The sequence below is a fragment of the Catharus ustulatus genome, chromosome 1 (genome assembly GCF_009819885.2).
Source record: "Catharus ustulatus isolate bCatUst1 chromosome 1, bCatUst1.pri.v2, whole genome shotgun sequence".
NCBI classification, from domain to species: domain Eukaryota; kingdom Metazoa; phylum Chordata; class Aves; order Passeriformes; family Turdidae; genus Catharus; species Catharus ustulatus.
This window is the reverse complement of record NC_046221.1, coordinates 30,890,539-31,034,717: the sequence shown is the minus strand read 5'-3', so window position 1 is coordinate 31,034,717 and position 144,179 is coordinate 30,890,539. Positions and strand designations below refer to the sequence as shown.

At 39.2% G+C, this 144,179-nt stretch overlaps 1 protein-coding gene across 1 annotated transcript; it reads right to left on the bottom strand.

The window, feature by feature from the left end:
- Window positions 1–75,317: 75,317 nt before the first annotated feature.
- Window positions 75,318–142,924, bottom strand: AHR (aryl hydrocarbon receptor). Its single transcript, XM_033064745.1, has 11 exons — window positions 142,832–142,924; window positions 135,027–135,214; window positions 105,051–105,166; window positions 99,724–99,813; window positions 96,511–96,634; window positions 89,010–89,140; window positions 87,958–88,160; window positions 86,266–86,375; window positions 83,545–83,686; window positions 81,500–82,772; window positions 75,318–78,343 (listed from the first exon to the last, which is right to left on the bottom strand). The coding sequence occupies exons 1-11, from the start codon at window positions 142,885–142,887 to the stop codon at window positions 78,188–78,190; spliced, it is 2,589 nt and encodes an 862-aa protein (XP_032920636.1). The 5' UTR covers window positions 142,888–142,924; the 3' UTR covers window positions 75,318–78,187.
- Between the last annotated feature and the right edge of the window lie 1,255 nt (window positions 142,925–144,179).

Below are 144,179 nucleotides of genomic sequence, written 5' to 3'. Positions count from 1 at the left end.
TTGTGGTTTTGTGTGGCAACACATGGAATGCTCCCTGCTCTTTTTTACTTTACAGTAACAAATATCTCTACTTTCCCTTATAACTAAAGTCCTTCCACTCCTCTTCCTGCAATCTGTAAAGGTGTTTTCTGTCCTTTTTTTCTCTGCACACCTCACTTTCCATATTTTTTATTGTGCAAGACATTGTGTACAACAAAAATAGTAATTATGGTTGGCTAAATATAATCCACCATCTGTGGAATTTCTGTCAAAAAGGCTAAGTAATGGCAGACAATTAAGCACAAAGGTATTTAATAGTTACATAAAGGGCATTAAAGGTATTGTCTGCATGTTTGTGCAGTTACAGATTTTTAGAAAGTATTTTAGACTTCCATACATAAACAAAGGGGAATCCATTCACCATTGTTCATTGCTGGGGTCCAAAGTGAGCATTTTTGCATGTGAATCACTCTCTCTTTTGTATAATTTTGTTATTAATATTTTTGCTATTACTATTAATTTTCTTATCTCATTGTTGTTCCCAGCAATTTGTTCTTATCTCAACCAATGATCTTCACATTTTGTGCCTCCAGTTCTCAATTCCATCCCACTGCAGCAGGAAGGGGGATGGGAGACCAGTGTGTGGTATGGGAGACTCTTGGTTGGGGCACTGATTTGGGGAGTATAATTCCTAAACCACAGCACCTGACTACATAAACTAATAATAGGTTCACATGTAAGCAACAAAATTTGCAGATTATATTATTTTGTGATAAATTAATCACAATATTTGAGTGACTTTGGATGTGCAAAAAGCTGAAAGGTTACTATTATGGATATATGAAAAATAAATATTAGTGGATATATTACAACCAAATCTTCATAAATGCACCTATATTTTGAAAAGCTTTTTGTCAAGTCATTAGTCTGTATTAATTACAATCACATGACTAGGATTGCTCATAGTCTTGCCAGTTCAACAAATGAATATGATTTAATTTTAATTTGAACCATTCTAACATTTTGTTTTAAATAACAGCTTTTTGATCTCCAAGTACATTCATAGCATGCTAACAAAAAGAAAACTGTTACTCTAGAAAAATGAAATGTGGTTAGCTTTTCTCATACGGATGCAATAAAGACCACTTCTGGTGGCTTGACATTGCACAGCTGAATAGTTTTTGACAGGGAAAATAACCGTAGTTTAGTCTGAGCTTTGGCAGTACTACAAGTTATTAAATATTTGCAGTAATCCAGTAAGTGAAACTTTATTATAGGCAGGTTGCTTCAAAGTGTATTCTCTCCATAGTTACAGACATTTTTGTTATGTTAGCCTTTTTCTACATGGAGACACTCTTTGTTTCTTTATTTTCATATTGTTTCATGGACTGATCAATGGTCTTTTGGAAGTTTTCAACTTTCGTTATTTCTCCTCCTTTATAAGTGGGTTGAAGTTTTTCTGAAATATGTGTAACAGAATAGCCTGGCAAACAAAAACCCCAGAGCTCAGAGCTGCTGTTCAAATCAGGTATAGTTGTGGAGTTCTTTTCTTTCAATATTGAGTTTTATCAAGTTCTTTCATGACTTTATTTCACAAAAATAGTACAGTATCACTCTGTATATGTTACCATAGCTGTCCTTTGGGCTTCCAATTCCATACATGATAGTTCATCAATCTTAATGTACAACTCTGCTGCTGCAGTTGGGAATCTGCCTCCAAGTGCAGATATGGAAATGGGGACGCCTGTGTGGGAGCACACGACACCCAGCGCAGATGTGGGGACACCCTGGGACAGTCTGAACAGCAGCGCTCTGGCATTGCCTTGGGAATGGCTCCAGTGCCACATGCCAGAACTGTTCTATCACATTCAGGATCTCAGGGAACATCCTTGCTGAGGGTTGTATGGTGTCCTGCAGGTGCCCCATGTGCTGCTCTGCACTTCAGCTCCGTGTTGGTAAACCCCATCTCCTAGCAGACAAGCACAGCTTCTGCTGCTTCCCTTCTCACCTCCAAATCACCCAAGATGAAGGTGCCTGAAACACATGAAAGGAATCTTTTGGTTTTGACCAATACCTGTTCAGGCCTGTTTCAGTAAACCTTACAGGAAGGTCTCAATTAGGTGAGTTCTACTCTTGTTCCAGGATTTGTCTCAGGATTCGAAACAAATGAAACCCTGTTCTTCAGATTGATTGCACAGATAATGTTAAAAAGTAAAAAGGAAAGGATTCACATGATGGAACTATCTTGCTGAAGCAGGAGAAATCTGTGAATGAAGGTGAGACAACTGTGGTTGATGTACATACATGATAAGAGTAATGAAGCGTATTAAATGCGAAATGTCCAAATCACTGTGCCAACGTATTTTGCAATTAACATTGTTTCATATGATAATAAATTTTTTTTCCTTGAACCATAATAATTTTTATCTTTATTCACATTGCTATGGACATGACAGGAATTTTTTCATAATTATCTGCGAAATAGGTAATGTTAAACTTTCTGTTCATTAGATTATTCAAGTATTTTTCATGCAGTGGACTGTTTTGTATAAGCCCAGTCTAAGGACTCCTATTGTGGAAAAGACCATGTAATTTTATACTGTCTACTGGACCTTTTCAAGATTAATTATCATGCGTGTGGTGCAAAGTTATTATTTTTCTTGGTATTCTGAAGGGGCCAATATCAGCTTTCCAGAGTGGAGCTAAAAGAATTTCTATTTAGTTGTAATCTTTACAATTTTAAAAAGTCAATTAGATATTTAGTAGAACTGCAGAAAATTTTACAACTGTGTCTAAATTTTTAGACAGTTGCTTACGTTTTCTGTTATTTTTAACAAATACTCATAAGAAAAATACTTACTAGTTTTGTAAATCCTTAATGGATTTAATGAGGGAATTTAGCATGACTCATAGTACCACGAATCTAAGGCTTGAATATTATGAAGGAAGGCACTACTGCAAATACCACTTCAGCCAGGTACCTAGTAGGTGATAAATTGAGGGACTGGTTAGGAGAGCACAGGGCTAAGCTTTATGGCAGTCATGATCTGAGCTGGGGGATGCTGATCTCAGTCATGCACAGCAGGGTGAGGGAGGGAAAGGTGAACCTTTGTACTGAGTTGAGAGACTGGTGCCAGGTTACAAAGGTCAAATGTTTAATAACACTCTTTTATCTTACAGCTCTATTCCATGTGTGAAGGCAGCCTAGGAATCCAGCTTTGATAAGGAAAAGGCAGAAACACATATTTTGCTGAGCTTTGAATTTGGATCTTTTATGTTTCTTGACTATAATACTACAGCCTTGAGGAGTGCCATGTTCCTGACTCAACAACCTAACACAGAATTGTGACCTAAACAACTATACTGCAGTGTACTGCATGGAGGGGAAAAAAAGGAAGAATCAATTCCAGCTATTGCATTTGCTCTGGGCTTCCTGGTGGTGGGCACAGACCCATTTTTTCTATTCTGATGAGAAAAATTACAGTAATTTCACGATTACAAGCTGCACCATTCTGACCAAAATTTTGCACCCACACTGGAAATGCGGCTTACACTCAGGAGCGGCTAATATGTGAATAATTTTCCGACATTTCCAACCCCGAAAGTGCAAACCGAGTCAGTGCAAACTGCCAAGTCGAGCACCTCTCAGCAAAACCCAGCATTTACGTGATTGCTACAAATTGGTTACTGTGTTGCGTGGCAGGTGGAGCTGCTCCGTGCAGGCAGCACAGGGGGCAGAGGCAGGGGAACTCCCTCCTGCTGGCCCCACGGCTCAGGGGGAGGCAGGGGGCTCCCGTCCCCGCGTGCCTCCGCCCCAGGAGCGAGGGAGTTCCATCCCCGCCTCCCACCACCACTGTGGGTGTTGGCGGGCTCCGTGCCCCCTGCCACTGCGGCGGAGCGCTGGGCCGGGGCGAGTGAGCCCAGTGGTGGCGGCGGCTGGCCCCGAGCGGCCCCGCCGAGCGGCAGCGCTGAGCTGGGCCACCTGACCCCGTCGGCAGCTCTGAGCCTGCACGGCCCAAGCTGAGCCAGTAAGCCCCGCCATGCTGTGATTCTGTTACTATTTGGCAACTTTGCTGCACGCGGGTCCTCACTGCGAACGACAGAGCGGCTTATAATTGGGTGTGGCTTGTGTATGGACAAAGAACGAAATGTTTGCCAACACCCGGCGATGCGGCTTATAGTCAGTGCGGCTTGTAATCATGAAATTACTCTACTTAAATCTACACGAATTTCAGTATTCTGTAGAAACTCTTCCATTCAGATGATGTCTAGTTATAAAAACACAGCTCTCCATCAAACATTATTGATCTAGTATCATAATTAACTGTATTGAGTTTGGTAATTTTCCCACAGCAGCCCTCACAGTCCTATGCTTTGTAGCTAGAAAACTGTTGATAACACACCAATGTTTTGGTTGTTGTTGAGAAGGACTCATGAAGCCTCAACATGGTATCTTCAACATTTTGCACTCCGTAGTTGGCAGATAGTAGACATGGCTTTTGGAGGCAACATATCCAGGACAACTGACCCAAACTGCCTACAGGGATATTCCATACCATGTGATGTCTGCTCAGCAATAAGAGAAAGAGGAGGGGAGCATTTTTTATTATTACATTTGTCTTCTGGAGTAATTGCTACTTGTACTGAGGTCCTACTTCTCAGGGAATAGCTGGATATTGTCTGCTGATTGGAAGTAGACAATAAATCTTTTGGTTTTCTTTGTTTCTGCATGTACAGTGTTTTCTTTTGCTTTATTAAACTGCCTTTTATCTTGACCCATGTGTTCTATTCCATCTTATTTCCTTCCTGACCTGTCCTAATGAGGAAGGGAGTGACACAGCAGCTTGGTGGGCAACTGGTATCCAGTTGACGTCAGCACAACACATGATCTAAAAATGTGTTACATCTGTTTATGAGCGTCAACCCATTTCTCTCCAGCTCAGAGAAAAGTTACCTAGTAAAAGCTGCATCCAGACTAGAGAAAGGAAATAATTATTTAAATTCTTATTTTATGGGAAGTAAATGGAGTACTATGACAGGCGATGCTTCTCTTACGGTCATGATGTAATGTATGAACACAGGAAGGAGCAGAAAAAACCCTGCACAGAACTTTTGTCCTTCTTGGAATTGTTGTAAAACCCTGTTGGCTGCAGCATTTATACATTTTTATATTTTTAAGCTCTTCAGCAGAAGATTGGTGTTCCTACAGAAGTTGTATACCTGGAAATCTGGATGGTGTCAGCTTGAAATCAAGAGAGGATATATGGGCTCTTGTTTTGCATCATCCTGTAGGAGATCTCATCTCCTCTGACACAGTGAATCCCTTGAGATTAGCAGCTGACTTCAGAACTTCTTTTGCATTTTTTAAATGGAATTACCATGAAAACCCCAAATGCTGCAATCACCCTCCACTCCCTCGGTGGAATTACAGTGGTCCCATCACATAGATTATGTGTTCACAGGGGCCAGAACCAGCAATTCCTTTGTATATTTTACATCACCTAGCTCAGTGGATCTCCAAGCTAGCTGATTCTTTTCCAGATTAATGAAATATAAATATTTAGCCACAAGTAAAATACTTATAGCATGTTACGATGTTCAATTGCATGTGGTTTTTTATCAGTTTCTTTAAAAATGGCAACATGGGATTGGTATCATGAGTCACATCTATAAAAAATAGGACACAACTCTGTCAAAGTATTCAACTTGCTGTGCAAATCAGCAAAACTAGGAATCTTTGTGCCATATGGATGAATATTATTAACCCATATTTCCAGTTAATTTACGTATTTACATTTTATCCCAGTAAGTTTATCAACACGTTCTATAACCATAGTTAGTTTTCTACTCTGATCAAATCTGTGATAACAAATTTACTCAGATAAATGAATCCTTGTTGTATCTTACCATAGATCAGCCTGCTTATGGAGAAGAGAGGGAGAAAAGAAGAGAGGAAACTGCATCTGTCTTTGTGGCTGAGGACTCCATTTGCTGTTACTGATGTTGGCACCATGTACTTTTATTTGCTAAAAGCTCTTTGACGTGCAGACTAGAACATGACTGTTAATAAAAGGTCATGGAACACATCTGAGATGGTAATAAAATGAGTGAGCAGAAATTGCAAACATTTTGTGAGAATATTTTTTTTCCTCGATAAGAATGGACTGCTTTAGAAAAGCTAATACTGAGAAGTATAATCATGCGAAAGAAATGTATGTTTTAAGGCAAAAGCTTGTTCACTCACTAAATTTCCATGTCTTGAATCTTGACTAGATTTAAACTTTCTCAGGGGTCTACAGAAACAAGTAATTTATGTTTATGTAAAGAGGAAGGGATTCTTTGCACAAGCACAGTGGTAATAGCTCTGGTATGTACTTTGAGGTCTGCAAAATTGCTTTTTCTGGGGAAAGCAGTTTATGAAATTTCCATAGCTAAGGCCAATTTGCACAATCCAAGTAAATGTCTTGGGATATTCTCTGAGGTCTAAAGGGCTGAATACACCCAACATACCTCATCTCGCCAGCAAGCAGTCATGGAGGCCCAGGGTAATCAGTGTCTGCTCTTGCACATCCTCTGAAGTCATCTCACTTCTGAACCCATATTCATGTCCCATTCTCACAGAATTATAATCAGTAATAATTATTCTATATCATAATATTGAATTGCTCAATCACACAAAGGCTAAATGCAGACTGATTTCCAGGGAATCTAAACAAAATCTCCATAATCTTTAGGGTTGTGACAAATTCTTGCACAGTGGGTGTGGATATTTTTTTCGGGACTTTGCATTATGTTCCTCACATTCAGTACACATGAGGAAAGGATGGGAATTACACAACTTCTCTCCCTACTATGCAACATTAAAAGACAAATATACTTTCTTTTTTTATAGCTTTCCATGAGGTGTTAAGCTTTCACCTTCCGTATTGTCCAACAATCTGCTAAAATTTCCAGCAGCTACATTTTCCAGTGAAGCCAAATACGGGATGAGGTTTTCCAAAAGGTGAATGAAACAATCCATTGAAAATATCAGTCAGAAGCCAGAACATAATTTTATTTGGGGTTTTTGATCCTTGTTCAGAATTCGTATGATTAGCATGTGGCGAACTGTAAAATGAAGTGGAACAAAAGTGCCTGAAATAAATTTCACCTTGACCTGATTTCCACTTGACTGAATTTGTTGTAGTAAACTGGTGACACATAGTGGATAAACAGTAACACATGTCTGCATTCAGAAAAGGAGAACAGATGGTAAACACACTGATATAAGGGCTGTTACACAAGAGCTCTGTGTATAATTCAGAAAGGTCAAATCCCCTGAAAGACAAGGCAAGTTTGATAAGGGAAAGGGATTCATTGACAAGAAGGAGTCAAGTGGGCACAACTGAAGCAGATAAGGTTTCTGGCTCCTCAGTGGGTTTCACTCAGAAAAGGCATCTGGCCACATCTGTCTTCTTATGTAAAACCACTGCCAGAGGTGTCATTCACTTGCTCTGAAAGGCACTTCCTCAGAGGATAACACTGGTCCACTGGTTCAATTTGTGCCACTGTCCTCTGAAATAGTAAAGACTATATTTTTTATGGTTTGGGAATATGTTTCGACCTTCCAAAGACATTGATTCCCTAGATCTTGTCCTCTGCAGCATAGGCTATCTGTTCCCACTTGTGACCACAGCTGGCTGGGACTATGTTGGGTAAAGGACTCTAAGCTGGGTTTGGGTAGGCAACTGTCTTTGAATATCTTCCCTGCATACATGTCCACTGCAAGAAGGGTTACTGTCCTTGTTCCTCATACTGAGAACAAGCGATTTTCCAGTGGCCACCTGGGATAGAGTAATAAGTAGAATAGAGATCTCCCAGATCCTAAGTAAATTCCCTGCATAGTCAACTGCTTTCTGTCAGATTGACACTGAAGGATTTGGTCAAGATGGACTTGAAAATGAATGGAGTTACTCAGCTTCACATATAGCTGAAGTATTAATGGCTAGCAAGACCAAAGAGGGAGACAAAGGAAAGGTGAAAACTCAAGGAGGTCATTAGCCAATGGTGGTAGGGGTGTTCAGCTCCCAGCCTGTGCTCCAGCACAGGGTACCAATTCAAGGTACCTAAATTAAAAAACTATGTACATGCAAATATAATTTATTTACCAGCACTTATATTTTATCTAGTATGGTTCTAAAATTGGAATTTTTCCTGCTCCGAAAGCATCAAAATATATCTGATAGGTGATATAGATAATGAGCAATTTAGGAGAAAATATTTTTCATAGATTATGAAGATGTTAGTTTTCAAAAATATTCAGAGGAATTCTACTAAAATGTATTTAATGTTATAATAGTTGCTCTACTTTAAAGATACTTTCTACTATCAAAAATATACCTAGAGAGCATTATTTTTAAACCATATTTTTTAAATCAATTCTTGGCAGGAGACTGTAGATTTAAAATTGAAATAGTTCTGTTTAGGGACTCACAGAAAACAGAGATGGAGTGAAAAATTAGGTGCTGAAGTCAGGCATGTTGAATGTTCAGTTTGTATCTGCTTTCAAGAGTTAACAATGCCAAAGTAATTTCACTTGTGACTTATTTAACAGCTGTCTGCAATTGAGGATCCAAATTTAGTCTCTTATCACATCTTTTACTCGAGGGGCTACTTATTCCCTTAAAACAAAAGCAATCCGGGCCAAAAATTTTTACAAACAATACAAGATTTTTCTCTTCAGCTAAAGCAGGGATCTTGTCGATGTTCCTGCCAAACAAAAACATTTCTTTACTCTTCACCAGTGTGTCTGAAATTTCTTTGATGGTTACAGCTCCAAACCTAAAGGATTTGTGGCCTTGATACTTGTAGAACATAAGATGGGTAGATGTGTTCTGTTTTCTTCCCCAGCTACTCAAATGTTGGAAAAATCCCTTTACCTAGCCTACATCTCCATCACTGGCTCTTCTTGGGTATATTTCACGGTAGCTTTTACATATTACTTGGAGGATCCAAGAGAAGCCAAAGTGCATAGAATATGGCACACCTCTATACTCCCTGGGAAATTTGCAGAGGAGATATAACATGTGCCTCTCTGTGCACTTGTCATGCTACAGTGAGTCTGCATTTCCTATTCATATGCATCAACTTCTAATTTAGCTTCATTAACAAGCAGCCCAGCTCAGGTACCCTGAGCCCAGTTTGGTCTGTGAACAAAAGAACAAAAATATATAAAACTGCACAAGTAATTTTATAAGTGCATTCGTAGTCTAAACTGAACTAGATCATCATTAGCCATAGCTTTAGTCACAAGTCCAACCTTCAGATAATGAATATTGAAGAGTTTATTGGCAATTCTTTGACCGAAATGCATTTGCACAGAGAAGGTCTTAAATGGAAAAGCAAATCAATTCAAATCTAGGTCTGACTCTGAAGGATTTGAGGATCCAAGGACTACTGGCTTCATGTCATAGGTTAAGTTGAAATAAAGCACCACATAGTGTGAGTGGTACGTACATGAAAAATCAATTTATTGTCATTAGCAGAGCAGCCAGTTCATCATAAAAATCCAAATTTCACTTTTCGAGTCCCCTGGGTGGTACAGGTGAATATCTAGACTGTTTATGTAAAAATCATATTACTCAAATATCAAATCTACAAGCAGTTGCTAAAAACTAGCCATCTGAGAATCAAATCAGCATTTTTATACAAAGAAGATATTAAATAACATTTAAACTCTCCAAGATAGAAGCATTTGCTCTGAGTGAGCGTATACAGAAGAGGATGCCTCTAAGTTAGAAAATATGGAGGACCTCTGGAATCAGATATGCATTTAACAATAGCAGTATGGTGTCATATTTCTGTAACAGCAGTTTAACCTGAACATAGTACTAGAGGTAGCTTTATTCTATCTTTATTCTGTCTGGAAATATACTGTGATATTTTTTTGCCTCAAATGACATTTAAGAGAGAGGATCACCGAGGTTACCTGAGTGCTACTCTTTCAGAACCACTTATTAGTTCTGTCTTTAAAGGTCACCAGTAAAGGGTAAAGTTCCCGGCCTTTTGCTTTTAAGAGTATTTTTCCCCTTATTTTACTTAATGGAGGATATTTCAATTTTCTGTATGCCAACGTAGGGATTTAAAAAAACTATGGCCAGTTAAATGGCTGTCAAGTTTGCCATGTGTTTTGTAGAGGCAAGTTTGCATGTTATCAGTGTGTCACATAGATTGTTATCAGTTTCCCAAAAAGGACGTGTCATTGAATGGCGTATTTTTTCTGTTCAGCACTGGTGTGTTCAATCTGTGCATCATTCATCTCTATGGCTTAGTTGAATTAACTATCATTTCAGGCATAAGCTTATAGTAGGGAATATTACTGAATTCATGTGAGGCCACATGAGGACCAGATTTACTTTTCAAGTAATTACCTTATCTCTAAAATTTGTTATAGGAATCCTGGACAGAGAGAGAAGACAGAGTTCTCAAAACATTGCAGTGCAGTATGCAGCCATATCTGGTATGCAAGAATAGCAACCCATTTGGGGAGTATCCCAGGTAAAAGGCAGAAAAGCACAAAATGGTTCCAATAGAGATTCCAAAAATTTAGGACAAGGCAATAATCTATGGCTTATGAAAGGAACCAGGATAATTCTGGAGGTTTATCAAGAGCAGAAACTCTCCATGTCTGTACACTTCAGCTCCCATCTGCATGGAATTACTCCTTCATGGCAAATTTAACCAGCTGCTGTAACTAAAGTTACTTTTTCTAGTACCTAGAGACTATTGAGGTGAGAAAATAACTTTGTTAACTGAGAAGCCATGAGTTGACCTCTTGGAGACCTTGGGAAGGTAAATAGGAGATTTACAAGTTTTCCTTTGAAGTCAAACACAACTGAAATAAATTTTGTCACTATCACGCTCCTGTCACCATCATTTCATGTAAATGACACGACCAGAATTTTAAAAATAACAAATGATAAATCATAAACCAACCACTAACACCTCTGCCAGTCCCTTATTTGTTCTATGGAAAATGCTTCCTTTGACCATCCAATCTATCAAGCAAGGCTGATTCATAAAAGTAGTTCAGTCATTTTCCATTTTGGGGATGGCTCACACTTCAGCAAGGCACAGATCAGCAACATACATGAAAATATAGCATATTTGTCCATGAATGAAGCAAGTAATCAGTGAAGCATAGAACAAACGCTCAACAGCTGGTTGCTTTTTGGATGTTTGCTGCATTCCCACCACAGGACACCAACAGTTAACGTGTTATATTTCAGCTTGTACAGCTTTAACAAATTTGTGATTTAGGAGTAATATAAAGAGGTCATTAAAAACCAAATTCTGAATAGGAATAACTGTAAACATATAGCATGCACATATCTTTAAAGGTGCTTGGAATATATGTCACCAATCATATTCAGTAGGCTCAGGCACTAAGAGCCTCTGAGATGTGAAATGTAACTTGAAATTCTGTGACAAATGGTTTTTACAGGATATTTAATAGTCTGATTCATATCTACTGGCCAAAAATTTTAAATAAAAGGCTAAAAAGCAAATGTATATGCGGAAAGAAAAACTTGCATTATTCCCAAAATATTCAATATATTATAGAACTAAGAAGGGCTTTACTCTATGTTCTCATACCTGGAATCTTTGGAATATTTCAGAAAGCCTATTTTTCTATTAAAAATAGTATGATAACTTTTGTTTTTAAATAAATTCCTCCATTTTTCATATTTGTGTATTACAGTCTTATTTATGATGAGAGTTATCACCAGTAAAATAAAAATAAATGGTCCTTAACCAGCAGAAAATTATATCATTTTATTGTAGACAATAACTTAGCAGAAAATGAAATACAGTAATTTCACAACCATAAGGTGAACCGGACTATAAGGCGCACTTTTTTTTTGCAGCGAGGCTCCGCCCCCAGCTCCCCCCACGCAGTTGCTGGCCAAGGCCCCGCCTCCACCCGGCAGCCATTGGCCCCTGGGCTCGCCCGGACCCAACAGGGGCAGCGCCGTGGGCCCCCAGGCCCACCCCCACCCGGCTGCCGCGGCACTGCTGACTCCCTCCACGGCTCATGGCTCACACTTCCGGGGTGGCAAATGTCGCAACTTTGTACATCAGATAAGGCGCACCAGACTATAAGGCGCACTTCCAGGTTTGGGGAAAAATTTTAGTTAAAAGGGTGCGCCTTATAGTGGTGAAATTACTGTAAATTCAATATGCCTACAAGACAAACTGATTTTTTTAACTTCTTTTTGTATGAAGGCACATTTGTCTTCTAGATCTGTGAACTGAGAAATAAATATGTTGCCATTAGGTATTTGGCAAACTGAATAAGCACTGTTTAAAGAAAGCCTGTGTTGCAGGAAATATGCTACCCTTCTAAATGTTTTCCCTTCTTCCCTTTCTCTTTGTTCCTCTTCTACTGGACCTCTGCTTATAATAGGGCTATGTTTCTGCATGAAGCCAGGTAAAACATGTGCCATAATTAAAGAGGAAATCAAACTCATCCAAAAATAAAAGCCAATTAAACACTGAGGGACTCAGTGAGAAAGACAAGAAGGATATAATGGTAGAAAGTTCCATGTGTAAGAATTGGATATCTTGTCAAATGTAGGAAACAGAAAATGCAAAATGTCAGCACTTAAAATCCTCAGCAATTTTTGTTCCATTTAAAATGGTAGACAAAAAAGACAAGACAGTTTTGTTGAGGAATGACATAAACTGGAGAAGTAATTTTTGCATTGTGCCAAAGCATGTACACCCTTTAATTATTATTATTATTATTATTATTATTATTATTATTATTATTATTATTATTGTTGTTGTTGTTGTCATTATTATTACTACTAATAATAATAATTGCCATTCTGATATTCAGTAGTCTGGGACAGTGAAGTCAAGGTGCTGACTTCAACTAAAAACACTTCAGGAGTATAGTAGCTGCCCTCTGTAGGGAGATTAAACCAGCTGGGATTCCCCTTGCAGAGCTGAGTGCTGCAGTGCAGTGATAGGTTGAGTGCACTGAGATAAGATAAAAGCTTACACAATTATGAAGAGAGTAGATAAACAAAATGGGGAACAGTTCTTCACCAAATTTTACAGTAAAAGGACAATCCAGAGTTGGAAGCTGCAAAAGGAAGTGGATGCCAAAAGAAAAGTAGGAAGAGATTGCAACAACTATGAATGCTGGAGAGAAGTGTATACCACATAAAGTGCCCTCATTATCAGGTGTCTGATTCTCCTCTCACTGTGGTTTCAACTCAGTTGGACTGGCCATAATGTTTCACAGGAATACAGGATGGGGAATCCCATGAAAACATCATCATAGGATTCACAAAGTGAAGCTGTGTATATGGTTCATAAGACTTCCATATCGTAGCTCTACTCCATTATGGTTTTCCAGGACAAAATAAACATGTCTAGAGCCACAGCCTTCTCAATCTTCCAATGCAGTTGTTTAGTATGTAAGGTCATCTACTTTTCTCATAAATTCAGTATTAATGAGTGCTGTTATGGAGGTCTTCTACATTCTATTGACTGCATTTTACCTTGTGTAGCATTCTTCGGAAAATCTCTGTAAAAAGTAATTATCTGGAATAACACTAAGTTCCCCTTTATGAATTTACCTTGATGCCTAATTCAAAATGAGAACATAAAAAACGAAAAGGAAGGGAAAAAAATCCTATGCCTGAAAGTTATTTGGACAGATTTTTGAGAGATTTATTGGAACTCTACATAAAAGTCCGAGAATCATGTCTGCAGGAAATTAGCTATGCATTCCAAGAGATATTTTAAGTGGAAATTCGGAACTAACTCATCTCTAATCTACTGTATGAAAATATAAGACTAGAGAAACTTCCTCTCTTTCATCCTTTCCACTTATAGAGAAAAGGAAAAACTTGACAAAGAACATCTTATCTAATCTTCGTATGCAGTAAATGTTCTTTCAGTGTCTGTCAAAGGTCTAATCAGCAGTATGACTGCATCTCTGTGTATTTAGGGTAGACTTATAAAGGCACTTCTTAAAGTAGTGTTACCCACTCATCAGAGATATTTTTCTGTTTTTGAGGACAGTATGAAATGTAAAGGGTCCTGTAATGCTCAGCTGGGGTTGCAGTTCTTTGCAATAAAATCCATAAATATGTATTCTGTTTATGTGTCTATAATGAATGGAAGAGGGGCAAAATTAAATAAGAATGCACTGTGTTTGGTGGAATCCCAGCACTGAGAGTATTGAAAAGGGAAAAATTTAAGGTGGCAGTTCTACCATAATTGTTCCACCTAGGAACTCACTGATACCAGCCCTCCAGGTGACACAGAAGAGCCCTGACCTGAGTCCCAACACCCTCCAATACTCCAGCCTCCACTGCCCCTAATCCAGAGGAATAACAGGACTCCCACTGCTCACCACTTCAGGGCTGACCTCACCTCCCACTGCCGCCCTCACTGGAGGGCTCTCCTTTCCCTGCCCACCCGTGCTGGAGAGGGCTGTCTCTCTACAGCTGGGATCACTGGTGTCTCTGGGTCAGGGAGGGGCAGGGTGTGAAGATGGGAGAATTGTCAAAGGGAGTAAATTGTGTCTGCTGTCATGCAGTTTGGAAATGTGTGCAGCAGGGCTGAACAGATCTGCAAAGGTGATGGGCAGAAAATAGCATTCTACCTGCAACCTTCTGAAGCATCTCTCCTTCTGAAACAGTTCTCCTCTCTGGGATATTTTCCAATAGCTATGTAGATATCTATTATTATCTATCATAATCTAAGAGATTATTATGATACTGGGATGTTTTTTCAACATTCCTAAATCGGAGAAGGCTCATTTGACACTGAACATCAATTTTGTTTACAGAATTAACTTGACTACCTTACTGTAAAATCAAAAGATAACTCGAAATTACTACTGGAATAATTGAGGATCAGTTGAGGTTCTTACCTTGAGGTAAGAATTTCCCAGAAATGCGTAAGTTTGTAAAATGTTTCTGAATTTTATTTCCCTCTTTCTCTGGGTGCAGATGGTATGCATCTTGATATCAAGTCTAGCATCATAACCCATGGATGTGGGAAGAACATTAAATCTTCATGCCAGCCCTATACAGGAAATTCAGTTCCTTGGCCTGCCCTGAAATCAGCTTGTGGCACCTAAGATTCTACTCAGAAACAGGCATGTAGGAGACAGAACACATTTTTTTTCTGTTTTCAAATATACAAAATCTAAACACGTTTGCCTTGTACTATCTTGTTAACGCTTTACTGACTCCTAATGTATTTGTGTGACACTTCTAAATCCTGCAGATGAAAGCACATGTATTACAATTACATGTATTAATTTTTTTTGAGATCCCTACTAGATAAGAGGAATTTAGAGGAGCCATAAGTGAAGATTCCATCCAGTGTATGGTGATCAGACTAACGAGTGGGTTACATTTCCATTCACTGCAATTGAACTTTTCTTCATTGTATTAATATAAACATTTTTTCTGCTTTAATGCTTCCCTGTTATCCTGTTATTATTAGTGCAATGGCGCTGCTAGAACTAAGATCAAATAAACAGCTTGCAAAGATAGTTCAGACCATTGTCCAGAATCTGTGCTCCTGTAGCAGTCCATTGGAAGCAAAAGCAGTCTTTAATAAAGAAAATGGAAACAGGTTGCCACATCTGTATAAATTCAGTTTTGTATCCACCATGAGTCACTAAAGCTGGTTTGGTGTGATTTCAAGCAACTTTTGTCTTCTTTTTGGCTTAATATATGTCTAGTTGAGACAGACCTTTAATTTGTTGTTGTCATTGTTACCAGTATTGAGAGAAGACCACAAAGGAATGAATGGAGGCTCTACAACAATCTTGGCATGACTTATTCACCAGGGTGCATGTGTGGCAGGTTAAAATCAGGAGGTTTACATTTGCTACTGAACAAACTTACAAGTTAGTTACTGTAATGAAGACCATTCCTGTTAATAGTGAGATTCCACAGATATGTCCTGGGGCACTCTGGGTGAGCTGGATGGATCCATATTAAATGGTAGCCTGGGACTTTCTCTGCAGAGCTGACTATTAAGTGCTCACAGCACATGTGCAGTGGTGGTATGTCATGAAGCACTAGCAGAGATGGGAAAAGATTGGATCAGAAGGTTTATAATATAAGGCACGATTAAATAGAGCTGGCTACCCTCCAGCTTTGTGTGTGACAGTCAGGAGCAGGCTAGAATGGCTGAGGAACAGATGGTTGGTACGGATGTCAGAAAGGTTTGTGTTTAGGCACCCCATGCTAAGCCAGCTAATCTACTTCACAGATGTCCTTGCTTTTGCAGCTGTTTTCTTTAGATGCCCTTGAAAATTCAAACTCTGATCTAGGGCTGCTCCTAGATACACCTGATTTGATTTGTATTTCATGCTGCTTTCACAGAGTGATAAAGCCAGTGTTCAATTAAGTAATGTCAAGTTGTAGTATGATGATTGCGTTTGGCTGCAACCTATCACTGGTCCCATCACCTCTGCAATCAGAATTGCATCTAAGATTATTTGATCCTGATGTAAGAGCACTTACATCAGGAAGTGCAGCTTTTTCCTACATAAATTAAATGAAACTGATAAAATTAATTAGACTGTGTGAGACTAGCAGATTTCTTCATTTAGGCAATTGCCATGAAGTTCAGCATCCCATCAGAATCTCAGGGTTTCTGGGGGAAGCGTAAGTTAAAGTACATTTACAAGGAATGAGGCAAAAGTAGCTAATAGGATGTTGCACATGACAAATAGAAAATAGATAACCTTGATAGAATGGCCCTAAAGCATTTCATTACTTCTAGACAAATAAAACCTTGCCCCCAAAAAGGAAAAATGCAGATTGAGATTCACTCAGTTATGAGTTGGAACATGATAACACCAAGGTTGTGGGTTCAATCCTTCAATGGGCCGTTCACCCAAGACTTCAATGATCATGTGGGTCCCTGCCAACTCAGAATATTCAGGTTATGTACAGGAATATGCAGGTTAATCTAGAGCTACAGATTCAGGAAGGGCAGCACTTGTGTTGCCAAAGCAAATACAAGTATTTAGGGGAGGAGGGCCCCTACACAATGCCATTTTAAGTTGTATTGCAATATGTAGCTGTCAAAGTGCAAAGGTATTTTTGAGTAGGGGCTTGCTGGACTGCAGCTACATGCAAATATTGGCTGCTGCTTATACATTCAGATACCAAAGGGCTATGGAATTGGCACTAGTGAATGAAATCTGCAGAGATTGTCAAGTCAGTTAAATTTAAAAACAGATCTGAAAATGGTGAGATTTTATGGATCCTGAATTTTCAAGTCTTTGCTTGAATAGTGGAAATATTAACCGTGACCATAGTTTTTACTGCCTATTAAGTGTTATGCTCTTGTTTTTTTTAGATAATCTATAGAAAAAAGACATGTATTATATGAAGTGTAGTCCAGCATTTACATCTAGGCATATACTAAAAATATCTGTCTCATTTTTCCTTCTGGAAAATCTCTAAAGAAAAAAAATCCCAAATTTAAGAATCTTGTAGGATATGACATCTTGACATCTTTTTCTTTTTACTCTTCTCATGGAAAATTGGGAAAATTGGCACAGGATTTTCCAGTAAAGAGAGAAAGCATAATAAAATAGTGAATAGTAGATAAAAAATACCTTCCAGCCCATAATTTTTACAGAAACTGTAGTTTTTCATCAGGGCTATGTGAGCGTGGTCTGCCCTTGGTACCTGAAAGAAAAAACTACCATGGGGCTTGGAACACACTCAAGAAAGTGATTTGGACAGGAACTGAATTTTGACAAAGTGAAACACTTCCAAAAATACTGCATATATATACACATCAGGGTTTTTTTTCCAGCATTGATAGTCTGTCAAATTATTTCTCTTTTTGTTTGGATAGATGATTTATGTGTGTCCCATTTAGAACTAGTGGAAAAAAAATATGTGCTTGTGCTGGATTTATATTTCAACAGAGCTAAAGAGCTCTGCCTGCTTTTGAGGTAGCTGAAAGAGAGACCTAAGGCCGTGCTTCCACAAATGAAAACCCCCAAAAAATTCAGATGATCTGTGTGGAAAGATGTGCTTAAAATTGTTTTGCTAAACTGGGTATGCAGAAAAGAAGCTTCTCAGTTGGAAAACAGAGAAACAGATAAAGAAAGGAGCTTCAGGAAACTACAAAGGCCTGTCTTGAAGACAGTGGGCTTTGGGATGGAAGTGCTGGCTTCAGATTAAGTGCTTGTTTCCTTGTATATCCAAGAAAGAAGGGTTTTCTACATTTTTTGACATATGTGTCAGCCTCAGAACTTGGTAGGAGGCAAGGACTTCTGTTGCTGTTCCAACCACATTAGAGGTGCAACACTTCTATGTCATTTGTGCTTTTCACTGCTGGAATTTAGTGGTATTGTTTCAGTTCTAACCAGAGCTCCATCAAACACACTAGCACTGCTTCAAGTCCAGCACTATTTTTTTCTCTTAATTGAAATACCCCAGGAAAACCAGCTACTGGTTAGGCACTGACTAGAAAAGCTAGAGCTTCTAGCTTTATGATAAGATTTTTCCATAAATTCTTTCACCATGTGCCTAGCAAACTGCACAAATCCTCGAAACACTGAGAAAAGTGGCAATTGTCTGAGTGCCTTTGTGCATTTTCTTCTGTATGACTAAAGAAAGTAAATTATGTTAACTTTTTATTATGAGAAATTTGAATGGAAAGTTATAGTTTTCTGAGCCAAACCAGAAGTTAGACTTTTTATAAAGTAACTATTTAGTTGCTGGTCAAGATGAAACATTAGCTTAGAAAGAGGTAGTTCAGATAATAGAGTTTTGACAATTAATACATCCTTTCCTTTCATGGGTTTATATTGTGCCTGCCACTAAACTCTTTGAAAACTCAGGTGTCTTTTCTAGTCTTGCTCGTTGTTGACAAGGTCTCTGTAAAGAGAATTTCGTCAAAGATTTCAAGGAGCCTGGATTGTCTTGTGATGGCTCAGCTACCAATAGGTGAAGCACTGCTGAGATGTAAATAACCCAAATGAACAAAGTACACCACTTATTCTGTAGAAAAATACATTATATTTCTAACATTAAGAGTTATCAGAGTGACAGCTTAAAATCTACTCTGAAAAAGACAGTAACTATCTAAGACAAGCTGGAGAGATACAAAGGAACTCCTAGGGAGAAGTGATACTCAATAGTCCTCAAAAATGAATTTTGCACAGTTTTTGTTCTTTCATGTTTCTATGATAAAGTGGATGAGGTCTTGTTCTTCAAGAAGACAAGAAAGCTCTAGCATGAAGATGAAAGGAATCTTGCCTTTGATGTTTTGGATCCATGACCCACATGAACTGCTATGGCAGAAGAAGAGGATGACTGCAGGTTTCCTATCTTCTGTCTAAGCCTCCAGCACCAATCCATCTGCTCACTACTACATTTTTCTTGAAAGCATGGCCACATGCTGCTTCTTCATGTAGGAGCATCACAGGCAGAGGTGGCATGGGTATTCTCAAGCAGCCGGCATAAACATGCTGCAGACCACAGTGGAGTGGGCTTAGCTTAAAGTCTTCGGAATTTTAGGGATACACCAGAGAGAGAACAACTAGAACAGCATTACTGGGACTCACTAACATGATACACTCTTAACCTGCCAGGCATGAAATCCACTTTCTTGTTAAGTGTTCGTAATTCCACAAAATCCACAACAATTTTTTGTTTTAACATCTGAAGGGACTTTGATGTTTACAGCGCAGGTTTGCTTATGATCTGCTGTGAAATTCACCCCCTTGAGATATGTTGCAGGCAGGTATGACCTTTTGGGGAAGCTGGTAGTCTGGTTTAATGCTCTGTTTGTTTCTTCTTCAAAGCTAAAAAGCAAGTAACACGGAAAGTTGCCTGCCTTTTCTGACATTACAAAAGGTTATTTTGTTTCTTTGGTATGGAAAATTGATTCATTGCAATTCTCTCAGCATTGCTCTTACCAGCAAAGATTTTCAGAAGGTAGGGTGGTTTGGTTTGGGTTTGTTTTTTTTCTCAGTGCCTAAAAGCCATGATATTTACACAGTAAATTTTTACTCAGATTAAGAATATTGAAACTGTTTCCCGATTTCCCCCCCTTGCCATACTTTGGTGAACAATGTTTCCAGGACTCTGAAACTGGACACCTTGTGGATGAAGTTAAACAATGATATGCCCCAGGAGCAGAGCTGATGTGATCCAGCCATCGCTGGATATTCAGTCCACTGAAAGAAATTAGAGAGAGCCTGAAATAAAAGGTCTGAAATATCTAAAAGGTCTTCGACATCTAACATCAGGTCCTTGTCACTAGATGAGGGATCAGTCACTCAGCAGACCCATTCCTATCAGTCTGTGCTATTTCCAAATGCTGGCAGTCAATGAGTCCCTTACAAGACAAATGTTGCTTGAACTCATGTAGAAAAATTACAAATTCCTAACTTTTATGAAAGAAAGAGTGACTTGCACTTTAGTCAGCTATAAGAGTACATTTAGGATGCAGAATTCTGAGTTTTGCTGAAGAATTTCCCATAAAAGAAGGGCAGATAAATAAATAATGAGTAACAGTACCTGATAAAAAATGTACATTAAACAGCTGGGCTATTAGCACACCAGAAGGAATTGTGCCTGTATTTAGGAATAAAATGTAGTTCAGATATTTCCATTGTCACTTAGGTACCTTATGAAAGCTGTTGCACCATCAAGTAGAAATGGAAACACACAGAAGACCAACCTGAATTTAAAATAGAGCCTCCCCCCCTGTGACTGTGATAACATTTCTGGATTAAATTACCCTAAAATATGATAAAATAACCACACTTTTCTGTCTTCAAGACAAAACTGCATGCCTGTTAAATGATTTTACATAGTTCAAACAAACTTAATATTTTATCAAATACAGTTTGACACAGACAATAGAGATACAGAAATACGATGCTTGGAACAATTATTGAAATAAAATACATTTGAGATTACACAAATGTTCCCTCATGATCTTAGTACCTATGAAAATGTTTTCTAGTTTTCCAGCAAGTGTGAAAAGCTTAAAATTTCATGTTTTCTCAGCAGTTGTCTGAAATTACAAGGCTGAGATCTGTAAAGAAAAAGCCATGCTTAAAAAACATACCAGCCTCCTTATCCTGTCTTTAGAAAATGGCAGAGCAGTGGCTGTCATGAACACTATATGTAGTTACATGTAATTTCTTCAAATACATGTTATGAAAAGCTAAATACATTAAAAACCAATTTACTTTTCTTTACAGAAAAAGCTCCTTTTTTATCAGCTAAGTCGTATTTGTGCAGACTTTATAGGGTGCTGTAATTTCTGGAGTTCCAGTAGAAATCAGGACCTCAAGATTAAGCAATTAATGTCACTGCCTTCAGTCTAAATTCAATCATGAAGAAAGAACTCAATGAGTTGAAGTGTTGAGCACAGGGTTACACAGAAGATCTCCTCAAGTGCCAGCTGAAATCCTGATAGTATTGTGACACACCACAATCTTTGCTATGCATGGAGGGACTATGGGACTATCAAAGAATTTTGACAGTAGTATATTTTTTAAAAAGCAAGATGTGATGAAATACTATCTGTCTTAGTTTCATTTCAAGGGTAAAGCTTTCACAATGCCCACACTACCTTCCAAAAAAAAGATAATTCATTATTGAGTACCACTGCTCACTCAAGATGTCCACAATTTAATTTCTGACACTTTTTGAGAAATGTTGCTTTTTTAAGATCACGAAGTTTTGCTTTGAACCATATTGAAGCTATCAGAATGTAAATTAAAACATTTGTCCTAATATATTTTGATTGACTCAGAAAACTGCTTAATAAACTCTGTATAGTTGTCTGCATGGTAGCAGCTGAAATGAAAACAGCAATGATGCAATAACAGTAATCAGCTGAACACAGTTCAACATTTGTCTCTCAGACACCACAACCCGATGCCCCATCAACATCTGCCTCAGTTCAATGCTCCTTAGATGTGAAAGCTGTATTAAATATTCTTCAGATCTGCATTTATACTCCTAGATTTTTTTGTAACATGGCAGAATTGCACTCTGCATGCAAAGATGAGTATTGTGCTTCTTACAACATGAGACTGCACTATTTGATTTGTATAAATTGTGTCTGATGTTCTTTGAGGATGAATTACAAATTTGACAATACTCTTGCCCTCCCAAACTCCTCCAGGTTATGTAATCCTCTTTTTTGCCACCTCAAATAGGTTTGCTGCCTCAAAGAACTCATGTTCAGACTTGTGTGGCATTTGTATGTATGTGCATTGGTGTTTGTGTGAATTTCTTTTGGATACTCTGACATAGTTGTATCCAAGCAGTCAAACCATCAACAATCTAATTATCTATGTACCTCTATTCTTGCCAGTGTTTCCTAAGTAATTTGGATGCTGATCCTTAACTGGGAATTAATTTTGATAGCATCTTCTCAGATATTATCATAATATACATGGGTCATGAAATTTGTGTTTATGTGTTGTCCAAGCCCAGTCAGCAATATATGCAAAGCAAGAGATAAACTCCTAGAGCAGGGAAAACTATTCTTAGCACACAATTGACTCAGCAAAGGTATCTATTTTCTCTTTTTGAGTTACCTATTGGTCCCTGCTGGATGGTTCCCAAACCCACAGAAGTGTTTCTAATAACTATTGCATACCTCTGGCATGAGAACTTCTGTAAGCACGTAATCACGACAGCCTCTCATCCCAAAAATAACTTAGCAGATAAAATGAACATAAAGTCTTAGAGGAAATGAAAGTAAAGTGGCTTTCAGTACAAATGACTCCATTGCAACCTGTATCTAACCAATGTTCCACAGCTCTCTATTTATGATGTTTGCTACCTACAGAATACTAAAATAGTTATGCAAGGATCATCCAAAACTTACTCAATTCTACAAGAGTAAATGGGATGCTATGGAGTAGCAAATGTCCATGTCTACACACAGTACTGGAGAGTGCATTGGCTAATGTCTTTTGTATTGAAGTAATGCAATTAAATGTTCTTATTGTGGCTAAATCTTGCAAAGCATATTTTAAAAATAGACTTCAGAGTGGTTCTTTGACTTTTGAAACACAAAATCTCATGTCAATTGCACTGTCTTTATCTTATGAAGGAACATTGGACACAGCTAGCATACTTCAAAGAAGTATGAATCCTTGCCACAGTGGAATGCTTTTTATTTGTCAATTAAGCTAAATTCCTTACTTTGCTCACATAGTAAAAAAAGATCTGTTTTCAGGACATGGCGCTAGTTTGGAGCTTAAGTTGTGACATCAGGGTGCTAGAATTTCTGCAATATGATATTGCCTACTTTTTTGTCTGTCTGTCTCTCCCCCATAACACTCTCTCTTTCTCACCCCACCCTGCCATCCCCAGAATTTCTGTCTTGTGTGGAGGGACAAGAATAATAAAAATAAATGGTAGCGAATGGAAACTGTTCAACTAACCACAAATGTGGCTGATTAGAAAATTAGGGAAAAGTGTCCTACTCTCAGGGGTTTCTGTTCTTGGAAAACAGTGGGGAAGCAGGAGACTGTAGTATGTTTGTTATTCATTTTCTCCATTTATTACATTAAAGTAACTATCCCTTTTTTGTTTGTGCCTCAAGTCCAAATGGATAGCAGAGTTCAGAGAATGAAACATCCAACATACAATTGAATATACAAGCCAAGTTGGCCATTAACAGTTCACTCTCAAGCATCTGGATCCTGAATATACAGTTATACAAGTTGAATTAATATGGTTGCTTACTCACATTCTTCCGGAGCATTTGCAGCCATCAGCCCTTTGCAATAATATTATGCCCAACCAGGCTGGAGTCTGGTGACTGGTTATTCTTAACCAGATCCCTGAGCAAACTCCTGAATAAAAAGATTAAAATACTGTGTTATTCCTTTTCACTTCTGTCTCAGATGTAAGGAATTTAAAGTCCATTTGATGTTGAGTTATCTGTGTCCTTAATAGGTATATTAGATATAGTAAAAAGTTGCCTAGCACAGCAATGGTTTGTAGGTATTTTGATATTCCTTCCATTTTTAACTCCATGGACTTTTATAAATACAGCCTGTGTTTCAAATGTTAATTTTACTTGGAAGCAAAACTGAAGCTTATTCTCCTCATGTAGAACTTAATTATTTTAAACTTTCCTGGATCTTTAGAAAGTACCACCCTTATGGGGGAAATTCAGTCAAGGCAGCTTTGTCCAGTCAGAGGATTTTATTTGAAAGCCCTCCACATGCAAATTCAGCCACTGATACAGTCTGTTTTTATTTTGCTGTCCATTTTTATTCCACATTGGAGAGCTTTCTGCAGGCTGTGTACAAGCTGTTATTTCACTGGACTTTCCAGTTGCCACTAAAATTTTAGTTTCTCTGTTAGGAGGCCCTTACATGAAAATGTTTCACATTTCCCTGGAAGGAAATGCTACAATTATTCCCTGAAAGGAATGCTACAGTTATTTGCAAACTCATGAACCTCAAAATTGTGTGATTTTCTTCCCAGTGGAATCTAAATCTGAGATCCATAGACAATATCTGAAGACCATCTATTTAAAATATCCAAATGCCACACTTATGTCATATACTGTGTCACAACATATGCTTTGATCTATAAAAGGAGATAAGATGTTTCAATCAGCACTGAATAACAGCTGTCTTTCATGGTTTTAAAGATAGAATAGACTATTTCAACTATTACACGGTGTCATTTTTAACATCTCAGTATTAGAGGTGGTGAAGTGTGACTATAATATACATAGCACAATATGGGGTGAAGTTAAGATATTTATCTCAATACAGAAACAAAAATAGTATTTGGGATGAAGTTTGGAGATTCTGAAAATAAACTTTATTCTAAAATAACCCTTGTGAAATCTTATTTTTGGTATTTTCTCATGAAGTTTTAATTTTTGAACAAAAATTGTGGAAACTTCAAAGTTTCTCATTACATAAAAATTCCAAACTTTGACGTGATATACTAGGAAACATGACAAAAAACAGCTGCATGTCAGCTTTCACTCCAACACTGTAGGTAAGAGAGGAGACAAGGATACATAGACAGAAGAATCCCAAGTTGCTTTCGTGTTAGTAAGATTAGGACTGCAGTGCTATAACCTGTGTTTGTATATCCTGGGAGACAGAGTTCAGAAAAGTGCTTCTTGTGAGGACCATAATCATAGCAATCTATTGAATTAGTTCAAAGCAGAGGTTAACAGTTTGTTTACTTACATATATCTAAATCCATATATTTAGTTACGTATTTAGTTGCATATATATGTGAAAATCATTTTTTTTACACTTAGGGGATCTCCTGTACAGCTGATGAAAGCTTATCAAGGTCACATGGCTGCAAGGAGAGGCAGGAACAATTCAAAGATAAGGTGATGAAACTTGTAGTTAAGACTAGTTATTTCACTGGCACAACTTTGTTTTGGTGCAGTCCCAGAAATATTCAAAAAGAAATTTGGAAATTGTCTTGAAGACATTCTGCACCCTCTTTGTGCATCCTCATACTGTACCCAAAGTACCCTGAGTACTTTGCAGGCAAACTGAGAAAAGCTGAGGACAGCCTTTGCTCTTCTGGTAATCCAAAATTGTCAAGGGATTTCAGATCACTCAGGATATACTGGAATAATCACAGAAAGAATCTATTTTCACCAGGAACTGGTTCGCACTGTAGTTAGGGACAGCGGAAATACCATGCCCTTCCTTTGCTTTCTTCTTTAACTTTTGTCCCTAAAGGAGGGAATGTTTTTCCCCATCAGATTTGTTCAACGTTTTCTATGTCATTTATGACGAGATTAAAATTTTAGTATTTTTCCTCTTGAAAGCTCCATGTTCCCTCTCATGTTCTTTCACACTACACATTTTTTGACAGCACAAACACTTCCTGCCACCTTCCCTTTCTCCTGTTTCAGCTCTCCCCTTTTTTATGTTTTCCTTTGTACTTGAAGAACAAAATTCCTCACAAAGCACAAACCTTCTTCCTTTTTGCAGCACCTTCTCCAAAGTGAAGATTATGGCAATTCCTTTTTTTCATGAATTATTGCAGCTCTGCACAGCATAGAGCATTTGCCACCTAGGCCTATTTCCTGCACAGAGACATGCAGCAAGAAATGTTTTTGTGATACAAAGCATCATCCTAATGACATTTCTTCCCAGAGGGAGAGAGAGGCAGAGGGAGAGAGGGAGAATTTTCTGTTTTCCTGCTTCCAGCTTTATCTACTTTGGGATCAACCATTCAATCCAAGCTTAATAAAGTAATTAGGTCAGTGTGAGGCGGTTTCCCAAGGGCAGAACCTTCCAGAATTTTTTGTTCTTTCTTAAATGCAGAGATGCTTTCCAATATAGCATGATTCCTACAAACATTGTTGTGCAATGTATATTTAATTTGTATATAAAACACAGCATTGCAGCAAGTCATGATTACTTGAACTAAACCTGGTGACATTATAGTGCCAATTTCTCTTTCTCATTTTCCTTTTTTCTCTTATTCTTCAGGAGCCAAAGAACATATTTTTCTTGAAAATATTCATTTTCTCTATTGCTACCAGCAATCACTGGAATTTTTCTCGACGCTGAGGAGACTGTATTTGAGCTCAGTTACGTACTTTGCCACTGTGTAAATTAGTACAAGTGATCATCTCTGCACCACAGTGTGCACAAAGTTGTATCTGTGTGGGATACGACAAAGAGGTCCACATTTAACTCACAGTGACTTTAATATGTTTTTCTCTTACTAAATGATATACTTGTCCTGTGACATCCTCACACTGCAGTTTTGTTTTCACTGTATTTTTGTTCTGTTGATACAATTAACAGTCAACTACTGTTTCTGTACTGTTTTCTGTACAAACTAGAAATGCTACAGTGAACAAGATACTCCTACGTCAGTCTAGCTATAAAGATTAATTGCTGGAAAGCCATAAAATACTTCTGTGCTAGCTAATCAGTTTAAGCAGCAATAATCTCTCTGAAACTAGAAATTCATTAATCAATCATCCCAACTGTAAATGCAGTCTTGGCAGAAAAATCAATGAAAACCCCAACCACCCTTTTAAGGTCAGATGTTATCAACCAAACTCTGCTGTTTTACTTATGCAAGACTGCACATCTAGATAAAGACAAGGCAAGTACTGCTAAAAAACTCTGCATATATGATGATAAATTTTCATAAAGACTTAGGGGAAAAAGCCTTCAATTTTACTGAACTTGCTTTTTACCTCATTCTTCTCACACTACTGCTGTTGCATTTTGAGCAACCACCAATAGCAGAGGAGTGAGTAGGATTTCACTTAGCATAAGGAAAAAGAGCAGTTTTGATCAGTAGTGAATTAATAGTCTTTATAGTTACTGTTCTTTGGAAGGACCTGGGAGATTTTCCTAAGTATGAAAATAAATTCTGCTTGGTGAAAAGTTTTACATATGTTCTGGAAATTCATGAATGATTGAGAAATAAATTATTAACAGTTTTTCATAAGAAAGGATGGGGTGGGGATGCTCAAAGACAATAGATGTAAAACCAGCTAAAGATATTATTTTTCACACATATGATTACAGTGTGATACTCAGTAAGACAAGATGCACTTAGTACTGAATCCTAAATTGCTGCCAGATTTAGCTAAATCATAAAGACTTATTTTACAGAAGAATTTAGAAAGAAAAATCCATCATGGAGTATTCAACTTCTTAAATATCTTGAAGACAGACATTTTGCAGATACATCAGACATATATTATTACAGTTTTCATTCATCCTTTGCATAAATACCAGCTTCAGAACTTGACAGAGGCAGGCTCTTTTGCCTTTAGTCTTTCTTTAACATGAGTATTTCTTATCTCCTGCCCTAGCTTTTGTATTGTGTGACTCACTCGTCCATATTTCTGTCAGCAGATGGCATAACTCAACACGACCCATGAATGTAAACAGAACAAAAGGTTGCTTCAGAAGAGGAAGTCTTCATCAGAGTACAATAACAAAGTGATCTGATCTATTTTCATTTTGGAAATTTCAGTTTGAATGTTAGGCGAAAGGGAATGAAATGGTTCTGAAATACATGTCCTAATTAATTCCATTGTGTAAAGAGGGAAAGTAATTTTCCAGGAAAAAAAGTGAGTTGGAGTGTAGGATTTAACTTAAGTCTTTCCTGTAAGGGTAAACAAACTTACCCAAATTTTACCTCTCAAGTCTGTAATAAAAGATTCTTCTGGTGAAATTAATATGTATTACCAAATTAAATAGTTTATTCCATGAAAAAGGTAATTTTAAACAATCCAGATTCGCAAATTAATGACTACTCACTATGCATTTTACAAATGGCTTTCTGTATGAGTACACCAGATGAAATGTATGTGACTACTTTTCCTGATAATGATGTGTGTAGATTTCTTTCCTTCTTCAAAAATTCCCAAAATAATTCTGATTATCAATGGGGAATGGCTGTGTGAGACAGAATAAAAAATCTTTTGGAGGCTTTTGGTTTTTCCAGCAACACTGGCAGAGGTTTTATGAATATGGTAATTCCCAAAAAACAGACTAGCTCAAAGTCCAGAGACACAATGGCAGCTGGACTGCATGAAGGATTGCATTCAAAGCAGGGCTAAACCAATGTAGCTCACCTCTGCCTAGATTGGAAAACCGACTTGTGGACTTTGAAAGAGAGACAAGGAAAACTTAAAACCAACCTACACCTGTTTATAGAGGTTACTCACCAAGAGAAGTCATTACTCTGTTTGTGAATCATTCCCAGACTTTCTGATCTCTTCTGAAACACCAGGAACCTTCTCAAAAAACATGCAAGCCATCCACAAATTTACAGGCTTTTATAAACTGCTTTTTTTTGAGCACAATATGTTCATAATAAACTTAAATTGGCTTTCAAGTTGTGTTTCACCTTTAGTATTGCCTGCTTGGGATATTTGCAGTTGACATAATGTTGAACACTGTCAGTGATTAAACCATTTCAGGCACCTAACAGGTACCACTCCTCATCCTCCCCCTTTTTTTCTCCCTGTCCTTTCAAAGTTTTCACCCTTCTCCCTTTGACTATGAGGAGAAGAAAATCTTCTCATTTTGTTGAAATAAACCTAAGCTGCACACCTAAAATGAGACAATGCTAATTTTCTATAAAAATATTCTCTCTTTTTGGTAAGCAACTAGTGTAGAAAAAATGCAGAACAATCCCTTTGGAAAAATACACCATTAAGAATTGACAGATTTCTCTCATGGTCCACCAAAAGAGAATGCTTTCATTGTGACATTTTTTTTTGAGCAGCATTTCTTTCTCATGAAAATACCTCACAGAAAATTTAATGGAAAACTTTCAAAATAATTTGCTTATGCTGTATATCTTTTCAAATGTTTTCACAGCATGAGCATGTTCAACAGCATAATACCTACAAGGATTATTTTAAAATTCTGGGGACAAACTTTAAATGAGGAATCATTAATGCGCTATGTTTAAAAACAGAAAACCTCTAAGTTATCTTTGATTCAAGCAGGAGTTCTACAGCTACAAATGTTATGCTATTCAGAATGCAATTTACTTTGTTGTTAAAGTCCTCTTTGCAGAACTGAATGCATGTAAAACAGAAGCTGGGGAGGATGATTTCAGTCTTCATTTAAACTTCATAAAATTTTTCTAAATTGCATCCTTACTTCAGGAATTTCTTTCTGAAAAGGCTTTTTCATTGACTTTGTGTCTAAAAATGCAGTATAACTTTTTCAGATTAGTATAATGAAATAAATTGCTGCTCTGTTTTCACTTTTCTTGGAAAAAGCGCAATTTATTTAGATGATAATTTTATGTATGTTTTGCTAAAACTGGAAACACATTGAAAACTTTTATTGCTTCTACTTCTGTGCAGTTTAAGGGAAATAATTTTATAGAAATCTTTCTCATCAAGAAATAACCAAGAAAATTAATTCCATTCGAACATCTGCAGCATTTCTGAGTATTCCTAATTTGGCAGCTCTTGTAGGGGTGATTTTCATAACGTGCTTAGCACCACCCTCAGGAAATCTTTTAGGATGTCTCGCATAGAACTGGAGAAATATCATATCACTGCTTTCTAAAATATTTGCTTATTTCTTTCAGGGAAAGCTAATTATATGTGACGTATGAACAAGCATAAGAACTCATACATATTCCAACTTAAAAGAAACCTATAGCCTTAAAAAAATATTTCCATAATGGGTAAGATGAGCAGCAGGTGAGAAAAAGATGTATGGGGGAGAATCACAGATTATAGCTACCCATAGCTAATTGCTTTTTAGATGAAACATGTGCATCTGTTTTCAGCAATTAGTGTGGAGATCAATAGAAAACATACATATTTAATTAGACATATGGTTCATTTTACTGTAATTGGAACCCCATGTCACTTCTGGCTCTCCAAATGCAATATGGTCTAAAATGTTTTCTGGGGTGTGTTTCCATCATATGGAAGGTGAAGTGCAGACACCAGCTGATACTCAGATTTCATTGTCTTGTGGTGCTGTTAAATGTAGGCACTCATGGTGATCTAACCAGACCAGAAACCAATAAAACTTTGATTTTGAGTGGCATTTAACCCTTTCCCTGATGACTGACCACACTGCATGTCTTGTAACAGTCACAACTGTTAATACCGCATCTGCTCACCAGTATTTGAGCTTACAAATATTTTGAATTAAGCCATTTCACAGATCTTTAAAAATTTAAGAAATTTCAGTTTTTACTTGCTGAATATCCCTTATTCAGTGATTTCAGTCAAAAACTCAAACTAAACCAAAAGAAAAGAAAATCACAAAATTTTAAAAGCAAATTCTGAATTGACAAACTTACCCTAGCACCCCAAATGTGTGTATATATATAATGCTTGGCTATTGTAAGTCTCATATATCTTAAACAGTTTATGAGAGGAAGCTTCCTCTGCTGATACAAACATCAACAGAATGCAAGAGGAAATTGGTAAAGCTTGTTCTCAATGCCCATACTTTCTGTATGTGTCTGATATCATAAAACGTGTTCATAAGCATTTTGAGTGTTTAACTCCAGTGTCTATCCTAGACTATTTGATATGCTCATTTAAATATTCCAGTATTGCTTACCAGATGTTTTTCATCAATTTATCAGATATAAAATGAATTAAATCAGAACAATTTAGTGAAAATCAGAGCTTTCCTATAGTTCTTGCTCAGAATCCCTCACACTGTAAACATCTGCCTGGCGCAGGCTAATGGATCTATTTTAAGCAGAACTAGCTAACGGGAAGAGGGAGAAAGCTCTCTTAGAGAGGGTGAAAGAAATCGCAGACAGAAAGTTGCATCAACAGTAGTTGACTTACATGTTAAAAATTCTATGTTAAGTCTAATAAAGGATGCAGACACCAAAAAAAGTGGTGGTGAAAGTACTCTCTGAAAGACAAATGGGTATGTATGACCTGTTAAATGACCCCGTATCTAAAGCATACAAACAGAAACTAAGAGCTGAAGTAAATCAGATCTTTCATCTGGAAGAAAGATTTCAAAACCGCATATCAGGAGAGAAACTTTGCAACCAGATATGGATATTCTGGGTGAGGGAATTTCCTGGTTTTATGCTCTGGTAATGTCAGGAAAGGATTGCAGTATCATGTGGAGAGAAGAAGAGCAAAAGCACTGAATCTTAACTTTGGATCCCATATATCTGCATTTTCTAAGGTGAAATATTCAATGTGCAAAAGCCAAGATTATTGTTCAGGAGTGAGTATCTTTGAACCAAATATTATAAACACTGGAGCAAAAAATTAGTACTTCCTCCCAAAGTACTTCACTAGGATATTGGACCATATGCACAAATGATGTTGCTTTTCAGTCTAGCACAAATATAAACAAATGATGGCTTCACTTTTCCTTGGTGTATTTGCCTAAAAACTTCTGTAGTTGCTGAACAACCCTTTTATAACAGGTAGAAGATATAGACTTACCATTCCTCAAGCTGAGGAAAAATTTAAACATTTCCTTCCATTTCTTAGGGAAACATTCTAAACTAGTATTAGGCAATATCACCACTATTTTTGAAGTGAAGAATAGTCTTGCCAGAGGAGGTCTGGGAAATTATTACTATCAGGAACCTTAAATTTTAAAATCTCACTAATTAATTTGGGGAGACATTAGACAAAACATCCTTCAAAGCAGAGTAAGGTTGGATTTTGGGTACCTGAAGAATATTAAAATTAAAGAGTAGAAGAGTTGTGGATGTAGAGCAAGTTTATCAGGAAGTTTCTAGGTTGCAATCTCGGGTACATATCCTGAAACTCTGTTGATATCTCCTTTAAAAATTTAAGTCCTTTTTGTCTTATACACACCCCTCTTCAACTATACAAGCTCCATAGATATTTTTTGGGTTCCCTCTTCCCTGTCTTTATTCACTCCATATTGTTAGAGTAGTCCATTGACCCAAGAAAACTTTCTTCCTAAGGCAATAGATTTATAAAAAATGTATTTCCAGTAAACAAAGGAGTTGTGTTTTTGGTTTTTTTTTGTCAGAAAGTTGTTCTTTATTTTAATTATATAAATGGGCTCAGAGTAGGACAGCCAGAGAAAAGTGTTAGAACAGCCAAGGAATATAATGTAGTTTCTTTCTCATGCATTGCTTCAAAGATCCACTTTGTCCTGCTTAATACTTTTTTCCTTCTTGACCCTTAAAAGTGAAACTGTCCAGAACAAAAGTATTAGTCTTGGACTGATGCCTATATATATTGTCGTTAATTGCAAGAATTAATGGGAATTTCTAAGTATTGTTGCCATTGAATAAATTGATATCATTATCTTTGTTTTACAAGGGGAAATTTCTTTCATCAGCATCTGAGTTCTTGCTTACCTCATGCTGCTGCCTCGGATATTGGTGCTGGACAGGGGCCTGGGCATGGAGTTCACTGGAGGCCAAAATAAAAAAAAAAGAAAGAAGCAAAAAACTCACCCTGGTCTCTCTGGAAATCCATTGAAATTGAAACCGATTATGAAGTTTTGTTTTTGCAGAGTCAACAAAAGTGCAGCTGGTTCAGCCAGAGAACAGTGGGACCTGTGCTGAACTCTGGTGTGAGTCTCGTCTGCAAGAGGAGAAAGGGGACAGCATGCATGACAGTACCAGTCCACTTTGTGAGAGATACTAACAGTTGATTCCATCCTTCCCTACTTTGTTCAAACTTGTTGCATAACTCAGGGTAGCATCAGACATTTTGGCTGACAAGGCCAGATTTATTGCAGGGGACACTTGAGACACCTTTGCACCAAGAGCATGTCCCTACCCAGGATTTGCTGGGGTTCCCAGCTGCGTCTTGGCTGAACAACAGAATGTGTCCCACAGCTGGTAGACATAGTAAAAAAGCATAATCAGGCCAAGATACATGAGAAACAGTGTTTTTTCCAGCTCCCAGGTGGTAACTTGCTCAGTGGTGTTGATGAAAGCACTACACTTCTTTAGAAGTTGTTTCAATAGCAAGCTTGCCTTTTTTTGGCAAGGCAGAAGGGCAGTTTCTGTGTGAGCAGCACTGCCAGTGTCTCTCTGTACCTTCCAGGAGTCCAGGCCCTCCGACCAGGACTTAAAGCACTTAAGACTGATTCAATACCTTCTGTAGGTTGCCACTCACACAGACATGATGCCTCTGCTCAGACTAAAGTGATCATGTTTTACCCCACACTCTGTCACAGAGTGAGTGTTGGCAAATAACTGACTTTTTCTGCCTGCTCTTAAGAACTACTACTTTTTCCTACTACTCCTAAGAATTATAGAGAAAATAAGTCTAAACAAAAGTTTGTAACACAGTCTTGTGATTTTTCACATTTTATGTGTGAATTATACACTTTATAAGGAGTGATGAGCTTATAATCTTCTTTAAACTGATTTTAAAGTTATTTTGTCATCAGGAGGGTAGGTCAAGTCCAGGTAAATGTTTACGGACATAACTGCATTGCCTAGAGATCAGAGATCAGTGATGAAGAATGCAAAACCTCTGCTGTCAGGTCAGTGAAAAGCCCACTGCTTGTAGTCATCTCACTAGCAACTTCTGTAAAACCTTAGCTGCTCCGGGAAAATGGGAAAATACCATCTCCTCCCAGCCCACAATTATTTAAATTCTCCAGTGTCAACCGATATTATAATGCTTTTATGTTTTCTCCATTAGACAGCTGCTGGATCCGCCTTTATGGGAAAGCCACCCTTGAAGTCACTTGACCTCTTTGTGCCTCAGTCAACACAGATGGGACATTGAATAAAACCAGGATGTTGCTAGAAATCATATGACTCATTTGAGCAGGGAGGGAGGGCATTTTTGGGAATTGTTGGGGTTTTTTTTTTCTCCTAGGGCTAATAAGAGTTTGTCTTATCTAACTATATGCAAATGCACACAGATTCTGTTATGCAAGAAAGTATTTTCACAGTCCAGCAGTCATCTTTAAAAGGTCAACAGTTGTATAAGAAGAAGCAGCATACATTTTGATTTGTACTTTTCTATTTCTGTTCAGATCATTGGATCACAGGATCACTGCATAGGAAGTATTGACATATAGATGATATCTGCTTTGTGTATCAAGACTGATAATATAAGTCTGTTTAGAAGTATAACTGAATTCTTGTTACATATAAAACAATTTAATAAATGGAAAATACAATTTTTTCTCAGAGTCAAGATGTTACAACCTACAGTGATGACTTTTTGCTGTCGTGATCCAACAGCCCCGTCAAAGAGCTGCCAGCAATTGCCTGGAGGTCATGAGCTTGTTTCCTTCCCTTTTTTTTCCTGGCTTTCTGCCAAAGGAGACTTGTTCAGACATCAAAACCAGCTGTACTTGCTGCTTCAATATACCAACAATACCAAATCATCCTGCTTTGCCAAATCATGGAGTGGATTTACAAAAGTACCATGGGAAGTAGGACTAAAGATAACATGTTGTGATGAAATTCATTCAGATCAAAAGCCCTGGCAACACAGGTGGAAGCAGTAAAGCTTGAAACCTCAAACTGGATAAATGAGCACATTATCTATCAATTCATTAGATGGAGAGTTTATAACAATTTTTCTCTCATCTTTTCGATTTATGTCATTTAGATATTCCATTATCAACCTTACTGCAAAGAACAGGCATTTGAATATTCAATTTATGTGAAGCTGTCAAACAGTGAGCAATCCCAGGAGGCTGACTCTTGCATTTCAATGTTTGCAGTGCAGACTGAGAAATTTTGGAGGAGTATAACAGGAATTCTAGTACAACCTTTATGTATCTGGACACATAATATCTCTGCTCGCAAGCAAAGATCAAAGTGGTTTTGATTGGAATGCAACATTCTACCATTTTTCATTATTGTGGCACACTGCTAAGCAGTGCATGGTCAGAAGTTTCCCTCTCAGGATGCCACAAGCTCTTTCTTTAGCTTTGGTGAAAGGAGCCTTCACCTCATCCCTCCTGATTTTTTCATCTAGCTTTCACATTTAATTTCAAGATCAGCAAAGGTTACATTGAAACCATGACATTTTTACAGCTTCACATGACTTTTGGGACCACCAATCCATTATGAAAGGTTTGTGAGCTTAATGGGTCAGTTGATGCCCCAAGTCTGCACTATCTTCTGAGCAGGCAAAGATCAAAGGAGGATGATACCAGGATACCAAAATGCCTCTGATGCTATGCACCTCTTAAAGTTCTGACATCCATTTATTGAGAAATAAACTCTGTCATAATGGTAGTAAAATAAATGTCTGCACATACAGTATGAGAAAACTACACATACTGTATGACTTGAAAGTTCACAAAAGCAGCACAGAAGAAACAGATGCATCAGTAAATCAGCAAATAAAAGGGCAACAGTCAATTCTAGAGGACAGGAGACACAGGCAGTTTAAAGACATGGCTGGAAGCCCAAATTATAAGAGAAAGCCTATGTAGAAAGGGTGAAATTAGCTAGCATGGCTAAAAAGTAGGATCTGTTTTCAGTCTTGGAGTTTACCGGTTTCTGCTCACAGAAGGTGTTGATGGTGTCACTGAGAGGGGAACAGCCCACTAAGAGGGACAAAGAACAGGCTTGCAGCTGGTGCACACTCCAAGTTCACACCACAAGCTTCAGAGCCCTGCGAAGCATTTTAATCTCTCCAAACTCCTTCAGGGAAGGTGTAACTCAAGACGGAGCTGTGCCTAAGCACAACAATATATCTGTCTTAACATGACAGATACTCTTCAAGTTAAACATACTCACAACACAAATTGTATGGACAAGGCTGCCTGTTATTTGCAGTGTACTTTTTTGAATCCCAGCTTGTCTCAGTTGTGATGTGTCCTGTTAAGTGCCCTATTCATAAGGCAAATAAAGTTATATTGACTATGACCACGTGTTTTTTCATAACCCGTTGCCTATTGTGAAGCTCTGGTAGAACTGTGTAATCCAGAGACCTCCCTCTTGACCTACTTCAGTGATAACTGCTTTCTGTTCCATCCTTTGATAAACATTATTTCACATCTGGAAGACAGTCCCAGATATTTCAATATCTGTAACAGATGTTTTGTGTATAATTTAAAAATAGTTCTTAAGTGAAAGTTTAAAGAGCTGCTACATATTATTTTTATTGTTGTTCTTATTTAAAACAAATAATTTGTAAGTTTGCTTCCTCCACCATTGCATCAATAGAAAAGTGCAGTGAAATTCATTTAAGTACAACAGAGTTTACCAGCCAGCAAAAGTAATTTTAATGATTTTTTTAAAATAGCACTATTATTAACCGTAGAGCCAAAATCCTGATGTGAAACTGCATCTCACACATATACTATGAACTATTATCCCACACTGAATCTCCCAGTAAGCTGTAAAAAGTATTTGTACTCCTCACAATCTGTAACTGAAAGTACAGTAATTTCACAATTACAGACCACACCTGATTATAAGCCTCACATCCGGGTGTTGGCAATGTTTAGGTCTTTGCCCATATATAAGCTGCACCTGATTATAAGCTGCACTTTCGTTTGCAGTGAGGATGCTTGCACAACTTTCACAAAGTTGCCAATTAGTAACAGAATCGCGGGATCGCAGAGTTTACTGGCTCGGCTTGGGGCCGTGCGGGCTCGCACTTCCGGGTTGGCAGATTTCTGAACCTCATCAATATATTGGCCGCATCTGGTTATAAACCGCACTTCCAGGTTCGGACCAAAATTTTAGTGAAAATGGTGCGGCTTATAATCGTGAAATTGCTGTAATTGTTTATTTACAAATTTCACAAGTGGCTTAAACTCTGATGTCAATGCTGTTACATTAACATCAGGGTATTAACAGGGGTATTTTTTGCTCAGACATGCGCTCTCTAGGCATAAAACCTCCAGCAGATTTCACCCTCCATTCTCTTTCATTGATATTGTCTCTTACTAACTTTTAAACCTTTGTTTTTCTGATTTTGCTTCAATTACTATCAAGGTATAATAGAAATCAATGCAACAGATGATGCCAGTAGGCCTTTCTGTCTGAAATCTGAAGGATGAGGTAAGTGTGGGAACAGCAGCATTATGACAGACCTATTTGCTCTCCATAAACCACAGCTGGATCACACTAATCAGTAGTTCTGTTGCTTCTGCTCTGGTTTTTAAAAAGAGCTTCAATCCTCAGTGTACTAGGGATGACAGATATTTTGAGTGAACTCTTGAAGAAAATCATTCTCATCCAATAGTGTTAAGAAGAGTTAAGAAAAAAATCCTCTCTCCATGTTCACTACCTAAACACCAAATAGGTTTGTTCCTTTTATCTGCACATCTGTTGCCACCCAAACATATGTTTGCATAAACCCCTGGTTCATAAAGTTGCTATATTGAATTAGTCAGAGTGATTCTAAACTTTATTGCCAATGGGACCGAAATATTCATAATCCCAATATTCACTTCCTTAAAAAGAATAATAAGAAAAGAAATCTTAATTCTGTAACAATAACAGCATGAATATATGTTGGGAAGTTTATTACACGATAAACTGCTGTTATAAAAGAGTTTTTTTTGTTTAACAGTTATAAAATAAATTAGTGACAAAAAAAGATAATCAGAGTGATTCATATGTTCATGTGAACTCTGCTAAGCTACTTATGAAGTGAATGAGGATTAGCGGTTTGTAAGTAGTCTCTGCTTTCTTAGCTATGAAATCTTGGTGTTTGACGGAAGAGTCTGATTGAAAACAATGACCTCATCCACTGATTTACAATTGACCATTCTGTTATTAGGGGTACAAAGAGGCTTTCTACTAATTATAGCTTATTTGGGTTCATTAGGTAGAGACTGACATTTCTCATAAAATAAGAGGGTATGCTGGAGACATGCATGTCTCAGCTATAGTCTGGAATTCTGGTATCATTTGAGGACTGCAATTTTGAAAAATAACTGAAGACCTCATGGGCTGCAAAGAGGAGGAAGCAGACAGAATAAAGGCTGGGCTCTGTGCCACAGTAAATACAGAAGTGTTTGCCATATATCACACCACTGGTCTGGGCAGTACCCAGAGATATGTCTACAGGCCAAACTCAAAATCAGGTTTTGTGGCTCTCAAAAACAATTAACTGAAACAGGTATTTTTTTAACCCTTTATTGTTTATGGATCTTTTATGAAATGTGTCCATAGATGAACAAAATTGTATGTACTGATGAACGAAATTAGAGTGGAGAAAATGTTCAGATTAAGAGCTGTAGTGCTGAAAAATGTTTCTTCTTACATGTTGGAAGACAGAAAGAGTTAAAAAGCAGAATTTGATCCTGAAATATTGCTAAGAACCTTCTATAACCTATTAAAAATGGTGTGAGTTTTTTTTAATCTTCTGCTTTCATAGGTTTTTGACAGGTTTCCAAAATTTCTGCATGCCCAGTGAAGTTGATGAAGTTTCTGTTATAACTGATATTGAAAATATCTCTTTTTGAGCTTGGTTATAATTTCTCTTTTGAGAGTAGACGTAGTAAACATGATTATGAAAAATTCCTGTCAACCTCTTAGCATATCCAAATATTTTTGTAATATTTGCAAACAACTCTGTGAAGTTTTGGGCCTTACTTTCTTCTGATGTTGAGGAATGGTGCATGCATAAGGTACAAATGTATCACTCCTTGCTTGCTTCTGAGTAAAACAATGATTAACCATACATTCCTTTTCTTAACTGTGTAGAAAGAATATCTTGGCAGATTTCCCACCTTAAAGCATTTGTATGTCTCAGTGGAGGCATGCGGTCTGAGACCAACTTTTAATATTAATGTAAGCTTTGCCATAGCAACATGAGTGTTGCCACAAAAAGGTCACTGAAATCACTTAGAAAAATAATTTGAATTACTGTGGGGAAAATTACAGACTAAGACTAGCTTCCCAAAACTGCTGTGACACACAATTGTTGGAGTCTCACACTCTGGCTCAGTTTTGCATTCTCAGTCCATTTGCAAGGAAACATGGCTTGATTTTTCATTAGATATAAATAGCAAGAAGTAAGAATATACAGGACTCTAGTTTCAGTTGTCAGTAATTTGCAGCACTAAGGAGTGATTTATACTGAACACAGATAATCAACAAGGTTTGTAACCTAGACCCTCAGAAGATGTTCTTTCCCATCATGGCAGCTCTCAGGAAAGCATTTGTAAGGGTGGCCAACCTCCTCCAAGTGTTCAGGGCTTTGATGAAGGAAGGGAAGAAAGAATTCAGCCCTCAGAGTGACTCCAGTCATGCAGAAACCAACTTTTGCAATTGTCAGTGCTTTAGGTTGATCTGTCTGATACACTGTAGGGAGCTGAAGACTGAAGTCATAATAAATGGAAACCCAATTGTGCACCAACAAATTGTGTACCTCAAATCTCAGTGCAGAGCTGAGATTTGAGGCAGGCAACAGACAGTTCTTGAAACCTCTAAATTTACCTTTCTCCTCACATGAAAGCAGGGGACTGATCTTCTCCTATGTGCATCTGGCCATCGTTTCCATTACAAAAGTATTAATTATAGTGGAAAAGGATAGCACAGGTACATAATGAATAGTTCTTTTAGTCTGTCCCTTCACATATTGTCTTCTGTAAATCACTGGCACAAGATTTTCTGCAAGAAAAATTGAGTTAATAAGCAAACTCCTTAACCTGAAGAAAATAACATTGAAATCTTCCAAACCCATCCTAGTAACTCCTACACAGTCTGTGATTCCTGAGTTCAGGCCAGAAGATAGACAGATATTATAATGAGAAACCATCTCTGGTTACGCCACACTGTCATCCCTTCTTCAGACCACACTGTCACCCCACAAGCTAAACCAATTTGCAAAGGAATATTTACTGTGCTTTTGTGTTAAGTTTGATGGTGTATTAAAAATAGGAACAGAGGAGATATAAAAACCCACAATGCCACTCTATCTGTACTCTCAATTCTTCTGCTCTGAGGACAGTCTTTTTATTCTTTTTCTTGAGAAAGCCCTAAATAAGAATGAACAAACTTCTGTTTTTAAATTAGATCACCATAAAATCCATCTCTTTTTTTAAGCTTTGCAAATACCCAAATACCTTCATAAAGAGAGAAGAAAAAGTCTGGGTTTTTCATGTACAGAGAGTAAGTTTAGAATAGTTATTAGGAAAAAAATTCTTCACTGTGAGTGTGGTGAGGCACATGAACAGGTTGCCCAGAGAAGTTGTGGATGCCCCATCCCTGGAAGGGCCCAAGGCCAGACTGGACGGGCTTTGAGCAACCTGGTCTGGTTGAAGGTGTCCCTGTTCACAGCAGAGGGGTTGAACTCAATGATTTTCAAGGTCCCCTTCTAAATCAAACCATTCTATTATTCTGTGAATCAGAGTCTCTCCCCATTTCTGTAGTCAGTGCCATGGAAGAGTCAATTGTAAAAGCATTATTATCCAAGGAAAAATGTGGAGACACCTCCTTTTGAGTGACCTTTGTGTTGAAAATTGCCCTAAAATGACCCTCAAATAACTAAAGGAAGGCATCATTTCAAATCGCCCATAACACATAATCAAAGAATCACAGAATAAATTAGGTTGGAAAAGACGTCTAAGATCATTGAGCCCAACCTATGACTGAACGCCACCATGCCAACTGGACCATGGCACTGAGTGCCACATCCAGTCTTTCCTCAAACACTTCTAGGGATGGTGACTCCATTTGGAATGGGCAGCCCATTCCAATGTACAATCACTTTCTGTGAGGAAATTCTTTCCAATATCCAACCAAAACTTCCTCTGGTGCAGTTAATGCCTTCGCATTCTGTTGCTGGTTACCTGAGAGGATAGGTCAATCCCCACCCTCTTATCAGACAGTTGTAGAGAGTGATGAGGTCACTCCTGAGCCTCCATTTGTCCAGGTTTAACACCTCAAATTCCCTCAGCTGCTTGTCATCATACTTGTGCTTCAGACCTTCCCCAGCTTCACTGCCCTTGTCTGGACATGCTTCAGCACCTCAATGTTCCTCCTGAATTGGACACAGCACTCGAGGTGTGGCCTCACCAGTGCTAAGTACAGGGGAAGAATCTCTTTCCCAGTCCTGCTGGCCACACTATTCCTGGTAAAAGTCAGGATGAGTTTGTCCATCTTGGTCACCTCACACACACACCTTGGGGACACTCTGGCTCATGTTCAGCTTCTCTCTACCAGCATCTCCAGGTCCATCTCCACTGAATCATTTTCCAACCACTCTGCCCCCCAGCCTGTAGAGCTGCATGGAGCTACTGTGTCTCAAAGTTTTGTCCTGAAAAACAAGCAAGCTAGAAAATTACTGAGCTGTGATGTTATTAAGGATGCCAAATGAATCATGCAAAAGAATAATTTAAAACATGCTCGTCCCCAATGAGTATATATGGCAATAGGTATTTTAACTAACTAGTTTAATTGTTTCCAAGACCTGATGACTTGTCAAGTGTACAGGATGGCGGTGAAACAGTTCTGCTGAAATTCAGATCCTCCAATATCCTGTCAGTTGAGACTTAGAGGCACAGAGCCACCTGTGTGCTCCTGCATCCACTGAGCTGGGAAATATACAGAAGTATTCCACACAGGTACCACGGTCCTAAGGAGTGCTGAAAAAAATAAGAGGAAAAAAAATTCTGTCTTGACTAGCATTTAAACAGCTTAGAGTAAAAAGACTGGGGAGCACACATTCAACACACAGAAGAAACTAATTTTTATAAACCTACTTACCATCCATCCTGAGCATAGGACAGGGCAAGGGTGGTCTGGGGTCCCATCTTGATGCATATGCACAAAAAAAAGCTGGATTTTTCTCACAAAGATAACTCTTAACTCTGTTTCCTAACTTCTGAATTATCTAGCTTTAGATAATGTGGTTTTTCAAGATAGGCTGTGTGTTTTATAATTTTACTATAAAGCAGCCAAAGAATTCAAATAATTCAAATGAGCAGATCTAGCCTTTCTATAAAGCTGTTGAGAACTTTTCTGTTCATTGAAATGCACGAGAGTTTGGGGGTTTTTTTGGGTTTTTTTTTTTGTTCAGCATTAATTTTTCACTAGAGAACAAGAATCTAAATCCATTTTCTACTACATATTCAAGCTGGGAAAGTTTGGAAAGATTGATTAAACTTACTTTTCTATCCATTCACCTCACACTCCTCCCTGACTTGCCTTTGATACTTACAATTTCCAGAGCCTAAGTTCTTGCATATTTCTGTCTAAATCTTGACATCATAAAATTAGCGTGTAACTCCTGACTAAGCCCCAGCATGTTACAGAAATATCTTGGTTTGCCTTCCATCTCAGCTGCTTTTAGGACATAGGTGATTCTTATCCAACAAAGTACACCGATTTAAGTCCATACCTCCCCCTGTCATTCACCACTGAAAAATCAATTTTGGGAGGGTTTGGGTAGGGTGGGATATCTAGCTAGAGATTCTTCCTCTGTCTGATCTGTGTTTAGGATTTAAACCTAGGTCATCTAACCACCACAGAGCAAAGTTAGAGTTCCGTTCTGATACCCTCTCAGTCTCTCTTGTCCTACTGTGCAAAAATACTTAATTATTCATTGAGCTTAGATAGAGTGTGAAAATTACTATATTTAGATCACAATCTCTGCTCATACAGCTACTAATATGTGTGTCAAGTGGGTCACCTTCAACAAACACAGACTTTGCTCAGCATATTCTAAGTGTAAGGCAGCTCACTTGGGAGGAAAGCAATTTTATATCAAGGCCTTGCTCCAAACCAAATTTATGAGGACTTGAATTTCAGGATTCACTTCTTTGAATTCAGTTGGCATAACAGACTTCCTCTTCTGACTTTTTAACACCATTTTTACATCTACCCTACTTCTGGAATTGATTTATAGCTGTGAATATATGTTAACAGAATCCTTGCCCGTCTATTCAAAACTCTGCAGAAGAACTACCTTTTAAAAAAGAGATGAACCCTGCTCATGCCTGGGAAGCCCCTGTTGGCCAACTTAAGTTACCTCACATACATCTGGGTGTTTTTTCTGAGCCTCCTGCCTTCAGATATTTAAATGCACTCCATCAGTTGCCTGGCACTAATTTGGCTGTTGAGAATTGCCCATTCGTGCAACTGGGATCCATTTCCATTCCTGTACGTGCTCAGGCCAAACAGGATGGAGGGTGATGGCTCTAGGGTCTCTTTGAAGGTTTTAGGGACAGCAAGGGTGAAATTGCCTCCTTGGTGGGATGGAGAGCCTGGAGACACTGGGAAAGTTCTGGTGAGTTCCAGACCAGAGGGTAGGACAGCCCACTTCTCTCTGCGACACCACCTGGGGCAGAACCCAGCCCTGGAACTTCAGGCAATCGGGCAAAAGCCAAGGAGAAAACATATGGAGAGAATGAAACCAGGGAACCTTATAAAAAGACTGAATTTAGAAAGATGCAAAACATGGAGAATAACCTGAGAGGTTTTGCCTGAAGCAAAGACTGTGGGTACTGCCAGCCTTTTTCTGTACAAATAGAAACCTCTGGCAAAAATTTGAGGTATGAGGTAATTGTTAGCAATGTTATGGTTAACCAGTATCAGATTGGTACACTTGCTATATTCTCATTTTAGAAGGCTGGATTTTAAGAAATACAGTGAGACTTCCAGAATTTCTTGCACTTAATAAATTTAATGAAAATTATTTGGATTCCTCAGAACTGTTGCTCACGGTTTCCTCACCTGTTCCCATCCCTTCACATTCCCATAACAAGCTGTGATCTCCTAAATTATTTTTCATATGATACTTTCAACTCAGCCCAGGTAGACTCTGTCCCTATTTCATTTGCTATTTCTCATTCCCTTTATGTGAAGAGTGAGAGGAATGTGTCTCGTGTCTTGCCCCAGGGAAGCTCCCCACCACAGTACAGCAGAAAGACAGCACCTGAACCAGTGCAATTAAGTTCTTCTCAAAACAATTTGCTGACCCATAATTTATGACAGTGTGTCTTGCATCTTTTATGGTGATTACTGGCAAAATAAGAGATGGCAAAGGTATTATGCTGTTCATGGCACATCTGCAAGCACAGCCATCTCCTGTGTCCATGAATGTTTTGTTCTGTGTGCATATTACAAACACGGGTGAGGAAGTGTCTTTCTTTGAATATGATTTTTAGTCATCCTTCAAAGCATAAAAATGTTTTGGGATGGAGTAAATTGTAATAATGCAATTAACTGAATTATTTTTTTGCAGCTGAGTTGCTGGTGGAATTTCATCCATGCTTATATTGGACAGGTTTTCATTATTTTGCTTCCTGGTTTATGTTTGCTTTATGATCTGTAAATATATCACAAGGAGGACTATTGCCAAGGGACACATCAAACTAACATTTTCTAATTAATAAATTCAGAATCAATAGCAGGTTACACCTAATCTTTTTGGGAATCTGACTTGGAACTTTTAAAGTTGATAAATGTACAACATCAGTGAGCAAAGCTAACAATGATTCATTCTCCTCAAGTAAGTCCTGTTTCTCTTCCACAGGCAAATGTAAGAACTTTGCTTATATAATAAGAATGAAGAGAAATTATTTATGAAAAAAAGATTAGGGTTTTGATAAAACACCATACACAGATTAAACAAATGAACTCATAAACGAACATATGTTAAAGAAAATGCAGATAAACTACACACTCCACCCCCACTTCCCCAAACTATTAAAACTGATAATATCTTGTTCAGGCCAAAATATATTTGAGCCCTATTCTGTAGCAGACTTGAAAAGAACTGCATAGTGTCAACATTCAGCTTTCAGCTGTTGCACCTGAAATGCAGAAAAAATATTTTGCCATTATCTGTACCTGTCTGTACTTGTACTTGCTACCCCAGGGCTGCTTTCCACACCAGTGTGTCTGATGTCTCTGCTTTGAAACAACCAGTCTGTATTGTGGGAAATAAACAGGTCGGTGGCACACCTACTTAATTTTTTGTTATGCCTGCATTATCGGAGAAGGAATGTACACAGTGCAATCTCTCCTGTTCTATGTTAAAGTAGAGTGACTATAAAATTCTTTTTGGATTACTCTGCAATCTGCAAGAACAAGCAATTACAGTAGGTACAAAGTATTACCTATCAAACATCCTGTATGTATCATGTAAGCACTGAAGGCTTACATGATAGCTGTACTCTGTAACTTAGTTATCTAAAGCCCTGTTAAATGTTTTGAAAACACTATCACAGGGTTCCCCACCAGTATATAAAAACTAAAAAATAATTTCAGCAGATGATATGTCACAGCCATGTTTTTAGCTGGACTGGGCACTGAAAAGAATAAAAGATTATGGTCTATGAGACCTAAAATAACTCTTCAATTAAAAGCACAATGGACATTCTATTTAGTCAATCAAACTAAAACAAAAAACCATTTGTTTCAATAAAGTAATTTAAAGCATTTAAAAAAAAGTAAGTTAACAATCTAAAACGAATGCAAGCAATCTTTGATTCTCAGTTGGACGGTTTAATTCAGATCTAAATTATACTGGGACACTTATTTTTTATACACTCCAGTGGTCTTTTTTCAATTTATTAAAAATAGTCATTAATAATCACATGTTGAAAGCTGACTATTTATTCTTGCTTTATAGTCAAATCCTTATTCATGATAGAACTTTACCTACCATTTATGCTGTTGCCCCTTTGTTGAATTAATATTAACTCATTACTTTAAAAATATTTCTCAAAGGATATTTGATTATTTATAGGCTATTCCATTATATTTTTCAGCCACCTGAGAAAAAGCAATCATTCAGCAATCATGTTTTTGTGCATATAGTGAGATATGTCTGATAAATTTGGCTTAATTTTCCAGGTCTTTAAGACATAATAGAGTAGTTTAAACACACTGGACAGACATGGGGCATGCATGACAGATCAGACTCATGAAAAATCACTTTTCTGCTGTCCTAGGAGCTGTCAGAGCCTCTTCTACAACATCTATAATCCTGTAGAGCTGAGACTAAGTTACATTAGTATTTCTTCACACAGGTGTACGTGCTCTGGCGCTGGCAGAGGATTGGGCACAGGGAACTGAAAGATGTTCAGACAGAGAAGAATAGAGTGAGGACAGTTTATCACATTGTCAGCACCTGATGGAAGGCTTGATCTGGCCCAAGGAACTCTGTGTCCCCTGTAAAGTGCAGGCATAATACTGAATGAAAAAATATATAGTTTTCAATGACATATGATGTATAAAACACCTATTCTTGAGCCTCCATTGCATAAAATCCTAAGATCAGAATCTGATCTTTATCTCAGATGAGATAACATCCATCTGTCCTTCATTATCTTCACATGCAGACTTCTCTCTGATATGAACAGTTTCTTTTTTTTCTCTGATAACCTGACATTACAGGACTCTCACTTACATTAGAAAACAAGGGTCCTTTTTGTTGAATTACTAGTAGTGAGTCTTTCAGAGTTATGTTTTTAATGAAAGTTTCCATAGATGGTGGATTTTATTTGGATGGCATTACACTTCCATAAAACCAGTAGGTTTTTATTGTTTCCATATATACCTCTTAGAGTAGTTTTTTGAGCTGGTCACAAGAAAAGCTTATGTCATGTAAATCTTCTATGAAGGGACCTTTCCAAAAATTTTTGGATCATTATCACAGAAACAGAATCAAGAACAAAAGTTTCTGAGAGGCCAGAGGAATTTTTACCAACCCACCTTTCTCATATTGAGTACAAGGTTTAGCTTAGCTGTTCTTGTTCTCAATGTTCTTAGCTGTCCTTACAATCACATGAGCCACAGAAATACCAATGAGTGTGGTGTTCTCTAGCCATGATTAATTTTAGAGCTAGGTTTCAATTTCACCTATAGTGTCTGAAGATCTCTACACATAAAACTTTCAGTAATCTACATACAATGATTTCTAGGACAATGTGTATCACTAACCTAGCAGATACTTAAGTCCTATCAACTTCCTATTCCCTTGACTAAACCCAGGATGAATCTTATACGTAGCTTCAGTTGAGCACTAAGCGGGTATGATCTCAAACTCCATGTATCTGGAGAAGATAGCAAAATGTTTTCCAAAGTTTCTGAAGATACTAAAACAACAACATGAAATAATATGGATGTTATTAGGTAAGAATAAGAATTGTCACAACGAGGTGAAATAAGTGACATGAATGAGGCTCAAGGAAATGCTAAGTATACCTTTTCCCTATCCTTGAGATGATGTTGTATACTTATATATGTCTATTTCAGTAGGAGTGTTCATGGTACTTTGCAGACATAAGAGAGTTCCTAAAGAATTTACCATTTAAGGTTATTTGTCATTGTGCTACATAAAACTACCAAACTTGGCAGGATCCATATTCTTTTCTAATATTATGAGGGATAAAATAAGCAGCCAGGGATCCCATAGACTGAGTAATGCTAAAAGAAGGTGTTTTATACTGTAAATCTGGCACCCTCCACTTCTGTATCTGGATGCATCTGGTCTCAAGATGGCCTGGAGTGGAAGTGGACATCATGGTTGTGTAAAAAAAATCTCTATCTCAGCTTGAGATCTTGGCTGCTCCCAAGCTGCAGGTGGTCCTCTGCTGGGGACACTGTCTCTTGCCAAGAGCCCTTAGCAGAGATGGGAGAAAGGAAAGCTCCAGAGTTTCCTGTTTTTTTGAACTGAAGTGTCAATGAACATTATTTATTAACTGACAAAGGGGCCTTTTTTTCCTCTCTTTTAATTAGAAACTACAACAACTTGCTTTTCAAAGCTGAAAATACTTGAAATGATCCCAAGTAATATTCCAAAACCACTAGCCTAAAGCTGGCAGTTAGAAACCTAATGAAATCTGATCAACTGGCTGAGCCCTCCTTTTCCTACACACATACTCACATGCACACACACGCTCCCCTTGCCCCAAAAACACAAAAAAAGACCCCAGACAAGGCCAGTACATTCCTTTTTAAGAGTCATCTAAATTTGTCACACATTTAGTGGACATTTTGGGATCTATCCATGAGAGATTACACTTACTGCTTTGAGAGGCAAAATCTCTTTCATGAAACCACCCAGAGCAGAGTAAGAAAAGTACATTCATTTCACAGGCTATATTTAATGTCATTCTAGACTCATCACAGGGCTTTATAATCCTCTTCTGTGCAGAACATCTTCATGGTTTGAACTCCTCTTTAGCAGGGTAGATTTAGCATTTGCTATGGGAGGGAGGGAAATCTAAATGAAACTGCTGAGTTGCAGCAGCTGCTCCACCACAGGCTCTCTTCTTCCCCATTTAGCATGATCTCTATTCCAGCTCAGGCCTCTGCAGCACACAAAAACTCACACACACCAGCTCACAAGATGTGAGGGTTTTGTCTTTTAATGGCAGAGTCTGACAGGCAGCTTGCTGCTGAGGTTCAGCCAGATACAGCTGGTCAAAGCAATGCTGCTCATTTACATCTGTCTCCCATGCACTGAATTCTGTCAGGGTTTATTTGTCATGGATGAAGTTAATTGTGAAATGCTCAAAACTGAGAGAATATGGAAGATACAACATAAAACAAGCATATTTTCTATGAGAAAACTGAAATGCTGACACAAAGCAGGGCTAAAGCTCAAGCAGTTTAAATGGCTGCATAAGTCTCACATGTTTGAGAGCTCCAGGATTATTTAGTCTATCTCATTCAGTACTCTTCCTAGTAAGTTCTTGTCTCATAGCCTGCCCACAGAAACAGCTTTTGGCTCTGTATTTCCACTGTTTTGCATCTCAAGAGGGTCTTGAAGATTGTGATCGGACAGAAATTGTTAAGACTATGTCACATGTATATAAAGAGTAACCAATTTAGAGATGGTGTGTGACTGAAATGGTTTGAGGAAGGGGGACTTGGGATGGGGAGTGAGCAGAACCTGGGGAGGTGGGAGATGTGTCAGTAGTGCAGATGTTAAGTAGGGACTTCTGAAGCTTGGCTTGAAGAATGCTCACATCACCTCAGGCCTGTCTGGTGTTGCTGGTCTATGCTTCTTTTGCAGAGGAATGCCTGTCTGCAACATGCTTATTTAAACTCATCAAATCAGCTGCGTGTTGTCCACCTGTTCCTCTAACAGCAGGATCACTGTTAGGTACTCACAGATATATTTGCCACCAAAAAGAAACTAATTTTTAAGACTTTTCTGAAGACATTATGGTGCCCAGAAGTTCCCACAGGGAAACTTTCTATAAATTTCATCTCTCTGAAAACATGGAAAAAACGTCCTTCTCTATAGATCTTCAGCCAGTTATGGCCTCTAGGAAATGAAGGTTTGTAGGAATATAAAACTGACATGTGGTGTTTTTCACGCAGTATAGAGACTTTTTTCAAAAGCACAGATATTTATGAGAAATCATGTTTCATTTCCATTTGCACAAAATTTTATCATGTGTTCTCATAAGCTCGATTACTTATTTGATGTCTTTTCCCATGAAAGCAAATCTCAAAAACAAACTTTCAAGGATAATCCTACTCAGTATAGTTAGGATATACTTTTTCCTATGCTAGCTTTTTTATAGGCACAGGAACACCAATGTTTTCAAAATATTCACAACATATATTGCATATGCTAAGAGATACACTTAAATCTTGTTGATTCCAGTGTGGTTTCAGCATTTTAAGTTAAACACACACTTAAACTCTTTACAAATGGTGCCTCAAACACTTGTTAAAACCTCCCTCTTTCATACCAAAGGGTCGTAATAACTTGGAGTTAGTGCTGCCACTCTGAGTACTTTGATCTATGCATCAAACTCGTCCTTGGTGTCTGCTGCCCATCTGTTCATCTCCTTGCCACAGTTGCACTCCATGAGAGCCTGTGGGCTTTCTCAAGTCTAACTTATTTAGGTGGGATGCAGCAGAAATTCAGTCCTGATCCACCAGAAAGGCTAAAACATTGGCACTCATGAGTACTCATGAGTAGGAGTTAGAAACCGTATCAAATGTGGAGAGGAACAAATTGAAGCTAATTGCAGAAAAGTGCTAGCAATCCGTGGGAAGAGGCAGAACTCAAACAAGAAATACCACAAATTTTGGGAACCTCAGAATTCCTCTTGCCCATGGTGTCTTTACCATCTTTCTCTAAACTCATCCTCTTGTCCTTTGCTCCTTTTGTGCATATCAGTCTTTGCCATTTTTTTTTCCCCAACCCCTTTCCCATCCTCCTCCTTACCTCCAAAAAGATATGAGGAGATAAATAATCAGCGCCTGTGACCTCTCCTCAGCTTTGCTCTGCTTTCAACAGGGTGCAGGTTGATGCTTGAGCAGAATTCATGATAATTTTAATCCTCTTGAAAAAAATGTTTTTGTCATCTAGAGCCTTAGGATAAACTTTGGAACAAGAACATTATGTCTGTATTTGTTTGCATAATTTTAAAGATCTTTATGTCTATTTGTTTTTGATTTATATACAGTATGGTGCTCACTACCAAATAGAAACAGTGGAGTCTCTGTGGAGTCATAGCTATCTGTGGAAAGTCATACAGAAATTTGGAACTCTCTTCCATGTTCAGGGAGTAAAACCCCTTCAGCAGATCAGCATCACCCTCTTCCAGGCCATAAAAAGCAATATTAAACCTGTCATGATCACTAAATGCTTTGTCCTTTTTCTATGAAGTGTCATCATATGGAAGTCTGTACAAAGAGCAGATTTTTTTCCTAAATTTCCCCATTTCTTTATGTCAACTGTTCTCCATCCTTTGCATTTATACTATTTCTCTTACATCAGCAGTTGCAGAATAACAAAATCTGCCTAGTTTGTCAAAAATATGAGAAATTTTTCTTTTTCATATCGATCAGACATTTGACACATGGTAGATAGACAGTGCAAAAGGTGTCACACACCAAAACCCTGTGACTGAGCAAAAGCCCGCAAATATTTCTATTCTACAGATTACTGAACTCCCTTCTAAATGCAATTGGCAACTAGTTTTGGGCAATTTGCCATATGTTTTCCAAAGGAACTTACGGCTTTGCCTGGAAGAAGTGAACTGGATTGCTAGGCTGAATAAATTATTACTTTTTGTAACCCAGCATTGCGCGTGTATGCTTACAAGTTCTACTGTAAAATAAAGGAAAGCTAGGTCTCAGCTTGTCCAGTTGGTAAATGTCAATATTTACACCTTTTAATCTGCATTAGGAATTCATAGCATCTTAATTTAGAGAACTTTAGTGTAGGTACCCGATATGTACTGGTTTCTTTGGGCCCATAAATACCATTTATTTTTTAAGAAAACAGAAGGATTAAATAAATGCAAATGTATAAGTGTGTTTGAATTTTCCCATGCGTTAACAGTCAAAGAAAGAGCTTCAAATGTAGCTATTTCTAGGACTTGCAATACTAAGTCTGAGATCAAGAAATTTTACAGAACATAAAATTTATTGGAACCACGTTGCTCTTGTTCTTAAAAACCAACATTTTGGCTTTTAAACTCAGATAATTTTTTGTGGGAAATTAATGCTTACTAATAACTGCATACCATTTCTAAGAAATCCAGGAACAGTCTTCTGATAAAAAAATTAAAGATAATTTGTGAATTTATCACATGGTCCATATTTGAATTTGATCAGAGTCTCTACTGTCTTCATTTGCATTATTGAGAGCTAATTCGAGAATTAAGTGGCTTAGTTAGTTGCAAATTTTTGAGGGACAGAGATGATGTTGATTATTGCATGAAAAAAGCCTACCATTTTTGAAGAACTTAGGGGAATTAAAGACCCAGCTTGCAGTGGAATGTAGACACCTAAAGCTCCTAAAGCTTATTTATATTATGACTAAAATATGTTTTGTTACGGAGTTACCTCCTTTCAGATTGTAGTGCTAACTGTTGGTTAAGTTTTGACCCAAGACCTCTGTTGCAGGCAGGAACACGAGAAGTGCATGACCTGCGTGGAGCACTGCCTTTCTGCACTTCCAGCCACCACCCATAAAAAAAATTCCAGGCATGGCAATGTGAAGAAATATCCTGTGTTAGGGAAAAATCTCCTTGTTTCACATCATGCTGTCTTAATAAATCTCGGATATGAGCAGAACAAGGACAGCAAAGAAGATGAAACCTCAAGGTAATGGTCAGTGGGTGAACATGTCAACTTCTGCCACCTCAGTAATGGTGCAATAGTATCAGTTCCTAGAACAAGTTTCTGATAATTCTCCCATCCAAGAACCACCTCAACAAAACCTTGGGATGAGATGGAAATGAGAAAATTAGTAGTTTAAATCTGAGGGAGTGTATAACAGAAAGGCCTTCAATTTTCTTTTTTCATTTGACATGCCCTTGTGAATCCTCAAGCTTCCCCTTGAAGTGTTGCTTTCAGCTGAAAACATGGCACAGTGCAATCCTGTATCTTGGGTACTTATAAAAAAGAGGGAGTTTCTCAATATCGGTTGTAGAAAATCAGTCTCTGGCATGTCTATCTGGAGTGTTACTACAACAACCTTTTGCACACCAGTTTGTGGTGCCATTCAAAGCTCTAAAACACTGTTCTCCTAAACTGTGCTGGCTAAGGCAGTGGGAGGTGAAAAGTCTGGAACCTGATGACTGCTAGAAGTGCACAGGATGGACAAGACTAAAAGAACAAAGCTGTTCTTCCAACTACTCCTCTGGATCCTAGGTAGACAAGAAGAGACACTGCTTAGGGAAGTTCAAGGTGAGGCAACATTTCAGTTAAATATGGGGATTTGAAGAAATGAGGGAAAATTCTTTTTATTTCCATGGGAGAATAAGTTTGGTGATTGGAGGCAGGAGTGTGAGATGAGTCTTCCCACTGCCACATAGTATAAAAATTTTTGAGGTGAACAAGCTGTGCAATGCATTGCTTACTGCATTAAATTTAGTGCCTGGGTTAACTAGAATGTCATATGTAAACTTATGGTATTATTCAGCCCACTCTCTCCCATAAAAAGGGAAATTTTTTTAGCTGTAACTAGTAATTATAGAGCATTAACTTGGAGCTCTGGTCCAGATGACAAGGATCTGCTAGCAGTAGCACCTTATGATCTGGTCTGGTCTGTGTTACTGATTGAAAGAACAAATAGGCAGAACCAGTGTTTCAGACACATATTTAGACCTCACTTGACAACGCCCAGAATGGTTAACATACACACTCTCACTTCAGATTATGTTTCAAATTGGACTGACACCTCTCTCTTTCCATTGACTTTCAAACAAAGTAATAAATCTTTGACATGCCTCAAATGAGAAACTGGCTAGCCCTACTATTTTTCTTGAGATGAAAAAAACCCACAAAACAAAACCTAATAGCCAAAACAGAACTAGTTTAGTTGCAATACAATGGACTGAGTTTTTGTCTGTAAACCCCATTAATGGTGCACCAGGAGTACACCAATAATTCTTGGATAAGACAAAAATGTATATGGTTGCTCTAAAGCATATACACACAGAGAAAAAGTCCCAAACCTTATTCACTTTGTCTGTATTTGTGCTTATCTAACCATAAACCATGTTAAAACTATTTTGGCAGTGTAATAGTGCATTATATAGTTTATAGCTTTTTGTTTTGGAAACTGAAAGCTGCTAAGATACTGTGGTTTGGAAGCTGCTTGCAGAGCATATACAGTGTTTGCTCAGAGGCACACACTTTCCCTGTATTTTTGTTTTGTCAATGGATTACAGACATCTCATACAGTTAGGCTTTTATGTACCTATGCAAAGACCCTTAAAAAGCATAGGTGGACTTTCTGCTCAGTTTAATTTGAGTCACTGCTATGGTATTAAAAGTTATGTGTCATGTAATATTAAATACAATAAAATTGTATTATACTATTGCAATGGATTATTGCAATAGTTTTTGATTTCTTACTTGCTAACTGAATCTTTAGTCATTTTACCTTTCCTTAAAGAAGGTTTCCTACCTATAAAATACTCCCCTATCTGAAAATGATTGAATAAATGAGAATAGAATTCCAGTCTTTTTTTACTATTGTGTGTACTATGTGATGCCAAGACACAAACAGAAGTACTAAATGGAGATATAGATGAATAAAGAAAAGGAATTAGAGGGGAAAGGATGTCAGGGGTGTGTGATGGGTGCAGATTCTGTGGGATTGCAACAGCAGCAACGGAACTAGATGTCATATTGAGAAGGATCACAGTGTTTATGGCTTAGGCTATTTTTTGAGGACACTGAATGTACCAAGACATATGAGGGGTAGTATCAGCATCGAGGTGGTGCTTAATATTTAATTGAAATTGAGAAGTCTCTTGAGTAGCTTTTCACATTAGGGACACTGGGGCCATCAGAGTTGTACCAGAGTCCTGCTTTACCTGGAGACCTGAAAGGTGGCCTGAGGCTACTGGAGTGTTGATGGATTGTATACATTGTCCTCACCAGTACTTCCAGCTCTTACAGTTGTGCTGTAATTACCTCTCATCTTTAAATCAGGATTGTTACTGCACCCACCCTGCTGGGTGGTGATGGAGACGTTCCTTCTCTATTTTGCTGAAAATGGAACCAAGTGTGGTGAGATTTCAAGGATTATTAGATAAAGATAAAATGTGTCTGTCCAAAGGTTACAGCAGAGATGCAAACTCTATCAGGTGACCATGGACCAGATCTCTTAATTTCCCAGCATGTTCCCAGTGGTAATTCCTAACTTGGGATACATAAATTTAGTTTAAGGAAGGTTTCACAGGGATTTCTGTGTTTCCTCCCTTTTACAAATAAAATGGCAAACTACTGTTTATGTCAATTGCAGTGTCTTTTTCATCCTTTTTACCTCCCACTTGTATACCACTATCAGGGGAAGAGTAGCTTCAGCATAATTAACAACTTTTAAACAGGATAAAAAATTTCTTTCTCTCTCCACTTTTATCTCAGGACAGAAAGGCTGATAGAAGTAGAAGGAAATAAATGACTAACTAACGATAAGTAAGCTGAGAGAAAGTAGGGAAATATTTTTCTAGTGGAAAAATACTATCTCCAAATAGTCATCAGAATGAGCAGAGGCTGAGTGGTGCCCAGTTTCCAGTGTCCTCCCACCACAGCCATATCTCCCAGGCAGCTTGCCTGGCTATGCCTGGCATTGTTCAACCCCAAGCTCGCTGGGGCAGGCACCCCAGATCCAGGCATACCTGGAGCCACATCTGCAGGCACGTGGCACATGGAGAGGAGTCTGGCCATGAAGAAAAGCCTGATCTAAGACCATGTACAGAAATTCAGAGCTAGAGGAATCAACCTGAGGACACAGGTTTTTAAAGACCACAACACATGGTGAAATACAGACTGCATTTATATATGGTGAAGTAAAGCACATACTTTATAACATAATCAAGTAGCTATCACACTGATTGTACACAGTGGTTCTCACACTATTCCTTTTTTATTGCCTTTTGTTACTTGTAGCCCTGCATTGACATACGACAAAGATACGTGTGTGTAATAAATACTTGGATGCTCTCATTTATGGCATGTCACTGAAGGGAGTAAACTCAATATAAAAGAGATAAAAAAGCAAATTAGTCTTAAAGTCTGAAGCTATAAATCAGCATTGCAAAGTGCTGGTCAGATTGACTCGGTGCTTTTACTGTAAAAATACATAGCAGTAGGAATTGTCTTGCCTGGGACAGAATAGCAGGTAGGGCGCACAACCACACCTTTGCCTTTGTTGCCAAGGTCTGCCCTGCCAACCCAACCATGCTCTGACTTACTACAGGTTTATGTTAATCTATTTTCCAGCACCCTGGCACCTGCCCTGGACTGGGGAGCCCTGGCTGTGCCTGGGGGCCAGCAGAACCCTGCCAGACTGTGGAGATGACCTTGCAGCAGTGCTTAAAGGCCATGCTGCCATGGTTCACCCTCTATTCCACAAAAGCATCCTCCTCCTCCTCCCTGTCTCCACCGTGGTGTAGCTGTGTAGATTCCTCCAGATCTGTACCACACACTGGTCCAGGTGAGGCACACTTACCCCTACAATCAGCGGGGCCCATGTACTTCTACAAACTGGATGCAAACTTTCCTTTTCCAGGAAACACAGCTTTCCTTCTGGCCTGACTAGGAAAGCTAAGTGTAGGTCTAGGCTGGGTTCCCAGATCCTGAAGATAACTGCTGGGGAAACAGAGGTGCTTTTCTGCAGCTCGGGTAAGTGCTTTAGCCCTGTCAGCAAGCAAGAGAGCACTGCCAAGGGGCCCCTCTGCTGTGGCAATGTTTAAAGGGATGTGTCAGTCACGAGTGTGTTCAGCGTGCCTTGCAAATGCCTCTCCAGCCATGGCCTGTCGGGGATTTAGGAAGAGGAATGCCTGCACCCCCAGCTGCTCAGCCCTGTCAGAAACGGGGCCGTTCTGGTGATGTGCTGAGATGTGAGCCCTGGCCCCAGGGAACTGTGGCAAAAGAGGAAAGCATCTCTGGTGTTTGTGTGTCTGCAGGCTTCTGCAGCAGCTGTGTGCTCATTTTTGGTGCCTCAGTGCTGCATTCACCACTCAAGTTCTGCTTGAGACCCCCAGTGTGAATCCAGGGTCTGGATCTGCCCCACTTGGGGTGCCTTGACTGGCACACAGAGTAATCCTTACTCTTTCTAAAATGGGTTTTTCTTCTCTGTCTATCTTCCTTTGTTTCATCTCTTGTTGATGCCAACCCTTCACCTGGTCCCTAAACTGGCCTTCCTCTTTTGACCTATAGCTCTGGTCCCACCCTGACAGGTGCCAGTCCGTCCTGTGAGCATCTTGTCCAAGGTTTTTCTCTCAGTCTCCCCTCTTCAGGGCCTTTCCTGGCTCTGGCCAAGCACTACAACTGTGGCTGGTCTGCCTCAGATTTATTCACCAAACATCTCCAGTTTTCTCCAAGGCTGCAGTCAGGATCCTTCCATGATCTTCCAGTCCTAGTGACTACAGCTGCTCTTCACAAAAACTGGGGGGCAAACTTTAGTTTCCATATGAAAAGGATGATTTTATGAGTGAACTGTGGATTTTTATTTTTAATTTTTTCATTATTACTTCCTTCCTGAAAGTCTTCTCTGTGAAGGTGCCCACAGGTAACACATGACAATGCATTGCGTAACCTGGTGCAATTATGTGTTTGATCTGGTAAACAAACAGGGAGCAGAACCCAGCCAGTTCCCAGATTTCATACTTTCCCCAATTGTTTTCACAGGAAAGAATTCACATTTCACTTCCCCTGTTGTTGCAAAGGTTCAAAGCATTCATACTTGGCATATGGTTTTATTTTATTTAGAACTTTTCAAAAAGTAAATGAACTCAGCACTAAACCACAGCGTATTTCCAAATGAAACCTCATAGAATCATTGCATTGCTCTTGTGGTGGGATAAAATGAAAATAATCTCCATTAATGTTTTTCAACAAAGTGACAGCCATGGTTATATAAGTATATAGATAGATGTATATGTATAACATAAAATTGGCTAATATCACTTGCACTTTATTCCTCTCCAGAATATCCTTGTTTGCACAATTACCTTTGATTTATATAAATCTGAATGAGAAAAGGCATACATACCACTTACAGACAATCAGACCATCATAGTCTCAAATGCAACCTCTGCAACAAGCATATTTTCCATTATATTTTTTTATATTGAGAGCTTTTGCTTTGTATTTATCTCTTTTTTGATTTTTTTTTCTTTCAAAAATGACACTTATGTGGAAAGGATGACTGAGCTAATCTCAATAGCTGTTGAAATTTTTAAAAGTAGAAAAATATTTATTATGTAATGTAGCTTTTAACAAAACAAATAATTATGTCCAAAATTTATATTTCTGAATTGTTTGGAAACAAACTGTACGACAAAAACTCCCTCCAAACAGGATAAAAATAAATAATCCCACATTTTACCTTAGATTTTAAAATTTAGGGGAAATCTCTGTGTGAACTTCATACATTAGAAAGAGAATACTTTATGGCTAAAATAACATTAGACTTGCAATTTATTAGTGCAGTCAGACATCAGACATTTACCCTAGCTGTTATTACTCCTTCGAAACATAATGCTCAATGCAGATTAATAGAATTCTTAGCAGTCACAGAAAATACCACTTTCCAACTGAAGAAGAAAATATTGACAAAATATGGGAGTGTCATACTTAATCTCATGGAGAACAATGAGTTCTTCAATAAAAAAGGGTAAGTAATTTTATATCCCCCATTTAAAATTAAATAATGATCAAACAATTTGCTGTACAGATGCATTCTCATTGCATTAATTGTGACAGGGTGAACAAGTTCTAACAATATGGTGATTAAAACCAACCATATTTCAGTCCAGAGTTGGAAGGGTTCAGTAGGAAAGTTCTGCAAGACAGTATCTTGCATCTTTTTGTAGCTGGCTGGAGGCAGCCCAGATTGGTAGTAACCCAAAGGTTTTACTGTCCTGAATAAAGATCTACTGGTCTGTTTTCTTGGAGAAATGATGCAGGAGTTTCAGTTCCATGTACCAGTACAACTCCCACTGTCACCAGGGACTTTATGGGCTGTCTCAGCACATTGGCAAAAATTCAGCATTCAGGATTGTGAATTTAGATCTCACCCCTAGGAATATTCACCTGAAGGACAGGTTGGGAGAGCTTGCTGTGGGAATGTCTGAAGGAACAGAGTGTATTAAAGTCACCCAGGCTAAATTAACATGTAAAATATACAAATTGTTTCAAATACTTGTACTTTTTTATTTGACATGTTGACACCTGCTACAGACCTGCTGAGCATCTTTAGAGGCTGCAGGAAATGAGTTTACTCTAAGTCACATGCTGCATGATCTTAGCATCAAACTGCAAAGAGTAGGAAGACTCTGTTTTCTCTGCACCTTCTGCACTCTTTTTATGGGTCTTTTGAAAGAGTTATATCAACACTCAGTGACAACCTTATTCTGCTTGTATCTGAACTTGAACCAGTTAGGAAAAAGTCTGCCCTATATTTAGAGAGAAAACCTCACTTTCTTTCTGTATTAGTGTAAATTATTTTGGTCTGGGTCAAGAGCTGCCAGACTTACAGGAAATGATAAATAGGCCTCTGCTTTACATGCAAGAGAAAAAGGCAGGAGGGAAAACCCCTCTAATTTGTTTGTATGAATGATAGCATATCTCTTTTGCACAGTGCCGAGGTTGAGGAGCTGATGTTCCAGTTTTGGAAATGACACTCTGTAGTGAAACGAAGCAGATCTAAAAGCTGGTGACAAAGAGAGGGATGGCTGAAGGGCAGGAGCAGTGCACATCCCCGTGCAAACAGGTATAGGACTCCTGCCTCAGTAAAATATAGTCTTCAATATGGTGGACTGACTGAAACAATTTTTTCACCTGATCTTGAATTGCCCAGGCCTATGTAGATATTATTCCTCCTACTGAGAGTTTCTCTGTGAGACTGCTCAGCTGAGTTAATGACTCAAATCTGTGAAACCCAAGTTTCCTATAGTCAATGCCACACAGACTCAGCCTCTTTGAGTAGTCTAGACAAGAGATATATAAAATTGATTTGGAGTGAGAGGGAATTATTTTCTAATTGTTCTGGAACTAATCAGTTAAATTTTTGGACTGCATGTCTGATACTCATTCTCTTCTAGCTTCAGTTTCCGTAAATGTCTTCCCAAACAAAACAAGCCTGTATTCCCACAGATCTCAGGATGCTTTCAAAGAGCTGCTGAAAAACATCACTTATGGAAAGGACTGCTTATGACCCTCTGCCCTCCAACTTCAGTCTGAATACGACCCTGCAAGATTTCCCATGTGCTGAGAAAATCAGAATGTTCTAGAGAAGATTGCAACTTACCCTTTTGCTTTTTTCTATGTCACTCCATGTGGTCTGATGACCAAAGGCAGGTGGAGGGGCTACGAAGTTAATTCTGTAAATAATATATATCACAGATAGGAGCCTTAGAGACAGATTTCTGTTTTTGCCCTTGAACAGTAGTAAAACGACCTTTTGGACAAGAGGATCTACTTGACTACTTTCAAAGTTCAAAATGTATTTTTAGAGAGTTGGGAAAGAACAATAATAACTCCAGGTTCAAGAAATTTAATCTTTTGGAATATGAGCAAAGCCCTGAAAGTCTTGAGAAACAAAGAGATTTAAGAAAATAAGTCAAACTGATACAGAAACATTTTTTGAAAGTTGCTTCTCATGCTACCAAAAAAAGATAGGAAAATCAGAGAGTTACTCTGAACACAAGGCTATATCACCTTCTGGCAAGAAACTGCAAATTGATGAACACTTTTAATTCTAAAGGCAGGAGTCTGAAGATGCTTTTTTATTGTGCCCACAATAAGTTTCACTTTGGCAAGCATGAATTTGGTTATAAGAAAGCTGACTAAAAGACAATCAGAAAAATTAAAAGGACGCAAATTAGAACTGTTCTTGCTAATGAACCACGTTTTGAACTCTAATGGATTCTGTTTTGTCCACAGTGTTGTGTGCAAGTCTGAATTATAATGTTTTATGTACATGTAGTGGTAGGTTAAAGCTACGTGTTTATTAAAATAAAAGCTACAAGGCTTAGCCAATATATGATCATCCTAGATAAAAGCTGATTCACTTTGGCCCAAGGGCAGAATCATTGGGATAAAGCCTGCTAAGAGCTAAAATCAGAAAGAATCAAAGCTACAAATCTGGCATGCAAGAGCTTTAATCTAGAAGCACTATATACATTGTATTATAGTTCTGATTTTAATGTACTCATTGCTTGAGGAAAAACCATCTGCTTTACATTATGCCTGTGGTGCAGAGTACATAGATTTCATCACATCTCTGTACAGAATAACAATAAATGGACTGTGAACCATTCTTCAAATATCTTCTTTAAGAATATAACAACTGGTATAATATTTCAAGGTATGAAAACCACAAAGAGAATGAAACAGAGTAACTGCAAAAATGCACTTTGAAAGAATGTTTCAGAACGGTCTTCGTTCCCTGTATTTTATTGTTCATTTTGACAATTGGCCATCTTCAGCTGTCACTGAAAAGATCGATTCAAAACTTTCACTTTATTCCTGCTTTAGAGATACTAACATAGTAAAAGAGTTATTATATTTGGAAGATATATTTATCTTCTGTAACATGAAAAATGCTGGACATGCTCTGTGCTTTATTTTTTCTCACAAGAAAGTCATTAGTTAAAACACTTAGGCAAAAATTTGCAGAACTTCAGACTTTCAAAAATAGATTAAGATAGAAAAACTTTTCTAGGCTTTAAAAACAGCTGGGTTTAGAAAAAGTTGTCAGGTTGACTTCAGGAGTGGGACTTTTATAACAAAATAAAAAAAATCCAAAACAAGCAAAAAAGCCTGGTGCTCTTGAGTGTTTTCCAAAAGAAGTCAGGAACCTGTTTTTACACAGAAGTAAATCTAACTATCTGCAACTGTCAGAAGGGCAGCATAGATGTGATGATAATCATAATGCTACACAAGCTATATAATTGTGCAAACATTATTGACAGCATAAAATGACATACATCGTTATTATGGCCACCAGCCAGCATAAAGAAAGTTCAAAGGATGCAGCAACAACATGAAAGTAAATACAATTCAATGGCACAGTTTTTCACTGTTTCGATGAACATGTGCTTGCTCCCTGCAGTGCAAGGTAATTGTACTACAGCATCCAGAACAAATGTCAGGTAAGAGCCTGAAACATCACTAGTAGCCAAAACAGAACTGATCTGGGATGGTGGGACTGCATGGTGTGAGGAGTAGGCCCTGAAGTCCTGTTGTTCTATCTGTGTGTGATTTACATTCCCCTGCTTTGGAGGATAAATGATCATTGCCCAACCACAGTTAGGCCAGTAATTAGAAAATTTGTCCTAACTATCAGAAAAAGGCAGTGGTGCTTGATAACTTTGTGTATGGGATGATATGAATATATTCCTTTATCACCAAAGATCTAGTGCTGGTGACATGGAAGTCCTTCTCAACTGATATCAGAGCCTTTCTGTTTACACTAGACCAGACTCCAGTGTCTGAATCACTCCTCAGACTTCACTTGACTGAAGGTTGAGATCCTTGCTGATAATAATAATTGAAGTACTGACATCAGGCTCACAAGTAGATTCTAAAATTAGACTGTTGCTGACTCCACACCCTCTTAGTCTGCTGTTATTTCTGTTGCACTTTTTCATTTGTGTGAGTCAAGACAGAACTAAATAATGGCCATGCAAACTAGCTGGCACAGGTCATTCTGATTCATCCATGAATCTGTAAATCAAAATAAGTTTTAAATGCTCAATAAAATGGTCTCATATGCTGAGGTTTGCATACACAGAATATGAAAACCTTTTTTTTTCTTTTAACCCAACTTTAATTAAATGAAAGGGATGAATATTTAAGCAGGAAATCTAGGGAGGAGTTTCATTTTATCACTGGGGTAATCTCCCCTGCTTTGGGCCAGCCCCATTAGGTGACTCAGCGCTTCACAAGCGAGCAACCAAGAGTGCAGGTTCTCCATTTCCATCAAGATCTAGCCTTGCTTATGGGAGAAGGTGACTTTGGAACAAAATCCGTCCCTGCAAGAAAACAAGTAACCTTTTCCATGGGAGCCCACTCTTTCACCGTGCTCAAATCAGAAAAGTCCATCTCTAGCAGCTTCTATGAATGTACCTGAGTGTGTCAGGGGAGAATGGACTGAGCTCTTCTGTGAGTACATCAGAGAAGTTACATTTCTTTGAGTCTATTTTGACATATTTTCGAAGACAGAAAAACCAGGAAATATGTAGCAAAAAATGAAATATATGTAATGGGACCCCAAACTAATTTATTACTTTGCATTTTATTTTAGCCTGGAACTGAAAATTATATGGATGCAGGAGATCATAGAACCATGAGTATCTCAAGTTGGGAGGGGTACATAAGGATCAGGTCATAACCTAATCCTTAATTTTTCCTGTTTGTGGATAAAGTACACTTCTTCCACTGCAGTAAGCAGAGGAAGTGACCACACATTCCAGTTCCCTTTTTGGTACCTAAAAGAAGACTATGAAACTAAATTAAATCATGCTAGCACTTGTCTGATGTGACATTGTGTATATGCTTTTCTTCCTCAATGTATTTCAGTGGCTCTCAGCATACAGCAGAATCCAATTAAATGTAATAAATCATTATAAACATAGATTCAAGTAGGAAAGGGGGCTTCCCCAAAACTAATCAAAGCAATAGGGAAAGACTACTAAATGGGTCAAGGGAATAAAGCAAAATATTATACTATACTTACACTAAACACAAATAATGAGTCTGAAGACCTGACCATACCTGGTGTCTGTTGGGACCCAGATGTCAGAACACATCTACAATGTTCTGCAATATTTAGAGTGGCACAAGTGGCTCTATGACTTCAAATGACAGTCATCTCAGTGAAAAGCACGTTTTACAGAAAAAAACCCTTAAGTAAATGACCTTTCTGGAAAAGATACTGTTGGTATTTCAGGTAAATCAAACAGTGTTTATAAAGAAAAATGCAGTAAAACCTTAATGAATGCCTCTGCATTTGGCAAAAAGCCAAAGAAAAGTGCTGTACCACTGCTTTTCAGAGAAAGTCAAGTTATTATTCACTTCATGGGTGTGGGATAATTGTTATGCACTTCTTTGAAGCCAAACTTTTTCAAAGGCAATTTAAAGCATCAAGTAAATTACATGCATTTTAAAAATAAGATACCTCTTTTATTGAAAATACAGACATTTGGCCAGGAGGAAATCTATAAAAGGAGAAGATTTATTGGAAGAAGTGATAGGAGTGTTTTCTAAAGATTTGAACTTGATAACATACACTTTTTTTGTTGTTGATCCTTACTGCAACTATTCTAACAAGATGATTTCAGTGGTAATTTGGTTCCTATGCATCTATGTAGTTTATGTATGTATGTATGTATGTATGTATGTATGTATGTATGTATGTATGTATGTATGTATGTATGTATCTGTCTAACTTTCTATCTAAAACTCCCTGATTCCACTATCAGCCCAGACCTTGGTAAAAGATCCATCTGAGCCATATTCACTTAATAGTGGAGATCTTTAGCAGACTCTTTGAAACCTCTCTGCTCACATTTTAGCTTTATTTAGAGCAAAGTCTCCTCTTGGATAGATAGTCTGAATGATTTAATCACTTGCAATAGCTAATATGAGGGTTTACATTCTGCACATGTCCCAGGTGAGTCTTTTCACATAGTTCTCAGAATTCTTTGAGTCATAGATCAGTTAGTTTGTAAAACTGTGAGGAATTGTCCACAGAATTTTTGGCCTGGTCGTCAAGCTTGTCTTTAGCCAATTACCTCATCTGCAAACAGAAAGTCTCTCCAGAATGAGAAATAGGAGATAAGAGGGGAACAGTTATGGCAGAGCTTCTATTGGAGAACTGGATGCATCATCCACGAAAAATATCCAGCACTGTCCCAGCTAGCTGATGCTACCCAGAAACATGCAAAACATGTCCTTAAGGGATCACAATCAGCTTTAAAAGACTTTGCTTGAAAAATACCTCTTTAAAATGTTCCTCCACGCCAGGCCAGAGATCTGAAGAAAAGAGTAAGCATAGAAAACTAAGCTGAGTGCCAGCAGTTCCAGCAGAGCTCAAGTGCTGGGATCACTGTATCTGGCTTTCATGCCCTGCCTAAGGCGGCCTGCACTGATTGCTGTAACACCCACTGGTACTGGCACACAGCCGCATCCCTGTCACTGTAAAAGCTTTCTGGTCGACTTTCATATCCCTTGTCACAGAGAGGGGAACAGGCAAATTGCCACTGGCAGCAACAAACGGATGATTCCCAAGGATTCTGCTCACAGAGTACTTAGAAGCAGGATGCAACCTAGCTGAATGTGTTGGATAATTGATAGAATGAGTTTATATTGAAGGCTGAGCAACAGAGGCCAGAACAGACACGCTTTCATGGGGTCACATTTGAACATAAGTTCTGCATTTTTTTTAGTGAGAGGAGATTGACAGTTTCTTGAACATAACAATATAAGCTTCTTCTGCATTCCAGATGCTGTAGTGATACCATTAAGTCTTTCCAACTTCAAAAAGTTTTATTGCAACAACATTGACCAGTTATGAGCACAAAAGGACTGTGACTTGGGGGTGGATTTAAAAGATAAGAAATTACTAATAAGAAATTAAATTCAGTTTTGCTCTCCTGATTTCAATGTCTGTAAGATGGTATGTAAATCAAACTGATTGCCTATTAACATGTTAAACAAATCCACATGCTGATCATGTCAGAATGTAAAAGGAATGTAATTAGTTATTAACTTTTTTTGCCTAAGTGCTTCTCAACAACATGCAGATGCCTCAATGTGGTGGTGATTCCTATATCTGGAATAGGCACCCATCTCCCCTGGTCTACCAGCTGCTTCTGTAAAAGTTGTGGAATTGCTTATGTAGATATTTTGGATAGCCTATAGCTAAAATGTCTATGTTATAGTCTTTGAATATCTTCCAGTGTGTCATTCATTGACATGCACAGGAGATTGAATTTAAGAGTTCAGAATTTCAAGATTTATTTGTGTAACCACTAGCTATGTGTACTCTGAGTAATTAAATGGCTGATCTTGATCTTACACCCTAGTCATGCTCTTGATATTCTGTAAAATACAGAATAAAGCTACATCTAGCATTACATCTGGTAACAGATCTGTTCCATTTCCAGTCACTTTTCATTACTCTGAGTTAAGAGCAAAATGGATGATGACATTATCGCTGAGAGAGGAGGAAAAGATGCATACCAGCAAGACTGTGTCAGTAGATTGCTAATTGCTGTGTCAGTAGATTGCAAAGGTTTCAATTTCTCAGCGAAGGGCAGGGATTACATTCTCTGAAAATACACAGATGCCGAGGACAGACTGAATGGCTGAGGAAAAAATTAAATAGAAAGGAGGAACAACACAAAAGCTGATTTCTCCACCTGTAGAAAAGATAATCTTCTGAAGGTGTTTAGAAAATAAACTATTTTTTTTGTTCTATTGCCTCAACCTCTACAAACAGTATAACATCATTTATGAAAAACGTCTGCCAATTAGTGGTAGGATGGAAATGTGGAAAGATCTGTGGTTTTGTTCTACTGTCATTATTTTCTCTCTTCCCTTCTTTGATGCCAAAATTGTTGTAGCACAGGTCAGAAAACAAAAGTTTAAAAAACCCCACAGCCAGTGTTTTCAAAGCTATAAATACTGATTTTTAATACAGGCATAAGAGATTTTCCTTGTTTTGCATGAATGACAATCATCTCCAGCTTCAGAGTAACCATTCCTGCTGGGATAGGAGAAAATTTAGGAGACCCAGAGGTGACATTCAGAGCCAGAGACTGCCAGAATTGTTTTAGGTGCATATGGACAGTACAGCTATTTTTGCAAATATGTTCTGTATTTTTCCACATGAACAGGCAGAAGTGATCTCTATCCTGAGGACAGAGTTCCTAAGTAAGGTAGGCCACTTCTATACTCACCTGTCAGCTTTTAACAAGGTAATTTTCCTACTTTGCAGACTAAGCTAAATCCACTCTGACTGGGCCTCCAGGTGAGGAAGAACAGTCAGGGTACAGACCCTGACAGGGATAGAGGGGAAGACAGAAAGCAAGCGGGTAAATCTATACTTATCTTTTTGTTTGTTTCTCCCATAAGCCAAAAGGATTCCACAAAACATTGTCAGAAATATTTAGAAATGGGAAATATAAGATTTCCCTGCAGTTTTTGCAATGAAGCCCAAATAGCTTATGCTGCAATTTGACAAGTTCCACAAGGCAAATGAATATCGTGAGCAAAGGAATATGTATGTTCAGCTGCTGTGAAAACATCTCGATGATAGCAGAGAACACCTGCTGCAGACTGAGATATGACACACAAAGGCTGTCAGCTAGGGAGCAAACACCTTCCTTTTCCAATTCTTCTGGATGGATTTTGAAATGCTTGTGTGAGTCATTTCCAAAGGGTTTGTGTGAATTTCAAAAACACATGAAACCAAAAAGAAAAAGCAATTCAGCAGGCAGCTATGAGCCCTTTAAACGCACACAAGCAAGCATCCACTCTTGGGCTGTGCACACATGTTTTTCCCACAGAATGAAAGGCCCCAGTCATGGATCAAGCAGAGTCATGAATAAAAGATGGGAGAAATTCAGTTGGTCATATAAATTGTTTGCAGAGTATAAGCTAGCTCAGTCTAGGTCTGAGTGTCTGACATGGTGGCATCTCTAACTAACCCCCAAGGGACCATCACTGGATGCCCTACTACTCCCCAAGCTTCCTTAACATTTTGGTCTTTCTTCCGCAGCTTTATGCAGCTCCCTGTGGCATCCTCTTCAGCCAGAACAGATCTTCCTTACCTTTTTATCTCAACTGAGAAATGCAGACTGTCAACTCTTCCAAAGTACGAAGAAATCAAGGAATTCTTAGTGGTGGAGAAAGAGACATTGGACATGAGTTTTCAACATAATGTTCACCAAAATCAAACCAATATAAGTCTGGCATGCATAAGGAATTACCTCATATGAAGAAGAAGGCAAGAGATTTGCCCATATATGTATGCCTCTAATATCACAAACAATAAGTTTAACTACTGTCTCTTTGTCCAGCATGGTGGACTACATTCACTTCAAGAAACAAAAACAGCAACAAACACCCCAACCCCCCTAAAAATCCAGCTTGTTGAAAGAAAAGGATTTCAAAACACAATAAAAAAACGGGGTTGTGTTACAAGGGGAGGTTTTTATTGAAGAATTATCTTGTCAAGTGTCTGGTCACCTGCCACTTCTGCTGGATCATTTTATTTCCTTTTACTTTTCTCCTCATGAAAATTATTTTATAGCATGTTGTATGGAAATACCAGTCCCTGAATACATACTGTTCAAATTGACTAAGGGTGATCATTAAGAAATATTTTGTTGTGTGCCTCTCTGGAAGGCAATTTCTTGAGATGACAATATGGAGACTAGAAAGAAGAAATGAAGAGGAGAAAAATATAGGAAAAATGAAGGGAAGTCCTTCTCACAGGGAGAGTTTTTACAGGACTACTGGATTCTTGCATGAATAGGATGTGCCACAGTGACCCTAGTCAGACAGATGAAGCTCTTCTACAACCATGAGGAATCCTGTTCTGTCACTGTGAGGAGATGATGTAAGAGATCTTTGCATCATTCTGTGATGCACTAGTAATGTTTCTGTTTACTGATGCAGTTGATTGAAGTTAATCAGATGATGTACTTCTACTACAAGCTCTGTCGTAAAGTAGCCATTTTGAAGGTTCCTGACTAATAAGCAGAGACGGAACAGTTTGATCACTAGCTATAGAAAATTACAGGTCATAGTTGTTTATGCAGTTCCCCAGGAAACACTCAGCAGAACTATGACAAGACTTTTCATAAGCAGGGTAAAGAAGACAAAATAGCTGTAATTCACAGCACTTGACTATTTTTAGTTCCTAGTGCTTAAAAAGCAGGCTTTGAGACATTAAGAATCCAAAAAAATCAGAACAGGATGCAATTTATTCTGCAAGGCCAAAAATGTTAGCCTAAAGATCTCTTTAATGTGATCTTAATGGCACTGTACTGACATTCATCTGACATGAATGATTTTATTTAGGCAGACTAACAAAAAAATCTTGAAAGCCACAGAGCCTGCACTGTGGTTACAAATGAGTATGATCCCAGAAGCAGATAAGTAGATGATTTGCTCCCAAATGTGCAGGATCTCAAAATACATTAATGGTGTGTGAGACTTTTTTAATCTCTAGCCAAGAGTTACTATTTTTTCTCCTTCTGCTACTAGGCAAAATGTGCCTGGACATTTTACAGTGTGTCATAAATTAAAGAACACCAAAGGGACCCTTCCTCTTTACTATAGCAATCTGCACCAAAACCACAGTCTGACTTTTTATTGTAAATAGAAAAATATATCTGGTTTCTAATTCTAGCAAGCTGAGCAGCTAGTTGTTAATGTGGCACTGAAAAAGTACTTCATGCATGGTTTAAGAAGCTGAGTGCAGATAATTTTATCTGAAATTATACCACTAAAATATAGTATGGTAAATGAAAGGTCAAATACTAGTTCTTGAGGGATGGAAGAAGGGTCCATCATCATTTATTGCATGCAATTTTTAAAGAAGTGTTTCTCAAGCTTTAGGTTACAACTAGGAAGTTATAAAAGGCTCCAAAGACGTAATGGGTAGAAGAAGCATGTACAAGTTCTATTCCTCTAATGTGAGGAGTGACAAGGGAACATGAGTGGGCTGTAATACCTGGCTGGGTATGTTTATCTTAGCCAGAGAATTGCTACCTACCTCTCACTGCTGGCAGTAGCTTGATTTCTCCTGCGCAGGAGAACTGACTTGGAGCTGCTGACAGGCCAAAGAGTTGAGAAAGATTGCTTTGAGGGAAGATGTGACTCAGAAGGAACTGGAAAAGAGAGAGCAGAACTATTGCCATGTTCTCAACATGCAGGGGGCAGAGGAGGAAGAATAATGACAAGGGACAGTCCCAAGACAGGTATTCTACTTGCCAAGTCTGCTGTAAGACTGAGAGTCAAGGCCTAAAAGAAACACCAAAAAACAACACAACTCAATCTCTCCGCTAAAGCAGAACAGAGGATTGATATGCAACAACCCCCTTTATGCTGCAGAGCAGGAAAAGCTGTTTAAGCTAAGACACAAAACCATGTATGTTAGTTATCTGTGTTATTTTCAGCACTCTGAGCTGCTGTAGCAGGAACCACTCACCAACATGCCACAGGTAAAGATAGCAGCTGCCAAAACAAGGAAGATAGGGCAATGAGAAGTTGCAAAGAATGGTAGCAAAGTTTGAAAAAGCTACAAAAAGCAGATAAGCCACTTAGCAGCTGTTCAAACTGGGTCAAGTTACCCAGCAGATTTTATCGATTGAGGGCTGCTGCTTAAGTGGTATCTCAAAGTGGACGAGAGTTGACCTAACAGTTGCCACATAAGAGGAAAACAGATTCTAAAATAGTGTGGTATTTGCTCTAGGCATTAGGTGTTATAAATCATCCTGTTTAACCAACTTGTTGGAATTTTCTTTGTCACCCCCCTTCCCCTTCTCCCTTAAATAACAACTGCTAGGTGATCTGTGTCTGTTAGCATGGGAGTTAGTAATTTGTAGCATCAAATAATTCAGATCAGTTATTCCAAGTTCCTGGGTGGAAGCTCAGCTGTTGCAAGGATTCACATTTGAATGCAGTCCTTCCTGCTGCCAGTTGAGCCCTGGTAGAAGGCTCATCCTAGGACCACAAGGCTGTTGCATAAGAGGGAGCCACCAGTCAGACAAGTCTGGTCTAGGAGCTTACAGCTGGCTCTGGGCCCTGTGGCATAAAGAGCACTTAGCACTGCAGATCTCCCTGTAGTGCCTGTACAGGAGTTAAGAGTCTTGGCAACAATTCTGAGCCATATTTGTCCTTTGTATATCCTAATAATGACTTCAGCTACTGTGCAGTGCTGCAGGAGTCTGGATACCTTGTTCCTTGATGAAACGGGTGACTGCTCCAGCCATGAAGCAACTGTTCTTGCTCTACACACTCCCACAGGCTAAATTCTTCACCTTCCTTTGCTGTCTGTCAACGTGTTTTAAGACACTCTCACAGTACACTTCAGCCCTTACTGGAGAAGCTACACAGTTGTCTTCATTCAGAAGTAGCAGAGACTAAAAATTACATGGATAATATCTAAACAATAAGCTCAGATTGGTGTCATTCTACTGGTAGCTATTGGAGCAGGGTCTGTAAGATTTATATGACCCCTGAGACTGGGTAGATGTGTCCATTAATACAAAAATACCCTAGTTCTAAAAATAAATAAAACCAATGAAAAATGTTCCAGTGGTACATCTACTCATATCTGGCTCATTTCCCACATATTTCACTTTTGACCAGATTCTAGCAATGGGCATGCTGACTTCAAAGCACTTTGAACTTCCACAAGTTTTGAAGTCACAGCTGAGTCAGAAAATCTGTATCTTTCTCATCTGTAGTAAGAAACATTTTAAATGCTGGTTTTAGATATCTGCAAAAAAAGGAGGGAATGGAACAAACTTGACAAAGTCACTTCACACAGTTATATTTGAAAGGAAAAGCCAGAGCTTAGAAGTATTTGATGAGGTTTATCTACATTCTTTAAACTGATCATTTCCACATTTTTGGTGCTTAATAATAATATTCTTGGTCTGAAGGTCCTAGGATTGCTATTTTACTTTGCAATATTAAAACTGAAATACAAAGTTAACAAAACTTTTCTTTGCCTGAGAACTTCCTTTTATTTATTTTATTAAGAACTATTGAGGGACTGAAAGTAGAGTTGAGCCATAAAGCTAAGTACATAAAAGTTTATGTACTGATTATAAGTCTAGGTCTGAAGTTTAATGTAGATCCCCCTTTATACTGAACGAGGTGTCACAGGCTCTTATTAGCCTTTCAAGTTTTGATTAGATGCCAGTATAATTAAAACATTCTTTGGCACATGATCATGTGCCTTCATGATCACAGGCTGCTCTGTGTGCATGCATGTGCACGTTGCACAGCGCTGCTACCACCACCCACCAGGGACTCACAAATGCTACACCATTTCGTTCACTAATTTGAGGTACTTTTGCAAACAAAGGACTGTTCTACTTTTTATAGCAATTGGCAGTACTGGAAAGTCCTGACCAGTTCTTGGCATTGTATTTGGAGCTTCACTGGCAGAAAGTGATCCTGCACTTACTCTACAGTTCCATTTATAACTTGGAAGAGCAACTTACATCTTCTGTAGAAAAATGTTTGACAATTATGATCATAATGCTGACGAGAACATTTCAGTATTTTTGCTTGAAAAAACAAGCATGTCAGTATGCACAGTTAAAATCAAACAGAAAAACAACTCTCCAATGAGGCCATCTCAGCTGCAGAGATCCTTCATCCACTACAGATGTAAAAGCAAGTACAAAGGTTCTGCTAGTTTTTTATCTTGTTTGCAGCCTTTTTTGTCTAAACCTCCATCTAAAATTGATTACATTTCTCCCCTCAAGAGAATGAAAAAGATGCTGATGAAGAGCTGAATGAATGTCCTAATACCTGGGCTATAAACCATCCCAGGAATATAGCACCTCCTCCTGAAGAATCCCATTGTCTTAAGTGCATGTCCTAGGTCCTAGACCAAAGGATCCATCCCTTGGTCTCTCCCCATTATTAATGAACTTTTTCCAAGTGGAATGACTTAAAAGGAAAGACTTTTAAATTTCAGGATATCCTACAAACTGTTATGGAGACCATTTCTTTCATATCCAAACTCCAGACAAGGTAGAGGATGGAGCTAACTTGGTTTGCTTGCACATTAGCTCGTTTTGACAGACTTTTTGGCTGCTTTCTGTAGGACAAAATTTCTCAGTGTGTTCTGAAAACCCTTACTGGTTTGGGCCCCACAGAGATGCAGGAAACACCTGGCAACTTTGAGGAATTGGTGGCCAAGGAGTTTGGTATTGCCAGGATCTGAGCAGTTACGGAATAAGCAAGGCAGCCAAGTAAGGACTCTGAAGATTTAAATTTTGCTCTTTAAAAAAGCATGGACTATGATTTAGAAACTAGAAAATAATACAAATACCTTCAAACATCTTTCAAGTCCACTGAGAGTGAAACCATCCTTTCTCTTCCTACACCTCCTCCTCAAAACTTTACTCACAAGTGTCACAAATTACTTTCATAGTTTCCTCTAATTTAGCACTTTTACTAACAAGCAGTCGAGTTCTTCTGGTTCAGACCATGTACCACCAACAGATGCCCACTACTCTGTGTTGTGGGAAGTCTGACTATCCATAACCAGCAAAAAGGAGAAAAATTGATCAAAAATTTTCCTTCTGTAAGAATAGGAGGAGCTTTTACATTTATTATTATTATTCTTATTATGCAGCATGAAGGATTCAAATTAGTCCAAACATCACTCACGCATCCTCTACTGTTGTTATGATTTATATTTTTACTAATGAAACTTCTCAAACTTATTTTTATAGATTTCAGACATCCAGATGATTATGATCATATACAGCCTTCAAAATGCATTAAACTATCTGTTGAAGTTATTAATTTTTAAGTTAATTTAGTAATTAATAAAAGTCATAAGCCGCGTTGTTTATACTTTTATTTGCATCCAGGCCAGATTCAAGAGAAGATAAGAGCCTGTCAGCTTCAGCAGAAATGATAAAAAAGTTTGAGGGACCTCTCCTTTTTTCAAAGACTGCCTACTTTGGAAATTAGGTGTATATAGTTTTATTTAGTACTAATAACATTGTGTGTTGGACATTGAATAGAAAAGTCAGGTTATTAAGAAAAAAACTCATTATCTCATAAGACTGATCACATCTTTGATTTCACATATTTGGTTGAATATTTGAAAGTTTTTTAACTTAGATTCTGATGCCTTAATACTATAGCTCTTCTTCACTTGTCAGGAAGACAAACTTCAAGAGATAAGAGGATTTATAGAATGTGGGTTCACCAGAAAAATCAATGCACCAGAATTTGCTAGAGTGAAAGAATGGATGTCTCTTTGCAGACCTGCCTCAGATTCATTGATCAGCAATAAAAGTGAGCATTGCTTCCTGGAGGGAACAGGAATGGGTGAAACTGAACAGTATCCCATGCTGGAGATTACTTGTTTATTATATTGTGCAAATTATACAATGGGGTGAATTTAATTTTTAGTTTTAAATGCCAACTTGTATTTTGGATGTCTGAAGAGGTTTTGTTTGTTAGAACTACAAGATTCAGCTAGTAGGGAAGGATGCCAGGGCAGAGAGGAAAGAAGGCAGGAAGATAATATGCTAAATTAATCAATGACAGAAGTATTAGAAATAGAATCAGGCTCTTACTCTAAATAGTAGAAGTAACTCTACTTAAAAAGCCAGTTCTCAGATAAACAAAATCACCTGAGAATAAAACAGCTCTCAGTTTAAGTGTGTGAGTGGAAGAGGTGGTTCCTCACCAGGAAGATCTCCAAAATAGCTATTTGGAAAAGCTTCCCTCTGAGAGAGCCTTGAGTAAGATGATGAGTTCTACCAGCAGATTGCCTGAGCTTTTGATGCAGTGCCCTACTGCTGGTTTGGTATCACCATGGTTGTTAACTTTCACGCTGAATTAGAGCAAAGAAGAAAAATCTTCATAAATCATTAAGAAAATAGCTTTCTACAGAAAAAAGTATCTTCTTCTTTCAAATAAAACTGGACACTAAGGTCCTCTACAGGGAACAGGTTGATACATGGCTTGAAGGTGTATTTTTAACAAATGCAACAGACTACAAAGAAAAGAATAACCAGTGTTGCTTATATTATTGCTTGATTATTTCCAGATGTTACCTCATAGATTTGCAGTCTTGTTGAATTATACTTGTACCTTAGCATGTCTTTTTGTGCAGTGCAAGAAGAGTAAACAATAGGAGTGACATACAGGGTTCATAGCCTAGTATTGATTCCGGATAAAACATTTGTCTTCATACATTTTACAAGACAATGGTGTAGTTCCAGCCAATTAAATTATTGTCCATCACGTCACTAAACTGAAGAACTATTGTAAATTCAGTGAACTGCATTGGGAATTACAGTGAAACATTTGATTTAGCTTTACAAACAATTTAAAAGACTATCATGCAAAGCCAACAGAGCATACAGGAAACAGCAATATTAGCAAATATCATTAGAAATAAACTAATTGCTTCCTTAACTTAATGTTGCTATGAACTAGCAATAAACAGTAAATAGCAGTGTAATGTAAGTACTAGTGGCCAACTCCAGATCACAAAAAAGAACATGCTTCTTTTCAGCAGTATCAATGCAGAAATCTCTTCCTGCCTCATTATTGTTCAACTGTGAGTTTACTGTGACTAAGCAATGAATAGAAGAGCCTTCCAACTACTAATTGTGGCTTGCTATTTACAAACTTTATTTATAAACTCATTTTCATGCAAGTATAAAATACTAATTCCATGGACAAATACACATTTGTTCACCACTCTAAATTATATACATTGTATTTGCATCTAATATTCAGAGAAGTGCAAAGTCCACAGTGACGTAAATAACAAGTTTTGTAAACTATTTTAGATGACAAGCTCTCAAAAGATATTAGTAACCATAAGATAACATATTTTTTGTATACTGCTGAAATCAAACATTTTTGTAGTAAAAGAACATACATTTCAGCTACATTCAAGTGAATATTTTATTACCATGTATTATGCCTTACAAACTTTAGTGGAGATGAGCAAGAGCACTACAGAACCATACCTTAACGCAAGAGGTGTATTGCATGGTATGTGCAGGCATAGCAAAGGAGAGAGGAGAACTGGAAAGAAAAACAAGGTAAGAAAACTTGTACAAAAATGGACAGTAATACTGACTAACACTGGGTTATAATCTTACTCATAACAGACCTGAAGGGCTAATAGAGATCCAATTCAGAAACACCTGTGCACTGTAGGTACAGTTTGGTGCAGATCAAGAGTGCACGAATACAGTCAACGTTGTACGCATAAGATAATGCACAAAATACGCTGATATGCATATAAACAACTACCTTGTTTACATTAAGTAGGGCAGCACAGTTGTAGTGCTGCATCCTTGGCACTTAGTGATAGGACAACATGTATTTGGTTTAACTAAATTCATAAACAGGATATATAATGGTTTGTAAGATGGAACACATACATTATCCCTTTCAACCTTCTGGTTTACAGCATTTTTCTAATTTTCCAGTTCAAATGCAAATATGACACACTAGCTAGATATGGAAGATGCTTCTGATATTGGCTTAAAACATCAGCTTCAATTAAAAAAAAAGAATCAAGGATTAATTCAAATGATAGTAAGTGAATTTGTTACTATTGTCTTGTGCTGAAAACAAAATCTGAAACATGGTGGGGGAAAAAGCGCAACCTTATAATAAAACCCACAATGTCTTTATGGGCTTTTCCTGAATAGCAACTGCTTCCTTAATGTCCCTTTCATATATGCTAATTTCACTTAAAAGAACTGCTGATCTTACTAATCTGAAAAGTTGTAACTGAGTTAGAAGTTTGGCCTAATGTATCACATCACACAGAATGGAAGAAAATATGTTCTTTTTCAAAGAGAGCATATTTCAGCTATGAAAAGATTCCAATTTTAAGTGATTGTCCTTTATTAAATAATATTAACAACTATCTGGAGGGAGCCAATTTACTTTTGCCTGTTTCAAACAAACTGGCTAAATTGCCATTTTACATTATATATAACAAATTTAATAAAATTGTTCTTAACACATAATGATGTAATACTTTAAAATTAACAGTTTAAAATATTTTACAAAGACATTTTATTATATATGAACTATACAAGAATATGAACACACAAGAATATGAAATATCTTGAACATATACACATTTCTGTATTTTCTGTAGATTATTACTTTGCACCAAACATTGGTGTCTGCACTTTTACAGTCCTCAGATAAAAGTAAAACAAAACCCCAGAATGTTTAGTGGATATGTTTAGTTTGGGTTTTTTCCTGAAAACAAAACCTATTGCAAGGAGAATTTCTCTAATGAATTTTTTTCTTTCCACTATTTCATATTTTCCACATAGCTTTTCAAATGGATCAACATACACAAGAATAATCTCTCTGTTCTTTGCAGTGCAATTTGTCAGGGATAAAACTGAAACCAAACTGACCCTTTCTCCACTATTAACAATGAAAATTGCAGTCAAAATAATGTCAACGCCAATCACTATTGAGATTCCTTTACCCCTTTATTGAAAATGCAATCCTTTTCAATATCCGTTTTAATGAAAATATTTGCATAGAGCAGCCTTGTATTATTTCTAAAGAACATTATGAGCGTTTTAACACAAGATAAGGCACATGTTTTTCAGTATTAATAATCTAAAACTAATCCTGAGGATCTGCTCCTCCCCCTCAGCAAAATCTGCTTTTTTAATATACCCTGTATTACCTGAAGAAAGCAGAAAAGCAATATAGAATAAACTCAAATTCTTTAGCTGAACTAAATTCAGAACATTAACAACTCCTGATAATAGTGTAACAAATCCACAGATGAATTAAGTCACTCTCTAAACAAGTAATAGGTAGAGGGAAAGAAAAAAAGACACAGCCAGTAGCACTGTTATGTTAGCTAAAAGTTCATATACTAGAGATGACATTTATAGTGAGTTTTGCTAAAATAAGCTCCCATCAGAAACAAGGTAGCTAAATTGTGAGGCACTTAAGGTTGACATTAAAAGGAGGAATGCAAGGGGTCTGTTTCATAGAAAACCTGAAGTTGCATATCATATCCTTGTATTAAGCCTTCTATTAAAGTGCTAGAAATGGAGACTTGAAACAAAAGGATTCAAATACAAAATAAGTGATTACAGAGCTTAGTATGCATTAAAATTAAGTGCTTTTGATTCTCATGAATTTAGAGCTTTTTAATAGTTTTTTAAAAATAAAGTCTGGAAATAATCCACATGTGAAATCACCTTCCTTGTGCCATCAATGCTATTTGTAAAGTGCCCAATTATTTTCTAAACAACAAAACCATTTGCCTTATCTTATGTTGTACGGCATGACATAGTCTGTAGTATGTGTGTAATCCATACTGCAAGGACTCAGCCAGCCTGATGGAAAACAGCACATGCATACTTTTGATCGGAAGATTTCATTCCACCTGTCATTCTAAATAGCCAGGTCTTGAATTACATATCCACCCGTATATAGTGCAACCAACCTCATATTCCCAAAATGTCATTTAGCTGTTAAAGTCTGATGCTCAAAGAGAGACTTAGCAAGCTTTTCCTCAGAGCAACCTGACGCCCAGACAAAATCACAGATGGAGCTCTAGATCTGAATCACATAAATCCACTAGATGCCAAATCTGAGAAGGATCTGGGTTCTTTTGGATGATGAAGAGGCTGAAGATGTGTGGCAGTCTGTGCATTACTGATCACATCTAACTGAGAGGGATATGATTCATTTACATTTCCTCCATTGAAACCATTTTGGAACTGGTAGGAAAAAAAGAGAATAATAAATGGTTAGTATAGGAAACCAATTTATTTATAAGTAATTAAAAATCCTCCTAAAGACACATTGGATGAAATAATCTTAAACAACATTGATTAGCTTTCATTGGTTTTTTAAATGATGAATAATGAGAATTTAATTTGAATTAAAATAGGGACTGAATCATCAGTGAATCTTACCCATGTTGAAGTCAATGGGAGCCCTACTTCTGGTTAAGTGAAGAAATAACTCTATTATCTAAATTGCAATAGAGTTTCTATTTCTAGAAAGTACAGTCTGAGAACTCCTAGTTGTTACATCCAGCTGTTACATTTTAAAAGCAACCTATTTACGTCTTTCCACGCCTGCAGTGGGATCCAGACATAACAGCTCCTCCAGCAATGCATATGCAGTCCTATTCATAAGCTGAATCACACTGTGTGCAATCCACTGGCTGAAATGTTACAGGGTGGGCTTTTTGACACTCTTCATATTGACAAGGCCAAGTAAGAGCAATGAATGGCTTTCATCAGTCTTAACATAATTGTTCATAGGATTATTTTAATCACATAATGTAATGCTTCCTGTCATGCTATGGACTTTATCTACAAAATACTCCATTCGGTCATGCAAAGAAAATACAACAAAGTATTTTAAACATTTCCATCATCTCCTTGGGAGTAGCTTATATCGTAAGTACTCATTCCTTCGAGGTTTGTCTTTAAGAACGAGTCTTACATATTCATTCATCCATTCATTTTTCAAATTATGCTGGGTATTAGTTCTTCTTTTTCCCTTCTATGCAAACATTGAAATTTGACTAACTGTGCACAATTCTTCTAACTTTTTAACAAGACTATAGCCATGTGAATTATATTTTTAATCAAAGCTGACACACTTTTTAAAGAGTATACACAAGGATTTTTTCAGACAGAAGTAGGTAATCTTAATATTCTTCATTAATAAGATGATCATATTCATAAAATTTTTTAAGAATGCTCTCAACATAGATTCAAGTACTTAGGAAGGTTTCTCCTGCTTAATAAGGGAACACTGATCCTTAACAAGCAGTCAAACAATCACAGGCCTTTCTGTCCTCCATCACTGAAAGTGATTTTTGACTACACTGGCTATGCTCCTACCAACAACAAGACAGGCAGAAAGTCAAGGCACATGACCACAATAGACTCTTCTGGCTTTCTAATTCTGTAGTCTTCTCATGTAGAAATCCATGGGAGTTAGAAATCTGAAAATATACCAGTCATGGCTTCTATAGCAACATCTATCCTCTCTCTGGACTCTAACCACTGACAGGGATGTCAGTGTGCTAAACGCAGCCTACCTTGGTTTGGCTGTGTGAATGTGGGCTCAGAGAGCAGTATCCTATCTGCTCAGTCACACGGGCTTCTGCTCATGCAGTGCTACTCAGCCCCATGCAGCACAGGAATACCCTAACAAGAGGGGCTGAATTTTCCTCTGAACAACTTAGGTAAAGACAACTTTTCACACAATGTGCCCTTTGTTAATTTTCTTACAACAAACTAAATGTCCTATTATTTTTGCAGCATTGCATTCTAGTAAATATGAAGCAATAGACATAATTTCTTCAGAGGTGCTGTCTTTGTCATTAAACTTTTTATAGATAGATGTGAAGAAAACACAAGGAAGAAAATAAAAAAACAGGGCTCATAACAAAAATTATTAAGGAAGCGTAACAACAAAATAATCTGCAAAATAAATGTAATTGAAATCAGCCATTGAAAATAAAGAAATGGAATTGCAAATGTAGTGGCTGTACAAAACTGATGCATCACATTAGCACAGCTTTTGTGAAAAGAGTAATTATTTGTTATTAAAAAGACAAAACTGGATGGCCCTGGAGCTGCTCTGGAACCCTATTAAGAAGCACTCTGAAAGACTAAACACTGAGCACAGCCAGGCAACACACAGCCAAGCCGAGCTCAAGTTTGCACAGTGCAGTTTCTCAAAGTCACTTTATGCAATTTCAACCCCAGGCACTCAGGGAGAAGACATTCATCCTGTTGAACTGTGCTATATTTTAGGTAAATTTCTGCAGTTCTGCAATTGCATTCTTTTCAGCAGTGAAGTAGTTTTAAAAAGGGAATTTTTTGTACTTGCATTAAGCACATAAAAAAAATGGGTACGTTCTAATTGCATTCCTCACCTTTGTCTCACATAGGTTAAATGCCAATTAATACTTTAATTCTGTAAATGCTTATGCATGTGCATAAGCATTTGCAGGATCAGTACTTCAGAATATTAACTCATTGAGATAAAACAAAAAATAATTGTGTCTCTGTACTTTCACAGCATTAACAGAAATAAATGGTACAACAGAAACAAGTTATTCAAAATCAGGAACTAGTAATTGAATTTTATTTCTAAGTTAATTTTAGCAATGAAGAACAGTGTTTACAATTGTAGTCTGTGCTAGAGCCAGGATCCTCTCTTCTATGGCTTTTATTGTGCATTCTCCTTGGTGAAAAGGGACCAGCTTATTTTACTGTGAATGTAACTTTTTTCAACTCTTTTTGCTTCAGCAGGTAATTTAGACAGCAGGTTGAGGAACAAGCTCACTTTCACATATAGCAATATATAAAAATTCTTGCAGTAACATTGTGTATAGGAGTGAAATACTTCATATTTCAGGCCATTTTTATGATACTATAATCTAATACTTTCACTAATCCTAAAATCATTGAGGAATTGAAATATCTAGAGAATATAACACTCCAAAAACTTTTTTTCTTTTATCCTTACAACATATTTAATGAAACAGTGTGCCAAGCAAACTCAACTCCTCTCAAGAAGGTCTATCAGCAAATTCCAAAAATTCAATCAATTTACTTTTCTTTTGCTTCTATCAGGAAAATTACTGGTAGGTACCACAGACTAGTTCATTCACTCTTGATGAATACTGCCAAAGACAGCTATCAGACTGCAGGTGGACATATATATAAACTTGACCAAATGCAACTCTCTTCACTCTCATGAACAAATAAAGCAAAGACATCCACACACTGCTAACCCATCCATTTCAAACTCAGCATTCAGTCACAACAAACTCTTCCCCCCAGCAGTCACGGCAATCACAACATAAACTCGATTCAAAATGCAAGCAATGCTGTTTACCATACCTTGTTTCCCAATGTTTGTTGTTGTTGATTTGTCATCATAGACTCATACTGCATTTGATCCACGCAGCTGGGCTGTGCCTCCTGCGTGCACGGGTACATAGAAACAGCGCCTGCATAGCATGTCTGAGGAGTGAGCATAACCGACTCAGGGTTTATCCCACACTCCAGGTTTTCAGGGACTTGCTGCAAACAACTGAGAAAATCCTCAAAGTTGGAAGAAGCAGAATAGGTTGATCCATCAAACCCTGCTGCAGGAAAATCCATTTGAGCAAAGTTAGAAAGCTGTGGCATCATCGCTGTGGGTTGCTTGTAAGGAACAAAGTCTTGCCTACACTCATAAGGGGAAGAGTTAACTTCTGATTTGTAAGAGAACTCAGATGTACTGGCATGCATGCCAGGGAACATGTATTGCTGGGGCTGCTGCTGTGAGCAGCTAAGAGGCATGCCAGAGCTCCAATTTGTGAACATCCCATTGACTTGCATATGTTTCATTTTTTGACAGAGCTGCTGTTGCTGCTGCTGCTGCTGTTGCTGTTCCACAAGTTGTTTCTGGTGCTGATGAAGTTGATGTGGATCTAAGTCTTGCTGTACCATGCAACCTTCAGCCTGAACCAAGGGTTGCTGCTGGTTACAGTCTGAGTATAGGAAATCAGATTTATTTAAGGAATCCTGAACATAAGTCAGGATTTCATCAGTTATGTTGATGTCCCCAATATCATCCACATCAGATAATTCAGTTTTAAAAAATTCCTCATCCTGCTGAATACACTTTAGATCTTCAAAGTCAATACCCAGATTTTTCATTATGCTGTACAAATCACTGGCTTTGTTATCCTGAAAGAGTGCTGCACTGTCTTCAGGAAGTGGAACAGTGCTGTCCTGGGAACATTCCATCAGCTCCCGTTTGAGAATGCTGTGATTTCCAGCAGGTAGGAGATTGTCTGTCCAGCCACTACTAACACCACCACCCAGTTCATCCCTACTGTCTGCAAAGAAGTTCCGCTCAAAAGAAAGTTTATGTGATGCTGGAGGGCAGAGATAAACAGACTCATCTTGCCTTAACATGACACCTAGGAGGGAGTTTGGATCCACAGAATCATCGTGTAGCGTTGCTTTGGCTCCTTTTCCCACTGTGCTTTTACTCTTCGGTTGAGAGGGGTCCATAAGGCTCGACATAGGGAAAGATACCTCATATAACACAGCCTCACCAGTGGCAAACATGAAGGGCAACTTCATGTTACGCTTCCGTAGATGTTCTGCCCCTTCTTCATCTCTGAAAATAAATCAGATATACAGCATGGTACTGCAGTACTAAACAGTTACTCTAATCTTTTTGTCCCCTGGAATTAACATAAAAAATGAACTATTTTATTTGTAGGCATTTTTCGAATTCCTACCTATTCCAGCTCAACTTGGCTGAGTTAAACCAAGAGGCAGATTATGAAATAAGGAGCTTATGACTGTAATGCTACATTTACATATTACATTTGTAATTAAATCTAGATAGCATACACCATTTTCTGTGCATTATGGGCTGAAATGAAAATAAGTGGGCTTTGTTTCATGCATTAAGCTTTTCTTGGCATAGCAAGTAAATCAATACTTCAAGTATCTCTTTTTCTCCATTTTACAGACTCCTTAGCAAAAATTATTTGATCTATTTAACAAGGCTGAAATCCATATTATGCAGAACTTAGTTCAACACTAAAATTCAGAACTGAATTTCTTTGTTATTTGTTGCTCCTTCCACACAACTGCAGTTGGATTTCGCAGTTTTTGCTCAAGTAGAATGAATATGGTGGATGGAATAACTTCATGCTTCTGCTGCTGATCTTGTTACTGATAAGAAATCAATATGTCTACAGTTTCGTGAAAAGGACTATGCCACAAGGTCTGAAATATCAGAATTCTTTAAATGTTTGTTAGGAAACCAAAAGAATTTTTGGAATTTGGAATATAAAAACAAAACTTCTTTTGTGAATATAAACAGCCTCAAACTAGTTTTCAGTTTTCGAAGCATACCGCTTTATGAAATGATGACTTACGTAAGAGGTCTTTGCGTGGCAATGATGTAATCTGGTCTTCCATTTTTGTAGACAAGACGTGCATTTGCCTGTACCCAGGCCCATCGATTTTCTTTGGTTAGAAGCCTAAATACAGTCATTCCACTCTCACCTGTCTTCATCACTAAAGAGTAAGCATACTGTTTACTGTCCAGCAAACAAAATCATGAAAACCTGTATGTCATGAAAGAAATCCCATCTGCAGAGAAATTTTACTAATCTCATGTCCTCAATCACCCCATTCAGTGTATTCCCTGTGAATCAGGATGACTGATCACTTCAAGATGTCTAATTTACCCGTAAAATAGAAGTCAAAACTTCTGCTACAGATTGGCAGCATGCTAAATGGGACTTTGTCCATTATTTCTCCAATAACAGAAATTAATAAATACTAGAACATGTAAATTACAAAAGCCAAGTCTCTCTTACCTTCAAAAAGCAACTATTACTTCAACAATTAGAAAACACATTAGTTCTGAATCCAAATCCTTCACATTTTGACTGGTTTATGCAGAGATACTTAAAACTCTTATGCTTCATTCCCACTACCACTGACTATGCCTGATAAACATTCAATTTTTACAGTACATTTATGTATTGGGTTTGTGTGGCCAGGTTTTGGTAGGGGTAGGGAGGGCTACAGGAGTGGCTTCTGTGAGGAGCTGCTACAAGCTCCTTCCACTTCCAGCAGAGTAAATCCCTGGCAGCTCCAAGGCGGACATGGTGCTGGGCAAGTCTGGGACAATTAGAAATTGTGGTAATGCCTCTGTGATAACATTTAAGAAAAAAAAATTGTGCAGATATAATTGTGGACAGAGAAGAGTGGGTTGAGAACATATGAGAGGAACAACTCTGCAGACACCAAGGTCAGTGAGGATGGGAGGGTAGGAGGTGCCAGAGCTGAGATTCTCCTGCAGCCCATGGCGCAGAGCATGGTGAAGCAGCTGAGCCTACACAGAGCCATGGGGATGCAGAGATCCACCTGCAGTCTGTGGAGGAAACCCATGCTGGAGCAGGATGCCTTAGAGGAGACTGTGAACCTATGGGAGGTCAGTGCTGGAACAGGCTCCTGGCAGAGACTTGCAGACTCATGGAGAGAGGAGCCCATGCTGGAGCAGGTTTCTTGGTGGAAGGTGTTTTTAAGGCCTTATTTTACTTCTCATTATCCTGCTCTGGTTTTGTTTGCAATCAATTCATTTAATATTCCCAGATTAAGTCTGTTTTGCCTGTGACTGTATTTGGTGAGTGATCTCTCCTGGTCCTTATCCCAACTCATGAACCACTCATATTTTCTCTCCCCTGTCCAGTTGTGGAGGGCAGAGATAGGAGAGGCTTTGGTGGGGGGCAGGAGAGAGGCTTTGGTGGGTGCTTATCATGCAGCCAGAGTCAACCCACTACAGTAATTTTGGTGCCAAAATCCAGGATCATGAGGATTTTGAGATAAGGATAGTAGCCAGGAGAGGTAACAGGCAAAACAAGGGCTGAACAATGTTAGAGAGCAGAATTATCATGGGGAAGTTTTGTTGTAACTGTGGTGAAGGGACAGGGGGTGGATTTTGTGCAAATTGTCCAATTTTGCTCTGTGTTGTAATGAAGTTATCTTGGTTTTAGTGTGGGGAGCTTTATTTTGGTTGGTTTTTTTGCTCTAAGTGAAGCTAGTGTGATGAATGTGGATTTTAAAGAGAATTGTTAAATATGTGATTTACAGATTTACAGGGTGGAAGTAATAAAATTGGTCAAAACCCTTGCATTTCTAGACAGAAAAACTAAATAAAATTAATTAGGAAAATCTAAGAATCGAACCAAAAATCCTTGCTACAAAACTTATTTTCTTCATTTTAATCTTAGCATCAAAAAATGTAGCAAAACGAGTTTTAAGACAAAGTTTCGAACCATTCCAGTTTCATCCCCCTCTACTCTGGAACCATCTCTTTGTTTTTCTTTATGAAAGAAACAAAACCACTGATAAGCAATAGTGACTGAGCTACACCTGAAACAGAAAATGTGCTTAAATAGGTTGAGAACAACCTGCTGCAGGGCATTATCTAATTGTCTATGAGAGGATAAAAGAAAAAAAAAATGAACTTTTCAAGAGAAGTCAGTAGAAAAGAAGTACTGTAATAGTCTGAAGATGATTCTGTAAGTTCCAAAGATAACTGTGTTATAACTAAAGTAAACAACAAGTAAAAAACAGACTCCCCTAAATAGTTATGCATCAGATAGGTGATGCTTATTTCCTTAACACTATACTTCTCTCCATAATTGTTACTTAAACCAACTCAAGCTACCAATAATCAAACCCAGAAATGGTTGGACACTAGCATGTTAAATCAGAGATTAATTTCTGGTAAAAATCTTACACCAATATCAAAAGAAAATGCTTTCTTTAACTTGCTAACAGGAAAGCTATCTTTGGCCAAAGAAAGTTGTTGAAATAGCAGAAGTTGGGTTGAGCAGAGAAGGAAATGAGAAGAGCAAGATGTGACAGAGTCTGGAATATCTATCCTAAAAGGGTCTAAACAGGAATATTACACATTTCTTCAACCAGTGCAAGTTTTTAGAAGGACAGATAGAACATACAAAATGAACAGTGCTCTTTTCATTAACAATCTCTTTTTTTTTTTCTGTAATTCATATTGCATTCATACTGAAAAAACACTCCTTGCTTTGATTTTTCAGCCCTTCTTAAGGAATGAAACTTACTTCGGATGTGATTTTCAGCACAATAAAGCATATCAGCTGCATGAATAAACTGGTATCCTGTTCCTCTCATACACAGCTCTGCTTCAGTGTATCCCAGGACAATCTTTCCTCTGGAAGGTAAAAACAAAAAATTGCAACCCTGCTGATGAACCAACTCACAGAATGAATGTCAAGCAAGTTAATTATGGCTAGAACATTTCAAGTGCAAGTGCTAAACACAGTTTGTTGCTATATCAATTGCACGTGGAAGCAGAACAGCTCTAATAAAAATAGTCAACAAATCATAAAATTTTAACTAGTCTGCCAGGTTGCCTTCAGTGACTAGGACTGGGTTCACACAGCCACTGGAACATAAAAAAAAGTGTATGTCTACAGCCAGACTCTCAATTCCACACTCTGAACAAATTCACTTCTAGCAGGCAGCTTCCATTAATTCCAAAGAAAGACACTGTTTCCTTAGCCCTGTTTCTGATAATTTACCTATAGGTGCTTGTGTGTAGAATTAAGCAGGGATTTAACTTATCTAAAACTTCTTGCCTAAATTAGAATTTTTAGTAGCTTAAAGTTGAAACCCAGATACATCTAAGAACTACATCCGTTTTGCTGTTGAGTGGTTTGGGACCCTTGTGTTTGCATTTAAACAAGATATGACTCAGAGGACCACTAGCAAGAGTCATGTTTGACCCTGGCAGCTAAAATTAGAGTACTTTACTAGAGGTTGGGGACATGAAACACTTAACAGAATTCACACGATCTCTGTGTGATACATGATAAAAAGATATAGCCAAAAAGAGACCTAAACAGGATTTGAAACAAAGAAATTGAGATTCAAAGACAAACGGTAAAAAAGGGGTAAGTAGGGATGGGGACAATAAAAATAAAACTGTAAAATATGACAAAAACTGAACATTTCAAGTGAATAAAAGTATCAAACAAAGAAATATTTGTGTTAACATTTTGTTAACTTTTTCTTGTATCAGCTCAGAGAAATAAAATATTTTGGTCTCTCAGTAGACAAAATACCAAGTAATTCAATTCGATTCTGTAAGTAGGCATGGAAACCCATATGAGAGACTCCACTGAAAATGAAAGCATTATCAGTCAACAATAGGAGGGAGAGGAGAAGGAAGGAGGCCATAGCCCTTTATTTTGATAAAAAAGCATCCTAATGGGCTTCTTGCCATGTTGATGCGTAGTAACATTATTTTGATCTAGTATTGGAGTAGTGTTCCCAAATTTTACATAGGGAAGAGAATGCTTTGGAAATGGCTAAAATTCATAGTATGAAAAAGTATTTATTTTGTTTCTTTTGAAGAAAAAAGTTTCCATTGCATTTTACACCTATTTGAACTAAAGGAGAAATGTAGAATGAAATGAAACACTTATTCTATCAGTTCTAAAACCAAATTTCAAACCAGATGAAACTTCTTCCCTACTTCATTAGTATGCTGTCTTTAAGTTTCTCTATTTTGTGTTGGTTTTGTGGGGTTTTGCTTTGTTTTTCTAACAACTGAGAGTCAGAGAGTAGTACGCCATTTCAAGGAAATAGACTATGACAAAACCATTTCCCTTTACTTGATAGCAGGGCTGGAGAGAAAAACCTTAACAGCCTCTAAACAACCATCACTGAAACAATTTATATACCAAAAGAATAGCCTGCTTTATATTTCATTGCAAATTATTTACACCTACTTTGCATCACAGCCAGTAGGTGTGAAATCCAGTTTGTGTTTAGTTCTGAAGATGAAGTTTTTGGTTCGTATCTCAAGGATAGATGGTGGCTGCAGGGGAGTAGCTACTGCAAACAGTGCAAGCTGAGGAGACAAAGTGGCACCATCCTTCCCCTTCTTGTTTTGTCCATGGAGAAACTTCAATCGTCCTTGGAAATTCATAGCCTTAGGATGAGGAAAAAGTAATTTTTACATGCTGCAGATATTTAAAAGCAAGATATTTCTGTTATGATGCAAAACATGTACTTTTCATTTTTTCTTAAGATCCATCAGATTCAAGCTTTATAGGATGGCACCCATAAAAGTTAGCTAACAAGTACAGAACACTGTTGCTATACCCCTGAGTATGTCACTTCAATATCTACTAATAAACTTACTGAAAAGTTAATTAATGGGAAGATTATTCCATGAAAAACTAAAAAAAACCCCAAACAAATCAAATATCAAAGGAGGTTTCTAATATTATAATGAGCACACATGCATATAATTATTTCATTATTTCTCTTGCAAATTTGTATGTTCAATTTTGCAATTGTAAAGAATTCTATTTTGCAAGATATCACAAAGAGGGTGATAAACTCATACTTGTTTTAAAATCTAAATAATTGACTAACAAAAAATGCACTAAAAAGAACACGCAAAAACTTTTCCAGATAAGGACAAACCACGGTCCTCTTAATCACTATAACTTATTGCATCTCAAGATACTCAACTTGATACAAGAAAACACTCTCGTAATGCTTTTTGATCTACAAATCACACAGCACTTTACAAAAGCAGTTGCTTATTTGCATATCACTGAGGAAACTGGGCCATGAGAAACGAGAGAATTTGCACCTGACCATGTTAAAGGGGCGATATTCAGTGTCACTAACTGACACACAGTGGTTCAAGCAGCTCAGATATCTTTGGAGGCTTCACAAATAAAGTAACTTGCTGCACCTCATGTTAGGATAATGCAGACTTTCCAACTTTTAAGTGTACGTGGAAGTTTTTATGTAACTCCATACTCACCAGGAATCCAGATGAATTATCCAGGAGACATCGTAACCTGCAGATGAAATTCCTTTCCATAAAGGAAGAATTCTCTGGAGGAAGTTGGTCTGGGTTATAATAGGTTGCTGGCTGTGAAAAGCCATTCTCTCCTGCAGGAAAGGGTTATTTATAAGGATTATTTTTAGAAGAACACCTAGTGAAGGCTATCTATAACAAACGATCTTCCGTCTCATAAACAAAGTGTTAGGTCACGACCTGAGCAAGAACAATGTAAACTGGAAACATCCTCAGAACCTATAATGACTGTAACACTGAGGTTAAGCATCAATTCTTCTGATGGGATTATGTTTTACAGTCTATGGTATTTGAAAACTGAATGCAATTTATTTTTAAGCGTTTTTTCCCTTTGGGGCTTTTGTTTGTTTGGGTTTTTAATTTATTCATTATTTTTATCAACAGCCTAGATTCTACACCAGTTATAAAGAAGAGAGCTCTCAGCAGAGAACACACCCATGGTCCTACAATGGCAGGATCTGCAAAAAGGCACAGGAACTACAGGGACTGAGTATTCAAAAACTCAGTAATGGTATCCAACTTTGAAACTTACTTTCCAGACAGCCAGGTGAATGAAGTAGCAATAAATAAAAATCAGCAACCACTACAAAAAAATCAGCATTTTTCTCCAACGAAGGCAAAATCACCCTACTAAATAGTGAAAATATTTCTGTTGATCAAAACACCATAGTTACCTCTCCAGATACACCTGGAGTACTTGTGGTTTGGGGGTTGTTTGTTATAAAAAATACTCAAAACCGTGATTGTTAACAAGGATAACAACATGGTAACCTTCCACCTCATCGGGACAAGCATTTGCTGCTAAGTGGTATTTACCAAACATACTTAAATATTTGGAATATAAAGTAAAACCAGAAGGTAAATCAATAAACTTCTGATAGAACACATATGTTTTACATGAGACAACATACATAGAGATACCAGTGCATGACTACTCACTGCAAATTTGGCAATCTTGTTTGCAATATATATAAAAAAACCTAGTAATTCCCTAGAAATTCATACATGCAGAAAATTGAAAAAAATCCAGCTTAAAAAGATAAAATAATCTTTAATTTTAAAAAACAGTCCATGTACTCTTAGAGAACCGATTATCAAGTATGGACAAAATAATAATACCGATTTTAAGAACCCATATTGACCTTTTAGACATGGAGACGAGATCAGGGAGACCATGTCACTTAATAAAACACCACATTATATTTTCTGGAATATAATTGTGACTCATGAACAGCTGGAAAAACTTATGGATAGGTTCAGAGGTTAGAACATTGGCAAAAGAAACCCAAAGGTAAACAAATAATTACCAAAAGCCATTTCAATTTAATCTCCTATGAATTCAAGGAACTGAATTGGAGCCAAACAAGATTGCTGATGTCTTACCAACAGGCCTTGCAACCTCAGGCCATCTAAATCTTACAGGTATGCTGAGTTATCCAGCTTTTTAGATCAGGAGATACCTTTTTTCCCTAAAAGAACTGCCATGCAAGGTCAATTTTCGCTGAATAAACTTCAAGGTATGGAGAAAAAGAAACCTTTTCCTGGCCTAGCTGGTAGTGTGACAAAAAGGCATAATCTCAAATTGCAGCCATCTAAAGAACTGTATTGGCCAGTCACCATCATGAAGAGATCCCACAGGCAGACTGTTCTAGAAAAACTCAGGTATTTGTAGTCCAAGACAGCTACCATATAACTTTGAAATTAGAAAACAAGAAACTCCCACATTCATCTTGTGGATGGTTCTCAAAAGACAAAGCAAACTTCCTTACTCACTACTGCTGCAGATTTTTTTGTTATAAATTGCTTAATTGATGGTCAGAATGTTCAACACTTCTGAGAGGGACCTTCTCTAAGAAGCTCTCTGGAAAAGCAATGATTATGAAGAAAGAGCATCAAAGAAACAACTTGAAAATCCTAAATAATATTTTGAAAATGCCAACTCTGACTGGGTAGAGATCTGGTACTCAAAAAGCAGTGCCAGGATTTCTGCTGACATCCTTGTCACTGGTAGGTGTGTACTGCAGTATTTCTGCCACAGGAGAAACTCAGTATTATTCTTTCGGTAAATACAGAGGTGAAATTTGAAGGTTCAACAAGTCCAGCTGGATCCTGTGGAGTTTGTCAAGTTCCATAGTAAAATGCACAGTTCCCAAGAGTGAGCAAAGCTGTGGTGAAAGAAGTGGCTCCTGACAGGGGATGAACAGAACTCAAAACAGGAGGCAATGGGCTTCAAAACTGAACCTCCTACACTTGTGAAAACAACACCGCTGCACTTTTCCAGGCAGACAGAAGGCAGGAAGGTTTTACTGCCAGGATCTTAAAGTGACTCACTGTAAGAAGGCAAAAAAATCTTACAGAGCATCTACAATCCCTAGAGCAAAACTACCAGTTAACACTACAGGGGTTAGAACCCATATCCTTCATGAAACTCACACTGGATCTCATCAAAGCCATGGAGCAATGTGCAGAACATGCAGTGCATTAAGTGCTTGTCTTTAAACTCAAGACCATATGGTTGCGCAACATGCAAAGTTCAAAAGATAATCCAGATTTAATGCCCCAAAGCAGATACTTGAGACTGAAAAATCAGAATTTTGCAAACTTCTCTGGGAACAAGACAAGGACTGGGAGGCATGTCTGGGAAGCACAGTAACAGCTGAGGAAATCAGTGGTCTAGCAGCATACCAGAGTATTGAGTGAGAAACTACCAGTCCAGGCTAACTGGAGCAGAATCAGTTCCCAGACTCAGGATGGAATCTGAGCCTGAGCACAATTTTATCTATAAATATCTACAAAATGATAGCTAATTGTATTAAAACAGAAATGGATTAAATTAGCAAAAATGAAGGGGATCCTATGGTCATAGCATTATCCTTTGCTATAAATATGAATTCAGTTTAAAAATCTTCAACATCCAAACATTTTATGCTACATGAGGCTCGAAAGTGATCACTGAATCATAGAATGTTTTGCAATAGAAGGGACCTTGGAGATCACCTAATTCCAATCCCCCCGCCATGGACAGGGACACCTTTCACTATACCAGATTGCTCAAAGTCCATCCACCTAGGTCCCAAATTCTTTCAGGAATGGGGCACAACTAGCAGCTAGCTAGAAATACAAGGTAGAAATCAAAGAATTGTTTGTAATCCTGCTTAGCATCTCGTGTCGGTCAGTCAAATCTGAGGTCAATCCAACCTGGTGTCACACTTTTCGAACACCTTTTCTAAATGCATATGCACTTGCTTAAGGTCCATAGAGCACAATTTCACTCTGAAGCAAACAGGATGAAAATCTGGTTTCTGAGAACTGTATTCTTTGCTGTACTGAACTCTACTATTAACTAGCTGTGCAGCAGGCCTGTGGAGACTGATCTGGAGATGATATAACAGCATTGACTACTACATGAAAACCTGAAATATATAGAGGTATATTACAAACACAGTAACTTTTCTCTATCAAATCATGGCATTTCCATCCTCTATTTTTTAAAAAAATTACAGTAATTTCACGACTATAAGGCGCACCCTTTTGACTAAAATTTTCCCTCGAACCCGGAAGTGCGCCTTATAGTCCGGTGCGCCTTATCTGATGTACAAAGCGGCGAAATTTGCCAAACCGGAAGTGTGAGCTGAGAGCCGTGAGGGGAGCCGGAAGTGCCACTGCAGCTGGCTGGGGGCGGGCCCGGAGGCCCGCGGCACTGCCCCTGCCGGGTGGAGGCGGGCCAGGGGGACCAAGGCACCGCCCCTCTCCGGTCCAGGCAGTCCTGGGGCCTCATGGCTGCCCGGTGAATGTGGGCTAGGGAGGCCGCGGCACCCGCCTTCCCGGGTCCAGGCAGTCCCGGGAGCCCACGGCTGCCGGGTGAATGTGGGCAAGGGGGGCCGCGGCACCCCCATTCCCGGGTGGAAGCAGTCCCAGGAGCCCATGGCTGCCGGGTGAATGAGGGCAAGGGGGGCCGCGGCACCCGCCTTCCCGGGTCCAGGCAGTCCCAGGAGCCCATGGCTGCCGGGTGAATGAGGGCAAGGGGGGCCGCGGCACCCGCCTTCCCGGGTCCAGGCAGTCCCGGGAGCCCACGGCTGCCGGGTGAATGTGGGCAAGGGGGGCCGCGGCACCCGCCTTCCCGGGTCCAGGCAGTCCCGGGAGCCCATGGCTGCCGGGTGAATGAGGGCAAGGGGGGCCGCGGCACCCGCCTTCCCGGGTCCAGGCAGTCCCAGGAGCCCATGGCTGCCGGGTGAATGAGGGCAAGGGGGGCCGCGGCACCCGCCTTCCCGGGTCCAGGCAGTCCCAGGAGCCCACGGCTGCCGGGTGAATGTGGGCAAGGGGGGCCGCGGCACCCCCATTCCCGGGTGGAAGCAGTCCCAGGAGCCCATGGCTGCCGGGTGAATGAGGGCAAGGGGGGCCGCGGCACCCGCCTTCCCGGGTCCAGGCAGTCCCAGGAGCCCATGGCTGCCGGGTGAATGAGGGCAAGGGGGGCCGCGGCACCCGCCTTCCCGGGTCCAGGCAGTCCCGGGAGCCCACGGCTGCCGGGTGAATGTGGGCAAGGGGGGCCGCGGCACCCCCATTCCCGGGTGGAAGCAGTCCCAGGAGCCCATGGCTGCCGGGTGAATGAGGGCAAGGGGGGCCGCGGCACCCGCCTTCCCGGGTCCAGGCAGTCCCGGGAGCCCACGGCTGCCGGGTGAATGTGGGCAAGGGGGGCCGCGGCACCCCCATTCCCGGGTGGAAGCAGTCCCAGGAGCCCATGGCTGCCGGGTGAACGAGGGCAAGGGGGGCCGCGGCACCCGCCTTCCCGGGTCCAGGCAGTCCCGGGAGCCCACGGCTGCCGGGTGAATGTGGGCAAGGGGGGCCGCGGCACCCCCATTCCCGGGTGGAAGCAGTCCCAGGAGCCCACGGCTGCCGCGTGAATGTGGGCTAGGAGGGCCACGGCAACCCCGCTCCTGGCTCCAGGCAGCCGCGGGAGCCCATGGCTGCCGGATGAAGGCAGGCTAGGGAGCCGGCAGCAGCCCCGTTCCTGGGTCCAGGCAGTCCTGGGGAGCCATGGCTGCCGCGTGAATGTGGGCTAGGAGGGCCACGGCAACCCCGCTCCTGGCTCCAGGCAGCCGCGGGAGCCCATGGCTGCCGGATGAAGGCAGGCTAGGGAGCCGGCAGCAGCCCCGTTCCTGGGTCCAGGCAGTCCTGGGGAGCCATGGCTGCCGCGTGAATGTGGGCTAGGAGGGCCACGGCAACCCCGCTCCTGGCTCCAGGCAGCCGCGGGAGCCCATGGCTGCCGGATGAAGGCAGGCTAGGGAGCCGGCAGCAGCCCCGTTCCTGGGTCCAGGCAGTCCTGGGGAGCCATGGCTGCCGCGTGAATGTGGGCTAGGAGGGCCACGGCAACCCCGCTCCTGGCTCCAGGCAGCCGCGGGAGCCCATGGCTGCCGGATGAAGGCAGGCTAGGGAGCCGGCAGCAGCCCCGTTCCTGGGTCCAGGCAGTCCTGGGGAGCCATGGCTGCCGCGTGAATGTGGGCTAGGAGGGCCACGGCAACCCCGCTCCTGGCTCCAGGCAGCCGCGGGAGCCCATGGCTGCCGGATGAAGGCAGGCTAGGGAGCCGGCAGCAGCCCCGTTCCTGGGTCCAGGCAGTCCTGGGGAGCCATGGCTGCCGCGTGAATGTGGGCTAGGAGGGCCACGGCAACCCCGCTCCTGGCTCCAGGCAGCCGCGGGAGCCCATGGCTGCCGGATGAAGGCAGGCTAGGGAGCCGGCAGCAGCCCCGTTCCTGGGTCCAGGCAGTCCTGGGGAGCCATGGCTGCCGCGTGAATGTGGGCTAGGAGGGCCACGGCAACCCCGCTCCTGGCTCCAGGCAGCCGCGGGAGCCCATGGCTGCCGGATGAAGGCAGGCTAGGGAGCCGGCAGCAGCCCCGTTCCTGGGTCCAGGCAGTCCTGGGGAGCCATGGCTGCCGCGTGAATGTGGGCTAGGAGGGCCACGGCAACCCCGCTCCTGGCTCCAGGCAGCCGCGGGAGCCCATGGCTGCCGGATGAAGGCAGGCTAGGGAGCCGGCAGCAGCCCCGTTCCTGGGTCCAGGCAGTCCTGGGGAGCCATGGCTGCCGCGTGAATGTGGGCTAGGAGGGCCACGGCAACCCCGCTCCTGGCTCCAGGCAGCCGCGGGAGCCCATGGCTGCCGGATGAAGGCAGGCTAGGGAGCCGGCAGCAGCCCCGTTCCTGGGTCCAGGCAGTCCTGGGGAGCCATGGCTGCCGCGTGAATGTGGGCTAGGAGGGCCACGGCAACCCCGCTCCTGGCTCCAGGCAGCCGCGGGAGCCCATGGCTGCCGGATGAAGGCAGGCTAGGGGGCCGGCAGCAGCCCCGTTCCTGGGTCCAGGCAGTCCTGGGGAGCCATGGCTGCCGCGTGAATGCGGGCTGGGGGGCCGCGGCACCCCCCTTCTCAGGTGGAAGCAGTCCCGGGGGCCCATGGCTGCCGGGTCCAGGGTGGCTCGGTGGCTCGCGGCACCGCCCCTACCGGGTGGAGGCGGCCCCGGGGGCCAATGGCTGCCGGGTGGAGGCGGGGCCTCGGCCAGCAACCCCACGGGGTGAGCTGGGGGCGGGGCCTCACTGCAAAAAAAAAGTGCGCCTTATAGACCGGTGCGCCTTATCTGATCTACAAAGTTGCAAATTTTGCCGAATCCGGGGGGGTGCGCCTTATAGTCCGGTGCGCCTTATAGTTGTGAAATTACTGTAAGTTACTTTAAGGTTTATTTTAAAAATTGACTTTTTATGGATTAATAAAGCTCCTATAATCAAGTCACAGTAACAGAAGATTTTACCTACAAGTTTAAACAACTGTTTAAGGGAACATTAAAATGGAGCAGTTGTCTGGGTTTTGTTGTCATTATGATGCAGGCACATGCTTCCTATATTACACACAACTACATGTACCTACATATCTTTGCTCTGATACACAGGCAATGTGTATCTAAGGCAATCCTTAGCTGTTTCTCAATATAGCAGCTCACTTAAGCATCAGCCAGTAACATGTGACAACTCTGCTCTAACTACTTGATCTTAAAGGCTCATCTATTTAATCTTTAATTTCTCTTCCCCTTTTATCTCCAAGAGAAGTACTGGTCTATGTGGAAATGAATGTACTATTCCCTATAGAAACACTAACTAGCACATCCTTAGACAGATCAGTGTAAGAAACATTGTCCCTTATGCTCCAAATTAAAGTCTTCCAATTTAAAGTATAATTAGTATTTTAATGGTGCTGTGCTATGAATAATAGTGCTTATTTAAAGTACAAAAAGTAGTAATTCTCACTGTTAGCTAAATATGTCCATAAAATTCAAATTAATTTGAAAGATGCTATTTCTTCCTTTATTTGCCTAAAACTATCTAAACTTTTTTACATAGATAAATTTTAAAAGCCAAAAAACCAAACAACTAATCCAACAAGCAGACAATAAATTCTGTTCTCACCTTGTACACTTGGTCCAGAATCTCCTGTTTGGGCAGGATTTAAAGCCCAATGTAGCTGTCGTTGAAACTCAGGTCTATCCTCTGTGTGAATCAACTCAAATACACTCTGGTGTATAATATCTGACTATGAACAAAAGGAGAAGGGTGTGAAAGAATGACAATAAGAAAATTATATGACAATATTATACAAGTTGTCTGATTGACAATGTTGTCATGGATATAGCAAAATACATTTTGCTCAGGGATAAATACATACAATCACATGCAGGTGGCAAAACTTCATGAAACAATTTTTAGCAGCACAAAAAGCAGTTCAGTTACACGCATGTAAACATGGAAAACAATAATAAAAAATACTGCTATAAAAAAATTACATTATGTCAACTATTTTTTTGCCTGCTTTTACCTAAGAAGACCTGGAAATGCTATGCTTAGGTTCTTTTTAAATTATTTAATTTTACATATTGGTAAAACAAAGTACAGTAATTTCACAACCATAAGGCGCACCGGACTATAAGGCGCACCTGCCGGGAATTGGCAAAATTCGCAACTTTGTAGATCAGATAAGGCGCACCGGACTATAGGGCGCACTTTTTTTTTGCAGCGAGGCTCCGCCCCCAGCTCCCTCCACGCGGTTGCTGGCCAAGGCCCCGCCTCAACCCGGCAGTCATTGGCCCCCGGGCCCGCTTGTACCTGGCAGGGGCGGTGCCGCGGGGCCCCAGGCCCGCCTGCATCCGGCAGGGCCGGGGCATGGCCGCCACCCCTCCGTGCCGCCTCTCCGGGGCCGGGCTATGGCCGCCGCCCCTCCGTGCTGCCTGCACGGGGCCAGGGGGTGCCTGTGGAGGGGCGGCTCCGCCTCCACGGGGCCGGGGGGTGCCTGTGGAGGGGCGGCTCCGCCTGCACGGGGCCGGGGGGTGCCTCTGGACGCGCGGCTTCGCCTGCACGGGGCCCGGGCGTGCCTCTGTAGGGGCCGTGCCGCCTCCACGGGGCCAGGGGGTGCCTGTGGAGGGGCGGCTCCACCTCCACGGGGCCGGGGGGTGCCTGTGGAGGGGCCGTCCCGCTTGCACGGGGCCGGGGGGTGCCTCTAGAGGGGCCGTCCCGCTTGCACGGGGCCGGGGGGTGCCTCTGGACGGGCCGTCCCGCTTGCACGGGGCCGGGGGGTGCCTCTAGAGGGGCCGTCCCGCTTGCACGGGGCCGGGGGGTGCTTGTGGAGGGACGGCTCCGCCTCCATGGGGCCGGTGGGTGCCTGTGGAGGGGCGGCTCCGCCTCCACGGGGCTGGAGGGTGCCTGTGGAGGGGCGGCTCTGCCTCCACGGGGCCGGGGGGTGCCTGTGGAGGGGCGGCTCTACCTCCACGGGGCCGGGGGGTGCCTTTGGAGGGGCGGCTCCGCTTGCACGGGGCCGGGGGGTGCCTCTGGACGGGCGGCTTCGCCTGCACGGGGCCGGGGGGTGCTTCTAGAGGGGCCATCCCGCCTGCACGGGGCCGGGGGGTGCCTCTGGACGGGCGGCTTCGCCTGCACGGGGCCGGGGCGTGCCTCTGGAGGGGCGGCTCCGCCTCCACAGGGCCGGGGCGTGCCCGCCCCTGCTCCGCCCCACCTCCACCTGGCAGCCATGGCCCTGCCGGCTCCCCCCGTGGCTCGCAGCTCGCACTTCCGGGTAGGCAATTTTTTTGAACTTTGTCCATCAGATAAGGCGCACCGGACTATAAGGCGCACTTCCGGGTTCCAGGGAAAATTTTAGTCAAAAGGGTGCGCCTTATAGTCGTGAAATTACTGTACTTACAAGCTAGTACTTGACTTGACCCACTATAGGTTCTACAGGAATACAAAAGAAGCTAAAGACCCTGAACCAAACTACTCCCAAAACTAAGCCAAGCAGATTATAAACAGTGGATTTCTTTGCCTGAAAGCTTTGTCACTAACTAAGGATGCGTTAAAACATGTAATTATTAAGCCCTCATTCCACTACCAACTGTATGGTTAGGAATGTGATCTAAATGGCAAAGGCTCAAGAGAAAGGATCAGTGCTTAAAGGAATTTAAGGGGTGAAAAAACCACCCAGATTATTCAAGAAAAGACTCAGTTGATTGAGAAAGGTTAAGATCCCTGATTTTGGCATGTTTCAAAAAAACAGCCATTATATTAACATTAAATATCTAAATAAAACGTAGCTCTAACATAATTGAGACGAACTGGCAAAAGCAGAAGCTTAGGTCAAATTTTGCTATAATGAACTTCATAAAACAATCAGTATTTTCCAGAATAAATTGCCAGAAATGCTAATTTTTGCAACTTTGCTTCTATATCATGCACTTGATTTACTGGCATTACTTCATTAATATTATGCCCAATTTTTTTTCCAAGTTTTTGTCTTTTTTTCATTCTCCAAACACTGAAGGAATATGTAACCCAAAGAATAACAATGGAGGTTTTAAAAAATATTTTCTTTTACACCAACTTTCTCTAATCTCTTGTCAGTTACCTGAAATTGAGGACTAAGTAAGGTTTCTCATTATTTTTAGACAGCACCTGAATCTACCAATATGCAGTATTCATGGATATACATTGAGAACTGTAACTATCATCTTCATTCTATCATCTTCACTTAAAGTAATCCCAGGAGTTTTCTAACAAAGGCAGAATTTTCCTGCTATGCCTTAGACTTTAGTACTTTGGCACCTGGTTTTCAAGCCCAATGAAGTCAACCATATGTGATCTGCACCATAAATAGTAAAAAACAAATGTTTGTTTCGAAATTAATAATTAAATAAATAAACATGAGCAAGAGAACAAATTCTAAAAATACCAAAATTAGTCACTTGATATTTATAAATCTCAAGGCATATGGAAATAATTTTTCATGAAAGTTTTCTATTAAAATAATTACCTTCCCATTGAATTATGTCTCACTCAGCATCATAAACTGGGTAACACCACAGTATAAATTTCAAACAGTTGTTCCAGTAAAGAATAATTAAGTGTGAAAATTTCCTATCTTGCCTAACTCAACTTGGAAATTATATTCCTGTTGTGTTTGGCCTGACATCCTGGCTACGTAAGCTGATAGAAAAGTAATATGGTTTCAAAGTAATTCAACCTAAAGTACCTAACTAAGATTTTTACTACAAAAAAAATTTAAGACCCTAAATATGAATACTGATGTTCTCTGAAATCAAGCAAAACCTCAAAAAAAAAAAATAGAAGAAATAAACTTACTTGTTGGAATCCCAAGTAGTCTTGGATAGTAGAAGAGACATAAAAAACCAGAGCATCTGCTGTAACAACTAACACAAATCCATTTAATGCCTGGGGAAGAAACACAGCAATTTGTCAGCTTCAGAGAAAAAATTCCAGATAATTACTGTGGTTCTAGGTCTACCTATACTGTACTCCCCCCAAAAAATGAGAAGCATGCAAAAGCACATCATTATCTAACAGCACAAACAGAAGGGTTCCTCACTGCATCTCTCTACAGTATACACGTTAAAATGAAGAAAACTGGATCTGACAAAAAAAACCAAGCTTTAAAAAAAATTCAGCAGAGAAGTCAAACCATGTTGATGACTTTTAAATACTCTTGATTACACAAGATGAGGGACAGCAGTATGAAGATCTATATGTTTATCTAAAATCAACCATAGTTCACAATGCTTATGCTGTCTCAAGCCTTGGACATCCCCAGCTGCCCACAGCCCAAACGAGAGCCATGCCACAAATCCTGTCCCAAAATCCATTCTATTCATAGCGCAGACAGGCCACTGTGGACAGGAAATCAAGCCATCAAGATCCTCTATATAGTCCAAGAAAACATTTTATAGTTTACTTAAAATAGAAAACCTCTGCAAAAGCGGACTGTTGCGAGTAAACAGTGTTTTTGAAGAGATTTCCCCCTCTGTGGAGCAGCAGACCAGGCGGCTCCACACTCAAAGTCACGCAAAGGGCATTTATCTGAACTCCCAATCAATACAGTCCATGGCAATTGTTGTGATAGCAAACAGCACATTTGTGACTTGGCAGCTCATCTGAAAGGTGCCGATTTACTTCGGATGGATTTCAGTCAAGATTTAACAAAAGGCAGTCTCCAGGGGCTGGATTGAGTATATTGTGCCACTTAATTTCCTCAGCTGCATTCAAAGGCAAATTTGGCCAGCATACTCAAAACGTGTTTTTAAAAAAACCTCTTCATTTATGCAGAATTATTGTACATAGAAAATGTGAATTAAGTGAAGGATATCCCATATCTTACTGCAATAAAGTAATAAAATATAAATGAAATATCCAATTAAATGACTGGTCTTTAAATGCTGTGAACCACTCCAGTTTAATGTGTAGATATTATTTAATCTACTCTCATAAACAGTTGTTAGCTCTACAAAACTCTTTATAAGTTTAGCAAAATTTACGTGAATAAAAATGAGATTAAAAAAAAATCAATAATAATCTGAAATTAAATAGCATAGCCAAACCAAGAAAACTCGAGTGGTTACACAGAATCCTTGGTTTTGATGAAGTTTGCAGTAATTTCACGGGAGCAGAATGCCGCAGTGGCAGGTGCTCGTGTCCTCTCCTGACCCATTCTGCAGGGCATTTCACCTCAGCTGGTTGATATAAAAAATCTGCAAGCTGCACAACATCCAACTTTGTCTCAAATGTTAAAATTTGTTATTCTGGTCCATTTTATACAGAGCTACATACATCTTCTGTACCTGGAATTCAATCACAGTTTGCAGTGGCCCTGGTACACAGTTAATCTCAAACCAGGATTGTTTCTGAGATAGCCATATGCATTCTTTAAGCCAAAAATTCTGTAAAACGCATATATCTGGATATACCAATAAGTGGAAGACGAGTTCTGATGGAGGTTTTTGCAAAATGCAATCCAAAAAATAATTATTTTAAAAGACATACTGTAATTTCTCAATGCATTTATTATTCTGGAGAACTGAAGATAATATTTGTGCCTCTAAAGATTACTCTCAATGCTCCTAATAAAAAGGTACAGTAAATTCACGAATACAAGCCGCACTGACTATAAGCCGCATCTCTGGGTGTTGGCAAATATTTTGGTTTTTGTCCATAGATAAGCCGCACACGAATATAAGCCGCTCTGTCGTTCGCAGCGAGGACCCGCGTGCAATTAGTAACAGAACCGTGGCAGGGCGGGGTTTACTGGCTGAGCTAAGGCTGTGCAGGCTCGGCCCGCTAGGGGCCGCTGACGGGGCCAGGTGGCCCAGCACGGTGCTGCCGCTCGGGGCCGGCCGGCGCTGCCACTGGGCTTGGTCACCCCGGGTCGGCGCTGCCCCGCAGTGGCAGGCAGGGACGGAGCTTCCCCTGCTCCTACGGCAGCGGCGGCGGGCGGGGACGGAGCTTTCCCGCGCCCGTGGCGCCGGCGGCGGGCAGGGACGGAGTTTCCCCGCTCCTGCCGCGGCGGCGGCGGGCGGGGACAAAGCACCCCGTCGGCTCCCCGAGCCGCGGCAATGGCTGCGCGGGGCTCCCCCCCCCTCCCCGAGCCGCGGCAATGGCTGCGCGGGGCTCCCGTCGGCTCCCCGAGCCGCAGCAATGGCTGCGCGGGGCTCCCCCCCCCTCCCCGAGCCGCGGCAATGGCTGCGCGGGGCTCCTGTCGGCTCCCCGGGCCACAGCAATGGCGGCGCGCGCTTCCCCCCCCTCCCCGGGCCGCAGCAATGGCGGCGCGCGCTTCCCCCCCCTCCCTGGGCCACAGCAATGGCGGCGCGCGCTTCCCCCCCCCTCCCTGGGCCACAGCAATGGCGGCGCGCGCTTCCCCCCCCCTCCCCGGGCCGCGGCAATGGCGGCGCGCGCTTCCCCCCCCCTCCCCGGGCCGTGGTAGGGCCGGCCCGGGTCCCCCCTCTCCTCCCCGGGCCGCAGCAATGGCGGTGCCCCCCCCCCCCGTCTCTCCCCTGGGCTGTGGCAGAGGAGGAAAGAGAGCTCTCCCGCCTCTCTCCCCGCCCCCCGTGCTGCCTACAGGGAGCCAGGCTCCACCCGCGGTGCAACAAAGTAGCGATTTGTAACAATCGCAAAATGCCGACTTTGCAGCTGCTCGGCTCAGGACTCTGGCAGGCACTTCTGAGGTTGTATTAGCCGCTCCTGATTATTAGCCGCATTTCCGGTTTAGGAGCAAAATCTTAGTCAAATTGGTGCGGCTTGTATTCGTGAAATTACTGTAATTACAAAATTGTTCATTACTGGTGAGAATTCTGTTTTAAAAAATTCTTAGAGGTCATCATTTGTCTTCTTATCTTAAACACAGATTATGTGTTTAGATTAAGAATTTGAAATAATCTAAATAATTTTAAAGGAAACATAGCTTCATTTTAAGGAAGGCACATTTAGGTGTTTGATCTCTACTTCCACAATATATTGAATTGATAAGACAGTTTCTATGTTGGAAATAAAAGACAATTTCTGTTGTTTAGGAAGCAAGCAAAAATCTGGTAAACATATAAAAGAAAATACAAATAACAGGTGTTTATATCACCTTGGCAAAACCAAAATAGTAGGGAGATAATAAAAAGGAAATGTTCATCACCAGTAATAATTTATTGACACCAGTGAAAGACTTCTAAGCATAAGTGGAAGGGAGGAACTTTCTCAATATTTATAACTTACTGATTGCCACTATCTTCAAGAAAATTCCCAATTTCATCACACTCATGACTTGTTAAATAACTTAAGAAAACTCTATCTGCATATTCATTCTCATAAATTTTTTCATATATATAAAATATTTACAAAACAAATTCATTTAAGACATTCAGTTCATTTACATTAATTTCACAAGCCGCACTGAGTATAAGCCGCACTTCCGGGTGTCAGCAACTTTTCATTCTTTGTCCATACAATACAGAGTGTGATAAAAGGTATCTATTCTATCACCATCTGTTGAGGGTGGGGGCAGTGATCCTTATCTCATTGGCAGATATTCTGCTAATGGGCCATCCATTGAAACCAGGCAGGGCATTGTTCTTTATCTTTTCACAACTCATCCTTCCTCCAGCGAGTCATTTTCTGCTAATGGCTCATTGAGTCCCACTGTGTGACTGATAAAATTACTGCATCCCATTGGAAGTTGCTCCAGCCAGGGGGAAGAGCCCAACATTTCTTACCAAAATAAAAACAGAGGTTTGGGGACACTAAGGGAGCCCCTTTCTCCACTGGACTCCAGAGGAAAACCGGATTTCTCCACATCACCACTGGACCCCCGGAGGGAAACTTCACCTTCTACAGGAGCACTGCTCCAACTGAACCACATCTGCCACTGCAGGAGGATGCAGCCACCATTTAATGGGACTGCTACCAACATCCTGCCTGACGGGGTGTCAGGTTGTACCCTGACTTTGTCAGAGTTTGGAGTTTATTTCTTTTTAGTACTGTATTTCTATTTTAATTTCCCTAGAAAAGAACTGTTATTCCTAATTCCCATATCTTTGCCTGAAAGCTCCTTGATTTCAAAATTCTAATAATTTGGAGGGAGGGAGTTTACGTTCTCCATTTCAAAGAGAAGCTCCTGCCTTTCTCAGCAGACACCTGTCCTCCTAAACCAGCAACTTTCTGTTCTTTGTCCGTATGTAAGCTGCACCGGATTATAAGCCGCACTTCCAGGTTCGGACCAAAATTTTAGTCAAAATGGTGCAGGTTATAATAGAGAAATTACTGTACTTCCCAGGAGAGGCAAGATTTTCAGTAATAACTATATCATCCATTTAATTTTCATACTGGAAAAGAGTTGGCTCATATAACTTCCACTCACAAGTCATAAAAACCCTGTATTTCAGATGAAATAGATGCCTCTGATATAAATAATATATTTTCGCTTTTTAGGTTTTTTTCTGATTAAAATAAATAGGGCAGTAACTCCACAACAGCTCTTTGTCATACTTTTTTAAGGTTAGAAAATGAAATGCACGTCCCAGCTTACCTATATTTGTAATATCTTGAGTTTAATCTGAACTTGGTAGTATAGAATTATCCATATGCTTTGACCCTCTAGGACATTAAAATAGGCTAGAAAATATTACAAAAAATCCTACTAGTTTAAAATTTGTATTTTCCATTAGTTAATACACACGTTTTCAAAGTATTTTAAAATTTGTACCGGATCTACAATATGTATGCTGAGTTCTTCCAAACCACTGAGAAAGCAAGGAATTTCAGCAAGTCCTAAGTCTTTTAAGAAGAAATTGTTTATTTCAGAAAATTAGTCACCAAATTTACAGTAAATTGGTAACTTATCTGGCCCTTTATATTACCATCTTCATTGACAACAGATGTAAAGAGATGGGAACTCCCCCCTGTAACAAATTACTTAGAAAATTGAAGAGAAGCCCATATTCTAACATCTACTCTAAAGTCCCTACTACCAAAAAATACAAGAGCTATTTAGTATTACCCTAAAGAAAATGAAAAAATAATTTGACAATAAGAAAACTTACTTCTTGTATCTCATCAGTGAGCATATAGTATGCAAATTACAGGTGGGTTTTTCTAAAATTTAAATCTTTGCACAATACGTCTATTGCAAAACATACCTGCAATAGCAGTTCTCCTTCCAGGATCTGCATCCCTTCTCCACACTTTCCTGTTCCAGAGGTTTCCTGAATGCCATTTCTTTCTGGTCTGGTAGAGTTAGAAGATTTTAATGCAACTAGAACAAAGAAAACAAAAAAATAAATAAAATTGAGCAATCTTTGAAAGGCTCACTGGAAATTTAGGCATTGATCTACTACTTTGTGTAAGAAAAAAATGTATTAAAAAAAATAAAATATATACATACAATAAAGTCAATCCAATGAAAAATTTTTGTTTCCATGTCAAATTTTTTCCTCACCTTTAGGGTGAACCTTCCAGTTTTGTCATTCTTTTCTTTTCTATATATAATACTTTCACAAGAAAATCAGTATTATTGCAATCTACCCAAGTCTCATTATGTTATACCTTTTTTTTCTTCTTCTACTCTTTACTATAAGACTCACTTCTAGTTTGTCACTCTTGTGACAAATAAAGCGCACTTTTGTTTTCCTAGGCCATCCTCCTGTGATGATACCAACTCCGTGTTAGGTTAGGAAAACACTTCAACTTATTCTTATTCCACCTAATTTCTGACATGAAACTATGGTTCATCAGACAGGTAATCCTGCTCTAGACCTAAAGTTCCCTTTAGGGAAAACAAGGAAACAATCATGAACCCTAAATGCATGCTGCATAGTAAGAAAGCCCAACAAAACCCAGAAAAGTATTTCAAACAAAAAGGTGTGGGTATTTTCTGTCATAGTTAAATTTTAACCTTTTAAACAACTAGGCACTCTTTCCAATTTCTGATAAAATACTACAACAATGAATCATCGTTATTCAGATAACAAATATATCTAATTGAAAGAAAAAATTACCCAGTGACTAAGAAATGAAGAATCAGACCATATTGCTATGAAGTTCCTAAAAGACATCCCCATCTCTGCATCCTTCTAATAAACAAGATGCTGTCAAATAAAACTACATAAACAAAGATCATCCATAACTCAGACTTTACCTACTTTTCATTGCTTCAAAAAAGGGTGGGGGGGAATGTCTTCAGATCTGAAATTCATCTGAGTAGGTCTGTAGTGTCTAAAGAGCTTAAAATTACTTGAGCAATGTACCTTAAATCTTTACCATAAAACTAAAGGCCACTACCTCCCAATCCCAAAAATTTTCATGTTGCAAAGCAATGGAAATTTATCATATAACAAAATCTATAAAAACAACTGCACTTCTGAAAAATACAAGTTTCTCATAATAATGGGATATTCAGCCTTAATTTCAAATGATTTTTCAACCTACTGAAAACCTTCATTTTTTCACTGCTCAAAATTTTAGCCAAGAATCCTGAAGAACTTCTATTCACTCAATTTAAATTACATTAAGTGATATTTTACACTACATATATCAACTGCAAGATAAATGATGCCTTTCACATCTTTTTTAAGCTATCATGGCAGCTAAGAACTTTCAAGCCAGACAGTTTTCATTAAAATATACCTCTAAGGCACCACAGAGGAAAAATGTGTTCTAAAGATACAGTAACTGATTTATCAGATCAGAATGCATCCAAAGATTTGCTTTGAAATTAAAACCCTAATGCTGTTCTTCCTACAAGGTAGTCAAAATGTCCTGCAACAGGCCACACAGAGGTAAAGTTGCAAATTCATGTGAATAGATTACTTTGCCAATTTTTTTTCCAGCATTATTTCAAAAGGATATATAGAATATTCACTAAACACTCCCGAAGCCAACAGGCAGTAGAAGAAAACATTTTAAAATTTATATTGTATGATTATTGCAAAAGTCAACATTCATCTGTGAAAGTTGCAAGTAAAGATGCTTAATCACCCTTGGCATTCTGCAAAATACTGTATGTCATTAAATACAAGTGGGTTTTTTTCTTTTATAGTGTCTGATAGGACAAAATACTGTCTGAGCGGTAAAATTTATCAAAACTCCTAAGATCAAATGTAGCCAATGCATTGGTGGCTATATTCCTCTTAACTTTCAAGGTTCACAAGAGTTACGTGTGAAGTTAAACATTTTCCTGAATTGGAATCTACACTTTTTGCAGAAATCAGAATGTGGATGGAATCAAGTTGTTTACAAGTAAGGCACATGGAAAACTGCCAATAATCTGGATTAGTAAAAATGAGAGATACAGTGGAAATTAGAGCTGTATATCCGTAATTTGATATACAACTCCTGGATAAAAAAGAAACAAACTCAAACATACCTTGTTCTGACAGATAAATCACAGGCCTGTCAGTGCTTGCTACAAGCCACCCAAGTCTCTGTCACTGAACTACCCCAGATATCAGGATGCACACCTGTAATGTGTGCTATTGTACTGTCAAAGTGAAGGTTACCAGATACAAGGAAGCTTACAGCATGGGAGGACCACCTTGCTAAGCAGCAATTCTGAACAGACTTAGCCACACAATGACATGGCCTCAGAACTACCAACTAGAGATATAATAATAGGCAATGGAAAGGAGAACTAAATCTTAAAAAGCATAACTCATCCAAAAGCAATATTGCAGTCAACATCACCTAGCTTTAAATCAGCCGTGTGTGTTCTGCTAGGTCTCATAGCCTATCATAATCATGTCATCAGACAAAATAATCTCCATAGTTCATTACTTTATAGTCTTTGAATCTCTGAATTAAACAGAATTCATTGTGGGCTATGCCCTCTTAATTTTCCTAAACCCAAAATTAAATCATGAATACTCCCACAGATTAAAGAGGAAAAATCTGTAGGTATACTCTAGAATATATTCAGTATCAAATTACTTCTCAATTTCCCATTAATAATTTTAAAGCATCAAAAATAAAGCAAATTTGCTTATACTTATAAAAAACCAGATGAGCAAACAAAAATACCCCAAACCAAAAAACATCTGTTACACAATTTTAGCAGGAGGGTTTGATTGTAAGCACCTGCTTTCCAAGTAGGTTAATGATTGTCATTTAATCCTATATCCAGCCATGAGCATCATTTCCATTGCCTAGACTTCCCTGATTTGAAGTACAAGTTGAATCTCAAAGACAACTAGATAGTGAAATTTAATCGATTTTTCTAGACATAAAAAAAAATTATATATTCTGATACATTTGCTTTATGATTGTGAAATGCTTTAGCACCCAAGACAGCAAATGTAAAAGACAGTTGCTTTTGCATTGCATCTACAAAGATAAATTAAATAACAATGTTTACATCAGCATTTACCAGCTTCTTATCTCTGACTTTAACTGTTACATTCAGGTGATAAGAAAAAAACTGTTCCACTTCCGCTATTCATGAAAGAAGTGACATACCTACAACATTTATACAAACATTCAAAAGAAAAATCAGCAACAACGAAATCAAATAAAAAAGCCTTTAACCTCTAAATATCTTATGTAATAATCAGTTGTCTGACCATAGGACAGAGTAGCATCCATCAATGGGTATCCTGTCAGTACTCAGCTCAGCCAAACCAATTTTCCACAAATCTAGAAACCAATAAATTTGGAAAAAAGTAATTTCTTTTTTCCAAGTCATCAGAAGGAACAAAGTAAATGAGAAAAATAAATAAAAGTTCTTTTTTTCTGTGTTGAGTGAATATAGAAGTTTTTCTGATATAAATGCACATTTGCTGGTGCTCAGCTGTGAAGTCTGGAGAGACTTCTCTCCACTGAAACCTGAGTATTCACACACCAAATGTCTCTTATTATCAAAGGAGTGAAAATATTATAATTAAACTTTCCATCTCAAAATTCATCTAATCCAGCCACGTGTTATTCGAGGGTTGAATAAAACCATTTCAGCAACTGCTATCTGAAAAGCCTCATGGAAACCACATCAAAATATGGTGTGTTTAGAACATTTTCCTTTCCCTACCTTTTGTTTCCCAAAGAAAAAGCATAGCAATTTTTTTTAAAGGATTCAGGGTAGCTCACTACTGAGAGGTGTACAGAACAGAACATCAAGATGCCAAATTTTAAACAGAGTTTTTAAAATCATATTGAGATGCAACAAATTTCTTTGAATCAGACGTGAGATAATTTTTACTTTTAGGTGAATGATCTGTTCAAGCCTAAAACTGTATTGAAGCAACACTTGTCTAATATCACAAGTATATCACTAGCACATCAGCCATGCAGTCCTGGAATTTAATCTTAAAGGGTTTCCCAGAGCTGCTTTAAATCAAATCTTGGCATGGTTTCCAAAATCCGGCCAAACAGGTCAAAGTTTGCAGTCAAAGCCAATTGAGACCGTTTCATAACCTTTTCAGTAGATTTATAAATTCTGCTTGTCTGTTCTAGATTACGGTACAAAAACAACAGTTCTCTTGAGGGGGGTGGTCTTGCTCCAGCAACAAATGCTAAGCTTCAACACGAAGGTCACCAGCTAACACAAGGAGGGCACTATTGAGAAAACAGTAGTTTAATATTAAACTCTTGACTAAATCATTAACATAAGCTAAACTGTTTATACCGGTGAAAGATCCATTTTAAGTGGGAGAAAGTATTAAATATACACACCCATGCATCTACATGCAACTTTATCTATTTCCATTACTTAAGATTTTATAAAACATTTTGCACTTGCAATCTCTGACACTGTCAAGGGAAAATTGTTTATGGAAAGTTAATTAACACAAGGAAAAAATGCAATTAATTATTTTTCTAGGAAGATAAAAGATGCATCAACTTTATATTTTGTAAATAGATACACTTCTAGATAGCAAAAATTGTACATTTTAGTAATAAAATTTGTGAAGGATTGCTCTGAATTCAGAGATACAGGAGAAAATAAAATTCAGAATTTTCATAACTAGTTCTAAAGTTGTCATTATGTTACATGAGGCAAGACTGACTGCTGTGTAGGCTGCACTACAAATACAAATAATGCATTTTAAATAACATCTTTTAAAGCAGAAAAATTACCAATAAAACATACCCAGGAGCTGCCTTTACTTTCCATAAAAAAGCTAAATATACTTTAAGAACTAGTAACAACCAACCTTCAGCCTCAGAAGACATGGTACATTGATTCATAAGCATATTTTCAGCTAATGTGGAAACACATAAATACATCTACATATTTAAGTAAAGCTACTGAAAGAACCAATAAGCCACAGAAGACAGGCATTTCTTGATTTGGCCTCAAAAATATTATTCATGGTTCAAGAGAGAGAAAATACTATGAAGAAGCTCTCACAAGAGGATAAATCATACCACAATGAATACTTTTTAAAGAAATGTTAGTGGATTATGGTTGGTGAAAGAAGAAAAAAAGAGACTGAGGGGGAATAAAAGTTTTACCAGAGTAAGTTTTAGCAAGAAAGAGGGAAGGAAGGCGGAAAAAAAGGCTGAAAATTTATTTCCAATATTTAAAAAAGGAGAACAGAATGAGGGTAAGTAGTCAGGTTCTGGCCATTCCCTGGGCTTTTGAGAGTCAATAATGTAAGTGCTGTACAGATACAGATTGCTTACTGATGTTACAAATCTCTAAAAATCAAATATTTCCAGGTATGCAGATTTTGTGACTGCAACCAGAGCTCAGCAGCACCACAGACCTGCACAGGATGCACTACAAGTTCTGTGCATGTGCACCCCTCCATTTCCATTCAGTACTTTTTTTTAGCCCAAATTCAAACCAAATAAAATACGTGCTCATCAGCTATACAATCAGACACTGCAGAGAGAGCACAAGTCTATCCATCTGTGATGATGTTCAAGTATGAAACAAATTTTATTTAAGGGAGGAAGAAACATAGGACTTGCCCAAAAATGCTTAGGCTAAGAACAGGAAAAGGAAGTTTTCATCTCCAAAGCAGATGATTCCAAAGGTTAAAAGTGCCTTAATACCAAATGTTGCAATAGAAACATTAGTGTTTCTATTGAAACAATTGTGAAAATGTTTTAATAGAACCTACAGTGGCTGCCACCAAAGCACTTACTACAATACAGCCATACACATTTGCTAGACTATGAGGACGTATTTATATTCTTGGCATAATCAAGATAGAGAAATTTCAATATTAAGGTTCTACTAAGAATCCTACTTGAACATTTCAGAGACCATGGATAAAAACAGACCTACAAACCAAAAATAAACCAGTAAATATTCTGTCAGTCTTGGACTGAAATTACTCAAGGTACAGCTCCAGAACTTCCCAAGGGCCCCGCTGTACTTACACTTCAGACATGTCTTCATACATATTTTACACTCAACAAGAGAAAAGTGCAGAAGTGGTACACATTACCTGAACTGCTGCAGGAGTCCAAAATAGTCTCTTCATTGCAATCAATATATAACAAATATACGTGAGGAATAAAAGCAGCACACAACATTTTTCTCAATACCAAGCACCATGATATTTAAACGTGTGATATTTCACATTCACCTAACAAAAGCCATCTAAATTTAAAATTACCTTGTGTCTCCCCTACTATACAAAAAAGGTCCAAAGTGAAAAATATTATTTTTCATTTATGTGTGATCAAATAATATGCTTAAATAATTCAGCATGCAAGCTATCTTTGGCATAAGGAAGTCTGTTGCTTGCCCTTTCAAAATTGACTTGTCTGGAGTTCAGATCAGTTCTACTTGGTTTCCAGGTCTACGGTAAGGATACAATTCCAATGCTCAGAGTTATAAATCATAAAACTGACAAAAACTTGGCAGGAGTATCACCTTTTTTCCTACCTAAACTTCAATCAAATTTCATTGGCCAAGACTCAAAGGGAGCCACAAATTTGCCAGAAATTACATTTCTGAATCACAAGATTACTTATAAGATAGTAAATGAGTACAATGATTTGTTCTACTGTGGGGAAAAAAAGAAATAATCTTTTCTTTAAATCTAATTTTGCTTCTTAGTAAAATTTACCAACACTAACAACAAACAAAAGCTGAAAAAATCCTTTCTAAACCCTACAGCTTTTGTTGATAAACCATCACATCCTAGAAATCCTGTAGCATATTTGAACACACTATTTGAACATCTTCTAAAAAACAAGATTTAAATTTGCAATTTTTTTCATTTACATAATTGTTAAACTACCTATATAGAAAAAAATATATAAGCCCATACCAGCTACTTTTCAAAATATCTTGAAGTTACAAATGGTGAACCAGGAAGTTAGTACTTTATTAGCTATTTTACAAGCTGTGTGGTTAGTGGGCCACAATTTAAATCCTAAAACTCATTTATAATAAAACAAGCAGATATATTTTAATAGTTAATTGTACTGAAAAGTTACTGTTCTGCTAAATGCATGCCTACATGTGAAAATACTAAACAGGAGGAAGAAAACCATAAATTCTTTCTTTCGAGCACCTGAAACAGGGAAAGTCTGTATGAAACATCTTTAATTCATCCTGGCATTATTTTTATACCAGCTAAAAGCCTCTTAGAAGAAATGAACCCTAACCTCAGTCTCCTATGGAAAGCTGAATAGGTAACAGCAGGTAACCAGGACAGGAATTAGATCTTACTTAATGAGTTTATGATAGGCTAAATGTATAGCAACTTCCTGAGCCAGAATTTGGACAAGATACTGGGTCTCCACTGTTATTTTGGAGAAATATCCAGAACTTCATGGTTAAATATGCTAAAAGAAGAATATTTTAACTGCAATAGCCTGCAAAAGTGGCAGCTGTCTTTCCCCATGGCAGCAATTTAAAACAGCAGAATTCTGCATCCAAAAATGTGGAAGGCAATAAATAGTGCAGAATCTGTGGCTTAGGTATATTTTTTATTTTTCACACAGTAATAGGCACTATCACACTTTTCAAGTAAATACACGATTATAAGATACACTGCAGCATATATGTGGGGCAGACTGGGTGGTAGGCAGGCAAGAAAGAGAAAGACTGAGAGGCTGAATATAATGAGGAAGTTATCAAAAATATGCCTAAAAGTTGAGAGAAGGAATGGTTTTGTGGTTCTGACATCATCTTCCAGTGCATTATGGTGGAAATCATACAGGCACTGTACACTTAATTTCCTTAACCATGAAACCAGAACAGGAGCACTTCAGCTCCACCAGCAGTGCAAGGATAAATGCAGTAAAGATTTGGAAGTTCAGATTCTCTAACTGGGAGAGATTTCAGTGCTCCATATGAAAATCACATTAGATCACACAAAGCTTAAAGCTTATAATTGCACAGTATTTCAATATCATCTTTCCTGACAATTTTGGTGTGCTAAGTTGAACTAAAAAGTTTATGAATTATAGACCCATGAACAGTTATTGTCTCCATATAACAAACAAGGTAAAAATTTCAATGGCTTCCTATACAGAAAGAAGAAAAAGGGAAAAAAGTCAAACTGGTTTTTATCCCAGACACTTTTATTGAAAACTGTGCCTAGGAGGTCGAGCAGGACAGAGATCTGTATTTCTGATCTAGCATCAGAAAACAGAAATAGCAACAGCAAGCGTTATGTAACTTATGTTGCTAAGGGTTAGGCTGTGACGCAAAGGAAAACTATATTTTATTCATTACAACCCCAAGGAGGAGGGAAAGAGAAAGCCAAGGAATGCTGCAAAGAAGGGGAACTGGAGCACACAGACAAAACTCTGGAAGAAGAAGACTTGGGGTAACAAGAACCTCTGCCTCTGTCATCTGCTCTCCCCCACAGGGATTCATTTCACAGAGGGCTTGTTCCAGTCTGTCCATAAGTAAACCTGATAGAAGTGGTGTGATAAAAGCACAGATAAACCATGGGTGTAAGTTTGCAAAGCTTATTCCAGTAATTCTAGCATTACAGGATTTTATATAATAAATATTTTAAATATTTAAAACTTTAAATATTAAAACATGCCCTAGACACAACAAGTATTAACAAAAACTTACAGAACAACTCATTTACTCATCTTTCAGAAACAACTGCTCAGTTGAGTCAGACGCAAAGTTTAGACATGAACATTAAACTTAAAGCAAAATGGTATTTTCATTACTATGTCATTACCAGGTATGTCTACCAGTTCTCATAGGTAGAACCTTTTCTTCAAAACCATAAAATATTTTAATATACTTTATGTTTTTAAGATTCTAAAATTAATATGCAAAATTTTACTTATTATTTTAAAAAATCACTCCAGTTAAGGTTCTATTCCCAATAATTCTAAATACAGAAATAATATGCTCCTTTCATAGCATAAGCTTTTCAGTAAATTAAAAGGTATACAAAATTTTCTTAATATTTTTAATGCTTCCATTGTACTTTTAATAAACTTCTTCACAAATCAAGACAGATACTTAAATGCTATTCATTAAACATCACCACTTAAAGGACCCAGGGATACACATAAGCACAGAAAGCTCCTGCCTTGATGAGTTTGCCCTGGTGGGCAACCCCACACACAAAGATGAGTGATAGAATAGTATCAAGACTTTCTCACTGTAGTTTCATGCTTTAGAAGAACCATGAGGCTTCTGTGGACTGGCAGAATTTTTTGGTTGGGGAGGGATTGGGGGTGTTGAGAGTTTAGGGGTTTTTGTTCATTTTCTGTTTGTGTTGTGGGGAAATTTTGCTTTGAAACTGTCAAGAAATACAAAGATTATTCTGGGAATCTGACAGCAAAAAGGAATTGTGACTGTCTGGCCAAGGAGCTCATAGTGTGTTATTTCCGTATCTTGTGTCTCTGAATTCGACAATACTACAGCACAATTTAAAAGGGATTTTCATCTGCTTCCATACAACTTGGTTGCACAGCTTTACAGTAAACATAGGACTTTTCTAGATTCTCAGAAAGAACGGCCCGTTTCACTGACTCTTCGTTTAACACGCATTCTTGTTTGGAAATTCCATAAATTCTTATTTCTAAAGAAACTACAACATTGGAAAGGCTATGTAAGTAATTACCATTTCCTTATAAAATGCTTTTTGAAGCATGTTCAACTTTCACTGCACCTGAAACACCATCAAAAAGCTAAGTTGGAAAATGCAATGTCTTAAAGGGGACAAAGCAACATTTTCAGATAGTAAATGCTGCTACACCACATCACCACAGTAAATATTTAGTTAAATCTCAATAATACTTCAGTTCCTCCTTGTTTTTTTTATTTTTATTTTTTATTTCTATTTTTTCCTCCCCTCACTGACATTCTAGTAAGGCTTATTTTGCTTATTTTACTAGAAATCCTCAAATTGCCAGTGACCATTTTATCATGTCCAGTTGATGTCCTCCTGTGATAACAACTGCCCATTAACTTCAACAGCTCTTCTCCCTTTTTGGTATTACCCTGCTTGGTATATTCACAGACAGCAATCATAACCCCTAGCCTGCATTCTGCCATGCTAAACATGACAAATGCATTCATCTCCTTAATGCATACTCTCTAGGGCTTCCTTGCTCCTGTTCCTGTGATATTTGTAAGACCCTAACTTGATTTAATGAACTGAATGACATCTCTCAGATCTTCTGGAGAATCTCAGTTGTTTTAAACTGTTTGATAAATGGAGCAATCCTGCTCTACAGGAACGTACTCTTCAATACTACCTTCAATACAAAATCTACCAATATCTTCAGAAGGGAGAAAAAAAAAAAAAAACAGCTAAGTCCAACTTAATAAAAAAGTCTTCCACATAAATTGTTTTATTTAGGCCCACCAGAAAAGTTGAAATGAGAATGACTACAAGTTTATAAAAATACTTATCAGTATTTATTAACTGTAGCTACTGCAGTGAAAAACATTCTTAACATTTTAATTTAGCCAGTTATTGTCTGGCTCCCAGACTTCTGAAAACAGTTATGTAACAGGAAACATTGTTTTAACATGGACAATTGCAATAGAGATGGATATGGCTGTACGCCATAGTACTGCACAACTCCAGGAGGCCAGATCCATATAAAGGACCTGCTAAATGAAATTTGTTGCTCTGTGTCCAGCATACGATTTAGAAAACTCCCAATTTAAAGACCACATGTACTTCATCTCCTCAGTTCCACTGTAAGCTCCACCATGCACAGCTTCTGTACCTCTGGATGGGTAAGAATGGCTTGGCACCCACTTCACCCTGACCCTAAGCATGACGCAGAAACTGGATTTCTCCTGACTCTTCCCCACATGGCATAAATCCAGGTTCTTCTGACAGCTGGTAGCCACTGATTCTTTTACAGGTCTGAAGAAAATTACATCCCTCTTTTTTTCAGGAGCAGGATATAAACCCAGGTTTTATTCACTCCTCTGCTACAAGTGGTTCCCACTCCTTCCTTTTCCACTGAAGAAGAGGTCTGAAACGTGGGGGTACAGGGTAATATCTATTCCTCCTGTTGAAAAATATTTTCAATATAGAATATAATTAAAAGAAAGTTTCTCATGCCTGAAAGATCAAATCAGAAGACGTGTTCCATCTGGGACACTGACCTAAAGAGACAAGGTCAGTCCCTGACCCGGGCCCCATTGGATAGGGACCACTTTGTTATGGGATGAGTGCTTCATGGGAAATGCATAATTTAATCCAGAAAATTCAGTTTTCAAAAGACTTCATATCTCGTAAGGTAACAAAGAAAAATCAGAAGTCACATAAAGACAGCATACTGAATTAATCTTGACAGAACATTTTTTATGTTGTAAAAAGTGGCTTTTATAGGTAAGACTACATCATCAGTAAAGTTATCTGCCCAAAGAGTGGACACTGCAATACAGAATTGGCAATCACTGATATTGACCTCCACATAGAAAAGAGAAATAGAAACAAGCTTAGAGCCAAAATTTGATTGCAGTTTTATTTATAATAAAAGGAATAATGTGCACATATTTTATTGTGAACACCTGCATGATATTAAATTTGTTTTTAGTTACACAGACTGTTCATGTTCTTACCAAGATAAATGTACTTTGCTTCAAAATTTCAGTTAGAAGTTTGTGCCATGCCTTTATCAAGCATATTCACATTCATATTAGAGTAAGCACAAATCAAGTCATATTTTAACGGTGCCATCTGTCATATTTTTTTTGTATTCTGCTGCCAAGGCAGTGAAAGATCAAATGAAATAAAATCTAAACATGAGGTTTCATTTATCCTGCCACAAGAAATAATTTTCAAGGTGGCAAAGACAGATCTGTTTGATAATTATGTATTTTCTGCTAAATTGTTCCATATGCTCAGAATATTTGGGATTTAGCCAAGAAGAAAAATCACTTCTCGTAGTTGAGCAGTTTCTCCCCAAAAATACACATGAAGTTATCCTTGTGCAGTTGATTCTTAGATAAAAACATTTACGTTAACTTTTTCTTTCACTATGTTCATCAGAGAAAAAAATCCAACACAGTTACAGAAATACATGTATTTAGCTTAACAATTTGAAATGCAAACTAAAATATAGCAAAAATATTTTGAATAATCTAGTGACAATTTCCCTCAATCAACTCCATCTGCATTTCTAAACCACTTGAATTATTATGAACACTTACAAATATGTTCCTTTGACAACTGTCATTAATTACAAGATATATTTTTATATAAAATAATCCAGTTGCAACTATTCACTATATTGTTTAATCTTTTAATAGAACTAAGTTTTGCTTCCGTATTTAAGACATTTACTTTAGTCCCTAAAATTAATCCATCAAATTATAGATTAGCTTTGATAAGCGAGAACGAGAATCTATTATTAGTTTTAATAAGTTATTGAGGGAGGTGCATATAGGACAGATGAAAAGATGACTCAGAGCTCTCTGCAGGATTCAGATGGTGACTGTTAGTGAGATGAACCCCACTTCCTTCCTGCATCCCAGCCCTTTGTGCTGAACTCACCAAGAGTGTTTTAATTTGAGTTTATAAATTATAGCGTATTGTTATAATAACTTTTAAAAAAATATACTGCTGCCATGAATTGTTTTATAGAAATAAGTCCAGACTGATTCCGGGCACAACTTCATACCAATTTCCCTGACCTTACAGTACAAAAAAACGAAGAGAAACATGATAATTTTTGGCAAAAGCTATACACATCCTCCTTACTGCCTTGCACATCCCCATTTTTGTAACACTACTGCTGATCATAATTTAAGGATTTAATTTTTCCATTACATTTAATACATCACAAATTTATAAAAGGATGTAGAAGTATGTTTCCATTTCTATGCAGTTTTCATCACTGTTGGAGAAGAGCTTGCATACAAACACATTCTGGATATAGTTTATTAATTCTGCAGCTCAGCTTCAGGTATCTGAATTCCAAATGAATATAAAGTTGAACAATCCTCATTCTTGTAGCAAAACACAAGTACAGTAGTTTCACGAATACAAGCCACACGGATTATAAGCCGCACCCCCGGTGCCTCGACAATGTTGCTGTCTTTGTCAATAGATAAGCTGCACCCCGAATATTAGCCGCACTTTCGTTCGTGCGCAGCTTTCACAAATTGGCCAATTAGTAACAGGATCGCGGCATAGGGGGCTTTACTGGCTCGGGGCGGGGCCAGGCAGGCTCGGCCCGCTCATGGTTGCCGACGGGGCCGGGTGGCCTAGCTCAGTGCCACGGCTCGGCGGGGCTGGCCGGGTGGTACTGCCGCCGCCGCCGGGCTCGCTGGCCCCCCTCTCCCGTCAGCACCGCCCCGCTGCCGCGTTCCCTAGCCCTGCCGGCGGCCTGCCGCCGCCCGGCTCGCTGGCCGCCGCCGCGTTCCCTAGCCCTGCCGGCGGCCTGCCGCCGCCCGGCTCGCTGGCCGCCGCCGCGTTCCCTAGCCCTGCCGGCGGCCTGCCGCCGCCCGGCTCGCTGGCCGCCGCCGCGTTCCCTAGCCCTGCCGGCGGCCTGCCGCCGCCCGGCTCGCTGGCCGCCGCCGCGTTCCCTAGCCCTGCCGGCGGCCTGCCGCCGCCCGGCTCGCTGGCCGCGCCGCGTTCCCTAGCCCTGCCGGCGGCCTGCCGCCGCCCGGCTCGCTGGCCGCCGCCGCGTTCCCTAGCCCCGCCGGCGGGCTCGCCGGCCGCGGCGCGCCGCGTTCCCTAGCCCCGCCGCCGGGCTCGCCGGCCGCGGCGCGCCGCGTTCCCTAGCCCCGCCGGCGGGCTCGCCGGCCGCGGCGCGCCGCGTTCCCTAGCCCCGCCGCCGGGCTCGCCGGCCGCGGCGCGCCGCGTTCCCTAGCCCCGCCGCCGGGCTCGCCGGCCGCCCCCTCCCGTCTGCACCGCCGCCGCGTTTCCTCGCCCTGGCTGGCACTGCAGGCCCGCGCACCGCCGGGCTCCCCCACGCTGCTGGCCCCGATTCTGCTGGGCTTCCCCCGCTGCCAGGCAGCCCCACCCGCCGGCCTTCCTGCTTCTGCCATGCTCCCCTGCACTGCTAGCCCCAGTTCTCCCGGGCTCCCCCGCCATGCTGGCTCAGGCTCTGCCGCCCTCCCTGCCCCGCCCTGCTGGCTCAGGCTCTGCCGCCCGCCCCCCACACTGCTGGCCCCGCCTCTGCCAGGCTTTCCCACCTCTGCCGGGGCCGGCCGGGCTCCAGCTTGGCTTGGGGCTGCCGCGGGCTCTCACTTCCGTGTTGGCGGCTTTTAGAATTTTGTTAATAGATTAGCCGCCCCGGAATATTAGCCGCACTTCCGGGTTTCCACCAAAATTTTGGTCAAATTGGTGCGGCTTGTATTCGTGAAATTACTGTAATAAGACGGCAAGAAATGAAATGTTTTGAAGAACAGAAGAGTTTGATTTAGAAAGGTGAGACAGCCCTCAAACACTTCCCCCCAGATTGCTTTCCAGCCTGGTTCACTCCACAGCTTGGATAGTTTTAGCAGGGAACATATTTGCCTTTAAGTTACAGCAGCCCACAGCATAAAGTGCTCAGGTAAAACAAACTCCGTGATTCTTCTTCAACACAGTGAGTAGTAAATCACCACGGCTCAATTTTCACCATCATCCAGCTTCAGCCAGGGCTGCAGAGCTCAACAGCTAAAGCAAGCTTGGAGCCCAGATAAGGTTTAGCAGAACATATATAGTAACACATAGCTGCAACCTCACAATTTTATAAGCCTCCTTTGCATACATCAAATATTTGCAAATGTGATGGCCAATTATTAAACATCACTGAATCCAACATGGCATTTAACAAAGAGTAGAAAACTACCATTGCTATCTTTTCATTACAAGTTTTAATATTCCACAACCAGTTCTTAACTCTCTCTGATCCAAACATACAACTAAAACAACAAGGCTGTGCAAGGCTATTGGAAAAGTTCATGACTTATGTTATTTCACCAGTTTAGTAAAAGTGAAATGAGTGTATACTGTTTCAGCTTTATGGCACATATGTATAAACTACTCAGCAAAATAAAATCAACCCTGCTAAAAGCATAACTCAGGTATGTTTGAACTAAAAAAAGTGCAAAAGGAAATTAAAAATAATTTTATTTATATAAAAATACAATAAAATAATATATAAGTATAATAAAATACCATATTACTGGTGATGACTATAGTAATGTATGAGCAGAGGAAGGTACTGACCTCTACAAAGATAAAATAACAGGTGGGATAGACAGTCTGTTTTGCACAAAGGATAGACACAACTTCTGAGATTTAATTGATCTTGTTCAGTTTCACAAAAAGACACACACGCATTCTTTCTTCAGGACAGCTTGTCTTTGCAGGGAAGGTAAAATTTAATACTTCTATGAGCTTTCCTAGTCCACTTCTAGCTCTAGCAACAAAAGAAGTTATTTAAAAAGTAGTATGTAATGTTTCAGATTTATTTTCCTGCTCCTCATGCAGGTTGTGAAAACTATTGATACTTGTCTCTCTCCTCAAACATAGCTGGCACAATTTATGGGTGAATTAAAAATAAACTATATGTAATGTATTTCTCATGAAAGGAACTGTGGGTGTTTAGTCTAGTTAGTACTGTAGTAATTCACAGTTTTTTGCATTTATGTACCAAATGGCATTTCCATCCTTAGATCCTAGTGCCAACAAAAATCTACTATTTCATTCCAAACATTTAGAAGCATTACACTTTGCATACATAAATATACAGCTGCCAGCCTTGCAGAATAAATTCAAGTGACAAATACTTTACATCAAATCTGGAATCAACTTGCTCTGCAAGCAAAACAGCAAAAGCTTCTGCTACAAGCAATTCACCCTGCTCATAAAATAAACAAAAGAATCAGAACTGATTGCAACTTTCACTGTTGCATAGCATAAAAATACAAAAATAATCAGCTTTTATAAAATAATTTATTATTTGCATCTCTTACTTCCATTTATCTTACGCATGGAATATTTCTCATACAGAACTTTTAAGTGGGGCTACAATCTTTAAATTCAAGTAACATGCAGTCCATTATCACATTCAGAAAGTAGACAACAATATTTATTTTCACAGATGTACACAGAAAAGGTAATGCTGCAGCAGTGTTATATTTGAACTTACTGCACCGACTAACAATTTAACAGGCTGAGATTCCTTTTTGAGTTACTAGAGCTACAATTATCATTTAAGTGTAAATTGCTTAAGGGTATTATCAATATCTTAAGATGAAGAGAGTTCAGTGGCCTTAATATAATCTAAATGAAGTAGATATCCCATTACACGGATTTTTTTTTAAATTTCCTTAATTTTTTACAAAAGCAAGTGGCATTTTGGGAAACTAGTTAGTGCTTTGGCTCCTACTGATTACAATTATCAATATCAGAAGGAAAACTATTGACAGAAGGAAAAGCTATTGAAACACAGAACTGATTCCCTGAGCATCTCTCAGACGCTGCCACATGCGGTACATCCTGTTAAGATTTAAGTTTCTAATTTAAGGAAGATTAAATCGTCCGGTGTTATATCTTGGAAAGTGATAATCTTGACTACATATCTTCCAGAGAACTTTCCATATACCTATAAGCCTGAAGTGTATGTGTGCACACTAAATAGTATGTTTCACATTTTAAAAGTTCCTTGAATGCTGAGCTCAAATTTTTGATGCAAAGAAGGTTCTTAATAGCACCTGCTGGGTTCTTCCATCAGAGAAGGCAAACAGAAAGGACAGAATTTGGTCATGACATATCAGTAAACATCTCTATAAAGGCAGGAATTCCCACCAGGGAGTCCTAGAAGGATCTGTGTAAGAATCCAACAGCTGAGCAGACAGTGTCAATATGAAACCACGAGTCAGAATATCTGAAAATGTCTGAAATGTGTGTTCTCACCTCTGTACCTTCATAAAAAAAGCAAAAGAAATTGAAGCAATTTCTCCAAAAGTCTCTTGCACTTAATTTAAGGTATCTCTACCTTGACATTTACTTCAATATGTCTATAGAGTGGGGTTATCTAATGCAGACAAAGAATCTTCAGAATACTTGAAAGACACCTCAACTATGAAAATATTTATATACAGTGTAAATTCCTGCGTTTTATTTTTGTCTTGAACGAAAACATGACCCACTTTATGAAGACAAGCAACTGTGGGCTTAGGGGCCATTACCAAATCCAAAGGGAGACAAATCTTTTCCTGTATGATTTCACCCAGATAAGAGTTTTGAGCAGCACATGGCTTTGAACAGCACTGAAAGAGTCTGCACAAGTAATTTTCTCCCATATGGTTTCAGAGCAGTAGTCTTTTCTGAGCAGTTATAACCATCTAATAGTGTATCATCTGAATCTGACCGCTTCCACTTGATACTGCCTTCCCTCCCCATTCATTTATGTTCCTTAATCAGACAAATCCTCTCCAAGAGATTATAAAATAATTTACATATGGGTTTCCTGGGAGGGAAAAGGCAAAAATGAACATGGCTATATTCTTTTCTAGGACACTTAGAAGCTTAAACTGGGAAAATAAGGCAAAGGGTTAAAACTGAAGGACAGTCTCAGCTATTTAGGTTGGTCTGACCAGCTTAGTCACTAACAGTCAGGTATCCTCGTTAGAGGAAGGCACAAAAGGACAGCAGATAGTTTTCTGTCTCTTAATGGAGAGAGACACTACTTGAAGTGAAGGATTGGGAGCCCTTCCAAAAACCTGTTGTTATATGACACGAGTGAGATGTAGTAGCTCACTTGAGCCATAGTATTCTAGAGAGAAGATGCATGTCACAGCTTCAGCTGCCCCTCAGCACTGTTACTTGATCTCATGAATGGGAATCTAAATATGTGCTCAAGAAACACATACAAACACAGACTGGCACGGATGCTACATGTTACATAAAAGGATGGCAAAGTAATTTGCAGTTGCAAGGCACACAATGAAAACACTCGCTAAGGTTACTCTCAAACACAGTCATGATTTCTTGATTTTGTGCAAGTTTTTTGTTGCATTCTTCTGTTTTGGTCTAATTCAGATGGATTCAAATCCTGCAAGAAACAAGCTTATAAGGCTGAACCAGTATTCGTGTACACAACAGGTAGAACCTAATTCTGTTATTAGTATCTCTAATGCTTTCTTCTCTTTATTTACAAGAAGCACTGCAAGACCCATTGCACTTTTTTACGTTGTTAGTAATCCAATCCTTGGCCTGAATTTTTTTTCCTATATAGTTTAAAACATTTATTACAATATTCCACCATTTTCCAGGCTTCCTTATATGCAAAATTGTCTTGTTATTTTAATCATGCTTTTAAACTTCTCATTTGTGCACACTGATTTTATAGCTTTCTCTTTTATGAGATGTCTTTCTTATTTAATTATCTGATATGCATCCTAATAATTTTGTAAACATTCTCTATTTTCATCCAGTCTTGCATGCAATTCCATTTTTTTTACACTCTATATTTTATTGGCAAAACTATTCAGGAAGAGGTCAAAAATACAACTGATCCGTATAATGCATTCATGACTTCTTGAAAGTTTGCCACAACTTTTGCTTTCTAACATATCCTAAATCGCACATTATGACGACTGGGCAGCTTGGAACCATTTGGTGAAGAGTGACTGCTTGCACACACTGTCCAACACAGAATTTTTTTTTCTTTGCCTACAATCAAGCCTTTTTATTATTTTCAGAAGTTAGTTTAATTACTTGACCTGTCCAGCAAAACTAGATTTTAATTTTTAAGCCTATTCTCATTTCAGCAAGCACTTTTAATTAAGTAAGGAATGAAGACATCAGGTTTTACTAGATTTACTAACATATATACCATATTTTGTTTTAAGACATTAACCTAGCCCAAGAACTTGAAATTTAATCATATTATGCATGGGATGATGTTCCTCAACTTTCACAGCATACTTTCTTTTGAGCCATACCCAAAACACAGTTCAGCAAGCCCTAAACTGCTTGTTGAACTAGATTGGTGTTTCTCCTAAGACCATTAAAAGATTAAAATAAATCAAATATCTGCTGTTAAAAATCTGAATTGCTCACAACACTAATTAAAACCAACTCAAGCTTTGCTATACAAGTCAGTTGAACTCAGGTTTTATATGTTTTTAGCCTTTTTAAAGAAAGAGTTAACAGTATTATTAAGTGTGGAATGTTAAGTGTTTATGCAATATACCCCCTTAAATGGGAGACATATCCTCAGTTGCTACAAAGTGGTACTTAACACAGCCCTGTTTCCTTAAGTAGAAGGTAAAACCAACAACCAAGTTGTGTATTTTTTTCCTTAAGTGACTGATACTGAAGTTATTTCACAGCATGATTATTAAACAGTCCAGAAATACCACACTAAATCAACATGCACCAACCTACAAAGTGAGAGTTCAGTCACTGCTTTTGGAAGACTCACACAAAGAGTTGCACTTCCTATAGCAGATGTTCCCAAACCATGCTATGCATTAGGAGCCACTGCTCCTGATCTGGATGTGAGAACGAAGACCAAATTAAAAAGAAGAGAAAAATAAAAATGGAATCGTAAGTAGCTGCAACCACTATGCAATAAATGCTCATTCCCTTAAAGCCTAAAAGCATGTGTGTGCATCTTCCTGAAAATATCCCCATCAGGTTCCCAGATTCAGAGAATGTAAAAGAAAGGCAAAGTGAGTTTTATAGGGGAGCTGAAAGGCAGTTTGCAATTTTTGAGAGCAAGAAGTGGGCAGAAAGTTACAGGACCCTATAAGTATAGGATCTGGAATAAACTATTATGTCTTGGTCAGAGAGGGTCAAATGTGGGTGGGAATTTCTAAGCTTCTAATGCATCTGTGGTAGTTCTCCTCAGCTTAAAGTAGAGTTAAGAAAAAAAAAAAGCCTCAAAAATACATATGACATATGTATAATGCAACAGAACAGCAATAAGTGTGCAGTGTTCTTATGGTTAGCCCGTTGCACCTAGTCACCTGATAAAATTTTGGTTCAGACTTTTTTTAAAACACACATAAGGAATAAAACTTCACTTTTGCTTTTATCTTATACTTAAAAACAGAAGAAGTAAATATCAGGAAACCTACAATTGTTCAAATTTGTAATCTCTCACTTGGACTTTGAAGCTTAACAACCACATACCAAACTGTATACTGCTTGTGGTTTCAAGACTTAAGAGGCAATGAACTCTTGTGCCCTAACTATCACAGGGATGACAGTCACCTGCTGAATCAACAAAACCATATCCTGGCATACACACGTTTCTTCTGAGCTATTTCCCATTCAGTTGCTTCTTTTGGTACATCTTCTTTGCTTCTTCAGAAAAAAAGGTCATCAAGAGGTGCATGTTGGTAAATTGTAACTTATCATCACACCTATTAATGTGATACTGCTTTACCCACAAAAAGGGGAGGAAAAAGGGCTTCCTAATTTTTTTGAGGGGAGGCATGAAAAATCAAAGAAGAAAGTGAAGTAATTTAAGTCCTTGTGTAATAAGATCTATAGGAAGTTGAAGCTAGATTAACAGTTTCCTACTTTGGAGCTTTTGGTTTCCTAAAATCAGAGTTTTCTTTTCCTCTAACAATTTTTCAATATGTTAGAAAAAAGCGATAGCTAATCAAATATTATATATTGTTTAAATTTCCATTTGTTAGGCTTTTAGTTTGTAGAAAAGACAAGCTAATAGCAACAAGGAAATGACAGTTAATACCATGGATTTTTTGTTTTTTTAATAAATCACTAATCCTGAAATGGTTAAACTATTTGCTTAAGAAAAGAATCACATTGAAATAATTGCTCCTTTTTATACATCAGTATTAATTTTTATCATAAAGCCTAAGAATCATAAGTGACTTTTAAATTCCCTTTACAGTTCCCAGTTATTTTCTTACCCATCAGTTTCATTAGGGAACTCACCTCATGCAAACTTGGACCTAGTACTCAAACATTAATTCAAATTCTCTTTTTTCCCTACTGAACCAATGCCTTAACTTTATCTTCATTGAACTGATGGCTCAACAGCAACTTCATAGGATTTTTGCCTGGGGGATTTCTCTACCATCTTAACTGAAAAAAATGGAAACTGTCAATTATATTCCATACATGAAAGAAGACAGCTTATTCTACTGGCAAAAAGCAATGTTGAATTTTACAACTACGGCATTAAAAGGGTATGGAAGTGGGTTTGGAAACTTTCTTTACAAGACTATTCAATTCCAGCTCTTGCTATATAAAAATATTAATGAATAAGCACTTTCTAACAGAAATTTCTTGTTTTTAAATTGAGGAAATACAACATACATATCCCCAAAAGATATGAGGTTGTATGTTTATGCCAGTTCATAACTCCTCAGCAGTTTAGCAGAGGGTTTCTGAAATGACTGAATTATAGCAAGGGAATCAGGTGGGCTTTTGGAGGATTGCTTCCTTTCCAGACCAAGACTGGACTTTTCTCTAATCGGGATACGTGAGTTACTCGCAGTTTATTTCACTGCCAGAGCCCATGGGCTTATCTTGTTGAAAGCCACATGCATGTCCTTGGTCTGAAAGATGATTCCTTCCTTGTCCTTTGCAGAAATTCTGGTCACCCCCTGAACTTCACAGGCTGCCATTGAGATTGACAGTGAGATCCCAGTTGTACCACAGGGGGAAGTGGAATGGATTGCTTGGGACAGAACTGGAGAGATGTTAACTCACCAGCTTGGTGATACAAAAACAACATTGAAGACCCTGTAAAAGTCAAGGGAAACAATATTAACTGCTCTCCTGCTGTCCACAAAACCAGGAGCCGTTCATAAAAAGCAGTCTGTTTGCCTCTAGCCTATAGGTGAGACAAGTATTATCATGGGATAAAAGCTGAGGAACAATTTCTTCGCTCAACTAAGGCAGGACTTTTTCACAGCAGTACAGCCATGTTATGAGAAGCACTGAGAGATTCAGTGTAGCTGATGCTCCTAAATGCCAAAGGTAATTAATTGCAAGGGGTCCTGCACAGGGCTTACAGTCAGCTAATATAGATAAACAGAGGGAAGGGGGAAACACAGACTAATACATTCCTAAAAACTCTAAGCCACAGGGCTCAAACCCTTCCTGCAGGAGATCATTAAGCCTTGACTTTTACCTTCAAATGATGATGGGGTGCATGAAGAGCGGGAATTTTTTTTCCCTTCTATATCACTAGGTAGAGTTCATTAGCATTTATGCCACCTGATGACATGCTGACCAAGAATGCACATTGGCATTGCTATCCTTCTAAAGGATCAGCTACAAACCACACAATTAGGTAAGTGATCATCAGATCTATTAATAGACTTCACCTGTCTACAAAGTTCCCATTAACTAGGTCAAGAAAGCATATTAACAAAAACCTTCAGTATAAATGCACTGCATGAGTTTTGTTCTAGGCATATGTCTTATCATTGTCTGGTAAAAGTAGACCAAACAACAAATGGTATAAGCAAGGAGGAAACTGAGGGTTATCTTTATTTTTTCCTCCAAATAAGTAAAATACAGCATATTCAAAAATGCAGCATAAAGAAAAGAATCAGTAATGGAAAGACATCATCCTTCAGTTTGTAGCTCAGATGGAGACACCACCAGGAAAAAGGGAATTCACTCACAAAGCTAGTGTCTTCTGGTGGCCCACAGAATTATACTGCTGAAGATGAGACAACAGAATTTGATGGGAAAGTCAGACTATTTGACCAGTCAGGCAGTGGACTTATTCCAGTAATCCCTACTTTATGCAATCAGTTAGAATTTGTCTTGAGGGGCCAAGCATGTATATATTTCAGCTTACTAGATACTATACAATGCCATGCAAAAACTGTGCAGTACTGTGCAATTCAAAAGGCACATGGGTTGAATTTCAAGAGGCAATTATTCAGTGGAAAAAAATGAGCATCTCTTTATTCAATTAAAAACAGAGTTTAGTATGCATCACTAAGGGCAACTAATTCCTATTTGTAGGTCCCCTTTAATGTTCACAGCTGGCAGGCAGCAAACCTACATTTTCTTAAGGTAGTTTCAGATAACTATGCATTCTAGTTCTTCCAGTTTACTTTATTTCATTTTCTAGAATAACCATGGTTGAGTTTTATCATTAACATAATATCTTGTTAAATATAGAGATTGGACACAGCACTGTCGAGCAGGAACTCCCAAGAGACTTATCCCAGGAAATATTTATCAATACATTATCTGAAACTTTGAAAAGCACATTTGAAATTCATTTTTTTTTAACCTCTTAAAAAAGAGTAACTAGTAAATTAAACAATTACAATGACCAAGCTCTGGTAAATGGAATTAGCTTTTAGTTATCTAGCTGGATCTCCAAGACAATTCACAAAGCAATCATTCTTTAAGTAGTTTATGAAAGTATGTATGCAGCAGAAACTGTTCTAACAGGGGTGAAGTTTTTGTTTACTCAGGAAAAACAAACAGTGTTATAACTGGCTAGAACTGTAAACATCTACAGAGATCAATCATACATGTCTTTATTTCCTGTTTGACTTTATCTGTATTCTGATAAGGCAAAACTAGGGCATTTCTTCCATTGGCAAGCACACAGAGGAGGAAATCTGCTGAGTCACAGACACAGACAGTGGCAAAAACTATTCCAGTATTAGTAGATTATTTGTACACATTTTTAATGTGTATTCCTACTGCACCCTTAAATAACTAGGACATATTTCTAAGGTCATAGTCAAGCAAACCATGCTTCTACAAATTCAGATGGATGAAACATGAAGCCCATGGAAGACAGATGTTGAGAGCCCAGTGCAACCTCTAGTTTTAGTTCTCCATTCAAACTGTTATTAGAGGAGGGAGCAACATTTGTGGCGATTTGTATAACAAAAGCAAAAAGCTCCAAATTGCATTCTCTTTAGGTGCTACAGTACAGGAATAACAGTAGCAAAGATTACAAGACTTGGAATACACAAGGCCGTAAGCAGTGGTACTTTCTGAGGCTAGACTTTTTATCTTACTACCTGTTTTAGGTTTGAATATCATACAACGGTGTCAATCTCCAGAACACTGATGTTAGAACAGGATAAATTATATTTTAGGCTCTGATCTTGCAAACAAGAGTCAGGAATCCAGAGCAAAGCCCAGAACTGTATAAATTAATCTCCCTATTAACAAGGCCTACAGAGAAAAAACAAATGCTTTGCATACTGGGACAGGGTTTTCAAGAAATTTTACAACAGTTTTGTGGAACATAAGAGGCTCCTACACTGACTTTTCATATGCCTTTGATTAAATAATACACATAGGGCAGAGAGGAAGAGATAACCTTTCATTTCTCTTCCTTGCCAAGGGAGTTCTAACAATGATTAACATCAATCACTGAAATACCAGAACGTAACAGGAAAAGAAAATCCAAAGAACACATTAACTGTTAATGCTTGTACCTGCTTTCTCCTCTTATACTACAAATATATAAACATTTTAAGTTCTTGTTTTGTTATATAAATAGAATTTTCAATTCTAGATGTTCGATTTGGGTTATATTAAATCGCATCTGTCCATGGGGGTATAGAGCTGCCCAGCTGCATCAAATGCTTAGTGACACAGCACTCCTGAAAATAAAAGCTAAGATTGTGAAAACATACACATTTTGAGATTTAGAGTGATGTCAGAGCTACATGGCTCTAATCATCATTTTTGAAGACCAGAATTTAGGACTTGAAAGCTTAAATCCCTACTTATCATCTGTTACGTAAAATACAGGCTAAAATAGTCTGCAGCAGACAGTCCCAAATGGTCAGTGTGAATCTCAGGGGATTGGGGGCAAGGGGGGAGGTTTGGAGGAAAAAAAAAAAAAAAAAAAAAAAAGAGACAAGCAGTGAAAGACAAGCACAGATTAGGAAATAACTTGAATGGTATGGTCGTCTGATACTGAAATAACTATACAATTCCAAGGTTCGCATTTTGTATTAATTTTAAATTTGGACTGGGAGGAAGACACACAAAAGGAAAGCTGATTTGTTTGGGGGTTTTTTTTTTCTCCAAATATTTTCTTTCCTCCAACTCTCAGACGAGATTCAAAGAATTTCATTCAAAACTGTGAAAATTAATTCACATGCATGGTATAAAATACCAGATACAGAAAAGGTAATTAGAGAACAACCAAACTATGGGGTATTTTCTACCTTGTGTGTAGAAAAAGAGCTCAAGACACTCATGAATCAAGTAATACTAGACAGGTTCAGTAGAATCCACTGGTAACAGAAAATTCCTACGCAGCATCCCCATAAACACTCAAAAGCAGTAAGTGCAGCCTAACACCATTGCTCTGCAGGGCTTTAGTTTTTCCTGGTGTGGAGGTCAAGTATCTATGCATGCAGCAAAAGGAGGTAACACGAAAATCATGAGGAAAACTGTATTAGACAGACAAAGCAGGCAAAGATGGTAAAAGCAAGTCAGGATAGATCTACTAGAGCTACTGTATTATACTGGTCTTACTGGGCTGTGTTTTAATAATTCTTGTACTTTCAGGTTTCTGTTCCAGATCGCCACCTGATACTTGGCAGAAAGGCTATCTATATCTGCTAGACTGGAAATAGGTTGCTGCCCTTCTCAATGTGACAGAATAAATACATTGTCTCCCACTTTGTCTGTCTTTCCCATTTCTGCATCTTAGCCATACTCTCCAGAACAGAAACCACATGCAGTCTGTTGTCTCCAGCACATAGTATGATAAAACAGTGGACATGACAGGAAAAATACATTATCAAAAAACATATTTTATGTGATGACAATGGCTGCACTGTAAATTTAAGCCATACGACGCCAAGGAATGTGTGTTAATTATATTACAAAGTTAAAGAAAAAAGGCAATGCAAACTTAGTGGAAAAAAAAAACTTAATTATTTTGTTATTGCTGTGCTTGCCAGAATCACTAGCATCCCACATAAGAAACCAATTCTAAACTAATTTTGAGCGGAAACTTTCTTCTATAAATGCAGAATACTGTCCAATAAGCAAGAGGGGGGGAAAAACCCACATAGTTTAAACCACAGGAATTCTTAGTGAAATGGATGAAAGGACAATTAATAAACAACATGTTGAATATTGTTTCTAATGTATTGATACACACACATAGCACAGCTACTTCATTTTAGATTCTGCAAGCCTCTCCCTTATTCTCAGTACACCTTTAAACAGAAAAATTATGCCCCTAACATTAAAAAAGTGATCAGTCATACAAACTCTACTTTTGTAGAGTTTCACCAAAATCCCAAGAAGAACAATTATGAATGCTTTTCTTTACCACAGTGAAGTATTTAAGTGATTATCAATTCATCTTATAAAGACCAAAGCTAGAGGCAAAAGGGCTTTTTCCTTTAGTACGCATGGGGAACACAGGCTATGCCTAAATGATTGTCCAGTTGTGCTCCAGATGCTGAGCTCACACTAACCTGCATCCACACAAAGAGCTGTAGTCCCACATTCTACTTTATATTTTTCACTGCTGAGTGCACACACGCATGGGCACTTAACAGCAAAATGAACTGAAATAATACCAAGACAACACACAGTCTTTAATGATTGTCAGCAGACACCTGCCTGATTCATCCTAGTCTCTTAAAAATAAAAAGCTTGCCTTAAGCCACTTTCAGAAAGTATCTTACATGCACAAAATAAACACTCCAGCTGTGATTTAAGCTAACCTGCTTGACTTTGAGGACTGCTAATCCACTTCAGTACAGCAGGTTTAGAAGTGCACAGCTGAAAAGTGACACCACCTTAAAACACATTTTAGCATGGAATTGCCACACAAAACTTTATAAAGAAACAGACTTGAGACTCACTATTTTAATCCACCACTACAGTTTCCTTCATGAGTCAAGGTCAAGTTTGTACATATAAAAGCATGCCAGGGTGCCTCACATGAGCATACAGAAATCCTGTTGACATCAGGTGGACTTGAGACTAACCTGATCACACTATAGTGTATGTATAGGGTCATCTAGCAGCACAATAACTTCACTAACAAAAAACAATCCAAAGCAACTGCTTAACAGAATACAATCACCAACACTAAGATCTTTTGAGGTTGTGGAAGAGAAAAACGCATACACCTATTTCCTACAACCTGAAATACAGCAAGCATGCAGAGGTCTGCCATATTTCAGTAGACACTACAGAAAAACCTCACCTGTCTCCAGCTCCAGAGAACATTCTGTACCACTCCATCTTAATAACTAGGTTCAAGTGAAAGTGTTCTTTGGTGGTGTTCTTTTATTTATATACGTATAAATACATACATATAATATATATATGTATAAAATATATACACACACACGCATATATATGAACACACACACTTAGCTTTTAAGTAACACCAAAAAGGACTTGCAGACATTTAAATGAGGCACATTTATTCAAATTCATGTAACTTTTTGAGACGTCTTTCACAAAACAGTTCTTTCTCTCCCCCCCCAGACTTCCGCCTTCAGAAAACAGACATTCACTCTAGATTATTTAAACTTGGAAAAATGCAAGTGTTTTCTTTGAAAAAAATATCTATTGTTACAGCAAAAACTCGGGTTTCCTTTCAAGCAAGATCATATGATTACGCGTTTATATTTTACTTTCCGCAGGAATTTACACACCCCCCATTTGCATCCTGTTATTCATTTAGCGTTTCCCTTTACTTCAGCATGCTGCGTTAATAAAGTGGAGCGTTGGCTCAGTCTAGGCACTCAAGGTGATAATCAGTGCTCCCTCTTGCATTTGTCAGATTCATTCTACAGGGTTTTCCGCATATATGCAACTACACAAAATGCTCTCTCAAATAAGCCATTCTGAAAAGCACTGCATAGTCAGAGCATGAAAACCAAACCTAGGGCTTTTCAGGGGTTTTTTGCTAATTCCGTTCTTCAAAGAACTAATTTTCTTTTTTGGAAGGTGAATTTTACTGAAATAGATTCCATGTTATTTAAGATAGATAAAATAGTATAAAGATCTCATTTTCATTCTTCTGTCTGTCAGTCACAAATTGGTTATTTTTGTTTATCTTCACGAAAGTTATGACGTTAGTCTTTAAATACCTTCAGATGGAGACTGATACTAACTTGATTTGTAGTCCTACAACAAAAAGGCCCGAAAGGAAGTAGCAAAAATACCTTTTCTGCTAATAAAACCTGTTAAGACAACTTCTATGGAAGGTATCAATTCTTTTTTTCCCTGTAGAGAAATCATAGCCTCAAACTTTATTCCAGGATCTTCGCAGGGAAGAGGCAGGAAGAATAAAAATCAAGCAGTTCCATTACATGAGAAAATGAGATGAGAAATTAAGATCTGCTATTATCACTCCATCCCAAGTAAGATAAAAACTTTCAAACTTGGAATTATTTTGGAAAACATAATTAAAACAACCACAACAAAACATTTCTTTGAGACTAGAACTTTTTCAACTCACCAAGAGCAGTCTACCTGAGATAACACCTTGCAAAGATTTTCATGCAATTGAGGTGCCAAGAGAGCTCTCATTTGATGGGAGAAAATATTTGCACCTGAAAAGCACCGCTGGAAATATTTGGCCAGCTCTAGCCTTAGAGCTTAGACTTCACACTAAGAATTGTCCTGAACAAGCACAGAAATCAAGACACTGATATATTCTTCAAGCAATAAAACAGAATATAAATTCATAAGCACTAATAAACTGAAGCCAGTTGACACAATAAATGAAAATAAACAGTCTGTATTCCTGCAGGGAAAAGTGGAACTATTTTAGACAGGTTTCTTGAATCCTTTCATCTGCGTTTTGGAGGCTGACACAAACTGATGAGGATAGAGGTTATTTTAACATTGAAGAAAGTTTATAAACAACTTGAAATTTAATATCAAGTCCATTGCAATCAAGGTTCTTTAGCTACAGCTGATCAGTAAGATTTCGGTTTCAACACAATAACCGTAAAACCTCAGTGACTGATAAAAGAAAAGGACAATTAATTAAATACAAGCTCCTTGCTTTATTCCTGTAGTGAATAGGATCAGACTATTCCTGCCTTCAAAGGAACTGGCATGAAGCCAACCAGCGCATCTCACTCTACAGAGCAGCTCAGGTAGCGGAGGAGAGAGAGGGACAGGACTCCTTGGCCAGCTGGGAGGTGACCAAGGACACACACTTGTGACCCCATGACTACTCTGAGTGCTGCTGTATTACTCTTGCCAGATCTGGGGTCAGAGCACACCTGCCCACATAAGTGGAGAACCTTAGCTGTCATTTTAATGCCTCCTGTCCTGCATTAATCAGGGCTTGGACATGGAAAGACTTTGTCTCTATTCTTTACAAGTCACCTTTGCAATAAACTGTTGGAAGGGGCACTATCAATTACTTTATATCAAAGCAAGGTCATTTTTGATGCATCATTAAGCAAAATACAGCTGGATGGAAGTCATACGACATATTTTGAAACAGTAATAGTTTTACTAAGTCAGTTTTCAGAGGGGGGGGAAAGAGAAATCTCTTGGGTGTCTTTGACAGTCTGATGAAAAGGATCGGAGGACTCATTAAGGACAATATTACTTCCAAATGCAAAGCCTTGAATGACTGGTGACCTAAGTGAAATATAAGTAGTTACATTTGGTTTCAAGAAAGTAGAAAGCTTACTTTACACAGTTACATTGTATATATTCACACAACTGCGGCTCCATTAAAATACAGATAAATGTAACAGTTTTAAGTACTTAAACAGCTGAAATCAACATCCAGTATAAACTGAATTTTACAAGCAGTTCAAACCCAAATAAATTCCCAGTGCTTACCATCAAAAAAACTTTTAGCTCGCAGGTAACTGACGCTAAGCCTAAGCACAGACAGCTTATCCAGTTTGGCGATAACATCTTGAGGGAAAGGCAGCAGGCTCGCCAAGCGGTCCAGCTCTGCATTCAAGCGGTCCCTGTGCCTCTTGGATGGATTGGACTTGACTCCTTCAGCTGGGGATGGCTTGACACTGCAGCAGAAAAGTAAACACAGTATAAATACCAGCTCCTTCCCAAAATGAAGGCAAATATTTGCCAAGCCTAATGTTATATATTGTCTCAACCTGTAACAACCTAAATGTTTTCCCAAGTGACTTTGTCTCACATTGGGAAAAAAAAATCCCAAATCTAAAATGGCCTAATCTCCCCTCCAACACACACATCATTAAATGAAGCAGCTTGAGCTACAATGTTTATTTGAACGTTTGAACGAACATTTGAAACTTCTGAAATTCAGCAATTTTTACAAAAAGTTTCCTATGTTTTCAGTCAAACATCCCTTGAATTCTTCCAAATGTTAGTATTCCAAATATACTGATAACTTTTAGTAATATTTGCGTACAAAAAAATTTGACAGTACACTTTTTCACTTCAATAACGATTTCTGCACAGATGTCCTTAATTCTTATCAGTTTGGAACAGGCTAGTATTAATTGAATACAATGAAAGTTCTAGTAACTTGCTAGGCATCCAAAACTATACCAAAACCCATGAGATATAGCTCAGTCAGCATGTAAAACCATTGCAGGAAACACCAGGAGTTCATCCTTTAAGTCATCTCTCAGCTGAAGGCATTTCATCTGAGTACAGCATGGCAAAAGCATGCCTTTGTACTGCACAAAGAACAATTTTAAAAGCTTTGTGTTATGAATTACATAATGCAGTTTTTGTAAACTTGCTGTTTTCCATTCATGTCCACCCTGAGCTCCAGTTCAAGACACTTGGATATTCACTCCTTCCCACATACACAGGAGTCTGGGAAAAGGTTTAAACCCCTACTCATTTAAATTACAGCTAGTCATTACAAGCCAATACTGAAACCAAATAATTTATCTGCCTAAGCCATAGTACATTTTATGTTCTTTATTAAACACTTTTCTAATTAAAGAATGACTCATTGTCACTTTTCCAGTTCTGCAGTTTTACGTGAGGTCTACAGCAGTTATCAATTTGTGCTGCTCATAGAAACGTTGGTTCTGCAAGATGCATCACTCAAAAATACTGAGCAGAAGGACTTTCAGCAGCTAATTTCTTCAGTATTTCATTTAGTCTGCTCCCAACTGTCATCCTTATATCAATTATATGATGAGCAATTGCAAAAGTTCCAACAGTTACTTTTGCCACTGTTGAAATTAAACCATACAGAAAAGTAATTTCTTCTTGTGTTCTCAGTCAAATGAGTACTGATAGAGTAGACTTATTTTTAGCTTGTTTTTACTTTATGTTTCAATTACACCTCTTGTTACTTTAAATCCAAGCCCTGCTTTTTACAGACATTGCTTATCCAATTGTCACTTGTCAAAAACTTGCACTTAAGCCTGGCTGCCTGCTCCCCAGCACTACAACTGCTCTTTTCCACATTAAAGGAGCCTTATGTGGAGCCTTGAAATGCAAAGATGCCATAATGCAAAAATGTTGATAACAGACAAATACAATGTATCAGCAGAAATTACTTCCCAGATGGATAAAGTTAAACTTGCTGCAGAGTAAATATTGTAAAGTACTGCTTTAACCTAAAAACATCTGAAAAGTGGGCAAAACAGTTGAATTAAAAATTAGGAAAATTCTTTTTCTTGAAAAAAACCATAGGGTCATCATCAATGGCAATGGATGACTATTTAGTTAGATGTGTGCCTCAGTCACAAATCATGACTTTGGCACCAGCAGTTCACCACATTCCCCAGTGAATATTAAATAATTTAGGAAGGTTTTCTTCATATTCTCTTATGCTGGCAGAAAATTAACTTGTACAAGCCATATGATTAGCAAAACTTAAATACAGCCCTAAATAAAAAAAGTTAAAACTCATCAAGCACTAGCAGCAACATTAAAAGGTATTTCTTAAATATCTTTTATTTATTAGACTGTTTCTAAACGTAAAAATGAAACAATGAATTTCAAACATTAAGCATGTAACAGTTGTATAACAACCAGTGAACAGTTACTATCAAATCAAAGTGGTCTGCTTCTGAAAAGCAGAGGACCCCATAGAAACTATTTAACACACACAAACTTTACAAAATAAATCAGCACTAGGTAACAGGTTTTTTTATCTTAACAACTGTCCCCTGCTTTGCTTTAAACTGGCAAATTGACCAAGTAGTTGAAACTGTTCAACTTGCAGTCATCTCATCAGATTGTCAGTTACATGTGATTGTTTCTGTACTTTATATGTATTTACTTTCCAAAGATTTCTCTTACTTTTAACTTGCTCAAAGCATTTCTGAATATGAAGTTACCAGTATTTGCATCATAGATCTTGTCATATTCTCTCCCCCAAATCCAACACTGATTATCCCTAATTTTCCCCTTTGCCACCCAACTAAAATTCATTATACAAAAATGGATCCTTCAGTGATGAAGGGAATAAGGGCAGAAGTGCTGGGGGCACAAGCAGCAACTTAAGCATTTTCCATCCACTTACATAAACCCTCGATGCTAAAGACAGCGCAGCCTCCATGCAGAAAATTATCTTCGAGGCAAATTATGTGCTATGTCAAGATTAAATTCATGCAAGTGCTTTATTTAAAGGAAAAAAAAAAAGTGGGGAATGTATTTAAGCTGATCTTTCCATTCTTAATCTTCTACCTTTCTTAGGAAATCTGAATTCTCTAATCAAAAGCCAGAGGTCTCTGTATACTCAGTACCTCTGGACTTATCTGCAACCCTTGTTATCCAACAGCTGCAGGACAAGGACAAGCAAGAACACTTAATTTTTGATTTAACAATTTTAAAGGATTTGCCATCATGAAACCAGCTGAGTGCTGGTTTCACAGATCTGCTACAGCATACTTAATCAGAAGTTTTCACTACACATGCTCATCACAGGCACCTTCATAGATATTACCCTAAATTTTTAAAAACCTGCACAATTACCTAAGCCTTAATTATTATCAAAAGGCCAAATTAAGTTTCCATATTTACATGCTCATTTGTATTATTTTAAAGGGACATTTTAGCAGTTTCTGAGAAAATGCAAAGAGAACACAAGTTTATTTTGTTCATAACAACATAAAACACCAGGGGAAAAAGTAGAAAACCCAACAACCAAGTACTGAAAAGCATGATACCTTAGTAACAAGACTGGAGTGTGAAACGAAATCAGGCAATAAAAGAATGAGCAAGAAGAACACTAGAGATAGAGAAATGTTTTTAAAAAACTAATTTGCTAAAAACCCCTAATTATTAGTTCATCAGAACTACCTTATTGCTTAGAAAAGAGGGACACAAGGAAAAATGTACAAGTTACCTAACTACTGGATTTAATCTTCTCAACTCTGAACATTTTTCATCTCATATTTAATAATACATGCAATAACACATCTTTTCCTTACGCATAGGATTTCAGTCAGTGGAGGCCAGGTATATAAAATCAGTTATGATACTAAGCAAGAATTAAGAGAATCCTAAAAAAAAAAACCAAAAATTAAAAAAAAAAAATGTTTATTTACTTTAGCTACTGAAAAATACTTCTAAGTATTTACTCTTATTCCCCACTTTATGATTACTGAAAATTCAACTGATGATTTCTTTGGAAACAACAGATAAGAATTACAGACTATCAACCTCTTAGAGTTACTGTCAACCAATCTTGAAGGTGCAGAGACACTTTCCAGTGACTCCTTCAGCAGAGACTGAAACCAGTCAACATTGAAACTGCTGAAAGGATAAAGTTGTTTTACTAAAAAAGCCTCCATCAGTGACATGCTACTCATCTGATTCTGGGCTACTGTTTGTCATCCAATTCATAGTTCAGGTTGGTTTGGTGCATGGAGAGTGCAGATCAGTGCATCAGAGTGATAGAAGCATCCAGAACACCAATCAAGGATGAAAGTCTGACACTCGGTTTTAACGTATTTAACAACTTTTTAAGATAACAAGCTAACACTTATTGGAAAAAAGAAACAAAATAATATGCTCCTGTCTACTGTCCATGTTACTTATATATACCTCCATTCGCTGCAGATTCTCTCTTTAGAAAGTATTCTTTTGCAAGAAACATTAACCAGAACCAAACAATAAAAAAAACCCCACAAACCATAAAACAAGTGACTTTTAAGTAGTAGCCCATGTACCATACAGCTAGCAAAGACTGACAAATATATATGTAAGAAGTTTATTCTACATAACACGAGTCTTACTGCCTCCATTTCAAATAAGAGGTGCAAACTGCTTTGTAGCAGATAACACTTTACACAAAGGAATATTCCAATGATTATTTTTCTTTTCCGATGAACTTCCTTTTGAAAGCTTATTCTGGCACTTCTTATTTGTTTGCCTTGAATGAAAACATAAATAGTTCAAATTTTTTAAGTTAAAATGCCTCTGCTCTGCTTTCTAACATTACTAGACTACTAAAGATCAATCAGCCAAAACTACAGAGTACTTAATGTCACAAATACATTTAACATGACAAAGAAGAAAACCCTATCATAATTTTTTTTTAATTTAGTCTGCAACATTAACAAATCATTATGCTTTTTGCCCCTGCATAGCACGAAACATTTAGAACTCTCCACCCCATTCCTTGTTTATTACATTTATCCAATTATACAAAACAATTCCTATCCAAACACTGAAAAAAAGAAAAACCAAATCAGAACTAGTAGGCAGAAAGACATAAAAACTGTAGTTATATAATACCTTTCATCTGTCATTAGACTCTATCTGCAGTAAACTCCCCTTCCATAAAACTTGCATATTTTTTTCCTCCAAACAAAATGCCACTATATTAGTTTACTTAATAATCACTAGAAAAAAAAAGTTGAAGACTTGGAAAAAAAGACAAAAGCAGAAAGCAGGGGCCACACATTGCTCCTCAAGCCGCAGTGGGGAGTGAAACATCCCCCAGCCCTGCTGCCACCAGGGGGACTCACAGGGTTTAAACCTTAAAGAGGGAGGAAATTCAAAGACTCCAAGGTATTGAGAAAGTGATTTCTGTACCATATTACAAGCAATTGCAGAGTACATGTTTAGCATCTTTTTTTGTCTTCCCTTACATGACAAGATAACAAGATGAATGTCAGGAACAATTACCTATTATGTTCCCCTGCAATTGCTTTTCTTTTGCAACTGCAATACGGTAATTCCCAACTGAATCAAAAGAGCACATTTCAACACTTGGCACGGTCAGACAACAGCCTGTGATTCCCTCTCAAATTCAGTTCTTTACAGGGCATATAGTAAAAACTGGGAGCAGTAAGGAGGAAGTTTCTTAAGTTGTTATAGAGTTATGACCATGGCTTTCATAAGTTATTCATACCTGAAACAAGGAGTATTTCTTCCGTTTTATTTTTTTCCCATGGCAACTACGGCATTATATTTAGACTTCTTCCATTTCTACAAGCTGTCTACACAGCTTACTAATTATTATGCTCTATTAAGAGATACATATATATGGCAAACAAAAAATTAGAGCTATCAATAGATGTAATCTCTTCTACAAAAGATACCAGTTCCAATAATGTATCACTTCTACCTTTTCCTATGTTTTTTTTTTCTGAGTAACTGTGAATTCTACTGAGGGGAGGAAAAACTGAATTCAAACAGAATAAAACGACAGTAGTGTCAAACCTTTATTAGCCAGCACCAAGTTAATCTTTGCTCTCTCCCACAATCAGTTAAAAAAGCTCATTGCCCGTCTCACTTTTTTTGGCCTAAAGGTGTGGTCTGTAAGTAGTTATGTGAGAAATTAGAGCCCTCTGAGCTACTAGCAATGTTCTCCAATGCTGGCCCAACAGAAGCAGCAACCAAAGAGCATAAGGTATTTTGAGATGAAACAAAACACATGAACATAGTAAATGTGCTAAAAGCAAGATAAATGTCTGTATAAAAATAACTTCCAGTAACCCTAGGAAGGTGGGTTAATAATCAGCCGCCAATTACAGGTGAACAAACTGTTTCAGTATCAATACTTTTATTTTGAGAGGAAAGTTCTCCCTCTGAGGCAAAGTCCCTCAATAGATAAATAGTTCCCATTAGTAATAAAGCTTCAAGTTCAACTAATCACAGCAGTTCAGACAACTTACGTAACAAGAAGATACAGGGAAAAGGAATTACTTACAAAGACGCTACAGTAAGGTAAAACAAAAAGGTTTCACATCCTCTAGCCAAAGCTTACCAAGATTTAATAATAACTAGATATCAAGCAAACTTACCAGCAAGGCTGGTAAGGCTCATCCTTTCATAATCAGAACCAATTGCCTTTAGCTACTAGTAGGCTACAAATGCCACCAATACATTTCATTTCCTCATGAGCAAACTCTGGTTTCATTCTTAAAAATCCAAATCTATAGTGTGAATTTAATTAGGTACCGCTACATTTTTATTTGGAAATGAATGGTCAAAAAAGCAGGTACCGGTCTTCTCCTAATTAATGCATTTTCCAACAGGAGAATTAAATATATATATATATATATAAACATGTATATAAACACACATTTTTAGACTTTTTCTTTTTGAATTTATGGGGTAAAAACCCAAGCTATATACATACATTCCTTCTAACAACTCTAACCATAAAGAAGCAAATACTCAAACTAATTCCCTTCACACCAAGACCAAGTTGTCTGCTGTGAATCTAGAAACATACAATCCACAACATGATTTCATCAAATATTTTTCATTCTCTCCTTTAATGCTGTTGTAGCCCTTGTAGTTATTTTACATACAGGAGCAGCCACAGGAAATGCACTGAGATTTTTTGAGCTTTGCTTATTTTTCTTGCAACTCGGTAGTTTACCTTTGCTACTTTTCATGACCTATAGATTCTCGACTTTTAGTTGAAACTGCAAGTTAAGCATCTCCTCTAGCCTAAAAATTCCCCTCTCATGAGAGCAACGTTTTAGTGAAGCATATAAAACCAAGGATGCAAACCTAAAGCAGGTGCATCATACAAAATTACTCTGGTACTAAGCTGTTCCCACAGTTTCAAAAATATTTATTAATAAACAAAAAGACACCACGTAGCCAGGCTTTTTTTTTTTTTTCCTCCGCTTTCGAGTGGTCTACAGCACTTGGGTTTCTTTGGCTCTGCACAAATAAACGCATCTCATGCGGTACCGGAGGATTCAAGAGGAGGGTTCAAGCCGAGGGGGCTTCAGTCCTCGCAGACAGGCCCTACAAGGTGGGAACCGGCTGAGCCTTTCCCTACTCCGCGTTCCCGCGGACACCTGAGCGGGCCGGCGGGGCGGTGCGGGGCGGGTGCGCAGGGGGGAGAGCGGTACCCGCCAGCCCGGCGGGGCGAGCGCAGCCCCGGCGCGGAGCCGTCACCTCAGATGCCTCCCAATCTAGGTCAGCCGGCTGCGCCGAGCTGCCGGCACCGCTCCCTCCTTCCACCGACCCTCCGCGCCCTGACACTCCCTGCTTCTTTTCTTTCGGGGTGGCTGGGGGGAAAAGCCCTGAAAGCAGTCAGAATCCTGCCCGCACCCCGAAGCGGCAGCACTCCCGGCGCCCCTGCACCGCACCGCCGCACGCCGCCCCCGCCGGGCCCCGCAGCGCGGAGCGCGGCAGGACGGCGCGTCCCCGGGAGCCCGGCGCTCGCTCTCCCCGCCGTGCCTCGCCCCCCATCCGCCCGCGGGGCCGCTTACATTTTCTGCACAGGTTTCCGCCGCTTGCGACTGGCGTAGGTGACATTGGGGTTCATTCTGCCGCGGGCGCCGCCGGCCAGGGGCCGCCGCCCCTCCTGCCCGCCTCGCCCCGGCTGCCGGGAGCGGGCGAGTCCCACCGGCGCCGCAGCCCTCGCCTCGCTCCGCCCGCGGGCCCCGGTCCTGCTGCCCGCGGCCGCCCGCAGCTCTCTCGCTCGCTGGCGGTGGCGGTGGCGCCTTCCCCGGGCGGGCGAGGACGGGAGGCGGAGGCGCTGCGGGGCGGGTTCCCAGGTGATCGGCGGCGGCTACACCCACTCGCCGCCCCCGGAGGGCACAGGTATGGGGGCGGTCGGGGCTTTCCAGCGCCGCGTCTCCCCGCCGAGGCGACGCCGTCTCCCTGTCGGCTCCTCTGCGGCGGTGGGAGGGTGCGCGGCGGGCTCTGCACCCCGGCGCGGCCGCCGTCTGCTGGCCGAGCGCCTGTCAGAGTGCGCGGCGCCGGGACCGCCCCGCAGCGCCCGGCCCGGCCCCGCGCCCGCTCCCGGCCGGGTCCCGCCCCGCCCGGCTGACAGCCGCCACCGCCCCCTCGCCGGGGAGGCCCCTCCGGCGGCGGCGGGCGGAGGGAGCAGGGGCGGCCGCGCCGCCATGTTGGGAAGGTCACGCCGGGAGAGGGAGGACCGGCGCGGCGGGAGCGCTCCGGGATGGGCATGGGGATGGGGATGGGCATGGGGAGACAGAAAAACCCCGAGCCTGCCGTGGCCGGGCAGTTATGCCGGCGGGGCTCGGCGGCCACTGAGAGGAAGGTCTGGTCCGAGCGCTCATGTAGCCCAAATAGCAGAAAATAATCGTAGGGGAAAAAAAGAATCACAGCGTTCAGGTTGAAAGACAAATGACACCAACTCAGTGTCACCGTGAGATCCGCGTCTGTCACTCCGCCTCCGCCGGGCTGACACCGTCACAGCAGCAGGTCGCCCCAGCAGCGAAACCCAAAACAACGCGCGGCCGCCCAAAATAGGGGTTACGGGGAGAGAAGCGGAAAGGCGCCGGGCTCCACCGAGGACAGCAGGACACCTGGGCACAGAACGGGATCACTGGGGGCAAGGTTGTCGCTCGCCAAGCCCCGGGAGCACCGGCAGGTCTCGGTGACGGAGGACGCGGCTCATGTCTCATTAGGCGATGAAGCTCTGAGATAGTACGCTGACGTTTTCGGCTAAACACTTGTTTCAAATGAAAGAAGCTACATGGGAAAGTTACTGCCAGATTGCTGACTAGTAAACCCGTCCGAGCAGAGCCCCAGTGCCACTCTGACCCGCCGTCGCTTCCCCCGCCCGTTCTCTCCCTCCAGTCCCTTTCG

Coding starts and splice junctions, on each gene's coding strand:
- AHR (XM_033064745.1), bottom strand. CDS start 142,887: ATGAACCCCAATGTCACCTACGCCAGTCGCAAGCGGCGGAAACCTGTG. Junction 135,215..142,831: donor CGGAAACCTGTGCAGAAAAT/GTAAGCGGCCCC, acceptor TTTCTGCTGCAG/TGTCAAGCCATCCCCAGCTG. Junction 86,376..87,957: donor CCTACTGGCTGTGATGCAAA/GTAGGTGTAAAT, acceptor TTTACCTTCCAG/AGGAAAGATTGTCCTGGGAT.